Consider the following 141,730-nt stretch of genomic DNA (forward strand, 5'->3'; position numbering starts at 1 on the left):
AGGATCTAGGCCTACGAGCTTCAGCAGTTGTGGCACACGGGCTTAGCTGCTCCTCAGCATGTAGCATCTTCCCAGACCAGGCTTGGAACCGGTGTCCCCTGCATTGGCAGGCAGATTTTAACCACCAGACCACCAGGGAAGCCCCAGATCTGGCTAGATTCTTAACCTTAACTTTTATGTTCTACTGTGTGGTCCAGGCTGGGCCTTGGTTGTCCTGGGTGGTTTTTCCCAAGGGCTCTTTCTTGGCACTGTCATGCTGGTGCAACCTTCTCCAGGCTGCGGAGGATCTCAGGGCTGGTATTTCCTGGTCCTCACGGGATCTGCTACTTCCCAGGCTGGTACCCAAGGACTGACTGGAGACTGAGGAGGATCAGAGCATACCGTTGAATGTTGCCCTCAAGACTGGAAAGAACTGGGAGTTCCCTGATGGTCTAGTGGTTAGGATTCGGCCCTTTCACTGTCGCAGCCCAGGTTCAAGCCCTGGTCAGGGAATTGAGATCCTGCAAGGTGTGTGGCGTGGGAAAAAAAAAAAAAAAGCTGGAAAGGTCTCAGGGTTCCCTCTCCATGTCACCTGTATAAACTCCCTCCACTAACCCCACGTGTGCCCTTCTTTTTGCTATATTGAACCTGTGGTGTTTTGAAAGAGCTCTGGATTAAGACGTAAGAAAACTAACTTAAATCCTGGATCTATTATCTAACAGCTGTGTTATCTTGGCCAAATGGCTTTATGTTTAAATCTTCATTTTTTTCCATCTGTAAAGTGGAAATGAGAGTAATGGCTACTATTGAGCAACAGAACTTGGTACATTGGTAAACCTGGAGCCCTTGGGTGTAAATCATACAGGACTGAACCGTTGTGGGCATAATGCCATTATTCTCATTCTTGCCCCAAATGCTTTTCTTCTCTTCAGTTATTTCCATTATAGCTGATGTTATCCTTTCGTCTGCTGTCAGGTGACACAAGGCCCTTGGCTTTCTCTGAAGGCTCTTCTGGGCTCTTCTGTCATCTCGCAAGTAGCTGGACCTGTGCCAGGAGAATGTGAAGTACAGAGAATCAGTTTCACGTTGGCACCTTCAGTCACAATCACATCACTCTCGTATCATTTGAATATACCTTCTTGTGAAAGGAGAGCATATCTTATGAAAAGCGCACAGATCATGAGCACTTGGTGGGTTATCACAGGATAACCTTTGTATCCACCACCCATGAAAGAAAGGGAACAGTATCAGCCCCCAGAAGCCCTTGTTGTACCCACTTTGTGCCCCCTCCCAATCACTGCTGCCTCCTTCCTACCCATTATGTCTGTGTTGCCAAAGCCTAACACAAATCCTTGTCAAGAAGCCCATAAACAGTTGCTAAACTGAACTGAGCCCCTTTGAAATAATTTTGTGATCTCAAGGTAATCACTTCAACTTCCTTGGCCTTGATTTACTCTTCTGAAAAACAGGGATGGCATTTCAGTAATTTCAAGTTTTCAGTCCTAGCTGTACACTAGAATCACCCGGGGAATCTTTTGAAAAACTGTCCACCATTCTTGGGCTCCGGATATGAACCTCTGAAGGTCCCAGGCAGTGGTAGTTTTTCATAGCTTTCCAAGGATTCCAGTGTACAGCCATGATCACTTGAATCTTACCAATTCCAATCAATACACAATCACATATACATTCAAATCTCAGTTCCACCCCTGCTGTGGGTTGAATTGTGTCCTCTGCAAAGATGTTGTTTCTAATCCCCAGCACCTGCGAATGTGGACTCATTTGAAAACAGGGTTATTGAAGATGAGCAAACTAAGATGAAGCCGTTAGAGTGTGTGTGTGTGTGTGTTAGTCACTCAGTTGTGTTCAACTCTTTTGTAGCCCACCAGGCTCCTCTGTCCATGGTATTCTCCAGGCAAGAATATTGGAGTGGGTAGCCATGCCCTTCTCCAGGGGGTTTTCCCTACCCAGGGATCGGCCTGGGGTCTTCTACATTGCAGGCAGATTCTTTACCATCGGAGCTGCCAGGGAAGCCCAGCAGGTCTTTAGGGTGGGCCCCTAATCCAATGTGACTGGAAACCTTGCAAAAAGAGGGAATCCTGGACCCAGAGACAGAGGCCCAGGGAGATCACTAAGTTGAAAGGTTGCTGTTGAAGCACGACGTTGGAATTTTTGGCTCCTGGAGGAGAAGAATTTAATCTGGGGCCAGAGATGAGGCTTGATCATTTAGAGCTTTTGTGTAATAAAGTTTTATTAAAGTATAAAGGAGATAAAGTTTTTGACATAGGCATCAGAGGGGGGCAGAAAGAGGACCCCCTCTGCTAGTCTTTAGTTGGATATTATATAGTTACTAGTAGTCTGTTAATGAAAGAAAGGAATGTCTTAAAACTTAGAATGGCACCAGGCCCCTTACTCATAAGATGTATTTTGGGATAATTTTGGCACCAAATGGCTTATTTTGGGCCATAAAATGATTAACTTGAATTTTGAAGAAGGGCAGATTATTTTTTTTAAAAATATCACTAGTTTGTTTCCTCCTGCTGCTTAAAAAAGATAAAAATGTCTGACACTTACAAACTATTTCCTCTGTTTAGAGACCCCTGGCCTTCCTGCCTGGTACCCTCTCAAAGTGAAGACTGGCGTTACAATGGAGCACCAAAGATTGCTGCAAACCAGCAGAACCTAGGAGAGATACCTGGAAGAGATTCTTCCTCAGAACCCTCAGAAGTCCTCTGCTGACCCCTTGACTTCAGACCTCTAACCTCCAGTATATGAGACAATAAATTTCTATTCTTTGCGCCACTCAGTTTGTGGAACTTTGTTACAGCGGTCCTAGAAAATCAACATAACTATTTTGATACTATCCAAGGAACTTTCTTGACCTGTTTCTTCATCTGCAAAGCTGGAAGCATCATCATGGTTCCACATCGTGGGCTCCATTCTAAACACTTTGCATAGATTATCTCATTTAGCCGTCACATATACTTTACTACTGGCTTCCTTGGTAGCTCAGGCGATAAAGACCCTGTCTGTAGTGTGGGAGACCAGGGCTCGATCCCTGGGTTGGGAAGATCCCCTGGAGAAGGAAATGGCAACCGACTACAGTATCCTTGCCTGGAAAATCCCATGGACAGAGGAGCCTGGTGGGCTGCAGTCCATGGGGTTGTAAAGAGTCGGGCGCGACTGGAGCCACTAACACAACATACTTTGCTACAGCAGGTATAGGTACTCCTGTTATCTCCACTTTTTCAGTTGAGATAGCTGTGGAACAGAGGTTAAGTAATTTGCTCAAGGTCACATGGTAACTAAATGTCTAAGACAATAAAACATCGTTCACGTTTCCTGGGAAGTCTCCATGAGACTGCGAAGGTGGATGTGAACAGCGCTTTGTCATTAGCACAGCATTTTACCCTTTTTAAAATTAGAATCTCTGTAGATGCTGGACTTTGGCCATCTCTGACTCTTCCCTTCTCTTTCGACGCGATCCTTCCTTTCCTCGGCGACAGGGGTCGCTGCATCGCGCGGGCACTGACAGGTCCTTCTAGCCCGCAGCGCCGGCTGCTCGCTGGTGCCTATAAGTGGCAGTACCGAGCTCAGTAGACAGCAGTCAGCCGCCGCCGGTGCCAGGGCTGGGGCTGCAACTGGAAGTGGAGCTGGACGCGGAGGAACTGAAGCTGGGCCAGGGCGCAGCGCAGCACGGCGCCGGGGCCGCAAGGAGGGGCATTTCGCTGCTGGCCCACCGCGAGCCGCCCCCAGCCCACGCCAAGGCGCCCTTTCTCCAGGCCGCCTGCCTCCGCCTTCCGCCTCCCTCCATTTCCCCGGAATCTCAGCCCGGCGCGCCTGCACCCCGGTCCTTCTTTGGGTGGGGAAGCTCCCGGCCGCTCTCTGGTTTCACTCCTTCCTCGCAGCCTGGGCTTTCAGCTCCCTTTCTTCTTTTCCTGGACTGGGTCCCACCCCCTTCGATCCCCTTCTTTTAGCTCAGGCTCTCTACTCCCCTTAGCAAGAGTCCCAGCAGCTCAGCCACTCTTCTCAGCAGAGGGTCCCCGCCTTCCCTTTTCCTTGCCTGCGGTCCACCCCCATCCTGTTCCTTCCTCTGTCCCTAGGGTGCTGCCTCTCCCCTCCCCCACCCCCTTTCCCAGGCCTGGAGTTCCAAACCTTTTGGTCTCCTCTTATGGTCCTAACTGGGTCCTGGTCCCTCTTCCCCAGTTTGGCGTTCTAGATCGGGAACCCAGCCTTCTTTCCACCTCCAGAGGACTGCTTCCACAAAAACACATCTCTCAAATATGAACTTTGCCTAGAGATTCTCGCAGTCTCTCCTGCCCCCTCCTGCTGACCCCTTGCTACCTATGTCCCAGGTCTTACTCTCATTTTGCTAAGGGTCGGGGGGGTGGGTAAGCAGCGGGATGCTTCTGTGGTCTGGCGCCAGTGGCCTCCCTCCGCCTCGAATCTTTCCGTCGTTGCTTGCGGTGGTAGCCTTGGTGGGGCTGCTGCCCGTTCTCAGAAGCCATGGCCTCCAGCCCAGCCCTACCGCCAGCACCATCAGAGGCTCAGAGCCGCCCCGAGAACGCTCAATTGGGGATGTCACCACCGCCCCACCGGAGCTCGCCCCCGAGAGCCGCCCAGTTAACCATTCCTTCGCTGAACACAGCCCAAAGGCTCGAAAGGCCTTTCCAGTCCTGGGCATCGACTACCAACACGTGCGCACACCCTTCGAAATCGCCCTTTGGATCCTACTGGCCTGCCTCATGAAGATAGGTAAGTCCACCTCGCCCCCGATGCTTCCGCTGTCACCTAGCTGAGGAGCCTGTTCCCATCCTTACCACCTGAAGCTGCCCCGGAATGAGGGCCTGGACTGGTCCCGTATAGTAGGCGGCCTCCATCCGGCCATCTTGATGCTTCTCAAACTTGAGCTCTGCGGCCTCCTCACATGGGAGTGCGGTATTGCTCACGGGAGAGAGCAGGACTGGAGCATGCTTCTGGTCCTAGGTACCTTCAGCGAGGCTCCCAGGCCTGGCAGGCCTCCTCTGGAGCCAGGTGCCCAGCTGTGTGTGTGTGAGACAGGCATGTCTTCAGCAAGTGACACAGTCTGCTCTGTCACCAGCCACCAGTGTGATTGCATGCTTCATGGAAGGCTGTTTCAGGACGGAGGATCTTTCTACTTGGTTTGCCTAAGGAGTTTGAGTAGAGTGGGCGACGTGTGTGCTGGAGACTTACAGGTGTGGTGGAAGATGAGGCATCCCTGTATCCTCACCTTCCTTCCTTCATCCCTGGAGTGCTATCCATCAGCTCTGCCTGCCCAGGCTGGTCAGGAGCCCCTGAGTCAGTTTCCTGCCCGGGAATGCCATTCTTTATACAGTTTATGGGACAGGGGGCCTTGGGAATTCCTGAAGTCTGGTTTGAGGTGGGGGAAGGGGAGTGGAGGATGGTCAAGCTCACCTCCAGGTTGCACCCTGCTGCGTCTCAAAGTGCTGTCCAGCCGGGCCAGTCATGGTGGCCTGCCTGCTACTCAGCCGAGTGGGAGAGGGACGGGTGGAGAAGCTCAGGATGTTCTGATATGAAGAGACTTTGAAATGTTCTTTTTGGAAGAAGGAAATAGAAAAGTGGTTCCCCTCCAGAGGCTGTCTCCCCGCTAGGTCTGGGCACTCTGTTCTGCTGGGTGATAGATGCTGGAGATGCTCCAGGTGATAGGTGCTCCAGATGCTGCTGGAGTTCCCCAGAGCCTGCCCGACCCAGAAGTCCCTGGAAGTGGTGTCCGGGGGGGGGCTTTGACATCCGCCTTTGCCTTTTTAGCCCCCAGCCAGCTGTGGAAGGCACGAGGGCCTGGGACTCTGCTGGTTTGGGTTTGGAGAGTTTGTGATTCTTGGCAGGAAGCCTTGCAGCTCTCCCAAGGACACGCGGGAGCTGAGGGCGATGCCAGGCTGGTATGAGGCAGGCTCCGGGACATGCTGCAGGAGGGCTTGGGTGCTTCTGTCATGACAGATCTAGGAGCTGGCTTCCTGATTCAGGGCTTCGGTGCTGTGACAGTGGCAGGCCTGTACATCGGGCTGAGCCACCAGCACCTATCCCCTGATGGCAGCCCGAAAAAAAAATCAAGGCCGGGGCAAGGGGAGTCGTGTGTACTGATTCTGACAAATACATGACCTTGAACAAACTGGGCTTTTTTCTGCAGGTCTCGCCCACCTGTGAAACCGGCAAGAATCTCTAAATTTGACCATCCATTGAATCCTGAAGCCCCTGTGTCCTAATTTGTTGTAAGAAGCTGAAGTGACTGGTGTGTCATTTGCCTGTGTGAGACCAGGAAGAGGCCTCATAGGCACTATTTATAAATTGCCCTCCTCCTCTTTCCAACCCTGTCACCTCCCAGCCGCACCTGGCATTGTGTTAGGGTATGGGGGGGGGTGGGGGGACTAGTGCTCACACGTGGGGCTCAGTGATTTCTGGTAGGTCGACAGCATGACCACTAAGCTCCTACTCTGGACAGCCAGGAGTTGGTCCGTGCAGGCCTGACTCCAGTCCCAATGGGACCAGGTTTGGCCTGATTTGTCCCCACCAAAACTGTGCCGGGGCCCCGGGAAGTTGGCAGAGGTGGTGCCATGACATGGGTGTCAGCCTAGAAGCTGGGAAACTTGGCCTTTTGTCCCGTCTCCCTTGTGACCTTGGGCCAGCGACACCTCCTCACTTGTCAGCTGATCTTTGTGGCTTCTTCCAGGTCTGACATTTCTGCCATTCCCATTGACTTGGGGAACCCTGGCAAGTCATTCAGCCTTGGGCCATAGTTTTCCCATTGTAAAAGTGAGGATGCTGGATATGATCTCTGAGGGCCTTTGCAGTTGCGAGAGACTGTCTCTGCTTTGACAGGATGTTTTTCTGCCTCTGGAAACAGAGGTGCCCTCGCACCTGGCCATCCTGGGGAAGAGAATAGAAAGGTGATCTTAAGGGTCCCTGTTCAGGTGGCCGAAAGTGAAAGCCCATTTCCCCCTTGTGTTGGCTGTCTGTTGTTTGGCCACACAGCTCGAGGGATCTCAGTTCCCCACCCAGGGACTGAACCGAGGCTGCGGCAGTCAGAGCCTGGAATCCTAACCACTCGGCCACCAGGGAACTCCCCCCGCCCCTTTGCAGTGTTGAACTGAGGCTGGCACCCCTCTGGCCCTTACCCTCTCTGACCCTCAGTTTTCTCAAGTATAAAAGGGGGAAATACTAGCATCCAGTTATGATGCTGCTGACGTGGTGAGGACAGACATTAACGCGCGTGAAGCTGCCTTTGTGCTCACAGGAAGCGCTCAGTGAGGTGCAGCCACCCCTGTTGGTAGTTTAACCACCTCAGGTAAACGCCTCCCCACCTCGGCCTCCTAGAGCCTTCCTCGGAGGCTGGAGGATTACGGATCTCTCGGCCTGGGCTGCCGCCCGGAGCCCTTCCTTCAGGTTTCAGGAGGGACTGAAAGTCAGTCCCACCGACTTTATCCTTCTTTTCCCTTTAGCAGGTCCTGTGGGGAAGGGACATGGTGCCAGCTGACTCCGGGGGGTGGGCTGTGGGACCGAGGCCATGCGCGCTCTCAACTACACTCTGGAGCCTTGGAGTTCATCTTGGGGTCTTGCCTCTTCTCTCAGTGCTCCAGCGTAGGTAGGCGCCCTGTTGGAGGCCTCATTCTGTCATCTGTGACAGCTGCTTCCCTTGCACATCACCTCTCCTTTAAGAACAGAAGGTGCTGTGTGCAGTTCTCACTCTTGTCCAGGTCGTGGAGCAGAGCCTCAGGTAGACACTGGCCGAGGGCGGATGGCGTTAGAGCCGAAGAGTAAAAAAAAATTCTTCGCCTGTACACCCGTGGCTGATTCGTGTCAATGTATGGCGAAAACCACTACAATATTGTAATTAGCCTCCAATTAAAATAAATAAATAAATTTTAAAATAATAATAAAATGATGCTATTAAAAAAAAATTATTTTGGCCGCACAGGCGTGGCATGTGGAATCTTAGTTCCCGACCAGGAATTGAACCAGTGCCCCCTGCAGTGGAAGCACAGAGTCTTAACCCCTGAACCTCCTGGGGAAGGCCCTAGAGCTGAAGTTCTAGAGGAGATGCTTCTGGGTTCTTTCTGAGTGACTCAGTGGGTGACATGGGGCAAGTCTCTTCCCTTCTCAGGCCTTTTCTCTCTCTCTGACAGTCTCCTTCTCCAGGGGATCTTCCCTACCCAGGGATCGAACCCAGGTCTCCCGCGTTGCAGGCGGATTCTTTACCAGCTGAGCCACACGGGAAGCCTGACAGTCAGGGATTCTTGCCTTGTTCCTCGTGGGGAGGGCCTAGTGATGTGAGTGGGGGGTGAGCCCCCTGGGAGAACTGTGAGAACGACTCCAAGCCCTGGGTAGGACCACGCCGCATCCCACCCCACCCCTCACTGGGGTTTGAACCCTGCATGAATCCCGCTTTGTCTCTCTGTTTACCTGGCTTCCAGTCCTGTGCGTGTTTCAAGGGAGCGCCTCACTGTAACCCAGCTCTCTACTGGCACCCTATACAGCTGTTTACCCACGTCCAGCTCCTGGCAGCCCGTGAAGCAGGTATTCAACTCGTCTCCTGACCACAGATGAAAAAAAAAAAAGCCTTCCTTTGTCCCTTCACATCTTATAGCTTTTCTTGGTTTTGGTCTTTGCAAGGTGGATCCTGACGTGTCCTCCTCAGAATGGGTCTGTGAGGAGGGGAGATGGGGGTCGTTATTGCCCAGTTCACACGTGTGGATATCAGACCCAAAGGCTGGTTTCCTGTGTAAGACTAGAACTCGCTTCTCTCACTTCTCAGGAGAGAGGAACAACTTAAAGGTCACCTTGAAACTGTCCCTAGAAGCCCAGGTGGAACTCTCCAGAAAGGAAAAGGTGACCTTTTTCTCTTTGGGAAGAAACAGCAGAATACCCGCGGGACAGGCCTGGGAGGGAGGTTCAGGCAGGAGCCCTGGGTCCCGGGGCGCCAGGGCACTTGGAGGGCCTCTGCTGGTCATGTGGCCTGGGCTTCACTCAGCTGAGCCCCCATGAGACGCCCCTATCCTCTCTGTCCTGCCCCTTGTGGCCGCTCCCCCTCCAGTACTGGTGGGAAGGACAGACAAGGTCACACAGTCGGGGCTCTGCCTCTGGTACCCGCGTGACCAGGCACCTGGTATCTCTGAACCTGACTTGCCTCATCAGGAGGGTGAGGATGCCATCTCTTTCTTCCAGCATCGACACAGAGGCCGAACGTGGGATACCCAGCACGGAGTCCAGCGCTGTGGCGGCTTTTCAGGGCCTGTTCAGGTTCCTCCCCTTTGGGCGGTCTTCCCAGGCCACTCCAGCCCACAGCCATTGCTTTCATTTCTCCCCCAAAGCCGTATCCCTTATTGTTTATCCACAGCTTTGGCATCCGGCCTAGCCTGTCCTGTGACATCTCTTCTGTTGGGGGGCTGTGTGTTTTAAAAAGAATTACCATTTATTGAGTATCTGCAGAGTAGTGTCATGCAGAAGTAATCTCGTTTAATTCTTGCTAAAATTGGATGAGATAAAGGCTATCTCTGTTTCACAGATGAGGAAACAGCTCAGGGGGGTTATCCGCTGTGATGTGGAGCTGCCGTTCTCTGCTTGAGTCATGGCACAGCCTCCTCTCAGGGTACAGCTGCATCTCCCGCCCTCACGTTCCCCTCAGCAGATGCCTGGCCTCTGCAGGGAGTAGCTACCCAGCTCACCGCACCTGCTAGCAGGGATTTTAGTACTCCCTGTCGGAGCTGGCGGCTTCCCAGGTGGCTCAATGGTAAAGAATCTGCCTGCTAATGCAGGAGACGCAAGTTCGATCCTTGGGTCAGGAAGATCCCCTGGAGAAGGAAATGGCAACCTACTCCGGTATTTCTTGGGGAAATCCCAAGGACAGAGGAGCCTGGTGGGCTACAGTTCATGGGATTGCAAAGAGTCGGACATGACTTAGTGACTGAGCATGCACGCCTTAGGGGCTGGCACTTGTTGATGGCAGGAGCTCTCTCCCTCCACCAAGAGAGCCATCAGGGTTCTATGCCGGCATCCTCTGTCCCCATGAGCCTGCATGTGTGCACCTGAATCCCGCAGCCAGGCTGGGCCTATCCCTTGCCCTCTGCTAGCGACCCTGCCTGCCACCTCTTTGCTCTCTCAGTGGTCTGACCCAGCTTGCTTCTTCCCTGCTTGGACGGGGGAGGACCAATTAGAGGGTCGTTTCCTTTTGCCAGCAGGGGTGGCTAACCTTGTGATTACCGTCTCCGGCCTCTGGGTGGGAAGGGTGCTGGGCTGCTTTGGGTTACCCCTGGGGCCCAGCAGGGTCCCCTGAGAGGCAGCCTCTGTGTTGAGAGGAGGTGGCACAATTGTCTTTAGCCCTTTAAGGCAAGTGGAGTTTAGTACTAATTCTCATTAGTATTGTAAGTTGTTTCCAAAGCACTTGCATATACACTGTTTAATTCTAATCTTCTCAATGGTCCTGTGGGCTAGAATAGCTGGTGGTGCTTTTGTTTTCGTTAATATTTATTTATTTGGCTGCACTGGGTCTTAGTTGTAGCACACAGGGAGCTTCAGTTTTTGTTGTGGAATGGAAATTCTTACTCGGGACATGTGAGATCTAGTGCCCTGACCAGGGATCGAACCCAGACCCCTTGCCTTGGGAGCACGGAGTCCTGGCCACTGGATCACCAGGGAAGTCCCTCACAAGTAGTACTGGTGTACCACTAATGACATCTAATGTAGCAGATATCATTTGACATCGAAGGAAACCTCAAGCAGTTCACTTAACAAGTAAGGACTCAGACCCCAGACTTATAACCCAAGACCCTGTCCTCTTTCCTGCCTGGTCAGGTCATTGTGACGGGAGACCGGAGGTCCCAAGAGGCTTTAGCTAGAGTAAATGACCAGACACATCCCTGTTGGTAACCTGAACGGTTGACAGGAGGGACAGTTTCCTCTTGGAGGAAGGATGGGCGAAAGAAGCCTGGTGATTTGGGTTGCTCTGGAGCCCAGGCCACCTCAACTCCAAGTCCTTGACCCCTCACACACGCCTAGTATTTGTATGAAGAAAGAGTGTGAGCGTGTGAAGGCTGACTCAGCCTTGGGGTCTGTCCTTCTCCTAGTCTGTGGAGCAGCAAGCTTTTGAAATGGAGAGCTTTCCCTTTCCCTTGATGTGTTGCAGGCCCTCTGGGAGGAGAAAGGAGAGGCGGAGGAGTGAATTACAGCAGAAAACATGCAGGATGGGGCAGAAGAGGGAAAATCAAGAGACTTGGGATCTGGTTCTAGCTTTTTGCCGCTTGTGTGACCTTTTAGGCAAGGCACCGCTTCTCTGAGCCCTCTTTGCTCATTCGCAGTATTTATATTAAATACTTGTTAATTATGTGAGCCGTCACATATCAAGCTCCTGTTTGAGACGCTGTGTCAGATATTGCCCAGCTGGAAAGCACTGGGGTTGAAGCTCAGATCTGTGTGACTTTGGAGCTTGTGTTCTTTTCATCATCATGCCCTGATTCCCTTTCAGTTCAAGAGCTTTCTTTTTCCCATGACCATTTTAAAATAGGGAGAATGAAGGCATTTCAAGTCTTGGCTGCTCTCTGTGGATCATTTCTTGGGTTGGGGGGGTAGTAAAACTGTGCGCCCCCTCCCCCGCAAAGCCTTGCTGTGAAGCAACAAGGCCTTCTCAGAGGTGGTGGCATTCAGAAACACAGGAGGGACCTGGGCTCTCTTCGGGAACGCCAGCCTGTGTGCAGCTGGCTGGCAGGCCTGCCTCTCTCCCTCTATCCTCCTGTCTCCCCCCGGCCCCATCCCCTTTCCTTCCGTGGTGGGGAGAGAAGGCTCACTCAGCAAACCCAGGACCTGGGTTATCCCTGAGTCATCCATCGCCTGTGTGGGCCTCCTTCTGCAGCGCTCACTCCCCCTGCAAACGTCTGAGTCAGACACGTCTCCCCAAGGTTGTCTGCACACACCGTGCTAGGCCCGACCATCTCTTTAGATGCAGACAAGCATCAACTGGTACTTTAAGGCAGCCCGTGATTACATGTGGGTATTTTTAATCTTATAGGCTAATCTAATTTTAACTGAACTAGGTTTTGAGTTGGGCTCGGATCAGTGGGCTGCCCCCACCCCCTTCCCTGAGATCGTGCTGACTTCATTTCCTTCCCCCTTAAAGTTCTATCAACACATGAGGCCAGTTTGGGGGTCTGTTAGGTCAGACATTGACCCCTGAGTTCTGACACTGACTTGATGAGAGCCTGGAGTTTCCCCAAATTACCCAGGCAAGCGCTTTCCTGAAAAGATAGCGTCCTTAAGCAGTTCTGAGCAAGATTCAGAAGAAGTCCTATTCCTTCCCTAGTCCCCTTCCCAGTCCCTTGGGGGGCACTTGCCCCCTAAGCCCAGACTGGCCCTTCCACAGTGCTGGGCCTATTTGAGACCAGGTCACGGAAGGCAAAGAGGTGACATCACAGATGTGTACGAGCAGAGTCTATGAGTTCACCAAAATAAGAAGCAGTTAACATTTACATAGCACTTTTGTGTGCCAGACAAACTCACAGAGGCTCTGGCTTTGGGCTGACCAGCCAGGACTGAGGGCAGCTAATTAATTCATCTGTTCCAGCTGAGGTCGTAGAGGGAAATGAGCCGAAACCCACCAGCAGGCTCTGAGCTTGGCGGCCCATCCGGGAACCAGGAAGAGTGAGAGACCCAGGCCCAGCTCACCAGGAGCTTCCAGTCTGCTTGGAGAAAATGGTCTCTCTGTGCTGAGGGCTGGGCAGACTCCTGGCAGAGGCAAAGTTCAGAGGGAAGAGGCAGTGCCCGAGGGCACAGATGGTTAGAGAAGGCTTCTCAGAGGAGGGGGAACTTGAGCCAGTCTTGAAGATGGAGAGGAATTAGGGAAGCAGGCAGGACAGAGAGCTATTCTTAGTACGTGATTCCTACCAGAATGTCAGCCCTTTGAGGGCAGAGCCTTTGCTTTCTCCTCTGTGCCTGGCATGGAAGAAGGGCTCCGAAAGATCTGAGGGGACGAGTGAGTGTATGACTGACTTCCATGCAGAGATAGTGTCCGTGGGAAGGGTTTGAGGCAGCCAGGAGACCTGCCTGACACAGAGGGATGTCAGGCATCAGCCAGCCCCCGCCTCTCCCATCTCCCTCTGCTTCGCGCTAATGGAGGGTCTGCAAGGGCATCCTCTCAGAGCTGGGAGGGGTCTCTCTGGGAGAGTCTGGATCCATTTGGTTTGCCCTCAATTTGTGTAAGTAAAAGCAAGATACCAGAGCTTCCTCAGGGAGCCGCCAAGAGCCCTAATTGAATTTAGCTTTTCCCGGTAAGATTCCTCAAGTCATCAACCGCACCACGACTGTGAATTAATGAGACCAGTGGTCATAGGCTATGCGAAAAGGCAGTCTCGCTAATTTATAGTTACCCGGACAGGAGGACTTAAGGCTTCTCTCTGTTTCTATTTGTGTGTTGGAGGTGGGCTGGGGCCAGAATCTCCTTTCGGTGGCAGATTTATTTCTATAATTTGAATACATAAAACACATTCATGGTAAAACAAAACAAACAGAAATATAATCCAGCAGTAGAGAGGGGTATTAAGGTAAATGTTAGCCTCCTCACTTCTCTGACCACCTCCACTGTCACACTCCCCAGGTTACCCCTGTTAACTTTCTTGTGCACCTTTTCAGAAACTCTCGCGCATGTATGAGTGTGGGAGTGTGAGGACAAATTTAGCTTTTTTTAAAAAGTGTATTTTTTAAATGTGGTGTTTATTTTTGGCTGTGCTGGGTCTTCACTGCTGTGCAGGCTTTTGGGGGCTACTCTCTGGCTGCAGTGCACAGGCTTCTGATTGCCGTGGCTCTTGGGCAGAGCGCAGGCTCTAGAGCAGGCGGACTCCGGTGGTTGCATCATGTGGGCCCAGAAGTTGTGGTTCCTGGGCTCTAGAGACTAGGCTCATGGGCTTAGTTGCTCCGTGGCATGTGGGATCTTCCCAGACCAGGGATCAAACCCATGTCTCCTGCATTGGCAGGCGGATTCTTTACCACTGAGCCACCAGGGAAGCCCCCAGATTTAGTTTTTATAAAGCCACTTGTGGAAGGAAAAGAGCTCTAGGCTTGGAATCAGGGACCGGGTCTATGAATCAGGGACCTCTTTCTATGAATATTGATCTGTGGCACGTCATTTTGCTTCCCTGGGCCTTAGTTTACCTGTCTGCCGGTTTCAGTTGCTGAAAGGCTCTCTGGGACATTCCCGTAGGAAAGGCAGTCATCCCAGGGGAACTCCTGCTCTCATGAGGCCTGGGCAGCCTGGCTCTTGGAGGGAGATTTCCGCAGCCCCATTGTTTCGGGGAAGGGTCCACTGCTGTCATGAACCCTGGTTTCAAAGCACAGAATTCTCATATTCATGATCATGGTCATCTCCAACTCTGGTTCAGGGTTATGGGATTAAATAAGTGGGTCCACAGAGAGCCAGCTGTCTTGCTTGGGAAGAAAGTACAGGTGGGAACTTGTGTGGCTCTGACTGAGATGCTGAGGGGCTCAGAGAGGAGGAGAAGAGATGAGGGAAGGCTCCCTGGAGGAGGTGATCTTGAGCAGTGGGCCAGATGAAGAAGAGGAACATCACTTGACGGTGGTGGGAGGCTTGCTGTTAGAAGGGATCCTGGCTTAGGTGAGAGAAGGGACTGGGTGACCTGCTTTTCTTCTAGGATCTAGGTTTCTAAGAATCTTTCTGAGTCCTTGATGGAGTTTTGGGGCCCATGGTACCCCCCAAAATAGTCTACAAATATTTGTGTGTTTTTATTGAGGAAGAAAGCCCATAGTAGCCACAGATAGCAACGGGATCTATTCCCCGCACCCCCGCCCCCGCCAGAAACATTAAGAGCTTTTACCCTTTGTCCTGTGGGAATCTGAAGACAGGTAAAGGACTTTCCTCGGATGAGTGTGTGTTAGTTGCTCAGTCGCATCTGATTCTTTGTGACTCCATGGACTGTAGCCCACCAGGCTTCTCTGTCCATGGAATTCTCCAGGCAAGAATACTGGAGTAGGTAACCATTTCCTTCTCCAGTGGATCTTCCTGACCCAGGGATCGAACCCTGCATTGCAGGCAGATTCCTTACCATCTGAGCCACCAGAAGTGGTAGTTAATTCTGTCCTCAGTGGGATTTGCCGGGGGGGACTGCAGAACTCTTTCTAGGCACGGGGAATGAACCCCGTTAGAATAAGCAAGCTGTGTCCTGGGAGAAGAGAGGGAAAATGACTCTGTAAAGTAGAGAAAAGCTTTTTTGGATTGGGGATCAAAGCAGACAAGAGAGGCCCCCCTTGCCCAGTGTAGGCTGGCAAGGTACTAGGTTCATTCTGCCCCCTGGTCTGCTGGGTTTCCAGGGTGAGCGCTTCTCATACCCTGGGAGGTCACTCAGGCCTTCTGCCGTTTTTCTGTTCTAAGTGGCCAAGGCCCAGACAGTCCTCTGAGACTCTGTTAGGTGAAACAGCTACCTTGGAGGCAGTAGAAACGTGTCCTTGCTTCTGAAGGGGATAAGCTTTGAAGGCATAATACTAGGCAGTCTCGATTGGCCTCTGCTATTTCTTGGATTGAGGACCGCCACCTCCTGCTCTGACCCTGCTTCTGGCAGTGAAAATAGAGAATATTATTCTACCTGTAGGATGTTAGAGGTAGAAAGAACCTAATCATAGCCTGTGGTCCCCGGACCCAAAGGGGAACTGGAGATGTTTTGATCCAGTCCTCTCATCTCCCCATTAAGCCGCAGAGAGGATGTGCCCAGTGTCACATGAATTAATGGCAGAGGGAGGGCTTTCCCTGTTCTGTTAACTAACCCAGGGGGTCTCTAGGCAGTAAGAGCTGGACCAAGAGGAGGGGCCATGGCCTTTGACCTGGATGTTAGTATCTGAGCAGTGGCAGCTCTCTGCATGCATGCTGAGTCACTTCAGTTGTGTCTGACTCTTTGCAACCCTGCCAGGCTCCTCTGTCTCTGGGATTCTCCAAGCAAGAATACCGGAGTGGGTTGGCTGCCATCTCCTACTCCAGGATATCTTCCCGACCCAGGGATCAAACCCATGTTTCCTAGAGCTCCTGCGCTGGCAGGTGGATTCTTTACTGCTGAGCCACCAGGGACACCTGGTAGCTCTCTAGTGGGCCCTAAAAGCCTAAGGAAGGGCGCTTCCTGCTGGACTTTCTGTCAGAAGAGCTGTTCCTGGCCAGGAAGCCATTTGGCTTTGTCCAAACAGGTCCTTGCAGGAGAACCAAGTGCAAGCCTTGTAACCCAGGAGCTTCTGTTCTCACCCATCCGATTCTTCAGGCCTTTGACTCCTTTACAAACCAGCAAAGAGCCTGAGAGCTCTGCTTTTTATTGGATCTTTGCCATCAGTCCAGGGGATGAGATCTTATCTCCTGGGGCCAGGGCCCACAGGAATCTGGATGTCATACCATGTAGGCAGGATGCCAGCACGGAGGCAGGGCATCCTACAGGTAGGATTTAGATGAGACGCTTGAGCTCACCCCACTGAGCCCAGCCCAAGGCTCTGAGTACAGCTCAGTGCAGGAGGGGAGTCGGCACCCTACCACAGCCTCTGGGCCTGCCTGACTGGTGAAGCTAATAAAGACGCACAAGAACTGCTTCTCTCAAGGAGCTTAAGGACTCGCCTGAGGAATTCAGTGTAGATGCAGAAGAGTCAGGCAGTGGAAACTGGGTGTGAGTCGAGGTGCAGATAGAATTCTTTGAGGGTAGAGAGGAGGCAGAAAGACCTTCCTGGGACTTGCCCAGTGGTCCAGTGGCCAGGACCCCATGCTCCCAATGCAGGGGGCCTGGTTTCAATCCCTGGTCAGGACTCTAGATCCCACAAGCTGCAACTCAGACCCGGTACAACCAAACTTAAATAAATAAATGTTAGAAAAATTAAAAAAGGAAGACCTTCCTACCTTGGAGGACCAAGGAGGCTTCATAGAGATGACTGGTGAACTAGGCCTTGAAGAACAGGTAGGATTTAGATGAGATGCTTGAGTGAAACAGGGCTTACTGGGCACAGCCCGAAGCTTTGACTTGGGGCAGGGCTTTCGGATTGCAGAATATGGCCCAGAGCAGTTTCCTCAGGAAACATGGTAGTTAGAAACAGAGGCTTTGCAACTTGACAGACCTAGGTTCAAGTCTTAGCTCAAATCTATAGTGACTTGGGCAAGTCGCTTTCCCTGTTTGGGTCTCAATCTGATGATCCCTGACATGGGGATCTTCCCAGGTGGCATGAGTGGGTAAAGAACCTGCCCGTCAGTGCAGGAGATGTAAGAGGTGCAGGTTCGATCCCTGGGTCAGGAAGATGCCCTGGAGAAGAAAATGGCAACCCACTCCAGTATTCTTGCCTGGAGAATCCCATGGACAGAGGGGCCCGGCAGGCTACTGTCCATGGGGTCACCAAGAGTCAGACACAACTTAGCATGCATGCGTGCAAACATGGAGTAACACCTGGCAGAGGTGTCGGGAGGATTCAGGGAGAGTGCCCTTGTCAGATGTGTGACAGAGTTTGACACATTCTGAACATAATGATCAGGAGGAGGAGAAATAGTGGCTTATTTTCTGTGACTCCTGAATCTCCAGCAACTGAAAAATCCCTCAGCAAGACTTCCTGATCCCTGCTGGGCATCCAGGGCTGCACTAAATGCAGGGGTGAGGTGGCTGTGGATAAATAAAATTTATTATTTCAGTGAAGTGGGTGGAGCGCTTCTGAGCATGCATCAGAAAACCTTTTGGAGAGATACTGTCATTCTCCTTTATACAAACGAGAACACTGAGGCCCAGAGCACTTGGGTGGCTTGCCTAGGATCACATAACCTGACTGTGGCACAGCTGAAGCCAGACCCGGGGCTTCCCATTCCAAGTACTTGGCTGTATCTCCTACATAACAGTCCTTTCCCCACCTCGGTGGAGGAGCAACACTTATCACGTAAAGCATTTAATGAGCAAAGCGAGATCTTGTATGACAATTTGATATGTAACTATAAAAGCACTAAATTTTGCAGAACAGACGATGATTTTTAAAATAGACTCAGCTCTGATGAGGTGCCAGGTGATCTGTGCCAGTGTTAAGGGCAGAGGATTCTGCCACTTCATAACTGCATCACCTTGTCTGAGCCTCAGTCTCCACAAGCAAATGGGATAATGTCTGTAAAGCCCTGAGCACATCATAAGCGCTCAGAAATGGGAGTTACCACCATCCTGTAGCATTAAAGGAAGAGGAGGGAATTTCCTGGTGGTCCAGTGGCTAGGACTCCATGCTCTCACGGCTGAGGGTGTGGATTCAATTCCTGGCAGGGAACTAAGATCCCACAAGCTACAAAGTGTGACCGAAAAAAAAAAGAAAAGCAATTGTTTTAAAAGAGGAGGAGAGGGTGAAGTCTAGCAGTGGAGGATGATTTTAGGTAAGGGCGCTGGAGGATGTTGGGGTAGGGCTGACTGTCGTCGTGACTGGGATGAGCATAGAATGAGACCATGAGCTGAAGTGTCTGAGTTTGATAGTCCGTTGGGAATCAGTCCACCCTAAAGGAAATCAGTCCTGAATGTTCATTGGAAGGACTGATGTTGAAGCTGAGACTCCAATACTTTGGCCACGTGATGCAAAGAGCTGACTCATTGGAAAAGACCCCGATGCTGGGAAAGATTGAAGGCAGGAGGAGAAGGGGACAACAGAGGATGAGATGGTTGGATGGCATCACCAATTCGATGGACATGAGTTGCGTAAACTGTGGGAATTGGTGATGGACAGGGAAGCCTGATGTGCTGTGGTCCAGGGGGTCGCGAAGAGTCGGACACAACGGAGCAACTGAACGAGCACCCGGGATAGGTGTCCTCAGACACAGGCGGTCTGGGAGGAGCTGCCCTTGAGTGAGACCTCAGGGTGCCTGGCCTTGTGCTGAGGGCTCCACGCAGCCTGTCATGGTCTGAGTGTCCCCACAACCCTGAAGGGTGCGAGTCTGGTGTCTGCCTCTATCCAACTTACAGCTGCCTCGGGAAAGTGAAAAGAGGGAATAATGACGTGCTCCCTGATAGCTGCCGTGCTGGTGGTGGTTGAGTCACTAAGTCGTGTCCAACTCTTGCAACCTCATAGGCTGTATCCTGCCAGGCTCCTCTGTCCATGTGATTTCCCAGGCAAGAATACTGGAGTGGGTTGCTGTTTCCTTCTCCAGGGGATCTTCCTGACCCAGGGATCAAACCCAGGTCTCCTGCATTGCAGGCAGATTCTTTACCAATTGAGCTACGAGGGAAGCTCCTATAATAGCTGTGCCACTGCCTGAAGCCCAGAAAGACTTCCGGGAGGGGAGAAAGGAGGCTGGAATGAGCAGGGGTCTTTGTGCCTCTGTCTTCACCAGACCCTCACGTGGTGGTGGTGGGGTGGCAGGTGAGGTGAGGGTCGCAGCACATGCTGCGGGCATCGGTGGGCAGCTGAGAGGAGGCCTGGTCAGCTGGGGGGAAAGTCTGGGCTGGGGGTTGCTGAGAAATAAGATTGGGTAGGTGAACTGGGCTGGATTGCAAGCATCTAGACCTCCAGCCAGGGGGCTGCTGACTCACAGGCCTCTCTGGATGGGAGGACAGATGGCTCCACGGGTCAAATAGAGCCCCTGCCTTGCATTTCCATCTCTGTCCAAGCCACGACGAGTGTCTCTAACCTGGTGACTCCAGCAGTCTCCTGGCCCACTCCCCTCCGCCTGTGATCAGCCCACCACAGAGCAGCCGGTGCAGTTCATTTAGAAATGTAACCAGCAACATGGTGTTCCCGTGTTTGCTGACAAGTGTCTGACTCTTTGCGAGTCCATGGACTGTAGCCCACCAGGCTCCTCTGTCCATGGGATTTTGCCAGGCAAGAATACTGGAGTGGGTTGCCATTTCCTCCTCCAGTTCCTGTGTTTAAAATCTTTCAATTGCTTCCTGATGAACTTGGGATAAAATCCAGGAGAGGTGTGGCCCATCTACCCCTCTCTCCTTCACTCCCTGCTACTCTTTGCCCTGCTTCACTCACACCAAGCTTCTTGGGTTCCTCAAACCAACCAAGCCTTCCTTACCAGACCTCTTCCTCCATGGGGCCGCGGCTCTTGCTTTCCCCCACCTGGGAGACTGCTTGGAGACAGCCACAGGCTGGCTGCCTCGTTCAGGCTCTAAATCAGATGTCACCTCTTCAGATAGGCCTTCCTGGCCACCTAGTCTAGCATGTAGCCTCCCTCACCACCCTCCACCCAGGCCCACACGCTTCTGGGTGCTGAGGTCACAGCCAGGAGCAAACTGAGGGGGCTCCTGACGTCAGGGGGTTCGCAGGCCAGCGCGCGGTGTTGAACAGTGGACACAACGTCAGGCGGCGATAAGTGGCCTGAAGGAAATAGATAGGAGAAAGACGTGCTGCCTTGGATGGTCAGCGAAGCCCTCTCTAGGGAGCTGGCTTTTGAGCGGAGCACATGACAAGAAGGAGCCTATCTTTCAAAGATCAGGGCCCCTGAAGAGAGCATGTTTGAGGAACCTGGGGTGGAGTAAGAGGGAGGGGGTGGTGTGAGGACAGAGAGGAAGGTGGGAGCCCGACGCTGCTCAGCCTGTGGGCCTGGGATTAGGCATCAGATCGGGTTCTGGGTGCGCTGCCGCTGAGCCGGGCCGGGACACACACCACTGGTCTGGCCCGGGGAGGGAAGGGATGGGGTGAGCACCCTAGGGGTCAGAGGTGGCTCCCAGAGCTGGCCCGGGCTCTGGGCTGGCCACAGCGAGCCGAGCAAAGCAGGACACTAGCCCAGGGCCATTCTGCCAGGTCTGCGAGAATAGGAGCAGAGCTTGGGAACAGTCACCTCTGGCCAGGCCAGGAGCAGGAAGGAGAGCCCTGTTCAGAGAGGAGTGGAGTGGGAGTGGGAGGGGGTGAGAGCACAGGCAGCGGGGAGGGGCCAAGTGAGGCGCCAGCCTCTGCTGGACTCCCGGCCCAGCCCTGCACCCCACCCTGCCTCAGGCAGGATGTCACCAGACCTGTCATGTGGGAGGCGTGGCACTGCTGAGCCCCAGGACCCTGACATGCCTGTTCCCGGCTAAACCCTGGGCGCACGTGGCCTGGGGAGTTATCAGGCCCAGAAAGGGCTGGCCCGGAATCAGAGAACTAGACTCGATTGTTGAGAAGGATCCTAGAGACAGAGTCAGGAGTTCAGGAGGTGTAATGGAAAAAGATAAGGGCGGTGGGGATTAAGAGGCCTGGACTCGAATCCTGGCTCCTGCTCGCCCAGCTGTGCGGTGACTGATGGGCGGCGTTGGGAGGTTCGGTGACGGTGCTGTGGGGAGCACCCAGCAGCGAGGGCTCATCCGTGTCTGGCCCAGCCCCCTGTGTCACAGAGGAGGAAGCAGAAGGCCAGGGAGGAAATGGCTTGCCCACAGGCCGCAGGGGGCGGTGGCAGAGCTGGGTTAGTTCGAGTCTCAAGTCCCGGTCTGGAACTCTTCCGCGGTGGTGGGAGGGGGCCTTCGCTCCTGCTGGGTCCCAGGGGATGATCCCGCTGCCCCCGGCGCCCCACCTTCCCCTAGACTCACCTCTGAGCACCTACTGTGTACGCATCTGCAGGGCTGTGCGGGAGGCAGCTGACAGTTCTGTGTGGGAGATAGACATGCAAACAGCTTAAATACAAGGCAGGCCGAAGGGACGCCGGCAGGAGGCGCGGTACAGCGTGGGCCCTGGTGGCAGACGGGCTCCTTTCTGGTGCTATCACTTAGAACGGAGTGGTGGTGGGGCCTGGACCGGAGTTGGGCCCCCGTGGAAAGGCCTCTGATCCGCGGCCGAGCAGTGAGGACGGCAGTACAGTGGCGGCAATCGTGGAGGTTTGGGAGGGAGGCGTGACTCCCTTCAGACCGTGGCTGAAAGGCCTGTGTTTAGGACGAAGGCCCTCCTGGCAGGTGGAGAATGAACTCGGTGAAGTTTTCCCCCATGTTCTTGGCTCTGGGAATGTTCCACCTCCTCCCTCCACGGATAATTATCCTTCCTAAGAAACTGATCAGATGGGAAGCTGCAGGAAGTGGTTTGGGACAAGGACTGCGTAGGAGTTGGGGGGAGAGCAGAAAGGATGTCGCAGGAGAGGGGATCGGTGCCAAGCAGCAGGAGGTGGCTCCCTTTGGAGGGGGTGGGGGAGCCTGGGCAGGCTGGAAATTTAAAGCATAGGGCGGTGGCTTGGGAATCCAGCTTCCTCAAAGCTCCTCTGCCCCTGGTCCCTGGTGGGGAAGAAGGTGAGATCAACTGGCTGGGTCTGGGTTTTCTGAGTCAACAGGAGCTGGGGTCCTAATGGGCTTCCTAGGTGGCGCTAGTGGGAAAGAACCCACCTGTCAGTGCAGGAGACATAGGAGGTGCAGGTTCAATCCCTGGGTTGGGAAGATCCCCTGGAGAAGGAAATGGCAACCCACTCCACTGTTCTTGCCTGGGAAATCCCATGGACAGAGGAGCCTGGTGGGCTATATTCCATAGAGATGCAGAGTTGGACATGACTGAAGCGACTTAGCACTGAGAACGGGGTCCTAATGGGAGAATGTGAGGCAGCAAAGTCTGATGGCTGGGGCACTGGGCCAGAGGTTTGAGCTAATCCCAAGCCCACCTCTGCCGCTTAGCTGTGCTTCCACATTTGAAATTCTATCGTTGTGGCCCAGGGCCTATTATGGCAGATGGGTGGGTGTATGCAAGCCTTCCTCTCCCTGTGCGGAGCACTCCAGTCATCCCAGCTCCCAGTAGGCTCAAGTCTTTAGCTGTGGGCCTGGCCTCTGCTCCCTTTGGGCCTCGCGGGTTAAACTGCAGCCCTCAGCGTGCTGAGCCTTCCGGGGAGCCAGGCTCCACCCACTTGGTGTGAGCAGGTGACTGAACCACAGTGACCGGTGGTTAATATCGAGCAAGCCAATCTTGAACCCAGGGGCAAGGCTGCTTCTGCAGAGAGACACAGGGACTCTGTGGGGAGATTCAGGGCATCCTTTGGGCAGTCAGGGTTCAGTGTGGCCTGGCGGCTTAAGGTCTTCAGAATCTAACAGATCTGGTTCTGAACCTCAGCTCTATTCCCTTTGAGCTGTATAGCCTTGGACTAACGACCTGTGTAACCTGTGAGCATTGTTTTTTTCTGGAAATACTTCTCACCTGCATTTTTAAAACATCCTTTCCCCCTCTGTTTATTTAATGGAGGAGTAATATACATCCATGGGTCTTCCCCAGTGGCTCAGGGGTCAAGAATCTGCCTGAGGTGCAGGAGACACTGGTTCGATCTCTGGGTTGCAAAAATCCCCTGGAGCAGGGCATGGCAACCCACTCCAGTATTCTTGCCTGGAGAATCCCCAGGGACAGAGGATCCTGGCGGGCTACAGCCCGTGGGGTGCAAAGAGTCGGACACGACTGAGCGACTGGGCATGCATGCACCTACGTATGTACATACAGTAGGTTACACTGATCTTAACATATACATACAGCTTGCTGATCATTTACCAATATTGCACCCAGACGGAGATAGAGGATGCCTGTGTACCCCCAAGTCCCCTCTGCCTTCCCCAGTTTGCACCCCCACATGCCCCCGAGAGAGCCACCATTTTGGTTGTGCCTGTTCTTTGACTCTATATACCTAGTCAGACACAGGTACTCTTTGTGTCTGGCTTCTTTCGCTCGGTGTTTCCTGGAAGTTCCCCTTTATCTTTGCCTGTCCCAGCGGTTTGTTCTTTCTGTAGCTGTGTGTGGTATTGCCTTGTGTGCGTAAGCCATAGTTGATTCATTGTCCTGTTAATGGGCATTTGGGTTGGTTCCCTTTTTTTGACAATTATGAATAAAGCTGCTATGAATATTCTTATACACCATAGGGTCTTTGTGAAAATTGAGATAAACAATTACAGCAACATGTTTAATACTGAGATTTTTTTAAAGTCATTTATTTATTTCAAATTTTTATTTTTTTATTTTTTTGGCTACACCATGCAGCATCCAGGGTCTAGTTCCCCAACCGTGGATCAAGCCCACACCCCCACTTTGGACCACCAGGGAAGTCCCCCTAATACTGAGTTTTGAGTTAGATCTGGTGCTCAGAAAATTCCGCCCAGATTTTTGTTGTTGCTGTTTGTAAAAAGAAAAATAACAAAAACAAACCAACAAACACTACATGAGTATTTAAAGAAAAATATTCAGGTCATATCCTTTTCACTCCACCTCTCCTTACCTGCCCTGCTCCTCAGAGCCACCCCCCCACACCCTCGCTTAGAACCGATCACTCTCCACAGTTCAGTGAGTCTGCCCGACTTTTCCCTACAGTTGTGTGATGTTCTTTTTAATAAAAATAGTTTCACAATAATAATCATGCTGTTCATAATATTTTGTGACTTCACTTTTGTCATTAAATCTGATCTTTGAAGAGTCCCCTTATCCGCCTCAGTGGAGCAGTTCCGAGAGAGACAGGCTAGGTGAACTCTTGAACTGGTCTCTTGGGCCTTCCACCCTAGCCTGGCCCGACTGCCCTCAACTTTCCTCTGTGTGGAGCCTAGGGTGCAAGCCCTGGCACAGTTGTGCCCTATCTGAGTATGTTCTTGGGCATAAGTGCCTTGAGCTTTTTTTTTTTTTTCCTGTCTTTGACTTAGGAGAACCCATACTTGCCTCAGAAGGATGCCATGATGTTTACATGAGACCAAGTATGGGGAAAAGACAAAGCAAAATGGAAAGTGACGCATGTGTGCTGGTTATTGTGTAAAATCAGAGGCTGTCAGAGTTAGAGGAGGCCTCTGAGAAGCTAACTCAGCCCATTGTCCGACACACTGAGGAAACAGTGGCCTGGGGAAGGTCACGGAGCCAGCAAGTGATGGAGCCAGACCCGAACCGAGGGAGCTGTTGGAGCTACAGCGTCCCAGGGGACCGCCCCCTCCACCCGATTCCACTCTCTCTGGACCAGAGCTTGGCTCTCATCAGTCCACTTCCTATCTGTGGGGACTCCCTGCTAGGGAGGAAGGGTGCTCTAGAAAATTTCCAAGGCTCAGTCTCTCCCCTGGTTCCTGGCTGAGGCCACTGGGCGCTAGAAATTCCAGGCAGTGGTCTGGTTCCCCACCCTTCCCTGGTTCAAGAGTGCAGAGATGCAGGAGGGTGGGGGGCAGAGGAGCCCCGGATGGGAAGGAGACGCAGCCCTTGTCTGGGACCCGAAGACCTGGGGCTCTGTAGCTCCCGGGGCTCTCCATAGGGCTCTACCCCATGGAGCTCACTTCCTCCCCCTTAGAAGCCAAGCTAGCACCCTGCCCCTGTCCTCTCAGACAGACAAGGCCTGGATCTGAGTAGTCAGCTTGTAGCTCAGTGTCCAGGTCTCCTGAAACTTCTTCTGCAGGAGAGCTGTGGGAGGTCTCCCAGGCCGGGGAGATTACAGCCTAGGCTGAGGTCACGATTCTGGAAGCAAAGGCCTGACCAGCGTGGGCTGGGCCTCTGCCTCACCACCCGGCTCCTTCCCAGGAAGCATTTAGTGTGATAAGATACCGGCCCAGGTGGGCCCCACTTTGCTTGGTGTTACCGCCTGCAGTGCCAGGCACACAGTGGCCCAAGTGACTCCTGTGCCCTGGCTCCTGCCTGTCTAGGAGGCACAGCTCATTATGAAAGCACCCCGGGGGGTGATATCAGGGAGCCGGGCAGGCCCTTCCTTGGGAGTGCCCTGTTGGTCCAGGGTGGAGCTTGGGGACAGCCTCTGAGGCCTGGTATCTGCCTTCAGGGCGAGGTGTTCTAGCGGCAGTGACTGGTGACGTCACAGGAGTCCAACCCAAAGAGTAGGAGGCACCTCCACCTGGCGCCCAAGCCTTGCCCTCCAAGGCCCTCTCTGCCTTCTTCGACTCTGTGGGCCTCACCTGACCCTGCGAGGTGGCTGGAGGTGTCCTCATTTGTAAAGGAGGGCCCTGCAGTCTGGAGAGCTTAACTACTTAGCCAGGGTCACATGCACCAGAAAGCAGAGGAACTAAGTGACTTTGAAGTGTAGGAAACCAGAGTGAAAGAGCCCCTGAAGTTCCCTGGTCCTTTTCCTCCACAGGGGAGCAAACCCAAGGCCCTTAGTTGGGGCAGTGTGGGGCCTGGTGTTCAGGGACAGTTTTCTGTCCTTTCCACTGGTAACAACAATAGTTATTCCATTCCAAGGCCCCCAGCCTGCTCCTTGGAACATTCTGAGATGGTTCCTGGAGAAGGAAATGGCAACCCACTCTAGTATTCTTGCCTGGAGAATCCCAGGGACAGAGGAGCCTGGTGCGCTGCCGTCTATGGGGTCACACAGAGTCGGACACGACTGAGGCGACTTAGCAGCAGCAGAGATGGTTCCAGTGAGGTCCATCCTTCAGAGAATTGAGAAAACAGTATCCAGATCGCTTTCTCTGTGGCTCAGATGAGGAACCTGGCTGAGAGCCACCCTGGAGGATAAGCCGCTGTCAGCTCCCGAGTCAGCCTCCTGAGCTGGAGTCCTGTTTGGCCCTGCCACGCACCAGCAAGGAGGCCTTGGGCAAGTAACCTGGCCTCTCCGAGCCTCAGGTTCCACATCTGGGAATGGATATGACAGGGCCTCCCTCACGGGGTAGCTGTGAAGGCTAAGGAGCCCTCAGTGAGGCTGTCATCGTGAGCATCCCCTTCTCCTGGGGAAGCTGGGTCACTGAGCTGGTTAGAAAACCAGGGCTCCACCCGGAGTTCCAGGCCTTCTGTTGCCCACCCCGCAGGGGCTGCTCCCCCAGCTCCTGCTGCCCGAGGCATGCCCACTTACGTCCCATGTGAAGGGTCATCCGATTGGCCCTGCCCGGGAGAAGGCAGGTGCTATGGAGCCTTTCTCTGCGCCTTCCTGGGCGCAGTGCGCTGCCTTCTATGGGATGGGCTGGTGGCAAGTAGACAGCTCGGCAGCCTCTCAGTCTGCCTGGGCCCTTGCTTCTCCGTGCCTGGCTCCTCACCAAAGGACTCCCAGCCTCCAGCCAGCCGGATCTGAGGATGTGCACTACCTATGCCCTGAGGACCAGAATGACAGCAGGAAGCCGTTACACGTCCTTTCCTATCCAGCAGCCTGGCTTGAGGGCAGAGCTCGGCTTCCAGGATCCGGCAATCCTGGAATCAAACGCCAGTTGTCTTGCTGGTTGGCTGTGTGCCGCCTGGGCAAGTTCTTTAGGTGCTGAGCCTCAGTTTCTCCTCCCAAAAAATGGGAACAGTGCCTGTCTCAGGTATTGGTGAGGCGAACGCACAGGGCTTGGTGTGAGTCTCCCTTCCTGTGCTGGTGGCAGCTGGAGGGCTGCACCGCGCCCCTCCTCCGAGGCAGTGTGCGCAGGTCCACCCCAGGACTGGAGGTGCCTCTGCAAGGGTCCCATTCCTCTTCACAGGGTACCAGACAGCTCCTGGTTCTCCCGCAAGCAGAGCAGATGCAGAACAAGGGAACGTGGGTGCCGCTAGGGTTCCTGGAGAGAACCAGAGGTCTTGAGTGGGTGGCTGGCTCACCCCTAAGGAATGAAAGAGCTGGCCTTGAACTGAGGCTTCTGCTCCCAGCACAACGGGACAGAAAGCCAGGGCTCAGAGATGGAGGCAGCCTGGTTGAGCCGTGGCTCAGGAGTCAGAAGAGACTAGCTCTGGGGCCCTGGGTTAGGTCCCTTCAGCTCTCTCTGCCTCCGTTTCCTTTGCAGAAGGAGGATGGCAGTACCTGTGTAGAGAACTTTCAGGAGGATCAGGTGGTTAATGTGGACAAAGCATCACAGCGGAGCACTGGGAAAGGGTAATTAAAGAAAAAAGGTGGGAGTCGTGTGAGGGGTGGTACTGTGTTCCCAGTGAGGACTGGCTTTGGGATGTTGAGTCCTGGGTGTGGAGCCTGGCACTGCTATCACGTTGCAGTGTGACCTTGGCCAAGTCCCTGCCTGTCTCTGGGCTTCCTTCTTGGCATCTGTGAAGTGGAGGGGTCAGATTGAGATGGTCTGGGGAGGCCCTGCCTCCTGTGACCTTCCTGGCTTTTTTGCTGCCCCTCTTTTTCCCCAGGAGAGGCCCGAGTCACTTTGCTGTTTCTGGAGCCCCGGGCCTTCCTGGCACCAGGACCGAGGCCTGCAGCCGGCCGTGTCCTCGTCTCTGCAGTGTCCTCTAAAGGGCAGCCTCCTCTGAGCATGCTTGGCTCTCCCATCCACTCCATGTGTCTCCAGGCTCCTGGAGGCCTGGGGCGGCACACTGTCCCCGGTGGAACAGGGGGAGGAGGCTGGGAGAGGCCCACCTGCACACCCTCTGTGTCCCCCTCCTTGCTGATGGTCAGCCATCTGGGCTGTTTTCAGGAGAAGCGTGTGGACACTTTCAGGGCAGACCCCAGACAGGTCCTCGGGCATCTTCTTAGGGGGGACCTCTGGCTTCCTCACCCCAGCAGCCTGCCTCAGGGATACGGCACTGAGTGTCCAAGGAGCCTGGGTCTGCACGGCACAGCCACATCCCCAGCACCCCAGATCTGTGTTCAGGTACCCTGGCAGGACGTTCTATGGGTTTTATAGCGGATGAGAAATGAACCCAGTGGGCTGTCTAGAGGGCCTCTCTTCAGCCTCCCCTCAGCACCTCCAGAAACTACTGCCAGCCGGGCTCAACCTGAAATTGATGCTGACAGGGACAGGGCACCCAGCTCTGCTTTGGAGGGGCTGCCCCAGAATGTGGCCCCGTCTCCTGGGTGGCTGTGCTCTGGTGCCAGCAGGCCCTCTCCAGCCTGGGGCTGGGGCACAGCGCAGGGACCAGGCCCTCCGCTGAGCTCTTTCTTTGGCAGCCCCTTGTTCAAGATGTATCGTCACCTCAGACCCTCAGAACAGCTCTTTGATGTAGACATGATTGTAAACCTCGCTTTTCAGATGAGGAGACAGAGACTCAGAGGGGCGAGTGCCTGCAAATGGGTGGCAGAGTCAGGAAACAGATTGCTGGGTTCTCAGGACCAGGTGCCCCGCCTCCCTGATTTGAGTTGAAACTCGAGACAGAACCTGGGTGTGACACCCCTGTTTGTTTTTCCAGCGTCTCCCTCCCAGCCCGCTAGCTCCCAGCCTACACCTGAACCACCTCCCCTGGCCCAGCCCTGCTTGGAGCCCAGGACGGATCCCTCTGCTTCAGTCTCCCAGGGAGCTGGCTGCTGGGGCCCCCGAGAGAAGCTGCCTCTGGCGCAGACCTGCCGCCTGACCAGGGTGGGTCCTGCACCCACCAGGGCCTGACTACGAGGCTGGGCAGTGATGACCGCAGCTCCCTGGGAGTTTATTTGCCTTTTTTACTTCCTTTTCTCATGGCCACCCTGTGCCACAGTGTTGTTGCTAGAGAGGCAGGAAGCGGGGTTCAGGGCAGTACCATGATTTGCCAGAGATCACAGAGGAGTTCAGGTTTAGAGGTGGGACAGACGCCAGCACCCTGGTTGGTAGCCAGGGTTCTTCACGCTGCCCCGGGCTGCCTCGTGCAGTCTTGCTTGGCGTGAAGACTCCTCTGGCCCAGACATCGTGCTTGTTGGCATGGGCAGAGATGGTGAGCGTTGCAGAGCCCAGGCTTTGTCCATCAGCAGGGCTCACCGGTCAGACGTCAGAACTGGAAAGGCTCTTGTTATGCCTCTGAGGAAGGGGAAACTGAGGCCAGAGAAAGGCCAGGGCTTGTTCAAAGCACCTAGTGAGGTGGTGGCAGGGTCTCGATTGGAACCTAGGTCTGCTGATCCCCAGCCTGGCTTTGGCTCAGGCGCTTCTCCTCTCCCAGTGTAGCTTTCTGGTCTCTGCAGGCATTTGGAGGTGAGATGGGGGCTAGGGCTCATCCATCTGCTGGAATCTTCCAGAAGCAGGGCCAGCTGCCCCTGGAGCCTAGACTTGCTTGCTGGGCAGTTGGAGAGCTCTGCTGCACCCCAGGGTGCTGAGCGTGGGGGCAGTACCATCTCCCGCCTCCCTCCTCGAGGGGCTTGTAGGCAGGACTTTTTCGCCGTGTCTGTCAAAGCCCTCTGGTAGCCCTGCCTGGTCCACTGGGTTGACCCAGAGTTCCCTTTCCAGGGTATTTAAGGCCTTTCACAGTCTGGCCCTGTGTGAGCACTGGACTGGGAGTCCACGGTGTCAGCTTTGTGACCTGGGCTTGGCTGCTACCCATGTGATCTTGGGTCAGTGTCGGGACCTCTCTGAACTTGTTTCCTCATCTGTTGTCTGTGTGCCCTGGGTTTTAGTGAGGACCAGAGGAGAGGCTGCTTTATGACCACTTCTTCAGATGATTATTTTCTCCTCGGCCTTCACTCTCATTTGTGCCCAGTAGAAGCCCTCCACCTACTCCACACTCGTTCCGTCTGTCCCGCCTTTCTGGGCACCGGGGCTTTGTCTGGAAGGCCTTCCCTATGCCTCCCTAACCCCAGCCCTTCCTTCAGGCTCAGGCCAGTTCAGCTAGCGCTTAGTGCTCACGCACTTAGAGCCACAACTGAAGATTAGGTTCAATTAGGACAGGAATCGTGCCCTTGGATAGTCATGCAGACTCAAGAAGGAAGTTTGATGCTTGCCCGGTGCCAGGCTCTGTACTGTGAGGGAGAGTCAGCAGTGAGTAGGATAGGGTCCCTGCCCTTGAAGAGCAATCTGGAGGGGAGACGGCCAACCAGCCCCGTGGTGTGAGCAGACTCTCTCGGTCTGCTCTGGGCTCCCGTGTCTGGGTCTCATGTGGTCCTCGCATCAACCTTGTCAGGTCATGAGGCCATCATCCGTTGAGCAGATACTGATGGTGAGCCTACGGCCTGCCAGACACAACTCTAGCTGCCAGGGACACAGCAGAGGTTGCAGCAGTCTGCTCTGACGGAGCTCACGTTCTGGGTCACGGGGACGTCAGTGAGTGCATACAGACAGTCAGGAAGTGCTAAGTGCTCTAAAGACGATAAAGCAGGTTAAGCAGAGAGAAGGGAGAGTATGGGACCTGGTAGAAAGGAGGACCTGCCATTCACCTAGTCAGTTTCGGGCAGAGGAGCTAACAGGTGCAAAGGCCCTGGGGGGGGATCATGTTTGCACTCAAGAAAAAGCAAGGAAGCCAGTAGAGCCAGAAGGGAGTGAGGTTTGCCACTGGATTGGATGTGGGTTGTGAGAGGAGGAAAGGAGTCAGGATGATTCCAGGGTCTGGGCCTGAGCGACTGAGTGATGCTGGGGAGGTGGGGACCTCGGGAAGAACAGGTTTGGGGGTCAGTGCAGCTCCCGTGTCCTTGTCACCATGCAGGTCCACCCCATGCACACCCAGACACACTGGTCTCAGGTTCCCCCGTTCCCCCACGCCTTCTGGACTCCTCCCCATCTTCTCAGGCCCACTCCCAGCTCTGAGAGGTCACCAAAATGCTCTAGTTGAGGGGTACCTGGTCTCCCTCCTTCATCACCACCCCAGACGCTGTGAAGCACAAGTGGACTCTAGCCAATCGAGCTAGGAGGGGTAGAAGGGGCCTGGATGCCCCCTCGCCAGCCTGCCCCACCGGAGTCCTGGGCTCCCTTTGCAGCTCGCCCTCCCTCCCCTGCGGTCACTGAAAATGGGGCGCCTGGACTTGCTTTTGTACGGCTGTTGTCCTGGAAAGGGTAGAATTTCTCTTTGTGTTGCTTTCCTGCCGCCATCTCTCTGTACTCCCCCTCTCTCTATCTGAGTGTGGTGACATTGTGAGCGAGTTCAAGTTATATATAAAGGGTTGAATTCATTGTTAGGCTTCTAAGCTGAGTGACTTGCAACTGGGACTCTTCAGAACAACAGATATTTGGTATCCTCAATTTCAGTTTTCTCTTAAGCTTGCATTTTGCAAACTACGCCCTACCCTCACGAAAAGGAACAGAAAAGAAAAACGCAGCTTCCTCAGGGCTTGAAGCCTTCTGGAAATAGAACTTCTCTCCCCAAGCCTCCTGTTTTCTTCCCCACCCCAGGTATGGGGCAGACTGGTGCTTGGAGCTCCTGCTGCTGTCTTTAAGTCCTGAGAGCATCTGGCAGGAGTCATGAGAGGCCCTGGGCATGGGGATGGGTGGGGAGGGCAGAGCCCCAGCCGGGGAGCTGCATACCTGGGGCATCAGGAGACGAAGGGGACGGTAGCTTGAAACTAGACTAGCCCCTGGTTCTTTTCCAGCTCGAGCATCCTGTGCTTTCCTCTCCTCCACACTCCTTAGTTGAAATCCGGGGAGCCCAGAGGGTCTCCTTTGCAAGGGGTGTGACTCAGATTTTTCTGATGCCCGTGGTACCAGGGGGTCAGGAGAAGGCAGAAGCTGAGGCCCTCTGGTCTCCCTGCCAGCACAGAGGCACAGCCTGCCTGGGGCTCTTAGTGAAGGATCTCAGAGGGTCAGAAAGCAGGCTTCAGCCCGAGGCCACTGGTGCGGTACATCCAGTCCATGACGGCACAGGCAGGGCCGTCCTCACAGTGAGGCTGATCCAGGGTCGGGGTGGCCAAGGGATGGGGCCTGGAGGGTGGGGTCAACCTGGGTCTGAAATGCTGCCCTGTAGCCCTGGCTATCTGACCTTGGGGCATATGAGTGGTCATCTCTCCGGCCTTCTCTTTACTTACCTTGAAATGGGGACAATAATAATGCCTGTTGCCGGGGGGTTGTTGAGAGAATTGAACAGGAAGCTGCAGCGTTCCGTGCGGTCTCTGCTCCATAGAAGCCAGTAAAGCGCACTGTGTGGAATATTCCATTTACACAAACATTCCTCTAAAGGCTTATCTAGCCAGGCTGCCTTGGCCCTTGCTGCAGCACACGGCGTTTTCATTGCGTCATGTGAGACCTTTCGTTGCCTCGTGCAGGCTCTCTAAGTTGTGGCACGCGGACTTAGTTGCCCTGTGGCATGTGGGATCTTAGTTCCCCAGACGGGAACCAAACCCGTGTCCCCTGCATTGCAGAACAGATTGTTAGCCACTGGACCGCCAGGGAAGTCCCTGCACAAAAATGTAAAACTTAAGAGATACAGAAGAGTTTGGAAGTTTACATATCTGTCTGTTTCTGGTGTTAGGGGGATTGTGGATTGGGTATTGAAGGAGGAGGATCGATGTCAGATAATTCTCTGACTTAATGCACTTATATACTTTTTGGGAAAAAAAAAAGTTTTAAAGGACCATGGGTTTCATTTAAAATCACCAAAGTAATATATTTCTATTTTGAAAAAAATCAGAAGTAGCTGGTGTGTATCACATGGACCCCCAGCAGGGACCCAAACCAGCCTCTAGAGTCTTTGGAGCCTGAGGTCCTACCCCACCCCCTCTGACCGGCTGCCTGGAGGCCTCTCCTTCGCCAGGCCTCCCGCTGCCCGCTGGAGCTCTGTATCTTGTCAACACACGCAGGCTGTTTACTGCCAGTCCCCAGTCCGTGTCCCTGCCTCGCCTGCCCCGTGTGAGTCATCATCCGCCTCCCTGTGTGGGCACACTCCATCCAGCACCTTTCCTGTGGGGGTGGGGAGAAGCTGCAGAGGGAAATTGGTTCAGCACATGTTTACGGGGGGCTTCGGTGACTGGGGAGACTGGACTAGGTCCCTGGAGGTGCTGCCCCAGTGCAGGGTGAAGGGGATGGGGTGGAGGTGGGTACCAAAATGGGTCTTGAGACCCGCAGAGAAATCTGGTGGGAGTGAAAGGCAGGGCGGGAATAGAACCTGGGTCAAGGTCAGGTCCAGAGCCGAGGGTCAAGGGTCCCTCTGTGCCCCGCAGTGCCAGCTCCAGTCCCTTGCCTCGGGTCCTGGCATTCCTGCCGCCTCCAGCTGTGCCAGCGCCTCCCTCGCTTCCAGTCTCATTTCCAGGCTGGTTGGAGGCCTCAGAGTCCTCGGAAGGCTTTCCAGATGCCGCCCTCTCTGTTCCTTTGTTCAGTGTTCCCCCATCAGCCCACTGCCCTCCAGACCCAACTTCAATCCCACATCCTTTGGGAAGCTTCCATCATCCCCTTAACTCACTTATCCTGAGCATCACTTTTGTGGAGCCCCGGGTCTCGTGCTGGGCTGCCAGGGGGATGAGAACACCAGCTACAGAGCTCCCACCCCTCAGTTTGCAGGAGCGCCTGACTCAGCCTGGGCTTTCAGGGAAGGCTTCCCAGGGGAGGTGACACCCGCACTAGGTTTTGAAAGGTGGGTAGAAGTTCAGAGTGAAGGATTGCCCTCTGTGTGCGCAGAGCTGGGATTTGGGGACTTTCAGCAACTGGAGTACAGGGGTTGATCGGGACGGGAGGTTAAGGGCTAAGGATTAACTGACCCAGAATCCTGATCACAGCCTCTCCTGTCAGGCCTCCAGGTGGGCCCGGCAGTCACAGCATCCTTCTGCTTATTGCTTTCAAGTCTCCTTGACCCCCCCTGCCCCCTCTGTCCCATTTCTGTCCTTCAGTTCAGTTCAGTCGCTCAGTCGTGTCTGACTCCTTGCGGCCCCATGAATCGCAGCACGCCAGGCCTCCCTGTCCATCACCATCTCCTGGAGTTCACTCAAACATCCATCGAGTCGGTGATGCCATCCAGCCATCTCATCCTCTGTCGTCCCCTTCTCCTCCTGCCCCCAATCCCTCCCAGCATCAGAGTCTTTTCCAATGAGGCAACTCTTCGCATGAGATGGCCAAAGTACTGGAGTTTCAGCTTTAGCATCATTCCTTCCAAGGGCTGATCTCCTTCAGAATGGACTGGTTGGATCTCCTTGCAATCCAAGGGACTCTCAAGAGTCTTCTCCAACACCACAGTTCAAAAGCATCAATTCTTCGGCACTCAGCTTTCTTCACAGTCCAACTCTCACATCCATACATGACCACAGGAAAAACCATAGCCTTGACTAGACGGACCTTTGTTCACAAAGTAATGTCTCTGCTTTTGAATATGCTATCTAAGTTGGTCATAACTTTCCTTCCAAGGAGTAAGCGTCTTTTAATTTCATGGCTGCAGTCACCATCTGCAGTGATTTTGAAGCCCCCCAAAAATAAAATCAGCCACTGTTTCCACTGTTTCCCCATCTTTTCCTGTGAAGTGATGGGACCAGATGCCATGATCTTCCTTTTCTGAATGTTGAGCTTTAAGCCAACTTTTCACTCTCCACTTTCACTTTCATCAAGAGGCTTTTTAGTTCCTCTTCACTTTCTGCCATAAGGGTGGTGTCATCTGCACATCTGAGGTTATTGATATTTCTCCCGGCAATCTTGATTCCAACTTGTGATTCTTCCAGCCCAGCAATTTTCATGATGTACTCTGCATATAAGTTAAATAAGCAGGGTGACAATATACAGCCTCGACATACTCCTTTTCCTATTTGGAATCAGTCTGTTGTTCCATGTCCAGTTCTAACTGTTGCTTCCTGACCTGCATATAGGTTTCTCAAGAGGCAGGTCAGGTGGTCTGGTATTCCTATCTCTTTCAGAATTTTCCATAGTTTATTGTGATCCACACAGTCAAAGGCTTTCGCATAGTCAATAAAGCAGAAATAGATGTTTTTCTGGAACTCTCTTGCTTTTTCCATGATCCAGCAAATGTTGGCAATTTGATCTCTGGTTCCTCTGCCTTTTCTAAAACCAGCTTGAACATCTGGAAGTTCGCGATTCACGTATTGCTGAAGCCTGGCTTGGAGAATTTTGAGCATTACTTTACTAGCGTGTGAGATAAGTGCAATTGTGCGGTAGTTTGTGCATTCTTTGGCATTGCCTTTCTTTGGAATTGGAATGAAAACTGACCTTTTCCAGTCCTGTGGCCACTGCTGAGTTTTCCAAATTTGCTGGCATATTGAGTGCAGCACTTTCACAGCATCATCTTCCAGGATTTGAAATAGCTCAAATGGAATTCCATCATCTCCACTAGCTTTGTTGTTAGTGATGCTTTCTAAGGCCCACTTGACTTCACATTCCAGGATGTCTGGCTCTAGGTGAGTGATCATACCATCGTGATTATCTTAGTCGTGAAGATCTTTTTCGGTTCTATGAAGACCTACAAGACCTTTTAGAACTAACACCCAAAAAACATGTCCTTTTCATTATAAGGGACTGGAATTTCTGTCCTTCTCATTTATTGATCATCTCCAAAGTTTGTTTGCCACATCACAAGGTACAAGGTGCTTCTGTGTCCAGTGCCTTGATTCTCACTTGTCTACACACAAGGAAACCGAGGCCCGTCTGTTGTCTCATGATTTGCCCAAGCCTCCTGATTACTAAAGGGCAGAGCCGGGCCTGAAATGCACGTTTTTGATCTGACCGAGTCCTCTTTTCCCTATGCCTCAGGGAGCCCAGCATATGCTGCTGTGTTCTGCGCTGATTTATTAGCTAATTTCCCACCCAGACTGGATGTTCCCACCCAGACCCTGTGTCCCTGAGACGGGGACTGAAACAGAGATAGAGGTGCCGTTTGGAAGAATGATGGGGAAAGGCACAGACAGAGACCGACTCCCCCGGCGTGGGGGACGATTCCTCTCCAGGTACTTGGAACACATTTATTTTTGGCTGTTTTGCAGGGGAGGCACATTGCAGACTTGACTTCTCTTTCCTCTGATGCTCACAGGGGAGGCACATTGCAGACCTGACTTCTCTTTCCTCTGATGCTCACAGGCTTAGTTGTCATTGACGCAGCCTGCCACAAAGACTAGTGATCGGGAGACCTGGGTTCTGATTCTGGCTCTGCCACTTCCCAGCTCTGCAGCCTTGGGGAAGTCACTTCACCTCGCTGAGCTTCGGTTTCTGCATCTATTAAATGGGGGTCAGGATATGAGATAAAATGAGAGGAGATATGTGAAAGTCTTGTATCCAACCCTCTTAAGTGTCCAGTAAGTGTTTTTCTCCTCTGTGCTAGAGATTATATCTTAAAGTGAATTATGATCTTACTGGGTGGGTACATTTTTAAAAAATTGTCTTCTGTGGGCCAGAAGCTCTCAAACACAGTTACCCTTGTCACTCATCATCACCCCAGTGACAGGAGGGACCAAGACTCAAAGACACATGTAACAGGAACTGTGCCAAGTGTTTTATGTACACTATCTCATTTAATCTTGGCAGTTCTCACGTTTGGATATTGGCAAAGGCTTGGTGAATTCAGCCTTGCTATTTGTCTTTTTCTTTCCTTGTTTTTCATTCATCCCATTATCCATACATCCATTTGCGGGATACTTGTAATACAGACCCTAGAATGGCTCTTTTCTTCCTTCTCTCTCTGGCAAACTTCTCTTGATCCTTCAAAGCCTAATTCAGATGATCCCTGCTCTGAGAGCATCACCTACTCTTGAAATCTCAGAGTGTCTTCCATCTCCTTCCTCTTTCCCACACTTTACATCTGAAAGTCAGTTTTGTCTCAGTTCATAAATAGTTAATGCCCACTCTATGCTGATAGCTGGAGACCCAGATGACTTAAAAAGTTCGCACCATTGCAAAGCTTAAAGTGATGTCCATCGTAAATGATGGACAAGTGCAACAGGTCATGATAACAGAGTGATTCATATTAAACCTGGTTTAAACCTGGTTTTGAAGATTATAACAATAATAGAACCACTTTTTGCCGACATTGAGGGTCAGTAGTGTGTGCCATTCTTTACCCTTATTAGGTCCTCTTGGGCTCCAGAAACCTTCTGAAATAGGCTTTTACATGGACGGGGAAACTGAGGGTAGGAGATGTAACTTGCCCAAAGTCACCAAACAAGTCAGTAACTCCGTCTGGCTTGTAACACAGGGCAGAGTGGTGAGTGCCATGCGTCTTGTCTCTGCCGGTCTGGCTGCAAAGCCTACTGAGGCAGCGGCTGCATCTGGACCTCAGAGCTGACTTGATGGTGGGAAGAATCCACACTGAGAAGAAATCTGACTCGAGAAGAGTCAGAGCCCCTCTGGTTCTCCTCCTACCCTAGGAGTTTAGGAGAAGACTAACCCCCTTCTGGCTGAGTTAACTGGGAACTGAGAAGATGCAAGGGTTCCCTAAGGTCTTTCCTTGAGCGGAAGAACAGCCGCAGCAAGACTTCCCTGGAGAAGAGCTCACGGAAAGAAATACCACCTCCGGTCCCCCCTGGGAACCGCTTTGGGGCTCTTCAGTCCTGGGTTCTGATGCACCCCTTAAAAACAAAATAAGAATAAAACCAGGGATAATGTGGCAAGTGGCTGAGAACCCAGAGTGGCACCAGACTGCCTGGATTTGAATCAGTTGCTAGCCACTGGACTTTGAGCAAGTTGCTTCACCTTTCTGTGCCTCAGTTTCCTCATCTCTAAAATGGGGGGATGGTGACTGTGACGGCCCAGAGCCTGGTGAGGTGCAGGTGAGTTAGACATAGCAGAGCAAGCTGCTGTAAACTGTCGAGCGCCAGGCTCTCCTTGGGAGGGATCACCTTTCATTACTGTAGCAGAGACTGGTTGCTGGGGCAGTTGAAGAGGGAGTTAAAGACATGGAATCATTGTGCAACCAGGAATCCCTTGGGACCTGGCCGAGTTGCAGCCCCAGAGCAGTCCTCAGGCCAGGAACTAGGGCGGTAGAGCCCCTCATGTGCCCCTGGGTCCCTGCTGACCCAGCTCTGGGAGGCCAGGGAGGCCCCTCTTCCTGGCACTCCCCTTTGACTGCCAGGCCAGGGGAGAGATGTGGCCAGTGGGGTTGAGATATCCCTTCACCCTGGCAACCAAGGGTGACGTGGGACAGTCTTGCCTGCCTGCTGCACGGCGCCCAGTCTCAGCAGGTGGCGACGGTCTGGGATGTAAATAAAACGTTCTCACAGTGAAGTACAGAGAGGCTGCGGGGACCAAGAGCCCCTCATCAGTCTGCAGTTGAGTCACGTGCCGGTTCAGTTTACCTGTGTGTGTCAGAGAAAGAGTATGTGTGTGTCAGAGAAAGAGTATGTGTGTGTGTCTGTAAGACAGAGAGGGCGGGTGAGCGTGAGTGTCTTAGAGCGTGCGTGTCAGAGACAGCGAGAATGTAGGTGATTGTGTGCATGGGTGTGTAAGAGAACGAGTGTGTGGTCAGAGTCTGTGTGTGAGAGCATGTCAGAGAGTGAAACCGTGGGGAATGTGCGTGAGAGAGAATGTGAGAGAGTGTGTGTGTCAGACAGTGGGCAGAGAGCGTGTGTCAGAGCTAGAGTGAGTGTGTATCTGTGTGTGCCCCCAGTTGCCCAGCTGTCACCCACGCCGGACAGAGTGAGAAACACCACTCCCCTGCCCCTGCCTCTTCACCTAAAAAGGGAAGCCAGCCCCAAACCACGTCAGCGGTTTCGCCCCGTGGCCGGGAGATGGTGAATTCCAGACCTTCTCCCGTCCTTGCTCTGGGAGGTCTGGAGGCTCCAGCAGGAGGCCGTGTGGCTTGAGCGATCCCTGGACTTCAGCTTCACGGGTCCCCATTGGGGGACTGAACGTGACCTGACAGATCGCCACCCTTCTTTGCGTCTCAGTTTCCCCAACCGTGTGATGGAGGATCTAGGTGGCTTCTGAGGTCTGTGTCGGGTCTCACGGCTTGGGTCTGAGTCTGGTGGCCTCTGCCCCACCCCTGATTCCATCCTGGTGACATCACCACTGTCACAAGTTCAGGCCTAGAAGTTTTGCCTCATTTCATGGCATCTTGGGGTCCTGCCTCAATGCTGGGTCTTGGTCAAGGGCCCAGAGGCCCAACTGTCCCCCTTTCACTTCACTTAGTTTCCAGGGTGCAGGGTGGGGACAATGGGTGGAATCAGGGCCTTGGGAGAGGGACAAGTCAGAACAGGCCATCAGGCCCCTGGGCTTTGCCTGATGACAGAATCCGCCCTTCCGCCAGAAGCCGCTTTCCAGTAATGTGCAGCCTACCCGCAGGCCAGGAGCCAGGGTGGATCCCAGACTTTCCTCCCCTCCCCTCCCCTTGCCTGTCAGGGCCCGGGATTCTGCTCCCCGAGAGGCAGGGCTGACACAGGAAGGCCTGGGGCGGTTCTGCTCTGGGGACAGGGCACCAGCCCCAGGTACTGTGAGGACCGACTCACTTGAAGAAGTGAGATGCTCTGAGCTAGAGTCGAGCTCCTCCCCTGCCCTCTGGGGAGGCTACTGAACCTTGCCAAACCTCAACTTTCTCTTCTGCAAAGTGGGAACAATAACTATCCCACAGGGCTAGGCACTGTGAGGACTAAAGATGTGGCGTGTGCCTGGCTCCCGGTGCACCTTTAGCAGTAAGGAGTGTTCTTCATGTTATTGCTCTTGGAGTGTTACACACACACACACACAATCATCCCTCTGCTCCCCCAGTGGGCTGAGGCCTACTGGCCTCTGGTGCATTGCCTGGCATTCCTGCAGCCAGGCAGGCTCTGTGGATTGGATGGATGGCATAGAGGGTGGTGAGGCAATTTCAAAGCCCAGCAGTCCAGGTAGAGGTCAACACTGTCCTCCACTTGCCCTGGGCTGCCTCTTTAGACTCTGCTTACCCCTGTGGCAGCTCTTGTTGCTCAGCTTCTGGGGTGGGGGTGGGGCGTTGAGGAAGGCTGGCTGGGTTTGGCTCCCCCAAACTCCATGCTGTCTTGTCTTCCCTCAAGGCAGATACAGGTCCCGGGTGTGGTGCCATTGTCCTCTTTCACTGCTTCTGCCTGCGCTGTCTGGCCTCACTGGGTGTCGGGGAGAAAGAGGAATCCAGGTCATGACTGTGGGTCAAAGGTTATGATGGGGGACACACCAGAGGACTCCTGCTCTAGCCCAGGCAGGCAGGGGTGGTCAGGGAATGCTTCCTGGAAGAGGAGACAGGCAGAAGGATATGGTGTCAGCCACATACAGTGTGGGTAGAGGAACAGTGTTCTGGTCAGGCAGACTGGACTAGGCAAAGTTCTGCAGGCCAAAGAGGGTGTACCTCACTTGAGCGAATTGGAAGGAGTTTGTCAAGGTTGAAACATAAGAATAGGCAATGGGGGGAATTCCCTGGGGGACCAGTTGTTAGGATTCAGTGCTTTCACTGCGTGGGCCTTGGGTTCAATCCCCGGTCAGGGAACTAAGATCCTACAAGATGCATGGCGAGGTCAAAAAAAGAAAAAAAAGCAGGGATCATAAGACATGAGCAAGACCTGATGATGAAGGGCATGCTGGAAGTTTGGACTTTAGAGCAAGGGAGACTTGGACTCAGCCTGACTTAGCCCTTCGCAGTGTACCAGCCACATGAACCCTGAGCGTTACTGACAGACAGTCAAAGACGGACGGGTATGGCAGGGTAAGAGGAGTGCACTTCTCAGCAAGAGTGGTGACTTTCTTTTGGCCTTACCACCCGGCATGGAAATCTCAGTTCACTGACCAGAGATTGAACCCACACCCCCTGGGCTGGAAGCAGAGTCAACCTCTGGACCACCAGGGAAGTCCTAAAAGCGGTGACTCTTGGTCAGGTCGGTTTTGAAGTCTCCTGGCCTAGGATGGAGATGTGTTTTTCTTCCAACATGATTCGATTGTATCTCCTGGGTGCTTGGCCCTGTGACATCCAGGCCCTGGGTGCTTGGCTCTGGGCCTGGATGGTATACTGAGTCCTGACGTGTAGCTGGCACCACCCAGATCAGTACCTGAGAGCAGGAGGGCTCTGGGCCTGGGGAGGGATGTTCCTCTTCCTTCCCAGGCTTCTCCAGGGGTAAAGAGAGAAGAGGCCTGGCCAGACAGGTTATAGAGATTCATGTGGGTCCTGGCCAAGCCCTTTGCATTTTCCAATCAGTAGATGCTTGTTGAGCACCTCCTGTATCCCCAACCCTGGGGACATAATCATAAACAGAGATGGAATCTGCCTGCAGAGAGTTTACAAGCTAAGGAGGGGAGGAGAGCAAGAGCTTCCACCTCGAGCAAAGTGGCAAGCAGGCCCTCCTAACCAAGCGGACCTTGGGGGTTATGTCCCAGGTCTTCTCCACCCACCTCCCCACCCAAAACAAACCAGAGACCCGTGAGCAGCTTGGGGGCGGAACTGGCATTCAGAGGGGCCCTCTCTGAAAGGGATTTTTGCCGCTTCCCAGCTCAGGGTTTGGAACCAAGGGGGCCGGCTGCAGAGGGTGGTCTGCTGCTGCTGCTGGCCAGGACCTGGCTTGGGGAGACAGCTGGTGAGTCTCAGGCAGAGGGGCATTTTCACCTTAATGGGGAGAAAGAGGGGGTGATTTAAAGAAGGAGGAGTTTGATAGAAGCTGGTGAAGTCAGACCTGGGTTCTTTCCTGGTTCTACTGCTGATGAGCTGTGTGACCTTGGGTGAGTCCCTTCCCCTCCCTGAGCTTCAGTTGCCCCTTCTTTAAAGTGGGTGGAATTGGGTGAGAAACAGGATGGCAAACAGGTTTTGTCTCACGCGCAGAACCCATTGATTGCTGTCGGCTTCCTGAGCATCTCTCTGGGCGCAGCGGGAAAGCATGCGAAGCTGGGATTGGAAGTCGCTGCGTGCGTGCTGCACGTTTGCAGGCCCCAGGCAGTATGATCCCCAGGTTCCTTCCTGCGCTGATAGTCTTTGATTCCTTTGTGCTCCTTCCTGTCTCCTGTGTCACTTCTCCACCAGCCATTGTCTGCCTTTTGCTTCAATGCCTCCGTGATGGGGACCTGGATGTCTTCCCTTAGACAGAATTTTTCGATTGTTATGCCTGGTCTTGAGCTTACATCCGTCTCCATGAACTTGTGCCTGGACAGATGACTTGGGTTCAGGTGTTAGGTAATGCCCTCAGGATTGCAGATTGGAGTTGTGAGAGGGGAAGGCACCAGAGAAGGACCCCTACCCTAACCTGGGCAGACGGGGCAGTCAAGGAACTGGGTGGTACTTGGAGCCTCGGTAATCAGTGTATAATTTCTGCTTTCTGGAGACCTGCTTCTTTCTCCTACTTTATGACAGTGACAGGGAGCATCTGTATGTCCTTTGAAAAAAGCACTTCAACCACATCAGCAGGTAGTTTTCACATCACTTAGTTATGTATAAACATAATCCATAACTGCATTATATTAGCCTGTGAGGCTGGAGTTATCAGCTCTAGGCGAGGAGGCCGAGGCTCAGAGAGTTAACAGAGCAGCCCCCTGAGACCAAGCCTGAGCCCCTCTTGGTCCTATCCCAGCCTTCAGCCCCAGCTCTGTTCTGTTCTCCTGGCTCCCCTCAAGCCCACGCCTTCCGTTATCTCACCCTCTGCAGGTTTCCACGTGATCCCCACCATCTCGAGCATCGTCCCGGAGAGCTGCCTGCTGATTGTGGTGGGGCTGCTGGTGGGGGGTCTGATCAAGGGCGTGGGCGAGACGCCCCCCATCCTGCAGTCGGAAGTCTTCTTCCTCTTCCTGCTGCCACCCATCATCCTGGATGCCGGCTACTTCCTGCCACTGCGGCAGTTCACGGAGAACCTGGGCACCATCCTGATCTTCGCCGTGGTGGGCACGCTGTGGAACGCCTTCTTCCTGGGCGGCCTCATGTACGCCGTGTGCCTGGTGGGCGGCGAGCAGATCAACAACATCGGCCTCCTGGAGAACCTGCTGTTCGGCAGCATCATCTCGGCCGTGGACCCTGTGGCCGTGCTGGCCGTCTTCGAGGAGATTCACATCAACGAGCTGCTCCACATCCTTGTGTTTGGGGAGTCCCTGCTCAACGACGCCGTCACTGTGGTGAGAGGCAGGGACCACGCCCCGGGGCACGCAAGAACCAGACCCAAGTCCAGGTCCAGAAAGAATCCCACATCCCCCCGCTCATGACAGTAAGACAGCAAGTGTCCAGTCCTGCTTGCTATGTGTGGCCATCGTGCTGGGCACCGGCAGGGATTATCTCAGTTATCCTCCTGACTACGTTAAGAGGTGCTTCTTAGTCTCACTTTGAAGAGAAAGAGTAAAGCTTAAAGAGGTTAAATAACTCAGTAGAATAGATAGAACTGAAATTGGAAGCCAGGTCTATCTGACTGCAGGGCCTGAGCTCTTGGCCTGACCGGGTCGTACGCTCTGTCCCTGATGCACTCTGATGTGATCTTGATTAAATGACTTATCCTCTTTGTACCTCAGTTTACCCTTTATAGACCAGTTAGTCTCTGAGGGGCATTTTAGCTTTCTTGGTAGCTGTGTCGTAAGCTAAGGCTTCCCAGGTGGCTCAGTGGTAAAGAACCCACCTGCCAATGCAGGAAATGCAGGTTCAATCCCTGGGTTGAGAAGATCCCTCGGAGGAGGAACCCACACCAGTATTCTTGCCTAGGAAATCCCATGGACAGAGAAGCCTGGTAGGCTACAGCCAAAGAGTTGGACATGACTGAGCACCCATGCGTACACACACACACACACACACACACACACACACGTGTCTTAAGTTAGAGTTTAATTTGTGCAGAGTTTGGGGGCAGCATTCATGGAAAGGAACCTTGTCTCTAAAACCTCCAGAAGGTGGCAAGTAAAGTGGGTCAGTCTGGGTTGGCCACTTGCTTACTGTGTGACCTTAGGCATGTGACGGTACCTCTCTGGGCTTCACCTTTGACAGCTGGGATGTGGCAGAGTAGTTAGTGTGTTCCTCCCGGGTCTAGCGAGGACAGACACCCCCACCGCAGGGTCGGCACGTGGCAAGGCTGTGTATGTTTCCACATACCCTTCCTCCCAGCCGGCTTCCTCAGGAAGCAGGTACGTGTATGTGCACACTCGTGTTGTGTTGTGCAAACACCTACATCCCCCTCCTGGCTGGACCCCTCAGAGAGCAGCTGCCCACACAGGAAAACTCATGGACCCATGGGCACGCCCTGTGCACGCTCGCACATGCACTCCCGCTTCACTCCCAGCTGCTCAGGAAGCCACACCTCAAAGAAGCTACCGACAGTAGTGGTCGTCTGCCAACAGCCTCGGTTTCCTCTCCCTCTCCTTACCCTGGCACCCCCATCAGCTCCTCGTGAAGCCAGGGCAGCCACGGGCTGGCCCATCTGTCCTGTCTCCTCAGGCACCCGCCCTTGCCTATGGCTGCCACGCAGGCCTGTTTCCTCATCTGGAGCAGGGACCGTTGTCCTGAGCCTGCCGTCCACCCGGGGCTCTGACGGGAGTCACACTCACTCATATCTGCAAAAGCAGTGGGTGCCAGAGATGAAGCCCTCCCCAGAGGATCTGGGTGTATGTTGGGGTTCAGGCTGGCACTCTTGGGGAACAGTGGGGCATGGCTGCAAGAGTGGATGCCCCCGTCTGGCCACCGTGGGCCCGTGGCCATGCCTCCCTGAGACAGGGGCAGTGGTGGTAGTCATTGCTCGTGTTCACTGCGTGCTTCCTGTCTGATCATGTATGGTCTCAGCTAATCTGCACAGACTCCATGAGGTTAGCACGGTGATTTTTCCCGGTTTTTCGGGTGGGGGAACTGAGGCACTGGGAGATTAAGGAACTCGTCCAAGATCATAGTAGCTGATAAATGATATAACTGGGGTTCAGATCTACACAGTCTTGAGCCCAGAGTCCAGATGCTTAGCACTATGCCACTCTGCCTCTGTAGTCCCAGTGACAGTGGTGCCAGGCCAGAAATGAGGACCTTGCCCTCTGTACCTGCCCCATTGTTCCAGGCAGTGCTCTTTAGGGACCTGAGCATTTCCTCAGGCCGGGAGTAGGTTCAGGTAGCCCAGGGCTGAGAACGCACTGCCAGAGCCCTGCCCCGTCTCCCAGATGGCTGTGTCCAGGCACACGGGAGACCGGCCAGTGCTTGGCATCTCCCCTCCCTGCCTGGCCCAAGTCGGGCCCTTTCTAGAACTCTAGGCATGGGTGTGAATGCCCCATTACCCAGATGGTAGGGCTGAAGGCTTCCTTCAAGCTGTGTGGCCTCAGGCCTTGGCCCTGGAGCAAAGGTGCCCTGTTTCCATGTGTGGCCCAGGTACTGGCGGCTTTGGAGGGTCTGTCTCGGGGGTCCCCAGGTCTTCTTCCCCACTGCCTCTGCATTCCTTCAGCCTGGGCACTCCCCAGCTGCTTTCCGGGCAGAGCTGTCTAGGAGCAGGCCAGGCAACCAGCACCTAAGAGGAGGTAGATAGAAACTCAAAGCTGGATCCGCAGGGAGGCCCATCCACTGCTGGCAGGGACCAAGCTCTGGGCGCAGTGCTGTTGCTCCTGGGCGGGGGTTGCAGGGTAGAGGGGGTCCTCTGGCACATCATTTCACCATTCTGAGCTTTAGTTTAGCAAGGGAACAAGCATCTTTAGCCTGCCTACCTCATGAGGCTGTTAGGATGACCATAATCAAAGGGCTTTACAGTGTATGAAGTGCCACTTAAAGTCTGATGGTGGTGTTACAATGACCGTTTATTTCCCCAGCCCAGAGGTGGGGAAGCCGTGGAGAGCCTCTGGTTCCATAGTGCCTGAACTCGGTGGTTCATTGCAACCCCCTGGGGGCCTTGTTGAACAGAGATTTCTGGGTCCCACTTCCAGACAATCCAAGTGGAGTATGGGCTGGCCGAGTGTATTTTTAGAAAGCTTCAGCAGTTAAGAAGTCCTAGTCTAGTTCATTATCTGAATTTTCCCAGCTTTGCGCTGAAGGAAAGACCAAAATCCAGGCAGGGGCGTGCACGATGAGCTCGGTGAATAGCAGCTAATGCTGTGATAGGCAATTTGCCTTCATTAACTAATTGAATCTCACAGTAGCCCTATGAGGTCAGTACTATTGCCCCCATTTTCTGGACAGGAAAACTGAAGCACAGGGAGGTTGAGTCATTTGCCCCATGTGTACAGCTGGGGAGCAGCAAAGTCAGAATTTTAACCCAGGTGGTTTGGTTGCAGAGCTGGGCTCTTTTTCTGCACAGCCCGCTGCAGGCCCAAAGACCCTCTGGCCCCCAGACTCCTCTGCCACCTCTTGGCTGTGGTCAACAGAGGGGACAGAATCGCCCTGGGTGAACCCCAGGAGCCATGGGGCAGGGCCCCACCCTGGGTGACCCCCAGGAGCCACAGGGCAGGATGCCCACCCGCCTGCCAACCAGCCTGCACACCCTTCCCAGGTCCTGTATCACCTCTTTGAGGAGTTTGCCAACTACGACCGCGTGGGCATCGTGGACATCATCCTCGGCTTCCTGAGCTTCTTCGTGGTGTCCCTGGGCGGGGTGTTCGTGGGCGTGGTCTACGGGGTCATCGCAGCCTTCACCTCCCGCTTCACCTCCCACATCCGCGTCATCGAGCCGCTCTTCGTCTTCCTCTACAGCTACATGGCCTACCTGTCAGCCGAGCTCTTCCACCTGTCGGGCATCATGGCGTGAGTCTGGGCGTGGCGTTGGGAGGGGGGCGCCAACTCAGATTCCCCCGGGCTTGGAGGGTCAAAGGGAGCTCCCCAGGGCCCAGCGCCCCGGATCCAGGCTTCAAGTCTCAGGGCTGCCCGGAAGCACGGAGTTTAAGGTTCTGGAAAGCCTTAGCCCAGCTATTTCTTTTATTCTCTTGTTACAAATGGAGTACCTTGGTGGTCTCCGGACGCAGGCACTCGCACCCGCTGCTCCCTTCAGCAGCCCTAGTGAGGGTGCTCAGGGCTTCCCATGTAGCAGGAGTCCTGAGGCCCCAGCTGCATCTTGCAGTTGGGGTTGGATGGTAGAGGGGGAGCGGGAAAGCCGTGAGGTGTCAAGGTGCTCCGCTAGGGGAAGTCACTGGAAGTGCCAAGGCTGGATTGGGGGACGGGGATGGGGGTGACAATGAGGAGGCTGGGCCAGCCGGAGTGGAGCCCGAGTGTGGGCGCCAGGCTGGGAGGGCTTCCTGCGGGGACACCACACTGGTGGGGATAAACCTGTGGCCAGAGGCGTGACCCCTGTCAGGTGGAGAGGCCGCGGGGCCTCAGGGAAAAGGCCCAGGCTTAGGAGCCGGGCAGAACTTCCTTTGTTCGTGTCTTAGCTCTGCCACTCCGTGGCAGTGTGACCATGGGCAGGTGACTTCATTTCTGCACGTCTCAGATCTCTCACCTGGAAAATGCCAGAATACACCCGTGTCTGCAGGGTTGGCTGAGAGTGTTGAGAACAGGGGTTGGAAGCCGGCAGAGGCGTCTGACCCGTGAGAGGAGCTCAGGCGCCCGGCCCCTGCCTGCCTCCCTGTCGCTGGAGGCGCCCTGGGAGGGTGCGACTCAACTCTGAACCCCGCTCCCCGCTCTTTCCTCCCCTGACCCCCAGACTCATTGCCTCGGGCGTGGTGATGCGCCCCTACGTGGAGGCCAACATCTCCCACAAGTCCCACACGACCATCAAGTATTTCCTCAAGATGTGGAGCAGCGTCAGCGAAACCCTCATCTTCATCTTCCTGGGCGTCTCCACCGTGGCCGGCTCCCACCACTGGAACTGGACATTTGTTATCAGCACCCTGCTCTTCTGCCTCATCGCCCGAGTGCTGGGTGAGGGGCTGGGCCCGGAGAGGGGTGTGCGCGTGGCAGGGGGTGTGTGCGCGTGGCAGGGTGTGTGTGAGTGTGGCAGCTAGGTACATGCTGTGTGTGGAGGTGGCAGGCTTGGCTCCACGCTGCTCCCAGCGCCCCTGCAGGACGGGGGCTTCCCCATTCCCGCTCCCTGCAGCGCTGAGGCCCTTATGGGCCCTGGAGGGATCAGAGGGCCGCGCTCCCGGGGGAAACAGCCATGGTGTGCACGTGGAAGAGGCCTCAGCAACCCTGGGACTCTGAGCCAGTCAGTATCTGAGGAGGGGACTGAGGCCCCCAGGGCCAGATCTGTGTTCAGGTTTGTGGTCTTTGCACCGCCTCTTCCCACGTGTGACTTTGGCACTTGCAGAGTCTTCTGCAGAGCCTCCCAACCGCTGCTACCAGCCCCGGGGCACACCTGGGCACCGCTGGGCACCAGGCCTCAGGCCCCTGGGCAGCTGCCTCACCTTCTGGATGCACGTTACCTCAGTGACCATGTGGCTTCTGCCCATGGATCTCACCTCCTCTCTGAGGTTAGGTCTGGGTGTGGCACTTAACTTGCTGTGCTGTCTTAAAAACCCTTTCATCCTGGGCCTCATCCTCTGGAGATTCTGGGGCTATGGGGTTGAGACTGGACTCTGACCTGCCTCTGCAATTCCCCACCACCCCCGGCCATGCTGCAGGTGCGCTCTTAGTTCCTCAACCAAGAATCGAACCCGTGCTCCCTGCAGTGCAAGCATGAAGTCTTAACCACTGGACTGCCAGGGAAGCCCTAGCATTTTAAAGCAACTTTTTATTACAAAAAAATATCAAACACATAGAAAAGTAGGCCCCGTGTACCTATCATATTTAATAGGTATCAACTTGTAGCCAGTCTTGTCTCATCTCTTTTCCTGGTACCCTTCTGCCCTCCAGCCCCTGGAGGCCTCTGTAATGTCTCTAAAGTATATACAGGTGAGGGACCTCCCTTAAAGATCCACCCAACTCTCGGATTGAGGGATTAGGAGCACCTTGGACTGAGGGACCTGAGATATGAATTAGCTGGGCGGGTTTACCAGTGGAGGCTTCCTCCAAACAGAAAATCTCCCAGCTGCAGAAGGCATGAGGGGCTAGGACAGTCTGACCCCTTGCTTTCCCTCCCTGGCAGGCGTGCTGGGCCTGACCTGGTTCATCAACAAGTTCCGCATCGTGAAGTTGACCCCCAAGGACCAGTTCATCATCGCCTACGGGGGCCTGCGAGGGGCCATCGCCTTCTCCCTGGGCTACCTCCTGGACAAGAAGCACTTCCCTATGTGTGACCTGTTCCTCACGGCCATCATCACCGTCATCTTTTTCACCGTCTTTGTGCAGGTGCTGGACAGGGCAGAGCAGCCCTGCCTGGGGACCCTGACCCTGCCAGGAAAGAGGAAGTGCATGCCCGAGCGGGGCTAGGAGGGCAGCGGGCAGCAGGGGTTGTAGTTCCAGCTCCAGCAGCACCTCGGGCAGCCCTGGACAAGCCCCCGCCTTTCCGGGCCTCGGTGTGCTCAGTTGCAAAGGAAGAGCCTGGTCACGCATCACTGTGGAGTGATGCTGCCCAGCTCAGTCAGGAGCCTAGGTAGTGCTGAGAGGAGTGTGTCCAGTCAGCAGGACCATGAAGCTCACGGTAGGGATTTGGGGAAGTGGTTTATTCTCTTAGGGTCTCAGTTTCCACATCAGTCAAATGGGGGCAGTAGCGCAGCACAGGGGCTGGAAAGGCGAAACGGCCCCTGAGCGGCGCTGTCGGAGGTCGTTAGCCAGAGCTCTGCTGCTATCAGTGTGAGCCCGGAAAGATTCTCCTCCCATCTCTGGGTCTCAGATGCCCATCTGTGAAGTGAGGGGACTGGACCAGCTGTTCCTGAAGAATCCTTCCAGCTGCTGGCTGTGATTTCTGTGCATTTGAACGACCCAGGCTTAGCTGAGAACCTCACCCACCCCTGGAGTCCCTGAGGGAGCCCAGCTTGAGATGATGTAAACCATTTCTCGTTATCTGACCCGTGACTTTGGGCAAGTGAGAAACACTTCATCTGTGTGTTTGCTCCATGTTTCCTGGATCATAACCCTAGACAAGCCCTCAGTGGGAAACATCATTGCCTTCTCCAGAGAGCACAGTGTAGAGCAAACTTCCTGGGGCTGGACTTGTCTTCTGTCTTTTAAAAGGAGAAGAGGCTGCCTCTTTGATCATCTTGCCCTGCTTCCATCTTCCAAAATATTTTATCACCTTATTTTGCAGTTGGTTTACTAAGCCAATTTTTAATGAACGCAGCATTGAGGTAGGGACCTCCCTGCCTGAGTTTGAATCCAGCTTTACTACTTCTGTGAGACCTTAGGGAGTTACTTGACCTCTCTCAGTCTCAGTTTCCTCATCTGTACAATGGGGACAAGGAAGGGGTCATTGCAGGTATTGAAATGCTAATTCTAGTGAAAACACCACTGGCCCTGGCACTTGACAAGTGTGCAGTTAGATTGGCTACTGCTGTCCTTACTGGGTCCTTCTGGGTCAAAACCTGCAAGGGGGCCAGAGCAGAGGTGGTCTTCCCTGTTAGGTGACAGTGCATTTGTGGTGGAGCTCACGCTTGAACTCTGGCCCGGGCTAGCTGGGCTGTGTGTGAGTCCCTTGGCTGGATGTGAACCCCCTGGCCATGTCTTCAGGAGTAAGTGGGCTTAATATAAGCACAGCTTGGATGTTGGGAGACTGGGGACATCAGAGCAAAGGGCATCCCAGGCTCAGGGACCTTAGGGTGGAGGACCTCTGTGGCCTCCCTGCCAGGGTGGCAGAACTGTAGTGCCTGACACCCACCCACCCCCCAGGGCATGACCATTCGGCCCCTGGTAGACCTGCTGGCTGTGAAGAAAAAGCAAGAAACGAAGCGTTCTATCAACGAGGAGATCCACACGCAGGTACCAGCAGCTGGGCCTGGGCCCTGTGTTGCAGGAGGAGGCTTAGGGAGCTAGGGGTCAGCTAGGCCTTGCATCCATGTCCTCAGTCAGCCCCTCCTCCCTCATCCAGTGCCTCCTGAGGTCACCAGGTCACCCCATAGCGAGGGGTGGTGTGAGCAGCCAGGAACCTGAGGAGAGGGCGTCATGCCGTGTCTGCCTCTGCAGAAACCTGGCCCAGGTGCTGGGCACAAGTGGATTCAGAGAAGAGGGTTCAGCTGGGCCCCAGTGGCAGAGGGCTGGAGGGGTCCACAGGGCTTCAGGATGAGTGGGGTGTGGGCGCCACCTCCTGGCTGCTTCTGGAACTACAGGGCTGGGTTGAGCAGAGCAGGACTGGGGTGGAAGGTGGGGGGCCCATTCAGGAGTCTTGGTCCGGAAGGAGCCCAGTAGTAAGGCTTGACCTGGCCCTGGGCACGTTTCAGTTCCTGGACCACCTTCTGACAGGCATCGAGGACATCTGTGGCCACTACGGCCACCACCACTGGAAAGACAAGTAGGTGGCAGGCCTAGTGGGCAGGAGGGCGGGGAGGGGCCGATAAGGGTCTCCCCCCAGGGGCCTGGGCATCTTCCCATTGCAGGAGCCAGCTTCACCCATCTCCTCCCACCTCCCACCAGGCTCAACCGGTTTAATAAGAAATACGTGAAGAAGTGTCTGATAGCTGGTGAGCGCTCCAAGGAGCCCCAGCTCATCGCTTTCTACCACAAGATGGAGATGAAGCAGGCCATCGAGCTGGTGGAAAGTGGGGGCATGGGCAAGATCCCCTCGGCCGTCTCCACCGTCTCCATGCAGTGAGTGCTAGTGGCCAACCCCGGCCGCTTCTGCAAGCCACATGCTGACCCCTCAACACCCACCTGGAGCAGGTCCCTAGGTCATTCCACTGGGCGGGCAGATCACACTGAGGACCCAAGGCTTGGCACACCCAACCGGATCATCCCCAGGGGACCCTTCTGTCCTGCCCCAGCCCCCAGAGTCCCAGGAATTTTCTAATCTGAGGCCTGTTATCCCAGGAACATCCACCCCAAGTCCCTGCCAGCTGAGCGCATCCTACCAGCACTGTCCAAGGACAAGGAAGAGGAGATCCGCAAAATCCTGAGAAACAACTTGCAGAAGACCAGGCAGAGGGTGAGGGGCTGCCCCTGCCCGGCCCACTTCACTTACTGAAGAGGAGCCCCCCGCCCCCGCACCCCCCCCTGCACCCCCACCCCCACCCCCGCCGCCCTCCTCTGCTCCACGTGCCCAGAGCCACCCCAGGCCCTCCAGGCCCAGCTTCCGGGGCCTGGTTGGGCCTGCCTGACAGCTGTTCCTCCCACAGCTGCGGTCCTACAACAGACACACGCTGGTGGCCGACCCCTACGAGGAGGCCTGGAACCAGATGCTGCTCCGGAGACAGAAGGCCAGGCAACTGGAGCAGAAGGTGTGTCTGCAGCTGGAGCCGGCTCCTCCCTTTCTCTGGAAACCTGGGCTCTTACTCTGCCTGCATCACCACCACCCAGCCCTCTGGGAGACAGAGCCACTCCCATCTGATATCTTGACCTCCTCCAGTGTTCTCGCCTGGAAAATTCCATGGACTGTAGCCCTCCAGACTCCCCTGTCCATGGGGTTGCAGAGTCAGACACAACTTAGCAACTGAACACACACACACACACCCCCCATGTGTTTCAAAGGCTGAGCCCCAGGGAAAGTTCCAGAAAGCTGCCTTCTCCACCTCTTCTCCACTCAGAGCAGCAAAGAGGCCCCCGTTCCCCACTGTGTCCTCGGGTATCAGATCTAGAAGAGTCTATCCACGTGCTCTAACCTCTCATTTTCTAGTGAGAAAACTAAGGCTCAGAGGAAAGGAAAACTAAGGCTCAGAATCAGAAAGCAAGACACACATGCCTTCATTCATTCGTTCAGGAAAGTGTTTGTGGAGCTCTTCCTAAGTGCCAAGCGGCAGAATTGCCTCCGTGTATCCAGTGGTGCATCAGCCCAGTCCCTCCATTATGGAGCACACAGTGGCCCCGGGCAGAACCGGAAGTGCAAGGGGCTCTGAGCACCTCAAACAAGGAAGTGGTCAGAGTGCGCTTAGGAATGAGAGTCTTGGGGGAGGGAGTGTGGGCAGGAGAAGGGCCAGGCAGAAGGAAAGAAACTATACACAAGTTCCTGACCACAGACTGAGGGGCTCAGCTTTCAAGGAAGCTTGTTAATGGCGTTAAGGGTTTGGGCTTTCTTCCAAAGCATGGAGAAGTCATGAACGGTTCTCAGCAAGGGAAGCACATGGGAAGGGGTGCGGGTGGTAGGGGAGGAGCAGGCAGAATTCAAGGGACATTTAGGAGGTCAGAGTGGCAAGACTTGGTTACCAGTTTGAGGTGGGACCGGGGGAAGAGGAAAATGAGGCAGGGGTCACATCTGGCCTTTGATTGGGGTAGGCGGGTGGGGTGGCTGAGGGGACACCAAGGAAGGAGCAGGTTTTGAAGGAAGATAAGTAGCTGAGTTCAGCTGGAGCGTGTTGCATTGAGAATCTCGGGGGTCATCCAGGGCCCAGGTGACATTCCTGAGGTCGACTGTGGGTCTGTCCTTAGAGGCAGATGAGGGCAGGAGCTAGAGGCTGGGCTGGTGTCCCCACGGGAGAGGTGGGACAGTGTGGGAGTGTTCAGGGTCACCCTGGAGCTCGACAAGAGGCTGGGCCAGGCCCTCAGGACCCAGCACTGGCTCAGGCTTGCCACGGGCATGGGCGGAGAGCCGCGGGCACCCCAGACACACAAAGAAGGGTGTGCGGCCACCGGCCTGGGGTGCCTCTGCTCACCCCCCTGCCCCCACCTGCTCTTCCTCTGTCAGATCAGCAACTACCTGACCGTGCCGGCCCACAAGCTGGACTCGCCCACCATGTCGCGGGCCCGCATCGGCTCAGGTAAGGCAGGCTGTGTGGGGCCCCGCGAGGAGCCTCGAGGCTGGGCACGGGCCTCAGAGAGCCTGCAGGGAGGACGGGCTTCTCACAGGCCAAGCCGTGAGCTCCTCCTATGTCAGGTGGAGTTGGGGGTTCACCAGAGGGGGGCCCCCCAGAAGAGTGGCCCTGCCGTCCTCCCCAGGGACAGAGTGCTCCACAGAGGGGCTCACGCTGAGGAGCTGGGTGCCCGCGGGGAGGCTGGAGGGGGCTGCACTGTTGGGCTGTCCGACATGTGGGGGACCAAGGCAGGCCTTCCAGGACAGGGGGCTCAGGAGGGAGCCTGAGCTCTTCGTTGAAGCAGGGACTCCTATGGGAGCCCCAGGGCTGAGCAGGGGAGCACAGTCCTACCTTGGAGAGCGCAGTCCGAGGGGAGGAGGAACTATTGGCCTCATAAAAGGCCCGTGCAGAGTGATTTGAAGCATACCAGGATCACCGCACTCACAGGCTGACTCTTTGCGGGCAGAGGTGGGCCGCATACTGGGAGGGCTCAGGGCCGGAAGCCAGTGTGCGCCTTGCTCTTGGTTCGCAGACCCACTGGCCTATGAGCCCAAGGCCGACTTGCCTGTGATCACCATAGACCCGGCCTCCCCGCAGTCACCTGAGTCTGTGGACCTGGTGAACGAGGAGCTGAAGGGCAAGGTCCTGGGGCTGAGCCGGGATCCGGGGAGGCTGGCCGAGGAGGAGGAGGACGACGAGGACCCTGATGGGGGCCTCACGATGCGGACCAAGGAGCCCTCGTCCCCGGGCACCGACGACGTCTTCACCCCGGCGCCGAGCGACAGCCCCAGCTCTCAGAGGATACAGCGCTGCCTCAGTGACCCAGGCCCCCACCCCGAGCCTGGGGAGGGAGAGCCTTTCATCCCCAAGGGCCAGTAGCACGGAGTGGGGGCCAGCGGGCGGTGCCCTCCCACCACGGACTCTCCTACCAGAGCCAGGGCTGCTGGCGGGGGGTGGAGGGTGGGGGGTGTTCCCCTCGTCCTTCCCAACCTGGACTGGCCCCAGTCCTCCCCCACTGCATGGCAGCTGGGCCCACAGCCCCCGCCGCAGCACGGCTTCCCCCTGCCTCCCGGGAAGCGCCCTCCCTCCCGCCAGAACTGCCTTCCTGATCCATCCATCGGAGGCGGACCTGCCTGGCTGTGAGGCAAACCCTGCCCCCTCCCGAGCCAAGCTCTCTCCCTACCCTGACCAGGGCCTCTGAGTCCCCTAGACTTCTGTGGGGCTCCCTCCCATTCTGTCACCCTACTCATTCAAGTCAATCTTAGTTTCTAACCAAAGAGCCTCTGGCTCAGCCTTGGTCCCTCCTGGGAAGGGAAGAAGCCGGGGCCTCCATTAACAGGGAAGAGACTAGGGGACCAGGCGTTGGACTTGGGGAGAGATTGGGGACCGTGGCCATACTGTCCCCCTGCCGGCTCTCACCCTGGCCACCTCGCTTGACCTGTCCTTACTCAGAGCTGCAGGCTGAGGGCACCTCTGAGCTCTGTCTGGAGCTGGGACTCAGCTTTTCCAAACTGGGCTCCAGCCGGGACCACTGGGCCCTTCAGGGGCTGCTGATCGGAGCTCCAGAGCGTGCTGCCTTTTATCTGTTTTGTTTATTCACACTTCCATGTACGATTCTATTTGCACAGAGGGCATTCCTGTTTTTAAAACATTTTTGAAACCCCTGCCTGAACAGAACTCCTGCCATCCTACTCCAGAGCATCACTCATCCGCATACGTGCCTGTCTGCCCAACACTCCCCAGATCAGTCCTCTGTCCACAGGGCTCTGATTTCAGAAATGACCTCACCACCCCCACCCCCAACACACACACACACAGACACCCCAATGGTGACTTTCTCTAACTCATAGATGCTGGTCCTCCTGGGACCTTCCTTCTCTTGGGCCTGGCCCTCAGCTCCTGTTGACCTGTTCTCTCTCCTCCCACTCCCCGCCCCCGTTGGCCCCTGGAACCTCTCTTGTAAGCACTGCACTCAGCTTGCTGTAGAGCCCTGTCCTTGGGAAGGGGGCGGGGTGTCCCCTGAGCATCTCCCACTGGCCGGGGCTGGTGGGTGAGTGGAGCCCTGGCCCCAGAGGCTTTTGCTCACAGAAATACAGGCCTACTCCCGAGGCTGCCATGGGCCCGGCCCAGGCCTGGTGATCTCTGTCCTTCTCTCTAGGGTACTCCTTTCCCCAGGATCGTGCAATAGTCAGAGCATCCCCCTGCCCAGTGGACTGGGCAGAGGGTGCTCATCTCCCCCTCCTCTCCATGAAAGTGCTGTTTTGGGCAGGAGTCCCCATGCAAGGGTGACGTTGACAACCGGGTTCAAAGCCACCACAGCTGCTGCCGCTCTGCCGCCTGTACAGAAGAAACCGAATCTTTTTCATATTCTAATAAATCCGTGTGAGTTTTTGATAGAGTTGAGGGCTGCTTCCTGGGCGCCAGGGACTTGGGGGAGGAAGGTGGCCCAGGCACCTGAAGGACTTGGCTCAGTGGCTGCACAGAGAGACGCCTCGTCCATGTCGGGTGCTGCCGTGCTGATTCCCGTGGACCCAGCGCCAGGGACACAGCTGCGAGCAGAGCAGGAGGCTCCCAGCCCTCGGCTCCTTCTGAAGAAGGGCGGCGTTCATCAGTCCTGCCAGGAAAGCCATGTGTGCGTGTCTGTGTGTGTCTGTGCGTGTGTCTGTGTGTATCTATATGTCTGGGTGTCTCTGTGTGTGTTTGTTTATGTGTGTCTGTGTATCTGTGTGTCTGGGTGTGTCTCTGCATCTATGTGTCTGTGTGTGTATCTGTGTATCTGTGTGTGTGTGTCTGTGTGTCTCTCTGTGTGTGCATGTCTCTTTGTGTGTGTCTGTAGCTATGTGTCTGGGTGTGTCTCTGCATCTATGTGTCTGTGTGTGTATCTGTGTATCTGTGTGTGTGTGTCTGTGTGTCTCTCTGTGTGTGCATGTCTCTTTGTGTGTGTCTGTAGCTATGTGTCTGGGTGTGTCTCTGTGTATGTGTTTCTCTGTGTCTGTGTATATTTGTGTGTGTGTGTATCTCTGTGTCTGTGTGTCTGTGTATCTGTGTGTGTCTCTGTGTGTGTCTGTGTATATCTATGTGTGTCTGTGTGTCTCTCTGTGCGTGTGTCTCTGTGTGTGTCTCTGTGTGTATCTATGTGTCCGTGTGTCTCTGTGTGTATCTGTGTGTCTGTGTGTGTCTGTCTGTGTGTGTATATGTGTATTTCTGTGTGTGTGTCTGTATGTCTCTGTGTGTGTCTCCGTGTGTCTGTCCCTGTGTGCATGTCTGTGTCTATCTGTGCCTGTCTGTGTGTGTGTGTGTTTGTGTGTCTGTCTGTCTGTCTGTGTATATGTGTATTTCTCTGTGTGTGTGTGTCTGTATGTCTCTGTGTTTGTCTCCATGTGTCTGTCCCTGTGTGCATGTCTGTGTGTATCTGTGTGCCTGTCTATGTGTGCGTGTGTTTGTGTGTGTGTCTGTCTGTGTATATATATGTGTATTTCTCTGTGTGTGTGTGTATGTGTGTGTCTGTGTGTATCTATGTCTGTGTGTGTGTGTGTGTCTTTGTCTCTCTCTCTCTGTGACAAGGGAAGGAGGGGTGTTGAGCAGGACTTTCCTACGTGATACCCTAGGAGAGAACTATAGGATGAGATGAGGGTAGCCCGGTGAAGAAAGCTTCAGCGAGTTCCCAAATATTCTAACTGGGAGCTGCACGTGGGAACACCCTAGGAGCTGAAGGAAGGCTGGTGTGGCTGGGTCAGAGAGTGACAGGCAGGGAGGTGAAGGTGGGACCTTGCAGCCCATGGTCAAGATTTTGGTTTATGCTACAAGCAAGGGAGAGGCCCTCCATTGTGAAGTGCGGACAATAACCCCCGGATGGAACGTGCTCAGGAGTGTAATGGTCTCAGCACAGTGCCTGGTGGGCTTAGTTCCCCTTAAGTTGGATCCATGAGGTGCACTTTCTGGAGCTGGCCACCAGAGGGCAGTGAGGCCTGGGCACACACCCCAGGCACCCTGGGGACCGGCTTTGTGGAGGATAGCATCTCCTTTGCCCAGACTTGGGACCTGTGAATGGAGCTGGTTTGATCCATAAAATCTGAAGTGATGGGTATCAAAGAGACCATAGGGAGGGAGCGCAGCATCCATTCCTGTTACAGTGTCCCAGCAAGAAATGGATGAACACTCAAAGGGTCACTAAAGAACCTTTAACTAAGGAATTCTTTACAGAGGTGCGGGCAGGGTTAAGGAAACTTACCAGGGATGGGACTCAAGGGGATCACACTACAGGAAGCTGAAGGGCAAGAGGAAGAAGTTGTTACTTCGGGGAGAGGGCTGCCTTGCTGGAGTTGCGGCCACAGGGATCAGAACACAGCCCCTGCCAGGCAGGGAGCCAGAGGAGAAATGCTCTGACTTTGATCCTGCTGGCGCCTCCCCTTGGTCAGACCCACGGGAAAGGGAAGGGAGGCAGCAACTTCACTGAGCGTGGTTCACACGGATGAGCCTTCAGTAGGGGAGCAAGGGGAGAGTGGCCTTAGAGAAGGCAGAGCCATTCCTTTCCTCCCCATCACCATTCACTGTTGCCCTTCAGATGAAAAGTGGGTGTCCCTATTGCTTAACGGCTACAGAATTTCTGTTTAGAGTAATGGAAGGGCTTTGAAAATAGATCATGGTGATGGTTGCACAAATGCCACTGATCACTCTAAAATGGCTTGTTTTCTGTTATGTGAATTTCACCTCAATTCTTAAAATTAAGGGTTTATTAAAGAAAGCTCATCCCTAACAGGGAAAAAACAAACGGCCTCATCAGCTCACCATGTCCTTGTCTCACCACATCGTTGTTTTCCTCCAGTCACACTCCCCAGGAACCTCACTCAGTCATCGTCCAGGCTCCTTCAACAAGACAGTAGAGGAAGGATAACAGCAGAAACCTGCTCCAGCCCCGCCTTTGGAGCTGGTCACGAGACCTGGGTTAGCAGTCATGCCGTCCTCCTCCCGCCCCTTCCTTGGTCTCTCACCAGCTGCCAGCACTTTGGCTGGTCTGGTCCTTTACTGTGTGTGTACCTGGGCCTTGAAAATATGTGTGTGTATCTGGGTCTTTACAATGTGTGTGTCTGTGTGTATCTGGGTCTTTATAGTGTGTGTGTGTGTGTGTGTGTGTGTGTGTGTGTGTCCGGGCCTTCACAACGTGTGTGTGTATTTATCCGGGTTTTTATAGTGTGTGTGTGTGTGTGTGTGTGTGAGTGTGTATCTGGGCCTTTACAATGTGTGTGTGTGTGTGTGTGTGTGTCTGGGTCTTTACAATGTGTGTGTGTGTCTGGGTCTTTACAATGTGTGTGTGTGTATGACTGTGTATCTGGGTCTTTACAGTGTGTGTGTGTGTATCTGGGTCTTTACAGTGTGTGTGTGTATCTGGGTCTTTACAATATGTGTGTGTGTGTCTGGGTCTTTACAGTGTGTGTGTATGTGTCTGGGTCTTTACAGTGTGTGTGTGTGTGTGTGTGTGTGTGTATGAGTGTGTATCTGGGTCTTTACAATGTGTGTGTGTGTGTCTGGGTCTTTATAGTGTGTGTGTGTGTGTGTATGAGTGTGTATCTGGGTCTTAAAATGTGTGTGTGTATCTAGGTCTTTACAATGTGTGTGTGTGGTGTATATGAGTGTGTATCTGGGTCTTTACAATGTGTGTGTGTGTATGAGTGTGTATCTGGGTCTTTATAATGTGTGTGTGTGTGTATCTGGGTCTTTACAATATGTATGTGTGTGTTTATGAGTGTGTATCTGGGTCTTTACAATGTGTGTGTGTGTGTCTGGGTCTTTACAGTGTGTGTGTGTGTATAAGTGTGTATCTGAGTCTTTACAATGTGTTTGTGTGTGTGTGTGTGTGTGTGTGTCTGGGTCTTTACAGTGTGTGTGTGTATAAGTGTGTATCTGAGTCTTTACAATGTGTTTGTGTGTGTGCGTGTGTGTGTGTGTGTCTGGGTCTTTACAGTGTGTGTGTGTCTCTGGGCCTTTACAATGTATGTGTGTGTGTGTGTCTGGGTCTTTACAATGTGTATGTGTGTGTGTATGAGTGTGTATCTGGGTCTTTACAATGTGTGTGTGTGTGTCTGGGTCTTTACAGTGTGTGTGTGTGTATAAGTGTGTATCTGAGTCTTTACAATGTGTTTGTGTGTGTGTGTGTGTGTGTGTGTGTCTGGGTCTTTACAGTGTGTGTGTGTCTCTGGGCCTTTACAATGTATGTGTGTGTGTGTGTCTGGGTCTTTACAATGTGTATGTGTGTGTGTATGAGTGTGTATCTGGGTCTTTACAATGTGTGTGTGTGTGTGTGTGTGTGTATCTGGGTCTTTATAGTGTGTGAGTGTATATCTGGGTCTTTACAGTATGTGTGTCCCCTAAGTTTTTATTCCTGTGGAATTCAGGTTTGTATTGGTCTTCGGTTTGTTGGGTTGCCATTTCCCACTGTCGCTATTAGACATGGGAGATCTGAGAGGTGCTCAGTCGGCCCTCTGGATTCTAGACGTGGCCTTCCTGCCCACCCTCCCTTTTCTAGATTCATCACCCTACCTGGTACACTTAATCTGCTCTCCACATTTGAGTTAAGCAATACACAGAGCTCAAAATGACCAGAAGGAAGACTCTACTTGTGACTTCAAGGAACCACAGCTGTGATCCTTCCAGGCCCACTGAGCGCAAAGTCGAGAGAGGGAAAGCAAAAATTCCTCCAGGAGGTTATTTGGATCACAGAAGGGCCACCCTCATTTCCACTGCTTGGTCCCTGGGCCTCTGCATTCAGATTGTGAGAGAGGCGGAGCCACTGGTTTTAAACTTACACTGCATCCCGCATGTCAAGAACCCAAGTTGCGGTCTCCCAGCTGGCGCTGGAGGTCTCTCTAGTGAGTCAGTTGCTTCTGAGCGATGGGACACATTGTGTGTCCAGTGCTTCCATGAGCGAGACCATTGCTCTGCGTCCTTCACCAAAAAAGGGAAATAGGCTATGTGTGGGACAGCAGAGTGATGAACAAGCAAGTACGAAAATGACAAGGCTGGCAGAAGCACTATAGGCGGGGAAGGCAAGTCCGTAGCAGGAATGCACACTTATTACCATGCGGTGATAGATAACCGATCCTTTATGAAGCAAGGGGGCAGTGCACTCAACCCGCCAATAGACAGCTAGCAGGTCCCTGGAGGGTGGTGGTTCTCAGACTTTTTGGTGTCGGGATCTTTTTCCATTCTTTAAAATTATCGAAAGGTTATACTCTAAACAATTGTAAACGGTTTTTGTTTATGTGGGTTATATCTATTTTACTGGGTTAGAAGTTACAGCGCTAAACTATTTAAAACTAATAAACTCATTACATAGTAACATAACATTTTAATGAAAATAACTTTTTGAAAACAAAAATTGTGAGAAGAGTGCCATGATTTGACATGTTTGAAAATCTCTCTCTTTTTTCACCATGCTGAGGCACGTGGGATCTTAGTTCCCCGACCAGGGATTGAACCCGTGCCCCACACAGTGGAAGTACAGAGTCCTAACCACTTGACGTCCGGGGGAGTCCCTGCAGATCTCTTTAGAACCTGGCTTAATAAGAGACAGCTAGATTCTCAGATCTGCTTCAGCATTCCATCTGTTGAATACACGCTGTGTAGCCTCTGGAATATTCCACTATACACTCATGAAAGAAAAAGGCAAACACTGTCTTAGTATTAATAAAGCAGATCTGACCTCATAGAACCCATGGAAGAGTCTTCCTGGTCCACACTTTGAGAACCATTGCCCCAGGGAATAGTTCCAAACAAGAAGCTCAGCTGGATCTTCGCTGATGGCAGCTTGAGCACTCAGCAGTGCCCACTGCCTGATCAGATTTGGTGAGGGAAATCTGTTGTGTCTATGTGTACCGATTTTATATGCTGCTGAAATAAATTACCAAAACCTAGTGGCTTAAAACAACACAAGTTTATTATCTTACAGTTTGGGAGGTCATAAGACTAAAATGAGTCTAACTGGGCTAAAATCAAGGGCTTCCCAAGTGGCTCTAGTGGTAAAAAAACCTGCCTGCCAATGCAGGAGACAGAACAGACGTGAGTCTGACCTCTGGGTAGGAAAGCCCCTGGAGGAAGGCATGGCAGTCCACTCCAGTACTGTGGCCTGGAGAGTCCCATGGACAGAGGAGCCTGGTGGGCTATGGTCCATAGAGTCTTACAGAGCTGGACACAACTGAAGTGACTGAGCATGGGCTAAAATCAAGGTGTCAGCAAGGCTGCAGTCCTTCCTGGAGTCTCTAGAGGAGAATCTGCTTTCTTGCCTCTTCCAGCATCTAGAGGCTGCCTGCATTCCCTGGCTTGTTCCCTCCTTCCATCTTTAAAACCAGCCATGGCCAGGAGACTCTCACCTCACTCCACCCTGCCTCTGCCTCCGCCTCTGCCTCCGGCTTCCACATTTAAGGACTCTTGGGATGACACTGGGTCCATCTAGATAATTCAGGAGAATCTCCCTTTTTTTTTTTTTAATTTTTCTGGTTAGAGGCTTATTCAACCCAAAACAATCTCTTTCAACTTTATTGAGGTGGCTGACCACGTCCACGACCAAATCCGCCTCTAAATTGGAATTCAGTTGCTAACCCAGCTTCAGCCGGCACCAGGGGGCACGGTGCTGTCTGTAGGTGTCTCTGCTGGCTTCTCCTCATGTGAGTCTTGCGGGTCGCTCTCCCCCCAGACCTTTGGGCCGCGGCCAGCCGGTCTCAGGATGGCTGCAGCGCGGGGTTGGCAGGCATGATCTCAAGGGGCCGGTGGAGGTAATCACAGAGATACTGGATGCCCTCATTGGTGAGGTACCAGCAGAAGTGTCTCCAGGTAAACTGTTCCTTCATGTAGCCTCGCAATTTGAGAGACAGCATGGCTTTCGTGATGTGAAGATCAGGCATGTTCTTGTCTCCCAGCTCTGGGTGCTTGGGCATCCTTTTTGGCCACCATCACCCCCTCCTTAAAAAGGAGTTCATAAATGGCAATCCGATTCTTCTTGGGCATCAACATAGCAACGGCTGCTGCGTCCAGGCCCTGAGCTGGAAAAGCGAGAATCTCCCTGTTTTTAAGGTCGGCTGATTAGCGATATCAATTCTTTCTGCCTACTTTAAACTCCAATACTTAAACTCCAATACTTTGGCCACCTGATGTGAAGAACTGACTCATTGGAAAAGACCCTGATGCTGGGAAAGATTGAAGGAAGGAGGAGAATGGGACAACAAAGAATGAGATAGTTGGATGGCAACACCGACTCAACAGACATGAGTTTGAGTAAACTCCGGGAGCTGGTGATGGACAGGGAGGCCTGGCGTGCTACAGTCCGTGGAGTCTCAAAGAGACGGATACGACTGAGCGACCCAACTGAACCTTAATTTACCCTTTGCCCTATAAAATATATTCACAAATCGTAATCCTAATTAGGATCCTCATCCTCGATTAGGATGTGGACATCCCCTTATTTTTTGACTGTGCTGGGTCTTCATTGCTGCACATGGACTTTCTCTAGTTGCAGCAAGCGGGGGCTACTCTGTGTTGAGGTGCTTGAGCTTCTCGTTGCCGTGGCTTCTCTTGTGGAGCGCAGACTCTAGAGCGTGCGCTCAGTAGTTGTGGTGCCTGGGCTTAGTTGCCCTGTAGTGTGTGGAGCCTTCCAGAACCCAGGCTCAAACCCATGGCCCCTACATTGGCAGGCAGATTCTCAACCACTGGACCACCAAGGGAAGTCCAGGATGTAGACCTCTATGGCAGGTCATTACTTGTCTACCACACTATGAATGGCCTCTATCCCTGCCACACTGGCCACTCTCTGTGTGGGCCCATTGAACCAGAACCAGAGTAGTTGGGAAAGGAAGCTGACATCAACAGATTAGGTAATCTTGTCCACCTGACCACTGAGACCCCCCCTCACAATGGATGCCCTCTCAGGACACTTGTGTGAGTTAAAATAGCTTCACCACCTCTGCCCATTTCAAGCAGTTCATCCATAAATCTTTCCCTTAGACCTCTTACCTCTTCATCACCAATCTTCCAATCTTATATTCAAGTCCCTGAGCAGCCAGTCAGCTTGTCAACCCACTGCTCATGAATCAGAGGAGATCTGCACCTCTGGTCATCTCTCCTTCCATGCAAAATGGACAATCAATGTAACCAGAAGAGGATATCTCTTCATCACTGTCTTTTAGAGACACTCTGAGTGTGGCTTTAATGTGGCAGTTAATCCATTTGTGGCTGGTGCTAACATACTATGCAGACTCATTTGGAAATCATGTCTGTGCTTTTTCCTCCGTGATAACCGGTCATAGCAACTTCCCCAACTGGGGCTGAGAGAGAAGCAGTGAGGCGGTGAGAGTGCCTACCATGGGAATCTGAGCCACCTGTTCCTGCAATTTCCTTGTGCCTTCTGGACTTACTCAGACCTGATCTAAGATATAATATTGAATAATAGAATGTTGCCATGCATGTCCAGTTTGACAAAGAGATGGATCAGATGATGTCCAGTTCTGGTTGCATGGGTCACTTGGTGATTTGAAGTTAGGCATTCAGTCTCCACCATGCTCGGGTATGAGCCAGGAGCTGTTTTTCAGTGGAGAATAGTTACTGGCAGAAGAGGGCACAAATTAATCCAGAACCCTAAGGGTCTATAACTGTACTGCATCTCTCCTGCTGGAGCTTGTCCATACAGCATATTTTCCTGCCATAAACTTCTAAATTGTAAAGCTCGAGGGACAGGGCAGCTTGCTCTGCAGTCTGGACCTGCTACAGCATCTTATTTTGCCGCAGGCCTCTCGCAAAATTTGCAATATTATGACTTTTCCCAGTAAAGTGGTAGAACAGCATGACCAAATGTAGTATCAGTTCAGTTCAGTTCAGTTGCTCAGTTGTGTCCGACTCTGCGACCCTATGAACCACAGCATGCCAGGCCTCCCTGTCCATCACGAACTCCCGGAGTTCATTCAGACTCACGTCCATCAAGTCAGTGATGCCATCCAGCCATCTCATCCTGTCGTCCCCTTCTCCTCCTGCCCCCAATCCCTCCCAGCATCAAAGTCTTTTCCAATGAGTCAACTATTTGTATGAGGTGGCCAAAGTACTGGAGCTTCAGCTTTAACATCATTCCCTCCAAAGAACAGCCAGGGCTGATCTCCTTCAGAATATTACCTCAAAAATTCAGAGTCCCATCAAACATTTTGCCTCTTTCTTTGTTGTAGGCAGTATCAGGTTCAGCAACTCTCATTTTGTAGGAGATGTACTGACATGCCCCAGACTTCCAGATAACCTAGAAACTTCCCTGACAAGGCATTCCTCTGAATATTTTGTGGGATTTATCACCCTTCCTTTGGCATACATATGTTCTGCTAAGAATCTAAAGTGCTTGCAATTTCGTGCTCACTAGGCCCAATCACCATAATGTCATCAGTATAATGGACCAGCCTGTTTGGAACTATATCAAGATGATGAGCATCTCTTTGGACTAGATTATGGCAGAAATCAGGAGAATAAACAGAGCCTTGAGGATGTAGACTGAAGATATACTGCTATCTCTAATATACAAAGACAAACTAATTTTGATGATCTTTACTTAGTGGGATAGAAAAGAACTGGGGGTCAAGGATGGGCCCCAAGGCAGAAGTCGTGTTGATTTGCTCCAGTGAGATTTTCATGTCTGGACCACCAGTTACAGCTCCATCCCACCCAGTAGTTACAGTAATCTAGTCATTCCTCAAGACCCAGCTGGCTTTTGCACCAGCCACACAGATAAGTTAAACTGAGTCTCAGTAGGAATGACCACTTCTGTGTATTTCAGATCATTGACGGTGGCACTAATTTCTGGAATTCCCTTAGGGATGTGAGTATTGCCTTTGGTTTGCCCCCCTGCTTTTTTGGCCTCACCACAGGGCAAGTGGGATCTTAGTCCCCCAACCAGATATTGAACATGCATCCCCTGTATTGAAAGCCCTGAGTCTTAACCACTGGACCACCAGGGAAGTCCCCAGTGGTGTGTCTGTCAGTTAATTGTCAGAATGGGTCTGTGGTCCCATTGAGCTCACTCAGGCTAAGAACAAACTGAAAGCCTTGAACTCATGACTCAGTGCAAGGGTGGACATTCAGAAAGCCTCTAGAATGACTCTGAAGGAATCTTTGATCTCTGGGGGCCACAGGGCAGATGTACCCGAGGACCAAGCCCAGGCCTTAAAGATCAGGGCACAGTCCGTGGGGTCTCAAAGAGTCAGATACAACTTAGTAACCAACACACACACACACCAGGGTCGCAGAACCAATTAAACGTGCAACCCACCTCATCTTTATGCTAATGGAGGGGCACTGGCTAAGAAAGAATGGGACATCCAGGCATGGGATGGGGACATTTGGATAGAACTTGGAACCCCAACACCTCCCGAATCTTCCTTGTTGGTGAAGGCAGCACCCTCACTTCAGCCAGAAACCTTCAAACCTTCCTGGCATGAACACCCTGCAGTGACGTCACCTGGGGCCTTTTCCTGATGCTGGTTTTCCTCAGGACACCTCCACCACCTCTCATTACTTCTAGGCCATAATGAGAATTATATCCCATCAAGCCCAGTTCAAGGCTTTCAATCTGTTTTGTTTCCTTAGTGTGTGTTCCCGAGGGCAATCAGATGTAGAGTCAGAAGGCTGCGCCACTCTTTGTAATCACTACTGTCACCATAGTGACTAAATGTCCTAGCTACTTGGTCTCCCGACATCAAACCAGTGCATCTCACACCACCACTGGTCATAAAGGCAGTCACTGTGGTGTCACAGATAACCATCGTCCCTCACCCTCGCCAAGGAGGATGTTCGCACACTAATCAGGATGTGTGAGCCACCCATCCCAGAACCCCAGAATCCCAGCCAAGAATCTATTTCCCAGGGCTATTCTGGTACCAATTACTGTAGCAGTCAGGACACTGGATGGAAACAGATGGCATATTTAAAGGGGTAACTGAAAAGGGTTTGAGGAAGGGGCGAGAGCAGAGAGGTGGGCACAGTTGTAGAGCTAAGAAAGGCTGCTGCGGTACTTAGGGGCCTGCAGTGGCAGGAAGTGTTACCCCCGGGGAGCATGGGGTGGCCCCTGAACCTAACGAGGGCTGCAGCCTCCACCGACCAGAGCAGAACGGAGGACAGCGAAGGGCGAGCCGGCGCCGGCACCTGGAGAATGCCAGACACGAGGCCTCGTGTTACAGATCGAGAGACTGAGGCTTAGCTGCCCCTGAGGAATTCAGCAAATAGGCCCCGAGTGCCTGTGTGTGTGTGGTGGGGTGAGTGTGTGGTGTGTGTATGTGTGTGTGTGGTGGAGTGTGTGTGTGTGTGTATGTGGTACGTGTGTGTGTGGTGGGGTGTGTGGTGGGGTGTGTGTGTGGTGGGGTGTGTGTGTATGTGGTGGGGTGTGTGGTGGGGGGTTTGTGTGTGTGGTGGGATGCGTGTGTGTGGTACGTGTGTGTGGTGGGATGTGTGGTGGGATGCGTGTGTGTGTGTGGTGGGGAGTGTGTGTGTGGTGGGGAGTGTGTGTGTGGTGGGGGGTGTGTGTGTGGTGGGGTGTGTGTGTGGTAGGGTGTGTGTGGTGGGGTGTGTGTGTGTGGTGGGGTGTGTGTTTGGTGGGGTATGTGTGTGGTGGGGAGGGGGTTTGGTGTGGAGAAAGGGAGGCGCAGAGCCCTGTCCTGGAAGGACTGACAGTCGGGAGGGAGACATACTCAGTCTCATTTTCCCATCTGTAATAAAGAATTCCTAAAGACTCTGATGCTGGGAGGGATTGGGGGCAAGAGGAGAAGGGGACAACAGAGGATGAGATGGCTGGATGGCATCACTGACTCGATGGACACGAGTCTGAGTGAACTCCAGGAGTTGGTGATGGACAGGGAGGCCTGGCGTGCTGCAGTTCATGGGGTCGCAAAGAGTTGGACACGACTGAGCGACTGAACTGACCTGAACTGAACTGAATTACTGCCCACGTCATAAATTCAGTAAAAGGATCATGCCACTGAGAGCCAGGAAACCAATTATCCATCAAGAAAATTTGTTTAATATTTTTTGGCTGCACCACATGGCATGCAGGATCTTAGTTCCCTGAGCAGGGGAACCTGCACCCCCTGCTTTGGAAATGCAGAGTCTTAACCACGGAATCACCAGGGAAGTCCCAAGAAAGTATCTTTTTGAAGGTCCATTTTGTGCTATTTTCTGCACTCAGGGAAAGGACGGGGGATTGGAAGGGGACACTTGTAGAGAATTGAAGCCCACCGCCTAGCACCCAGGGTGTCCCAGAGAGGGACTGAGGAAAGAGGACAAAGAGAATTGGTGAACATCTGGAACTAATACACACTGCAAATCAATTATAGTGCAATATGAAATACAACAAAGTCAGATTCACACTATACCATAGTCTACTGTGTGCAACAGCATTATGTTTACAAAAACAACGTACATATCTTTCTTGCTAAAAATGGAAAAAAAAAAAACTTTAGAAATGGGTCTCTGGTTAAAAAAAAATAGTGATGTCAAGATACATGGATTGGCTGGAGTATTATAGAAACAGACCACTGCTGTTTCCTGAACAGGGAATAAAATTCCAGCTACCTATAGTGATTGCCTGTGGAGTTTTGAGATTGATTGCAAAGGGGAAAGCAGGAATTTGGGGGGATGATAGAAGTGTTTTACATCTTGATCAGGGTGTTATCAAAACTCATTGAACTGTACACTTAGGATGTGTGCATGTTACTATGGGTAAATTTAATATCCACTTTTAAAATTATATTAAGAAATCTAATGCTCAGCCCTCAGCTCACAGCCTGGATAACAGACTCCTGCAGCCCTCACTGTTCTGCTGCTACTTGGGAGGCTTCTGGGAACCTGGCTGGCTAGACATCAGCCTGGTCCCACAGCTAGAATAGGGTCCCATTCTCCTCAAGTCTGTCAGAATCCCTGGTGACTCAGATGGTAAAGAATCTGCCTGTAATGCAGTTTCAACCCCTGGGTTGGGAAGATCCCCTGGAGAAGGGAATGGCAGCCCACTCCAGCATTCTTGCCTAGAGAATCCCATGGACAGAGGAGCCTGACGGGCTATAGTCCACGGGGTCACAAAGAGTCAGACACGACTGACAGCACGGCACAGCAGATAGTCGCTTCACAATGTTGTGTTATAATAGTTTCTACTGTAGAGCAAAGTGAACCAGCCATATATATACATATATCCCCTCTCTCTCTCTTTTTTTTTTTCTGGATTTCCTTCCCATTTAGGTCATCATAGAACATGGAGTTGAGTTCCCTGAGCAATACAGAGGGTTTTCATTAGTTATCTAATTTATACATAGCATCAGTAGCGTATGGATACTTCCCTGGTGGCTCAGATGGTAACGAATCTGCCCGCAATGCAAGAGATGGGGGTTCGATCCTTGGGTTGGGAAGATCCCCTGCAGAAGGAAATGGCTACCCACTCCATTATTCTTGCCTGGAGGATTCCATGGACAGAGGAGCCTGGAGCCTGGCAGGCTACAGTCCGTGGGCGCAGAGTCGGACATGACTGAGCAGCTGACACACACATGTCAGTAGTGTACATACGTCAGTCCCAGTCTCCCAATTCTTCCCATCCCTCCTTCCCCACCTTGATGCCCATTTGCTTGTTTTCTATATCTGTGTCTCTATTTTCCGTTTTGCAGATAAGGTCATCCATGTGTGGTTGTGTCTTATATGAAATAAAAAATGAATACAGATGCTTGACCTGTTTCTTTGAGCGAGATGAGCGATATTGAGAGACATTCGTGAGCTATTGGGAAATGACCCAGGTGAGATGGAAACACTTGGAGAAACTAAAGGAGTAGAGATTCAGAGTCAGACACCTTTGAGAGCAGCGGGGACAGCTTCTCCAGGGCTTTCCCCAGGGCCAGGAGCAGGTGGGTTTGCAGGTTTAGTGGCAGGAAGATGAAGTATGGCAGTGTGATTGAAGGCTTTAGTTCTCTTTGGAAAGAATGAGGGAAGTTCATCAAACAAGAATAAGCTTCGAAAAGGAGGTAGAAAATTTGAGGAACGAGGCAAAAGAATGAAATAGTAATCTTCAGAGTGTAGAGAAGAAGGAAGTTGTGCTTATTCAGAAAACAAAGTAGAATTTTCCATGTTGAGTCCATTTGATGTTTGAGAACAGGAAACCAGTCAGCCTAATTGTATGATGTTATCAGTGATCTTCAGATACTTGAGCACAGGCACCAGAAGGATGAATTTTGCTGAGTAAGAAAGATGAAATAAAAGGAAATGAAATGAAAGACGTGATTATCATAAGAAACCATAGAATCAGGTAGAGATTCCAAGAGAACTAAAGATGGAAGAAGAGCTGAGCTCAATGGACCGGATATCTTCATGAGAGGGAAGCATTATCAAGCAGGTGTGTATTAGCTCGGGGGACAGGCAAAGGAGCTATATAACAAAGATATCCCACAATACAGCAACTCAACATTAGTGGTTTTTTTCCTCATATAACAATCTTGCTCCAGTATTCTTGCCTGGAGAATCTCATGGACAGAGAAGCCCGGTGGGCTACAGTCCATAGGGTCGCAAAGACCAATTTAAGCAACACAACTGAAGCAACTTAGCACGGACAGACGCAACAATCTTGAGATAAGTGGTCCAGGTTGTTGGGGCCACTGCGCTCCCTGCAGTCATTCAGGGACCAGGTCCCTCCCATCCTGTGGCTCTGACATCTCCTAAGCTGTTGTCTTCATCTTCATGGTCAACTTATGGCCCATGTTTAGCCCAATGGAAGGGAAAAGGGCATGAAGGGGAATGCACCTGAACATGAAAGCACAGGCTTGAAGGTGACCCCATCACTTCCGCTCACATCCACTGATAACAGCATGTTGTGTAGGCGCACCTGGCTACGAGGGAGGCTAGGAAGTGTAGTTTCTAGCTGGGCAGCAAAGTAACTCTACTACTAATACAAAAGAAGGAGACAACAGATTTAGATGGACATCTGACAGTCTTCGCCATGGGGGATGCTTGAGAAAATGGGCATTGTAATTGTCATATGTGATAGTATAATTTAATACGTTCCCCCTTTTTGAACACTACCTAGCAATTTTTATGTCTTTGAACTAGTTTGCCAGTTAACATCTTAGTACATCAGTCTTTGGGAGTAAAGTTTCTGATAAGCATCTTCCTAAAAGCATCTTCCTGAAAAGAAGATATTTTAGGAAGATGCTTATAATGAATAAGCATCCTTGAATTCTGACAAGCTTATGATGAAAAACTAGGCAAAATCTAAGTGAAATGAGTGAGGTTAATCAAGGTCTGGAACTGTTTTTCTCTGAGGTCTTTTGCCATCTGTGGGTTTGATATCTAATGAACTTTGGGTTTGATGGTCTACAAAACTTAGAACCCATCCAAGAAGGAGAAGCTGATAAGAGACTCCAAGGGACCATACTCTCAGTGTAAGAGTGAACCAGCAGAAACCAATCCCATACTGCCCTCACCCTGGGACTAAGAGGAAATACGTCTTGGTTCCAAAAAGACCGGGGAGAAAGAAACCATATCCCTGAGAAGTTGCTTTCTGAACTGTCCCTTGTGCAGAAGTTCACATCATCTATCATGGTCTCAAATATTCAGATTGTAAATTTATTTTAAAATGATCCTGGGCTGGTAATACCCCTAGCTTCTGATAGAAGCAAATGCCCTCCAAAAGAATGCACCATCATCCTGAGCTTCAAAATTTCAACAAATTGTGTTTTTAAAAACATGGACTGTTAATCATGCAGACAAGGGAACAAATTACCATGAGTGACCACAGTGGAAAAAATAGATACAATTGATTTTATCACAATCCAGAAACTCCATCAAGAGAATGGAAGGACAAGCCATACAATGGGATAATACTTGAACACATTTAACTGATGAAGGAGTCCTATCTTGAATATATAAAGAACTCAATAAGAAAAGACAAACCCACCAAATAGAAAATGGACAAATAAGTTCAAAACATACTTTACAAGAGAAGGAAATCCAAATAGCCAGTAAATACATGGAAAAGTGCTTAACTCCATAATAATCAAGACAAAACAAAAAGTATAAGAAATATTACTATACACATACACCAGTTGGGTAAAACTCAAAAGTGTGACAAGACTATGTAGTAACAAGGATATGGTGCAACTGGAACTCTCATACACCCCTGGTGACTATTAGCCCAAGTACTCTGGGGGGAAGCCTGGGGGGAAGTAAAGTGGTAAAAATACTCATATCCTGTGACCCTGGAACATCCCCACTGGAAAAAATGCTCTAAGAAGTACATGGATTCTTCATCAGGAGACATGCACCAAAACGCTCCGAGGAGAATTATTTATGGAGCCTCAAACTGGAAAAATCAAAATGCCTATCAATAATAAAGTAGCGGAGTAAATTTTGTTTATAATCAAACCATGGAGTATTAAACAGCAATGACAATAAACTAGAACTTCATAATAACACGGATTAATGATATAAATCCCATGCTGAGTGAAAGAAGCAAACAAAACGCAAAAGATATACGAGGAATGGTTCCATTTGTTTAAAATTGCATAACAGAAAAGTCTAAACTGTATTATATAAGGACGGATAAGCTATATCGAACATTAAAACTATGACACTAGGCAGTGAGTGCATACTAAGTCACTTCAGTCGTGCCCAATTCTTTGTGACCCCATGGACTGTAGCCCACTCTCCACGCAAGAACACTGGGGTGGCTTGCCATTCCCCCCTCCAGGGGATCTTCCTGACCCAGGAAATGAACCAGTGTTTCTTATGTCTCCTGCACTGGCAGGCAGGTTCTACCTCCAGCACCACTTGGGAAGCCATGACACCAGGCAGAGATAACCTTAAATACAAGAATGGTTATCCCTAAGAGGAAAGAGGGGGATGTGACTGAGGAGGGGCACGTGGGGATTCCTGTGGCCCTGGCAATATTCTATTTCTTGACTGGAATGGTGATTAGACAGATGTTTGCTTTATAATTGTACATTATACTATGCATTATGTTTTACGCACCTTTCTGTATGTGAGTTTTATTTTACAATCAAGTTCTTAAACAGAACAACTTTCTGCCAATGTATTTGAAAATTGAGGCAAAGTGAACAAATGTCTAGAGAACTATTACTTTCCAAAGCCAAATCAAAAAGAAACAAGATATCTGATCAGTTCTACAACTAGTAACTTATTGCTATGTGACAAATTACAACAAGCTTAGAAACTTAAAAACACACACTTATTATCTCACGATTTCTGTGGGTTAGGAGTCTGGGCACATGTTAGCTGGGTGTTCTGTCTCAGAATCTCTCACAAGGCTGCAGTCGTTGGCCAGGGCTAGGGCTCATCTGAAGGCTCAGCTGGGGAAAGTCTACTTGTAGATTGACATGGTTGTTAGCAGAATCCAGCATCTCAAGGGTTGTTGGACTCTGAGCTTCAATTCCCAGCTGGCTGAGAACCTGAGGCCACCGTTTGTTTCTTGACACGTGAACCTCTCCAGGACAGCCACTTGCCTCACCAGAGGGTGCAAGCCAGGAAGGCCACAGGGAGAGTCTAGCAGACAGACAGAATCTTGGGCTTCCCTGATGGTCAAAGGTTAAGAATCTGCCTCCTGGGGGGGGTTCAGGGTGCAGAGACACAGGTGCAACCCAGGGCTGATTCATGTCAAGGTATGGTGAAAACCTCCACAATACTGTAAAGTAATTATTCTCCAATTAAATTAATTAATTAAAAAAAAAAGAATCTGCCTCCCACTGAAGGGGATAGGGGTTCCATCTGTGGTCCAGGAAGATTCCACATGCCTTGGGGCAACTAAGCCCACGTCCACAGCTACTGAGTCTGAGCTCTAGAGCCTGCGCTCTGCAGCAGAAAAGCCACCACAGCGAGGAGCCGGCACACGGCACCTGGAGAGGAGCCCCGAGTCATCGCCACAGCGAGGAGCCGGCACACGGCGCCTAGAGAGGAGCCCCGACTCATGGCCGCTAGAGAAAGCCCACAAAGACCCAGTGCAGCCAAAAATAAATAATATACAAATAAATGTGGGGTTTTTTTTAGGAAAAAGAAGTTACACTCTTATATAACCAAATCATGGACGTGACATTCGTCCCCTTCGTCATATTCTGTCAGTTAAGAGCAAATCCCACACTCAAGGGCAGCAGATTACACAAAGGCTTGATACCAAGAGACAGAGAATCTTGGGGGTCATCTTAGAGTCTGCTCACCACATGAGTAAAGGAATTGAATCAACAGTTAAATACCTTCCTACAAAGAAAATTCCAGGAGCTTTCCTAGTGATCTGGAGCCTGAGATGCCACACCCCCAGTGCAGCAGGCCCGGGTTTGATCCCTGGTCAGGGAACTAGTTTCCACATGCCACAACCATAAAGATCCCTCATATTCCAACGAAGACCTGACACAGACAAATAAATAAATAAATATTAAAAAAAAAAAAAAAGAGGAAAGAAAATTCCAGGCCTCCCTGCCAAATTCTGCCAAGAATTAAAGTCACAATTCCAATTTTACACACATCTTTATTCTCTCTTCCAATTATTCCCTTAGAATAGGCAAATTAATGGGTCAAGTCTTTTGATAAATGCTGCTAATTTCTTTTTTCCAGGAATGTTGTACTAATTTATATTCTTACTGTTTTTCTACATACAATTTTCCCCAATGTTTATTATGAAAAATTTCAAACACACGGAAAAGTTGAAGAAACTGCGCAATGAATGCATATATACTCACCACCTGAATTCCACGATTGTTAACATGTTGCTGTATTTTTACATCTATCCCATTATATACTCATCAATGCATCTTACTTTATCTAAATTGTGGTAAAATAGGTGTAACATAAAGGTTTCCATTTTAACCCCTTTTAAGTGTACAGGTTTGTGGCCTTAAGTACATTCACACTGTAACTGTCTCCATACTTTTTTCCTCTTGCAAAACTGAAACTCTATTCCCATTAAGTAATAACTCCCATTCCTCTCCACTCCCAGCCCCTGGGAACTACCGTTATTTCTGTCCCTGTGATTTTGACTGCTCTAAGAGCCTCACATGCATGGGATCATAGAGGTTTTTGTCCTTTTGTGACTGGCTTATTTCACTTAGCAAAATTTCTTCACGGTTCATTCAGGTTGTAGCAAATGTCATAATTTCCTTCCCTTTAAGGCTGAATAATAGTCCATTGTGTGTCTGTATCACAGTTTATCCATTCATCTGTTAATGGACACTTGGATTGCTTCCACCTTTTGACTATTGTGAATAACAATCCATCTTATGTTTAATGCATTTGAGTAATTTGCAGGTATCAGTACACTTCATTCCTAAACACTTCAGCATGAATAGCACTGACTAGAGTTTAATATTTGTTTGCAGTTCTTTTTTGCCATTTTCTTATTGAAGTATAACTAGGGTACAATATTATATGTTACAAGTATGCAATATAGTTATTGACAATTTTTAGGGGTTAAACTCCATTTATAGTTATTATAAAATACTAGCTATATTCCCTGTGTTGTACAATATATCCTTGCACTTTATTTTGAACACAATAGTTTGTACCTCTTAATCCCCTATCCTTATATTGCCCCTACCCTGATCTCTCTCCCCACTGGTAACCACTTAATTTGTTCTGTATATCTGTGAGACTGTTTCTTTTTTGTTATATTCATTGTTGGTTGTATTTTTTAGATTACACATTTAAGTGATATCCTACAGTGTTTGTCTTTCTCTGATTTATTTCACATAGTATGATACCCTCCAAGCCCATCCATGACGTTGCAAATGACAAAATCGCCATTCTTTTTTTATGCTAAGTAGTATTCCATTACACACACACACACACACACACACGCACACGCACACACACACACACACACACATCACATGTTCTTTATCCACTCATCTGTTGATGGACACTTAGTTTGCTTCTATATCCTAGCAGGTGTAAATAATGCTGCTATAAAGAACATTGGGATGCATGGATCTTTTCAAATTAGTGTTTATGTTCCTTTCAGGTATATACCCAGGAGCAGAGGGGCTGGTTCATATAGTCGTTCTGTTTTTAGTTTTTTGAGAAACTTCCACATTGTCTTCTTCCATAGTGGCTACACCAAGTCACATTCCCACCAACAACAGTGTATGGGGTTCCCTTTTCTTCACACGCTGCCAACCTTTGTTATTTGTACTTTTTTTGATGATTGCTGTTCTGACTGGTGTGAGGTGATATCTCTTTGTGGTTTTGATTGGCGTTTGCCTGATGATTAGTGATGTTGAGCATCTTTTCCTGTGCCTGTTGGCCATCTGCACGTCCTTTTTGGAAAGTCATCTATTCAGGTCTTCTGCCTCTTTTCTACTTTGGAGATAAATTTTAGACTCACTGAAATGTACTCACAACACTTTGGCTACCTGATGCGAAGAACTGACTCATTGGAAAAGACCCTGATGCTGGGAAAGACTGAGAGCAGAAGAAGTGGTCGACAGAGGATGAGATGGTTGGATGGTATCACCAACTCGATGGACATGGGTTTGAGCAAGCTCCAGGAGTTGGTGATGGAGAGGGAAGCCTGGCGTGCTGCACTCCATGGGGTCACAAAGAGTTGGACATGACTGAGCGACTGAACTGAACTGAAACACACAAATTACAAGTGTGCCATTAAATGAATTTAGGCAAATGTGCATATCTGTGTTACCCAGATCATCCTCATCAATATACAGAACATCTCCATCACCCTAGAAAATTCCCTCATGCTCCTTCCTGTGTTGGCAGGTGGGTTTCTTACCCCTAGCACCACCTGGGAAATCCCCTAATGTTCCTTCCTAGTCCATTCTCAACCGCTCTTGCCCCCAGTCCCAAGGCAAACACTGTAGTAATTTTTTTTAACCATAGACTGGTTGTACCTGTTCTAGAACTTCATGCAAGTGGAATCATACACTACTGCGCTCTCTGTGTCTGTCTTCCCTCCCTCAGCCTGTTTCTAAGATTTGTCCACGTTTTTGCCATCTATCAATAGTCCCTTCTACTGTATTGGTTCGTATTCCACTGTAAGTACACAGTCAAATCCATTGTGCTGTGGTATCTCATTGCGGCTTTAATTTCCATTCCCTGGACGACTAACGATATTGCACATCTTGTCACATGCTTAGTGGCCATGAGCCTGTCTTTCTTTGTGAGTATATGTTCAAACTGCTTGCCCATTTTAAATTGGGTATTTGTCTTTTAATTATCGAGTTTTAGAAATTCCATATTTTCTGGAAAGAAGTCATTTGTCATGATTTGGGATTTGTGAATATTTTATTCTTCTCTGTGACGTGTCTCTTCTTTTTCTTAAAGATGACTTTTGATGAGCAAAAGTTTTACATTGTGGTGAAGATTAATTTACTGTTTTTTTGTTTTTTTTTTTTGATAGTTATTGTTTGCTGTGTCCAGTCGAAGAAACCTTGGCTGACCTTCAGATTGTAAAATTCTCTCCTATGTTTTCTTCTAGAAATTTTATGGTTTCAGTTCTACATTTAATTTCAACAACAAGTCATAAGATTTAGGTACTTTTTGCCCTTTTATAGAGGAGGAAACTGTGGCCACAGAAAGACTAAGTAACTCACACATAGACACACACACATACACACACCTTTAGTAAGTAATCATTGTGTCGGAACTGGAATCCAAGAGGTCAGACGCCAAGCCCAAACTCTGACACACCACCATGAACCACTTTTGAAAGGTGCTGTTGGGGAGAGAGGGGCCCCACCAGGCTGTTGTCTAAGGCCTGGGTGAGGGGCACAAGGAAAGACCAGTGAACCCCGTGGGCGCTGGGCTGTCCGTGTACATCTTTGGTCTTCACAGAAACATGAGCTTCTGGGTGAGGGGGCCAGGCTGTGTAAGACAAGGCCCAACACTGCCATTCAGTAAGTTTAAGAATGAAGGTGCGGGACATCCCTGGTGGCTCCGTGGTAAAGAATCTGCCTGCTAATGCGAGGGGGACATGGGTTCAACCCCTGGTCCGGAAGATTCCACAAGCCCATGAACCGCAACTGCTGAGCCCACGCACCCTGGGCCTAGAGCTCTGCAGCCAGAGAAACCTGAGCAGCACGACTGTGTGTGCCAGTCACTCAGTTGTGGCCGACTCCTTGCAACCTGCACATTCACTGTAGCCTGCCCGTCTCCCTGTCCATGGGGTTCTCCAGGCAAGAATACTGGTGTGGGTTGCCATCCCTGCCTCCCAGGGGCTCTTCCTAACCCAGGGATCAAACCCAGGTCTCCTGCATTGCAGGCAGATTCTTTACCATCTGAGCTACCAAGAAAGCCCACAACAAAAAATAGCCCCCACTCAATGCTACTAGAGAAAGGCCGAGTGTAGTAATGAAAACTCAGCGCAACCAAAAAAAAAGCTATCAGTTGTTTTTTTTTTTTTTAAGAAAAAAAGAAAGAATGGAGGTGCAGAGGGGGGATGGGAAAGTCAATCCAATTCTACAATAAGGTTCTCTTGCAGGAGGACAAATTGCTGCCCCTCCATGGATGAGATTCTTGACCAGTTGTGGCTTATGGCAGATTCTCAGAACCCAGGATATAACCATGTAACAATTTGTCCCCCTCTTGGGAAGCAGATGGAATTAACAAACTATGACTATTAAGCAAGTTACACCAGAAGATAAATTATACATATTGCAACAAGGGGAAAGAGAACATGTAATGTTTGCAAAATTCTTAAGGGAATTTGTCCTTGTCCTGGGGAGAAAAAAAAGTGCTGGCTTGCAGTTTAACATTTCTGTCAGAAAGCTGAAGCTCTTCGTGCCTCAAAGAAGGCAAGAAAGTCATGCTGAGATGTCACCTCTGAAGCTGCCTCAAGTAATTCAGAGTTCAGAGTCACAGTCTAGTTTTGACCAGTTCCGTCCCCAAGGAATAGATGCTAAATGTTGCTAGCATTATCTTAGGTCAGGATAACAAGACAGGGAAAAGCACACAAATGGTCTGTATCTCTTGTCCTGAAATTTAATTCTCACTGCAATTAGAAATATCAAAGGTAAGCCCTAGTGGATATTGCAATATTTTCTCAAATTTTGGCTAGGTCCTAAAAACAGAGACTTATAGCTCCCTGTAGATCGGTTGGTAAAGAATCTTTCTGCAGTGCAGGAGACCGGGGTTCGATTCCTGGGTCAAGAAGATTCCCCTGGAGAAGGAAATGGCTACCCACTCCAGCATTCTTGCCTGGAGAATTCCATGGACAGAGGAGCCTGGCGAGCTATAATCCATGGGGTCGCAAGAGTCGGACACAACTTTGCAACTAAACCACTGCCACCAAAAGCAGAGAAGGGACACCCACAGGTGTCCCCTGAATATTGAGCCTACTTTCAGGTGGACAGCCACCTGGGACAATCATTCTTGCAGTCTGAGCCCATCCTGAGGGTCCAGCCACACAGCACCTCCTTGTCATCCATCCTTCCATCTCCCTCCTTCCAAGTCCTTGCCCACCTGGCAAGACCGCCAGCCACTGCCCAGAGCTGACACAGAGCCTGACCCCAGGCCGCCTCTCCTTCCGTGCCAAACAGACACTAAAGGTACTGCTAGAAGCCCTGGAAAGATTTCTCGTCACTGTCGCCGCCGGAAATCAGGCTGCAGCACCACAGCGATCGATTCCTGGCTGGGGCTGGCTGCTAGAGGAACCATCTGTTAGCAGGCTGTGGAGAGAGCTCAGGATTGTCTGCAAAATGACCTCGAAGTCTCATCCTGGGTTGCCTGGCAACTAGCAAGCGGGGACCAGTGGCTCCCGGTCCCTGAAGGAGGGGCTGTGCCTGAACCAGCCTGTCGTGGGATGTGGGCAAGGTGGGGCACAGGCTTCCAAGCCAGCACGTCCCCAGAGAGCTGATGCTTAAGGTCAGACCGCTTGGCAGTCACTCATCACTCCATCACCCCAAGGTCATTCTAACACTCCCCTGTGAAAGGGAGAACAAGGGTCCCTGTGCCCCATGGTACCTCCAGCCTCACCAGGGACCTGGTGCCTGTGGGTGCCCTGCCTGTGAGTTCTACCTTCACCAGTATTGTACCAAGTGTCCCCCAAGCTCTTCACATGGTGCAGGCTCGAGTTTTCGATCCTTGGGCAGCTGGGCTGCAGGGACCTGCGTCTGATGTATAGGTGGAGGGAAGGGCAGCAGGAAGCTGGAGAAGGGCCTCCGGGGAGTCAGCCGCCTGCTCAATAGCTCTCCTGGGCTTCAGGACGTGCCTGGGCCCAGTCCGCCTCCCTGCGTGCTCTCTCCCCTTGACAACAGATGCTGCTGGGCACACCTGACCTTGTGGCAAGGTCAGACAGCATGCGGCTCTTGTCACATGGTCCCCAGGTGCCTCGTGTCGGGCTTTGAGTCTCCCCTGGGGCCCACCAGCTTATGAAAGGCATGAGCTGTTTCTCAAAAGGAGAACAGTGGCTGGCAGAAGGGGAAACAGCTTTGCACTCAAACCCTGGCTCTGAAGCTGAGATTTGCCGCCTGGGGTTTGTCCTGGGCTCCAGAAGGGCATCTCAATATGCCAGAGACATTCGGGGCCTCAGACGAACCCAGCTTTGGAGCAACTGCCACGTGAGAGAGCAGGGGTGTGGCTGATCCTCCACACCATCCAGCCCCCCTCACCATGGCCCAGAAAGAGTTGTGTCCAAGGAGAGGGTGGCATGGCTCCAGCCTCGGGGATGGATGCAAATTACCTGAGGCTCCAGACTCTTGACCTCTGTCCATGAGCTCCCCTCCACCCCAGACTCCCCTGTTACTTTAGGTCCCTGAGTTTCTCCTGCCTTTAGTCCCACCGAGGGAACAGAATGGACTCCTGATTTTCTTAGAATCTACTGGAGGAGACAGAATGACACTTCATGTTCTCAGACTTGAGAGCAAACATCAGAACTCCTCCGGGTGGGCACCTTGCTTAAAACAGAGCTGATGTGGGACTCAGGAATACACATTTTAACCAAACTCCCCATCTATGATTCTGATTCAGGTAGTCTGCAGATCTGCACGGTAGAGTGCCTCAGGGGCAATCAAGCCTGGGTCAAAATCCAAGTTCTGTACCTGAACTGCTTTAGATTCATTGCAGCGATGAGGGACAGATACCCAAGACAACAGGGGCCTAAACAAGAGGGAAGTTCGAAGTTTCTGTCTGTCATATGAATGTTCAGGAATGTCCCAGATTCAGGCTGGTATGGTAATACCACAATCATTAGGAACCTAGACTTTTTCTATCTTGTTAGCCCCAAACCCTCTGCAACTTTGCCTCATGGTCCAAAATGGCTGCTCCAGCTTGCATCATCATGCCTTCATTTCATCTAGCAGGAAAAATAAAAGGGGAGAAGAAAGGCACAATCTTGTTTAAGGGTAAATCCTGGAAGCTAAACAACCACTCTACTTATATTCCATTGGCTAGAACTTAGTCATATGACCAGAGCTGCTGCAAGAGAAATTGGAAAATATAGATAGCTATTTAAGAGTTTGTAAATAGTGGTTTAAGACACAGAAAGAGTGTGTAAAGTAGCTGAAACAAGGAAAGGGTGATGGGAGAGAAAGATAAAATCAGTCAGCTGCTGCTAAGTCACTTCAGTCGTGTCCGACTCTGTGCGACCCCATAGACAGGAGCCCACCAGGCTCCCCTGTCCCTGGGATTCTCCAGGCAAGAATACTGGAGTGGGTTGCCATTTCTTTCTCCAACGCATGAAAGTGAAAAGTGAAAGTGAAGTTGCTCAGTCGTGTCCGACTCTTAGCGACCCCAGGGATTGCAGCCTACCAGGCTCCTCTGTCCATGGGATTCTCCAGGCAAGAGTACTGGAGTGGGGTGCCATCACCTTCTCCGAATCAGTCAGCTAATACCAATCATATATGGTGAATACAACTGAATGCCAGTGACTGTTCTAAGTACTTTATGTGTAAACATGAATTCAATTCAAAATGTTTTGACATAGGTCCTGCTATCCTTGTTTGTCAAAATGGAGTCATACACTCACTCCAAACCTCACCAACTGAAAGACTAGTCTTGCCAGCTACTCCCTGAGTAACTCTGAACAAATTCTTTGCTGGCAAAACAGAATAGGTAAGCCATTCTCAGCTCAGACCAGACACAATTTCCCCCTGAGACCTGGATACACCGTGCCCCCCAACCTTTGACCAAGTCAAACTTCTGCCAGCCAGGAAGAAAGGGCATTTGCTTCCCTAATGTTTATAAATCAGGTGACAGCCAGGGCACCCCATGAGACTGAGGTAGGTTGCACTCAAGCCCCATTCAGAGGGTTGCTACCTCTGGCTTCTTGCTTCTGCTAGATTCTTAACATCTGTGGATGTTTGGGGCCTGGAGGTGCAATTCCTGGGCTCTGGGACCTCCATAAGGGTCTGCTGTTGGCATGGTGCTAGGCATAAAGTAGTGGCTCCCTAAATGCTTGTTGAATAACAAAGAGAATAATCATCACTTAATGAGTGCTCATCACATGTCAGACACTATGCTCAGAGCTTTGCATAGGATATGCCATTAGACCCTGACAGCTGCTAAGATCTTCATATTTTCAAGACTTACTTATTTTATAAAAATTTTTTTTCTTGCAGAGGAAGGTATTATTTATTTTTTCTTGGCCATGCCTAGTGGCATTTAGGATCTTGGTTCCCTGACTAGGGATTGAACCTGTGCCCCCTGCAATGGAAGCGTGGAGTCTTATTAAACACTGGATCATCAGGGCAGTCCCAGCAAGATCTTCATTTTGCTGATGAGGAAACTGAGACTCACAAAGATAAGGTGTTTGCCAAAGGTCTCACGCCCGGTAAATAGTAGAGCTTGGATTTGAAGTCACACATTTGTTAACCACAAGGCTTGGACTGTCTACAGCCCTCCAATAGCCAGCCACCCTTCTCTACCCACATGTACCACGAGAGTCCCAAGAGCCTGGGGGCTAGGCTGCTGGGTCTGTGCGCTGACAGGAGCAGAAGAACGCGTTTTGTCTGGGATTCCAAGGATTCAGACAACTGTGGGAACCTCCTGTCCAGTCTCCTCGACTTCCCCCGCTCCCAGCCCCCACCCTGAGTGAGCCTGCCGCCCAGAACAGAGGCCGTTTTCACTGCAGGAGGGGGAAGGCAGGACGGGCCTTTCATCCACAAGGGGCTTGGAAACAATTTTCAGAAAAGCAACAGAGTACGTGATTGAGAGGCGGAACTCTAGCCTGCCACTCCTCAGCTTTGGGACCTGGTGAGGATTAAATGAGCTAACACACAGCACAGAAAGCCCTGAGAAAGGGACGAGCACGCGTTCTACCAGCAGTCTTCGAGAATTAGTCATCATTATGCCTGTTGCAGCGAAAGCTGGTACCAGCAGAAGCCAACCACCCGGAGAGGGCTGAGTTCTGGCCTCTCTTCTTTCTTTTTCTACGTAATAAATTTGCTTTCAAATAACAAGTGATACATGGTCAACTGATAGAAACTGTAAAATTTTGGATTTAAAAAAATCACCTACAATCCCACTCTCCAAAGATCATCTTTCTCTTCTCGTGTGGAACTAATACCATAGTCATTTGGTGCTATTTATTTTTTCCCCAGAAAGTGACTCGGATTTGTGGTTCTCCCACCCCCACCAGCATGAGTCACCCTAGTCCCACAGAGTCACCCAAGGCTCTGAGTTTGCTAAGGGAGACGATGGCTCAGAGGCAAGCGAAAGAGGCTGAAGAACAAGCCCTGCTAGTGTACTTGGCTTGGCCCCAGCCACCTGGAGAAGTTAATGAGCAAAGAGCTTCAGAGACTTAAAGGGTGACTCAGAGCTGCCACCTGAGCTCACAACCTTTCAACAGCTTCCCATGGCTCTTTGGAGAAAGCCAGGGTCTTCCACGTGGCCTTGGATGTCCACCCTCCCCGGCCTGAGTCTGAATCGTGGACTCCATCTATCAGTTGTGTGACTTTGGGCAAGTTATTTAAACCTCTCCATGCCTCAGTTTCCCCACCTACAAAATGGGAATAACAGAACCTACCTCTTAGAACTGCAGGGAGGGTGAAAGATGGCTAGGTGAAGCACTGAGCACCTGGCATGTGGAAAGCCCTTGATGAGCGTTAGCAGTATAACGATTACTGATTTGCTCCATTCTTCCCTTTGCCCTCCACCCTGGGATGCACGCCCCAGCAACGTGACTGCAGAGCCCTCACGTTTAACCCCTCTGTACACAGCCTCTGACCATATCCGTCCAATGGTGATAAGACAGGGCAGGCCTTCTCCTCAGATGACTTTCCTGTTTTCAGAGGGGGTGAAGATGGAGGATCTTTCCAGAACCCCCTCTGTCTCATTGACCAGAACTGGGCCCCACACCTGCCCTTAAATGAATAACTGGCAGAGAGGAATGCAAACGTCCTAGTCGTACAAGACCTGGACAAAATCAGGCCTCTGTTAGCTCTGATGGTGCTTCTCAAACTCCAGGTGCGTCGGAATCCCCTGGAGGGTTTCTCACAACACAGATTTCTGGGCCCCACCCTCCAGGCTTGCTTACCTCTCAGGTGAGGTCAAGACTTTGCATTTTCCTACAGAATTTCCTGGAGAAGGCAATGGCACCCCACTCCAGTACTCTTGCCTGGAAAATCCCATGGACAGAGGAGCCTGGTAGGCCGCAGTCCATGAGGTCACTAAGAGTCGGACGCGACTTCACTTTCACTTTTCACTTTCATGCATTGGAGAAGGAAATGGCAGCCCACTCCAGTGTTCCTGCCTGGAGAATCCCAGGGACGGGGGAGCCTAGTAGGAGGCCGTCTATAGGGTTGCCTAGAGTCCAACACAACTGAAGCAACTTAGCAGCAGCAGCAGCAGAGAACTTCTTTCCAGGACTTTCCAACAGGACTTCCCCTGGTGGTCCAGTGGCTAAGAATCCGCCTGCCAATGCAAGGGACACAGGATCAGTCCCTGGTCCAGGAAGATTCCACATGCCATGGGACAACTAAGCCCATGAGCCACAACTACTGGGCGCGTGCTGCGGAGCTCACATGCCCTGGAACCTGCATTCCCCAAGAGAAACCACAGTGAGTAGCCTGTGCACCACAATGAAAGAGCGGCCCCCACTTGCCACCACTAGCGAAAATTCATGTGCAGCAATGAAGACGCAGTGCAGCCAAAAATTAATGAATTTTTTAAAAGAATTTGCGTTTTCCCAGATGCTTTTGCAGCTGCTGTTGATGATTCCGAGACCACACCTTGAGAATCCCAGGAGGGGAGGAGAAGGGGGAACAAATGTTTGTTCCTGAGATTAACCTGGCCTCTGACTGGGGCCTCTGGGTCTGGAGATGGCTATGGGCAGCCCAGTCTCAACTCAGGCTGTGCAAAGACCTCCCCCAGATCTCGTGGCCACTGTCTTGCTGCTACTGATTTCTGGTCCGTGGCCTTTATTTCTGCCCTGGAATAGACGCAAGTGAGGGGCGGCGGGGGTGGAGGGCAGTTTCCCCAGCTCACAGAGCAACTCTGGGTACCAGCTATTGTGCTAAAGACATGGCCCACGGAGGAAAATAGCACAGGAGCGGATCCTGCTCTGAAAAGCCCTGGGGCCTCCCTGACACTGAGGTTCTCAGAGCTCTGCACCAGTCGCAGCAGGACCCAGCCAGTTTCTCTCCCTTCCTCCTACGCACACCTCCCTCCTCGCTGCCCCCGGGGCCGTAGAACACTCCGTCCCCTCCACTCTCTCCTCCCCAGCTCAGCGCAGTCCTGCCAGTGGCCACGCCCTTCAACTGAAGGCCCAGGGCAGGAGAGTCAGAACACGCACCCATGTAGAGCCTGGGTCAAGGGCGCTGAGTCTGAGCACCCAGCTGGGGGAAGCAGGTGCTTCTGATCTGAGCAAGCTCTGAAGGCGGACAGGAGACAGTTCGGGCCTGGGGGATGGGGGTAGGGGGCGGGACTCTGCCTCCCGTGGGCTGAGCAAGGACTGGGGTTTGGTTCTGAGCTATCCTAGCTTTGAAAGGATCCTAGGAATACTGTGAGAGATGCTGAGCAGTCAGTCGATCCCTCCTGCTCCTTCAGCTCTCAGAATCACTCACAGCAGGCTCATACTTGGAAGTGAAATGGAGCAACACCTTACCGTCCTTGCCCCCTCCCCCCAGCCCCCAACACGTACTTTGCCTGCCTTCTGTCTGTGGAAAACTTTAGTCAAAGAATAAGTCTAATCAGAGAAGTGAGAAATGCAGAAACAAAGGAAACAGTCAAAGGAGACGAAATAATAATAATGTAGTCACTAAGCAGAGCCAAGGCCCTTCAGTTCTTCCTCAAGGGCTGTAGATAACAAGCTGAGCTGCATCCGGTGAGCTGTCTTATAGATGCTGAAACCCCAGGTGGAGAAGTTAACTCCATGATGACCAGACTTTGCCCACAACATGAGCTGCTGCAATTCTGAGAACTGGCCACAAAGAAATGGGAACAAACGGACCCTGGAACTGAAGACGAACTGTATCTAAAAGTCAAGATGACACTGGTCAGACCACTCATGACCAATCTGAGGATGACTGTCGGAGCTGACTGCGCTGTTTCTGCAGTTAGTCACCCCCCACTTCTGTCTAGAAAAGCTCCAGCCCCACTGGTTGCCAGTGGCATTGTTGTAGCCTCGCTTTCTGGGAAATAAACTCACTCAGAAGGACAATGCAAAGAGTGGAGTGCAATTTATTACACTGGCAGGCCCAAGGCAGAGTCTCCTGTTAGCCAAGGACCCCGACCAGTTTTTGTGAAAACCTTACATACCCTAAGTGTACATGCTCAAACCCACCTCCCCAAATTCCCTGAAACTAGTCTGAACAAAGGAAAAGAAAGATACAATCAAAGTTAACCCGTGATTCGTAAGCCTTAAGCCTAGGTTAACAGTGGACAATTATCAATAGGCCTATGGTCATACCTCAGTAAGTATAATAGAATTTATGATTCTATTCGGGTACACAGATAATTAGGGTATTCTTTTAGGCGAGGAGAGTCTAGGTACGAGCCCTAGGGCTCTTCCATCCCGGGGGTCTGGTTTTCCATTTGGTATGTTGTTTCCATAGATACTGGGCATATAGCTCAAAGTCCATAGTCCGGCCCAAGATGGAGTCCCGCTTTCAAGATGGAGTCTGTTCTGTCTGTTTCCTCCTTCAGCGGGTGGTAGTGGGGGAAGTCAGCCTTTGGACAGATGTCTTCCCTGTCCTCCTCCCGCCCCCTCGAAGTTTCCGGCATCTGAAATAAAGCAAACTTTCTGTCAACCTGGCCTGTTTGTTGGCTTTTGAGTGGCGAGGAGCCCGACCCCACACACTAGGTAACAGAATCCCTCAGGCTTTTGAGCCTCTGAAGAGAGAACCTACTGACCAGGGCAGGGTGCCCCTTGAGGCATCTAGAGGCACCATTTTGGGGACAGGGGCTTAGAAAACTCCAGGAGGACAGTATCTTTCTTCTTTTTTTTTAATTTGAAGGTAGGGCCTTTTAGGGGGCTGTGTGTCTCTTCAATGCTGACTGCAAGCTTTCTCTAGTTGTGGTGAACAGGAGGCAGGGGGTGGGGGTAGGGCAGCTTCTCTTCCTTCAGTTATTAGGCGCTAGAGCGCAGGCTAAGCAGTCACCCCAAGGCATGTGGAATCTTCCCAGATCAGGGATCGAACCTGTGTCCCCCGCATTGGCAGGCAGATTCTTAACCACCGGGCCACCAGGTAAGTCCTTCTAATGCAATCTGATTTTACCTTCTTGGGTTCTGGAAGAATGAGTGGGTTCTTTATGGTGAACTTTGAGGATACTTAGGCCCAGACAGGGGAGGACCCTCTTGGCTATTAGCTTATTGCAAAATTTCGATTTCACCCAGAGGAATCCAGATTGGGGACCGCTGTTATTTATAACCACAGCTTCCTTCTTAGGAGAGTAGATCCTGCTTCTTTAAATAAAAGGCTCTTTTGTTTGTTCTGAGGCCCCTTACTGGGTTTAGCAAAGGTAGCCAGGTAGCCAAGTTTGGGAGGAGAAGCTGGGGAGGGCCAAATCCTTCCAACTGCTTGGTATCTCGAATGAGCTGAGCCAGGGAAGCCCCCAGGGGCGGCGAGGTGGGAGGGTTGTGAAGGAAGGAGGGCAGGTGGAGATGGGAGCAGGCCGCCCAGCTCAGGAGGCAGGGGGCTGGGGAATGCGGGGGGCCATGGCTTTTAAGAACAGGAATGTCCCAGTGTCACTTTCTCTTGGGTGCTGAGCAGTGCTGTGACTTCCAGAGACCTAAATATCTTCTGCTCACAAAGCATCCTGGTATTCATGCTTTCTTGGGAGAAGAAATGGGCTGCATCCTATGTTTGAGTCAGTTCCAGGGCAGAAATAAAGGGAACAGCTGCTAGAATTCAGCAGAAACAGGAAACCAGAGCCACACAATTGTAAGCCTGAGAAAGTGCAGAAGTCTTGGGGACAGGGTCTGAGCCAAACCTATTTTAATCCCGATGAGCTGGGAACCCCCAGCCAAGCCTGGGTTCTGCCATCCGGGAAGACTCCGCCCCCTGTTTCCTCACTGAAAAAGCCTGTTGTGTTCAAGGGAGAGGGCAGTGTACCCACCTGGGGTGGGGCAGGGGTCGGGAGGATGACGACTGGTCGGAGATAATTCTACATGTTCCCACTCCCCTCTGCTGTGATTGGGGCACAGTAGGCATGTGACCCTGTTCTAGCCAGTGAGACAGAAGGGGAAGTGGGGCTGGGGGCTTCGGGAAGGGTTTCTCTGCCTAATGAAAGGAGAGAGAGCCATTTTAGGGCAAGCCCTGCCCCTGCTTTCTTTCTGGAGATGCTATCTCTGGCTGAGCCTCTGAGCCATTAAAAACAGGGGTTCCAGAGTCAGGGTTAAAAGCACGGCTGGGCTCTGATTAGCTGGGCGGTCTTGAGAGAGTTACTCAACATTTCTGCCTCATCTGCAATGTGAAAATAATAATGGCACCTTCCACTTAGGGTTGTTGTCACGATCGAACGAATGAATGCGCGAGTGTCTAAAATGGTTCGACAGCTCCTGCACATGGTGAGCACTCGATACATGACAGTTGTTACTGTTATTTTTTTAATATTTATTTCTTTTTGGCTGCTCCGGGTCTTGATTGTGGGTCTCTGCACTGTATTGCATGCAGGCCCAGTAGTTTCCCCAAAGTGTGTGGGATTTTAGTTCCCCAACTAGGGATTGAACCTGCGTTCCCCTGCACTGCAAGGCAGATTCTTAACCACTGGACCACCAGGGAAGTCCCTGTTATTATTATTTTTATCTGTGGATATGATGCTTGGAACCACAGTAAACTTGTTTTACCCACAAAGGAGGAAACCCTAACATAGAAGATGGGAAGGTAGAAAGAGGAAAGTATTGATTCCCAAACAAGACCTCTTAAGATAATAAAACTCCCAAATCTTTAGGCAACATTTGGTTGAATATTTGTTATTTGCAGCCTAAAGCATTCTAACCATTTGTACATAAAACTTGATTCCCTTGTTGATTTACAATAAGAATAAAACCACTTAGTCTATAGGACACTCAAATTTATTGATGAAAATACTCACCCTGGAGGCAGACTACGGCAGTGATTGCCAGTTAATCTCAAATGCTTGGTTTCTCCTTTTTTCAAATTTATCTTATTGAAGTATAGTTGATTTACAGCGTTGTGTATTTTCTCCTTTCTTTAATAAAAATAACTGCTGGACACATGTGCCTAGCTAGAAACTACATTTCCCAGGCTCCTCTGCAACTAGAAGCCATATGCCCAAGTTCTAGCCAAAGGAATGTGAATCGAGTGCCAGTCTTGGAGTTTGCCCTTGAAAGGGCTGGGCCTGCCCTGCCCTCACTCTTCTCTCTTCTTGCTGATGGGAAGATGATAAGAGCTGGAGCAGTTACCTTGGATCCAGAGACTGAAGAGCCATTTTTAGGGTAGACAGAATTGCCCCGCCAGCCCTGAACCGCCTACTTCTGACTTCTTACAAACAAGAAAAAGAAATTATCTTGTGTAAGCCACCGTAGTGTTTTTGTCACTTTACTACAGCAGATCTACGTGGGATTGCAGAATATCAGGTGGAAATAGTGGTACAGAAGCACTGTTCTGTGATTATTACTATGACCCTATGTATCAGTCAGCTGCTGCTTCGTAACAAAACACCCCAAATTTAGGACTTAATGCAATAATGCTTTACTGTTTCTCATGATTTTGTGGGTTGGCTTCATTCTTCTGCTGGTTTTTCCAGGGCTTGCTTGTGCAACTGCAATCAGTTGGAGGAATGGCTGAGGGCTGGGTTCTGCTGGGACAGAGAGGGTGGCTGAGCCTCCCTCTCCATGTGGTCTTTCATCCTCAGGGAAGATAGTCCAAGCTCGGTTTCCTCACATGGTGACTCCGTAAGAGTTCCAAGAGAAAGCCCCGAAGCACCAACATTTTTCATGTTTGTGTTGTGGTTGCTGGTACTCCACTTGGCAAAGCAAGTCACATGGCCAACTTCAGAGTCAATGCAGGAGGGTATAGATACCAGAAGCTTGATTCACTGGGTTATTTAGGGAACAACTCACCTTACCCTATTACGCCCCATGAATTTTGGAAGCTCATTAAGGATAATTAGAAATCCTAGTGCCGTGCACACTAGACTCACCTGCACAGAGACTAATAAACCTCTAGGATTAGGGACAATTAAAATTCATTCCCTCATTTGGCTATTCATGTTCAGTCCGGAGGTGGCAATGGCACCCCACTCCAGCACTCTTGCCTGGAAAGTCCCATGGACGGAGGAGCCTGGTGGGCTGCAGTCCACGGAGTTGCGAAGAGTCGGACACGACTGAAGCGACTTAGCAGCAGGAGCAGCGGCAGCATGTTCAGTCACTCAGTCATATCCAACTCTTTGTGGCCATCTGGGCTACAGCCCACCAGCCTCCTCTGTCTATGGAATTCTCCAGGCAAGAACACTGGAGTGAGTTGCCATTTCCTCCTCTAGGAAAGCTTCCTCATCCAGCGATCAAACCCGCATCTGCATTGCAGGTGGATTCTTCACCACTGAGCCACGGGGGAAGCCCAAAGGTCAAAAAAAAAAAAAAAAAAGTTTCAGGTTGTTTATATAAAAATTTTAAATGATAAAATTTAAAATTATTATTGGAAAGAATCAGAATGGAAGGAAAATGCACATAGGAAAAAACAAAAGGTGATAGCAGAAGCAGGGTCAGAAAGGAAGATGCATGTCTCAGAGGTTCACGCTCCTACTAGGAGGAGGACATGAGGGTGTCTGGAGAGTGCTGGGACAAGACCCAGGAGGTGGTCATGGGCAGTGGAGGGGATGGGGGTCAGGCAGTGGCTTCTCACAGAGCTGTGCCACTTTGTGGGACTCAGGGGAGCTGGGATGAGGCAACATCTAAAGTACTCCAAGATGGTGCTTCTCAGCCTTACTAGGTTTTAGGATCACTTGGGGAGTAGGTTTAACACAGATTCATAGGCCCAATCCCTAGAGCCTGGACTCGCAGATGGTCTTTGAACCCCATTGTGAAGTGACTTTGAAGCCCATTTCATAAGTGGATGCCAGGTTCCAGGTAGGATATTCAGAGTGGAGGAATAACCAAGAAGAAAGTTTCTTAGGACCTCCCTGGTGGCCCATGACTAAGACTCCATGCTCCCAACGCAGTTTGATCCCTTGTCAGGGAACTAGATCCCACGTGCCACCACTAAGAGTTTGCATGCTGAAGCTAAGTTCCGGCAGAGGCGAATTTGAAAATAGAAAGCAAGCAAGCTTATTAAATAAGTGAATGGCTCCAGAGTCCCAGGAATATTCTGGAAAGGGGAAGGGGATGCAATGTGGTCTTGGAGCTCCCTAATAGTTCAGATACTTTATTTCTGCCCAAGACAAACCTCTTTCCTGAATAAATATCTCCCAGTGAGATTCTCAGCCCTCACTAATATTACCCTCTCTAGGGCCAGCCCCCATCGTACAAGCGCTATTGCTGGATTCCACCCATGCCGCAGCTGTTGCTGATTGGACCAAGGTTGGGCACCTGACTTAAAATTCACCACACAGGTTCTCTCTGCCAGGAACATGAAACAGAAACAGGGGTCTTTGGTACTGTGTCCATTGATGGCTGTGCTCCACAGGGACAGCCCATGAACCCCTGATGTTCAGATCTGCAGGATTGCCTGGTTCCTGCCCTTCCTGGATGCTGGCTCTTCAGCATCCCTCCAGCTTGTGACACATTCTGGCATGCTTCCACTAAATTCTACTTTGGCTGAGTCAGCTCTTATCCCTGGCCTCCAAAAGCACTTTAACTGCTGCATGCTGGCACAGTGACATGGGATCAGAGTTAGTGGGTCTGAGGTTTTCCCTGTGATTTCAAACTGGGCTGTCCCTAAGAAATGGGCCCATCTAGTCTTTTTCCTGGAGAAGGCAATGGCACCCCACTCCAGTACTCTTGCTTGGAAAATCCCATGGATGGAGGAGCCTGGAAGGCTACAGTCCATGGGGTCACTGAGGGTCGGACACGACTGAGAGACTTCACTTTCACTTTTCACTTTCATGCATTGGAGAAGGAAATGGCAACCCACTCCAGTATTCTTGCCTGGAAAAATCCCAGGGACAGGGGAGGCTGGTGGGCTGCTGTCTATGGGGTCGCACAGAGTCAGAAATGACTGAAGCGACTTAGCAGCAGCAGCAGTCTTTTTCCTGGTGAAACTATGAGATGCCAAGGGCCAACCAACACTATTTTGGAAAGAACTGGGGTAGTCTGGGAAAGGCACTTTGTGCTGCAGCTGGAACTCACTGCCAAGATGCAGAAAGTAAGAGATCAATAAGGGCAAAGAAGAAAGTGAGCTCATGCGAAATTAATGGGGCCTGCCCTGGCCACCATCTTCAGACAGAGCCTTCCAGGGGATGGAAGAGATGCTTTGTCTGTCGTTGTTAAGTCGCTAAGTCGTTTCTGAGTCTTTGCAACCCCATGGATGGTAGCCCGCCAGGCTCCTCTGTCCATGGGGTCTCCCAGGCAAGAATACTGGAGTGGGTTGCCATTTCCTTCTACAGGAGATTTTCCCAACCCAGGGATGGAATCCGTGTTTCCTCCGTTGCAGGTGGATTCTTTACACACAGAAGAGACACTTAAATAGTTCTTTGAGGAAAGAAAGCATTAGTGTTTTAGGTTTATATTTCTGAAGATTCACTTGAAGGCTGTGGTAGCCAGCCTCCAAGAAGGCCCCCAGCAAACCCCACCTCCTGGTGGCCAGGTCCTTGTGTAGTCCCCTCCCACGTTAAATAGGCTGACCAATAGGATACAGCAGGGAAGATGGCATGTGATTTAGGCTACTTCATGAAAGACATCATGGCTTCAGCCTCACTCTCCTGCATGGATCACCTACTCTGGAAGAAGCCGGCCACCATTGCTGTGAAGACACATGAGCAACCCTATGGAGGGGCCCATGAGGGGAAGAACTGAGGCTGCCTGCCAACCATCAATACCAACTTCCCAACTGCATGGGTGAGCTACCCCGGAGTGGGTCCTCCAGCCCCATTCAAGCCTTCAAGTGACCGCAGTGCTGACTGACATCCTGACCACAGCCTCATGAGGGGCCCTGAGTCAGAGCCAGCACTATGGTGCTCCTGAATTCCTGCTCCACAAAGGCTACATGAGACAATAAATGTTTATCGTGGCTAAGCTGAGGGCTAAGTCTGTGTTCTGGAAATAAATAATTAATACAACTAAGGATGCGCATGTGCTAGACTTGGAAAGCAGTCGCAAAGGGGACGACAGGAAAAGAGCGTGTGGCCCAGACTTGCATCACTGGGGCCTCAGGCGCCAGAGGTAGCCATGCAGACCCCCAGCTTCCCCTCTGTCAGGGAGAAGTGGAAGGCAGCGCCTCTGGCAATGGAGGGAAGGGACCCAAACCACTGGAAGCAGCTGCTAACTTCCTCTTCTTTAACGTATATCCTGCTTCATTATCACCAGAGACACAGTAAGTTCACAATTCCTCTGATATTCAAAATTCCAGGATTTCTGAGTGCCCATCCTAGCGATATTAAAAAGCAGAGACATTACTTTGCCAACAAAGGTCTGTCTAGTCAAAGCTTTGGTTTTTTTAGTAGTCATGTATGGATGTAAGAGTTGGACTATAAGGAAAGCTGAGTGTCGAAGAATTAATGCTTTTGAACTGTGGTGTTAGAGAAGACTCTTGAGAGTCCCTTGGACTGCAAGGAGATCCAACCAGTCCATCTTAAAGGAAATCAGTCCTGAATATTCATTGGAAGGACTGATGCTGAAGCTGAAACTCCAATACTTTGGCCACCTGATGCGAAGAACTGACTCATTGGAAAAGACCCTGATGCTGGGAAAGATTGAAGGCGGGAGGAGAAGGGGATGACAGAGGATGAGACGGTTGGATGGCATCACTGATTCAATGGACATGAGTTTGAGTAAACTCTGGGAGTTGGCGATGGACAGGGAGGCCTGGTGTGCTGCAGTCCATGGGGTTACAAAGAGTCGGACACGACTGAGTGACTGAACTGAACTGATCCTAGCAATAGCGAGAGACATACCTTTTCTTCTCCTGAGGTAAGTCCAAGGATCCTAGAGAATCTACCAGTCCAAAGGAGGCCACCCCAGTTAGTTTCTCCTGGTAGAAAAAGAACTAGAAAATCTAGTCAAGACCACTGAGGGGACCCATTTCTCAGCTGCACAGCCTTCACCCAACCAGAAGTTCTAGCAGTTTCTCAGAGCATATCGGAGAAAATGAAATATTACTTTTCCAAACGCCAGGGACCCTTCCTGGAAGAACAACTCAGGAATGTCCCAACTTGTTAGAGTTAAGAACACTAGAATATTGTACAAGTTGTCCTGTACCAGCAAGCTGAGTCAGGCTGAATGCTTCTTGGGAAAGAAGGGAGACTCGAGGTTGTACTAATAGTGAGGAGACTGTTCTTGGCCTGTCGGGGCTCGCCATTTCCAGGGAAAGGTAAGTTTCTGAGGCTTCATGGTTCCTCTTCCTTTTCCCGCCTTCTGCTTCTCCACATGCTTCTCACCCGCCTCCTCTGCCTCGTTCCCACCATATCTGGCTGTAGGCCCAAGGGGCTCAGAGACCAGGCCTTTCCCCTCAGGATCCACTTCCCAAGTAGTCCCACTCTTTTCTTCAAAGATTCCTCTTTCAGGAAATTCCTGAGGGGCTTGACAACAGCATGGGGTGACCTGTCAGGCAGATGTTACAGTCACTCTGTGGGAGAGGGGACCCTCACCCTAACTCACTCCCTCCTGCCATGATGGGAGGAAGACTTTCTTCCACAGCGTTGGGCCCCTGCGTACAGGGCAGGACCCTCCTGGAAACCACTTCCCAGTGCCCAGTGGGACAGACGCGCCCTCTGGTGGCCCCACACCATAGCTCCCACCACCACTTGTGGCCCAGAGCAGACTTGAATACTGCAAAGGCCTTCAGCTGCCCACCTCCATCCCTGAGCTTGCTGCCTCTACCCCAGAGTGGAGGGGTCTCAGCTGAGGAGAGAAGTGAGGTCACTCCAGAGCTCCTTTCTGCTGAGTTGGGATGGCATTGAGTTTGTAGTCATCCCCATTACATTTTGAAGAACTTTCATGACCCTTGGGAAGGGCTGAGGTGGTGACATTTATGCTGCAGGCCTCTGTGAGTGTGAGCTTCCAGGGAAATGGTGAGGTCTAGGGCAGCATCTCAGCCATTCTTGGGCCTCAGTGGTTGGGGGCACAGCCTTTCCGCACAGTCAGGATGGCCCCAGAATTCAACTCTGCTTTCTCACCTGAAAGATGGGAGTGGTAAGGTCTTAAAAGCAGATTACAGAAGTGAAGCTTTTATTCAACCTCTGACGAGGTGAGTTTTCCAAGGGAAGTGGGTGCAGGGGTAGGCAGGGCTGGGGTACAGTAAAGAGATTCTGATTTTTTCAGAATATCAGATGGCTCTGAATCCTGGCAGCAAAGCCAGGCAAGCAAAGACAAGGACTGATTCTCTGGAGAATCTCAGGAACATCATTTGTGGGGCTGACTTCAGGTTTGTTGAATGACTGAGTCGGTGAATGAATGACTTCACAGGAAGCTAACTCAGAACCGGCCCTGTGGAATTCTCAAGACAAGAAACCTGACTGCCCAAAGCCAGCAGAGGTGGAAAACTGGGAAGCCAGCCCCCAGCTCCCAGTCGCAGAATTCACTGTGGTGTTGCTGATAATTTGCCTCAGCGCCACCTGCTGGCGGGCACTGACTAGCCAACTCCTGTTAGAGCTAGAAATCGGTCACCTGGATCCCCAGGGGGATGGATCCTTCCAAGGGTTAGTCAAGAAAACATACAAAGTTTGGAAAAGGCAAAAGAGATTCTTGGATGTCCTTTCAAAGGAAGACTGTCCTCTAATGATAAGCTCATCCTTAGGGGTGTATGCTCTTCATTGCCTTTGACTGACTTTATAACTCTGTAGGGACAGAAGTAAATTGTAGAAAACAGATAATAATGCAGATGATTCCTGCCCATGGCAAGCAAATGATTCCTATTTATAACCACGCAAAGGAATTCAGTCCAGTAGAGAACATTCTCATTCAAACTACTTGTAACACCTTGCTGGTTCCTTGTCAGTTAGAGTTAAAGAAAATCTTTGACACACATTAATTTTTTGCGTGTGTATGAGGTCATGATTTTACCTTTTTGGAAATTACGATTTATTAGATCTTCGGTTCTCGAGGAATCTACAAAGCCTCTCAGACCTTCCTTCCCATCATGCCCCCAACCTGTTCAGGTGGCACCAGCAACAGCATCCTCTGGGTCCCCACTGCACCCAGCACTGACTTCAAGGACAAGCTGCCCTGTGCTTCCCTGCCAGTCTCCCTCAAGACTGCCGGTGCCCAGGGGCAGGAGCTGGGGGTGATTCTCACTGGATCTGCAGAGCTCGGTAGAGGCTGTTGAATGAATTTATGAATATACTTAGTGTGGGCCACACCCCCTGTTGATGAGGGAGCCCGGGATACTGCAAGCCAGAAGGGCAATTTATGCACTTAGCCCAACACTTCTCAGCCTCAGTTTCCACATCAGTGCAATGAGAATAAATTTACCGCGTGCTGAAAATACAGATGGGAAGGAAGTCTTAAGTAACTCCCGCATGTTTTCCTTTGCCTCTATTGGTTTCTATTCAGACCTCCCACCCCACCCCCAGAATACTAAGAAAAGGAACAGGGTCATTTCCTCTGGCTCCCCACCCTGCAAGGCCTACGGGAAGTGTTCAGTTAAGTATGCCCCACCCTCGACAGCCCAGCCCGGTTAATGAATGAGAAAGGGAAGCGGAAATGGCTTGAGGGGCCAGAGTGCCCATCATCTGGCAGTCAAGGATCATGGCCAACATAGAAGCAGCCTTGGGTTTGGGCTGGGAGGGGAGGGGAGCGGGGTAGTGAGGGGTGAGGTGGTGGACTGCTTACCTGAACAGAGAAACCCAAGAGAAAATCCAAAGGGAGAGAGAGGCTGGAAGAGGCTCCATGTCCAGACCCCAGCCTCAACTCATCCTAAGCCACAGGAGCCCACCTGCCTCTCTGGCCAGCTACTCCGCTAAACAGGTACATCTGCTAAAGGGGAAAAAAAAAAAAATTTTTTTTTAACTGACAACCAAATAACTGGGATTCGGGCGCCACCGCGTGGTCATTTGTGAAACTGCCTGCCCAGGTGATCCAAAGGCAGAGGCCGACCAGCATTCCTCTAACTTTCCTGCCCTCCACCCTCTTCCTCGTCTTCTCCCTCCTATTTATTGAGCACTAGCTTCATGGGAAATAGATGGGAAACAGTGGAAACAGTGGGGGATTTTATTTTGGGGGGCTCCCAAATCACTGCAGATGGTGACTGCAGCCATGAAATTAAAAGACGCTTACTCCTTGGAAGGAAATTTATGACCAACCTAGACAGCATATTCAAAAGCTGAGACATTACTTTGCCAACAAAGGTCCATCTAGTCAAGGCTATGGTTTTTCCAGTGGTCATGTATGGATGTGAGAGTTGGACTGTGAAGAAAGCTGAGCGCCGAAGAATTGATGCTTTTGAACTGTGGTGTTGGAGAAGACTCTTGAGAGTCCCTTGGACTGCAAGGAGACCCAACCAGTTCATCCTAAAGGAGATCAGTCCTGGGTCTTCATTGTAAGGACTGATGCTGAAGCTGAAACTCCAATACTTTGACCACCTGATGCGGAGAATTGACTCATTGGGAAAGACCCTGATGCTGGGAGGGATTGGGGGCAGGAGGAGAAGAGGACAACAGAGGATGAGATGGCTGGATGGCATCACCGACTCGATGGACGTGAGTTTGAGTGAGCTCCGGGAGTTGGTGATGGATAGGGAGGCCTGGCGTGCTGCGATTCATGGGGTCGCAAAGAGTCAGACACGACTGAGCAACTGAACTGAACTGAACTGGGGTGGTCAAAGTCTCTCCCTTGGAGGGTTTGGAGGAGTTTGGAGGAGCTTGGAGGGCTACAGTCCATAGAGTCACGACTGAAGTGACTTAGCACGTGCACACAGCACTGATGCTGAGTCTCCAGAGCTCAAAACTGATTTCAGAACACAGGCTAGGTGCTCAATAAACATTTATGAATGAAGTCATAAATCAATGAATGAAGATCTTTTAAAACCCGAAAATTTGTCCCTGCCCTCAAGGCGCTGGTAGCCTGGTGCGGAAAACAGATCAGTAAAGGGCAGAAGTGGTTCCTTCCGCCTCTACCCGCACCCCACCTCCCACCTCCCCTCACCCCTCAGAGCTTTGCCAGAAGGATACACAGGCGCTTCAGGACCCAGAGGAGGCACCTAACCTCATCCCGCCCTGAAGCGCTGAGGATGACCAGCAAGGCCGAGGCCCATAAAGGAGGGGCGGGGAGAGGCACTCCCGGTAGAGGCCCCAGCTCGTGCGAGGGTCTGCGCGGTGTGCAGTTCAAATTCTAAGCCTTGAGGAGGAACATAAAGGGAGAAAGAGAGGTCTGCAGGGCATTCATCAAGATTTGCCGTTAAATCCTCCCCCTAACTATGCCTCAGATTTCTCATCCACAAAATGAGAATAAGATGAGGAGGGAATGAGAGGCAAAGGCTGGCACATCGTAACCCTTGATGTTGTTCAGTTGTGTCTGACGACCCCATAGACTGCAGCTCACCAGGCCTCCCTGTCCATCACCAACTCCCGGAGTTCACTCAAACCCAGGTCCGTAGAGTCAGTGATGCCATCCAGCCATCTCATCCTCTGTCGTCCCCTTCTCCTCCCGCCCTCAGTCTTTCCCAGTGTCAGGGTGCTTTCCCATGTGTCCCTCTTCACATCCGGTGGCCAAAGTATTGGAGCTTCAGCTTCAGCATCAGACCTTCCAACGAATATTCATCCATTCCTTTGATTTCCTTTAGGATGGACTGGTTTGATCTCCTTGTAGACCAAGGGACTCTCAAGAGTCTTCTCCAACACCACAGTTCAAAAGCATCAATTCTTCGGCGCTCAGCTTTAGGACTCTCTGATGGGTTACCCACACCAGATGCACTTTGGGGGGTTGGCCACCGGGGGGCAGTAAGTAGGTTCCCAGAGGCCCCTGGGGAATGACCTAAGACTGGAGCTGCAGGGGATAACATTCCCCATCTGGTTTAAATCAGTGTCTCTCAGATGACAGCACTGAGAGATCCCCTGGGGTCCAAACATCCAACTCCCATGAGATAGAAGAGATTCGTCCTCTAGTTCATGGGCACTAGGTCAAGGAACTGGGTTGGGCCTCACAATTCAGTGCCGTTCAGTTCAGTCGCTCAGTCATGTCCGACTCTTTGCCTCACAGAGGGGACATCAAATAGAGTCCTTTGATGTAACCAGTAATTCATTCCTGTTTATTAAGTCCCTGCTATGGTCCAGCCCTAGGGACGCTGTAGACAATAAACCAAGATAGAATGGGGGTGGGGGCGGGAGGTGGCGCGATGTTGAACAACGCTTTTAGGGAGAAGAATAAAGATGAAATAGGGAGTGTGGGGATGGTTTGCAGTTTTAAATAGGATGGTGCAGGAAGGCCTCCTGAGAAGGGCCCTTTGCATAGAGACCGGAAGATATGATGGAAAATCCATGGCAATTTCTGAGGAATGAGGGGAACAGCAAGGACAAATGCCCTGGGGGCAAGACTGCGCCTGCCTTGATTCAAGGAGCTCCGGAGAAGCCAGAAAGGGGCTGAGTGCAAGGAGGAGGGGCCCAGATGGAGCTGGGCCTAGGAGGCCGCTGAGATGCCCAAAAGAGGATATAATATGCAGTGACAAAGGTACACGGTGGGAAAGAAGCACAGGCCGCTCATTAGGCAAATCCAAACTTGTGTCTCATTACCCACCCACACCTCCTGCAGTGCACTGTGGATTAATATTTTCTATAAATCCTGTAATTATCTTGTGAATAGCACAATTATTTTGCATTGTATCCTCTATGTTGAAAGCATTCATTTGTTAAATGTAAACATTTAAAATAGACCATGTATTATGGAGCCTTTTTTACTTTTTTATTTAATAAACTGGAAGTCGCACAGTTAGAAGCAGAGGGAGTATTTTTTGCCCCCCAGGAGTCCCACGGAAGCGGGTCTACACTCACACCCTCACATACTCACACTCACTCACCCACAGTGCCCAGCCAGCACCCAGGGATGCTCACCTGCCACCTCGAGGTGGCCTTGGGCAGGTCACTGTTGTGTCTTTCACTACCTCAGCACCAGCCCTTGACTATGTACAGAGCATGTCCTCGTTCATGGGCCTTCAACTATGACATGGGCAGGGATTAATATGTCCACTCTACAGATAGATAAGCTGAAGCTCTGAAAGGTGCCTGGAGCACAGAGTCTGGAGAAGGATAAGGCAAGATGGGACTGGTGAAGACTTAAACGTATAAGGCAAGGAGATCGAACCAGTCCATCCTAAAGGAGATCAGTCCTGGGTGTTCATTGGAAGGACTGATGCTGAATCTCCAATACTTTGGCCACCTGCCGGGAAGAGCTGACTCATTTGAAAAGATGCTGATGATGGGCAAGATTGAGGGCAGGAGGAGAAGGGGACGACAGAGGATGAGATGGTTGGATGGCATCACCGACTCAATGGACATGAGTTTGGGTAAGCTCCGGGAGTTGGTGATGGACAGGGAGGCCTGGTGTGCTACGGTTCATGGGGTCACAAAGAGTTGGACATGACTGAGCAACTGAACTGAACTGAGGGTTATGTACCCCAATATTCATAGCAGCGCTATTTAAAATAGCCAAGACATGGAAGCAACCTAGATGTCCATTGACAGATCAATGGATAAAGAAGTTGTGGTACATATACGCAATGGAATATTATTTAGCCATAAAAAAAACGAATGAACTTGAGTCAGTGGAAGTGAGGTAGATGAACCTAGAGCCTGTTATACAGAGTGAAGTAATCCAGAAAGAGGAAAACAAACACAGTACATTTACTCATATATATGGAATCTAGAAAAATGGTCCTGATGAAACTACTTGCAAGACAGCAATAGAAACACAGATGTAAATAACAAACTCGGGGGCCCAGCAAGGGAAGGAGAGGGTGGGATGACTCCAGAGAAGCACTGAGAGATACTCACTGCCATGTGTTAAACATATAGCTAGCAGGAAGCGGCTGCAGAGTGCCAGGAGCTCTGCTTGGTGCTCTGTGACCAGAGGGTCAGGATGGGGATGGGACGGGAGGGAGGCGTCAGAGGCAGGGGATATATGTATATTTATGGCTGATTTGTGTTGTGCAGCAGAAACCAACACAACATTGTAAAGCAATTATTCTCCAATCAAAACTAATTTTTTTTAACTGTTTTTAAAAAGTCGGGGGAAAGTAAAGGTGAGGAGAGGAACGGGAGGGTGTCATTACTAACCCTCTGGTGGCCCATGATCTCAGACAGACTTGGGTTTGATTCCCAGTTCCACCATTTATTTATCTTGGGTAAATTCCTTAAAATCTCTGAGCCTCAGCTTCCAAAACTTTATAATGGGTATAATGGTAGTACTCATCTCATGACTTTGTTATACAGATTAAAAATTCCAATCCCAAAGAAAGGCAATGTCAAAGAATGCTCAAACTACCATACAACTGCACTCATCTCACATGCTAGCAAAGTAATGTTCAAAATTCTCCAAGCCAGGCTTCAGCAATACGTGAACCATGAACTTCCAGATGTTCAAAGTGGATTTAGAAATGGCAGAGTAACCATAGATCAAATTGCCAACATCCACTGGATCATTGAAAAAGCAAGAGAGTTCCAGAAAAACATCTATTTCTGCTTTATTGACTATGCCAAAGCCTTTGACTGTGTGGATCACAATAAACTGTGGAAAATTCTGAGAGAGGTGGGAATACCAGACCACCTGACCTCTCTCTTAAGAAATCTGTATGCAGGTCAGGAGGCAACAGTTAGAACTGGACATGGAACAACAGACTGGTTCCAATAGGGAAAGGAGTACATCAAGGCTGTATATTGTCACCCTGCTTATTTAACTTATACGAAGAGTACATCATGAGAAACGCTGGGCTGGAGGAAGCACAAGCTGGAATCAAGATTGCCAGGAGAAATAGCAATAACCTCAGATATGCAGATGACATCACCCTTATGGCAGAAAGTAAAGCAGAACTACAGAGCCTCTTGATGAAAGTGAAAGAGGAGAGTGAAAAAGCTGGCTTAAAGCTCAAAATTCAGAAAACTAAGATCATGGCATCTAGTCCCATCATTTCATGGCAAATAGATGGGGAAACAGTGGAAACAGTGGCTGACTTTATTTTTGGGGGCTCCAAAATCACTGCAGATGGTGATTGCAGCCATGAAATTAAAAGATGTTTACTCCTTGGAAGGAAAGTTATGACCAACCTAGACAGCATATTAAAAAGCAGAGACATTACTTTGCCAACAAAGGTCCATCTAGTCAAGGCTATGGTTTTTCCTGTGGTCATATATGGATGTGAGAGTTGGACTGTGAAGAAAGCTGAGTGCCGAAGAATTGATGCTTTTGAGCTGTGGTGTTGGAGAAGACTCTTGAGAGTCCCTTGGACTGCAAGGAGATCCAACCAGTCCATTCTGAAGGAGAGCAGCCCTGGGTATTCATTAGAAGGACTGATGTTGAAGCTGAAACTCCAATACTTCTGCCACCTGATGCGGAGAGCTGACTCATTTGAAAAGACCCTGATGCTGCGAAAGATTGAGGGCAGGAGGAGAAGGGGATGATGGAAGATGAAATGGTTGGATGGCATCACCGACTCAATGGACATGAGTTTGGGTAATCTCCGGGAGTTGGTGATGGACAGGGAGGCCGGGTGTACTGCAGTTCATGGGGTCGCAAAGAGTCGGACACGACTGAGTGACTGAACTGAACTGACTGAGCGTGGATGAAATGACTGTTGTTGTTCCTGTTGTTTTCAGTCTTACCAAGTCCTGGGGTTAGAGCTGGGATTGAGGGAGGCTGCTCAGATTCTGCCCACCGAGTCACACACTGGCTAGACTCCTGCTCCCTCCACCTGCGTAGACAGCAGTTATTTTATGACCATCAGTCCAGCCTTTCTCATCATTCTTGCTTTATAATTTACAAAGTGGGTTCGTTCATTCATTCAACATTTACCGAGTGCCTCCTGTATAAGTCAGCACAGTGCTGGACTCTGGACATCTCCTGATGAATGAGGAAGGCACTGTCCCTGAACCTAAAGCCCTGACAGAGAGCGAGAAATCACACATAAAAATATAGTTAGAAATTGGGTTAACAGCTACGAGAGAATGCTACAAGGGGCCAGGGGAGGACATTTCCTCCCAGTTTGATCTCAACAGACCTGCCCAGCAGTGGCCAAGGATGTTTCACTCCTGCTGGCCCCCGATGGAGACCCTAAATCTCAGCATAAGGCAGGCTCTTGCCCAAGGGCACCGGTAAGGTGGGGCGAAGGAACCGGGAAGCCAGGAAGCCAGCATATCCGGCTGGCCCTGGTTCTTCCATTCTGGACATACCGGCCTTCTTGTTTCTCAAGTTTATGGGCACATTCCTGCCTCAGGGCCCCTTGCATCTGCAGTTCCCTCTCCTGGAATGTTCCATGCCCCCAGGTTTCTGTGACTCCCTCTCGCACTCCACACAAGCCTCCATTCAAATGCTTTCATCTCAAAACAACATCTTCTGGGACTTGGTGGTCCACTGGCGAAGACTCCACGCTCCCAAAGCAGGGGGGCTGGGTTTCAATCCCTGGTTGGAGAACTAGATCCCACTTGCCACAACTAAGACCTGGCTCAGTCAGATAAAGTAAATCAAAATATATCTGTTTTTTAAAGAGCACCTTCCTTCCTTCTATCCCTTATCACTTGCTTTCAGAACCCAAGTCACAGGGACTTCCCTGGAAGTCCAGTGGTTGAGACTTTGCCTTCCAATTCAGGGGCTGTGGGTTCAGTGCCTAATCAAGCAGCCAAGGCCCCACATGCCTCATGGCCAAAAAACCAAAACATAAAACAGAGGCAATATTACAACAAACTCAATAAAGACTTTTAAAAAAATGGTCCACACTAAAAAAAAAATAATAATCTTAAAAAAAAAGAACACTGGTCACCACCTCAAGTGCTATCATCTGTCTTCCGTCTAGAGTGGGGACTTGGCCTCCTGTTCACTGATGAACCAGTGCCTGGTACACTGTTGTTGTTGTTCAATCGCTCAGTTGTGTCTGACTCTTTGCAACCCCATGGACTACAGCACACCAGGCTTCCCTGTCCTTAACTATCTCCCAGAGTTTTCCCAAGCTCATGTCCATTGAGTCAGTGATGCCATGCAAGCATCTCATCCTCTATCACCCTCTTCTCTTCCTGTCTGATTGAAGGCAGGAAGATTGAATCTTCCCCAGCATCAGGGTCTTTTCCAAGGAGTCAGCTTTTTGCCAAAGTACTGGAGCTTCAGCTTCAGCATCAGTCCTTCCAGTGAATAATCAGGGATGATTTCCTTTAGGATTGACTGGTTTGATCTTCTTGCTGTCCAGGGGACTCTCAAGAGTCTTCTTCAACACCACAGTTCGAAAGCATCAATTCTTTGGCGCTCAGCCTGGTATATAGGAAGTATTGAGCAAATGAATGAAGACAGATACAAAGTGGGATGATGGCTATAAATGAAAAATACAGGAAGTCTACTGAGGAGGGAACAAGAGGCCTAATCTAACTGGTTGCTTGGAGTCAGAAATAGTTTCCCCAGGGAGCTGGGGCAGAGTTAACTCAGACTGACCCAAGGGGGTCAGACCCCTGAGACTCCCTGGTGACCAGGCACTGAACCCAGGCTGCCCCACAAAGGGGACAGAATTGTGTACTAGGCGGCTTCCGGAGGAATGAGTTCAGTTCAGTTCAGTCACTCAGTTGTGTCCAACTCTTTGCAACCCCATGAATCGCAGCAAGCCCAGCCTCCCTATCCATCACCAACTCCCGGAGTTCACTCAGACTCACGTCCATCGAGCCAGTGATGCCATCCAGCCATCTCATCCTCTGTTGTCCCCTTCTCCTCCTGCCCCCAATCCCTCCCAGCATCAGAGTCTTTTCCAATGAGTCACCTCTTCGCATGAGGTGGCCAAAGTACTGGAGCTTCAGCTTTAGCATCATTTCTTCCAAAGAAATCCCAGGGCTGATCTCCTTCAGAATGGACTGGTTGGATCTCCTTGCAGTCCAAGGGACTCTCAAGAGTCTTCTCCAACACCACAGTTCAAAACCATCAATTCTTCGGCACTCAGCCTTCTTCACAGTCCAACTCTCACATCCATACATGACCACTGGAAAAACCATAGCCTCGACTAGACGGACCCTTGTTGGCAAAGCAATGTCTCAGCTTTTGAATATGCTATCTAGGTTGGTCCTAACTTTTCTTCCAAGGAGTAAGCATCTTTTAATTTCATGGCTGCAGTCACCATCTGCAGTGATTTTGGAGCCCCAAAAAATAAAGTCTGACAATGTTTCCACTGTTTCCCCATCTATTTCCCCTGAAGTGATGGGACCAGATGCCATGATCTTCGTTTTCTGAATGTTGAGCTTTAAGCCAACTTTTTCACTCTCCACTTTCACTTTCATCAAGAGGCTTTTGAGTTCCTCTTCACTTTCTGCCATAAGGGTGATGTCATCTGCATATCTGAGGTTATTGATATTTCTCCCAGCAATCTTGATTCCAGCTTGTGTTTCTTCCAGTCCAGCATTTCTCATGATGTACTCTGCATATAAGTTAAATAAGCAGGGTGACAACATACAGCTTTGACAGACTCCTTTTCCTATTTGGAACCAGTCTGTTGTTCCATGACCAGTTCTAACTGTTGCTTCCTGACCTGAATTATAGGTTTCTCAAGAGGCAAGTCAGGTGGTCTGGTATTCCCACCTCTCTCAGAATTTTCCACAGTTTATTGTGATCCACACAGTCAAAGGCTTTGGCATAGTCAATAAAGCAGAAATAGATGTTTTTCTGGAACTCTCTTGCTTTTTCGATGATCCAGTGGATGTTGGCTATTTGATCTCTGGTTCCTCTGCCTTTTCTATAACCAGCTTCAACATCAGGAATTTCACAGTTCACATATTGCTGAAACCTGGCTTGGAGAATTTTGAGCATTACTTTACTAGCATGTGAGATGAGTGCAATTGTGCGGTAGTTTGAGCATTCTTTGGCATTGCCTTTCTTTGGGATTGGAATGAAAACTGACCTTTTCCAGTCCTGTGGCCACTGCTGAGTTTTCCAAATTTGCTGGCATATTGAGTACAGCACTTTCACAGCATCATCTTTCAGGATTTGAAATAGCTCAACTAGAATGCCATCACCTCCACTAGCTTTGTTCATAGTGATGCTTTCTAAGGCCCACTTGACTTCACATTCCAGGATGTCTGGCTCTAGATAAGTGATCACACCATCGTGATTATCTGGGTCATAAAGATCTTTTTTGTACAATTCTGTGTATTCTTGCCACCTCTTCTTAATATCTTCTGCTTCTGTTAAGTCCATACCATTTCTGTCCTTTATCGAGCCCATCTTTGCATGAAATGTTCCCTTGGTATCTCTAATTTTCTTGAAGAGATCTCTAGTCTTTCCCATTCTTTCTTTTCCTCTATTTCTTTACATTGATCACTGAAGAAGGCTTTCTTATCTCTTCTTGCTATCCTTTGGAACTCTGCATTCAAATGCTTATATCTTTCCTTTTCTCCTTTGCTTTTCACCTCTTTTCTTTTCACAGCTATTTGTAAGGCCTCCCCAGACAGCCATTTTGCTTTTTTGCATTTCTTTTCCATGGGGATGGCCTTGATCCCTGTCTCCTGTACAATGTCACGAACCTCATTCCATAGTTCATCAGGCACTCTATCTATCAGATCTAGGCCCTTAAATCTATTTCTCACTTCCATTGTATAATCATAAGGGATTTGATTTAGGTCATACCTGAATGGTCTAGCGATTTTCCCTACTTTCTTCAATTTGAGTCTAAATTTGGTAATAAGGAGTTCATGATCTGAGCCGCAGTCAGCTCCCGGTCTTGTTTTTGTTGACTGTATAGAGCTTCTCCATCTTTGGCTGCAAAGAATATAATCAATCTGATTTCAGTGTTGACCATCTGGTGATGTCCATGTGTAGAGTCTTCTCTTGTGTTGTTGGAAGAGGGTGTTTGCTATGACCAGTGCATTTTCTTGGCAAAACTCTATTAGTCTTTGCCCTGCTTCATTCCGCATTCCAAGGCCAAATTTGCCTGTTACTCCAGGTGTTTCTTGACTTCCTACTTTTGCATTCCAGTCCCCTATAATGGAAAGGACATCTTTTTTGGGTGTTAGTTCTAAAAGGTCTTGTAGGTCTTCAAAGAAGACCATTCAACTTCAGCTTCTTCAGCGTTACTGGTTGGGGCATAGACTTGGATTACCGTGATATTGAATTGTTTGCCTTGGAAACGAACAGAGATCATTCTGTCGTTTTTGAGATTGCATCCAAGTACTGCATTTTGGACTCTTTTGTTGACCATGATGGCTACTCCATTTCTTCTGAGGGATTCCTGCCTGCAGTAGTAGATGTAATGGTCATCTGAGTTAAATTCACCCATTCCAGTCCATTTTAGTTCACTGATTCCTAGAATGTCGACGTTCACTCTTGCCATCTCCTGTTTGACCACTTCCAGTTTGCCTTGATTCATGGACCTGACTTTCCAGGTTCCTATGCAATATTGCTCTTTACAGCATCGGACCTTGCTTCTATCACCAGTCACATCCACAGCTGGGTGTTGCTTTTGCTTTGGCTCCATCCCTTCATTTTTTCTGGAGTTATTTCTCCACTGATCTCTGGTAGCGTGTTGGGCACCTACTGACCTGGGGAGTTTCTCTTTCAGTATCCTATCATTTTGCCTTTTCATACTGTTCATGGGGTTCTCAAGGCAAGAATACTGAAGTGGTTTGCCATACCATTAAGGGGAGGGGGGGTCTGGGTGATGTACTGCAGCACCCATGAGCAGCCCCTGCATACGACCATCCAGAGTCACCCTCCTCATCTCAGCTTGAAAGTGAAAGTGAAGTCGCTCAGTCATGTCTGACTCTTTGCGACCCCGAGGACTGTAGCCTACCAGGCTCCTCTGTCCATGAGATTCTCCAGGCAAGAATACTGGAGTGGGTTGCCATTTCCTTCTCCAGGGGATCTTCCCGAACCAGGGGTTGAACCCTGGTCTCCTGCACTGGAGTCAGTCGCTTTAACCTCTGAGCCACCAGGGAATCCCATCTCAGCTTAACTGTGGAAAATCCTGACTTCCTGCAAACCTCTTCCCATCCCTGTAATTGTGGGAACTTCAGGAGAGTTTGTGCGTGTCCAGGAACCCACCATGGTCAGGCCCAGCTCTGGGAGCTCCTCATGTTGTATACATGCAGTAAGCGCTCACTCACTGTTAGATGACCGGGATAGACTGTAGGGAGGAGAAGGGGGCACGTCTAGGGAGACTCTGAGCTTCCTTTCCGATCTGGGTGCCTGGCTAAGATGGAGGCCGAATCTGGGGAGGGAAGATGTAGTGGGTTTGAGACACTCCGAGGTCCTGGTGTGACTGAGATACCCAGGCCCTGGGGTGTGGTGCCAGCTCCCCAGGGAGCCCCACCATGAAGGGGTAAGAGGGAGAAGAGACCAAGAGTGTTGTGGGGGCGGGGGGGGGGGGGGGGGGGGGGCGGGAGGTGGAGGGAGAGGAGCCTGGGCAGAGGTGAGTGAGCCTGGGCAGAATGGGATCTTAGAATCCAGGAAGCAAGCAATGATGTCAGACATCCAGCGGGCAAAAGGGATGGGGACCAAGAAGAGGGGCTGCAGAGGATGCGGTAGGGCCTGGCAGAGGCACATAGGAGCCTGGGAGGGAGCTTGGGGAGGGGCCAGGAGCTTGTGAGGGCCTGCAAGGTCCCTGGCGCAATCGTGGGGGGCATGGAGGAGCAAGGCTCCCTGGAGAGCAGCCCATGGGGGGGGCCTGCTCCAGAGCTCCCCGAATCCATGTGCCCAGAGGCCCCACCCCCACCCAGCCCACCGGTGAGAGCCCAGGGTTAAGGACCTCTTCCTCCCCGACATCTGCTGAGGTCCCTGCTACGAGGTGTCCCAGTCCAGGAGGCTCCTCCCTGGAAACTGCTGCCTTGGCCCAAATTCAAATCAGACAACAGACTTCCTGGCTGGGAGGTTTGGGAGGTGACTGGACAAGGTGAATGGCCACATGTCTGTCCTGATGAGAGACGGCACATGGTGACTTCCGGGGGCTGCTTTCCAGTTGCTGGATGAAAAGAGCAGCATCTTCTCCAACCTGGATGGGGCAGGAGGGGAGCTTCTTAGAACAAGGAGGAAGCACTTGCGGCCAGAAAATATCAGATCAGGGTCAAGAGCTCGGATCTGAGCCGGACTCTCTCGGCTGAAATCTCAGCTCCATCCCTAACTAACTGTGTAACCTTGGATAAGCTACTTGACTTCTCTGTGCCTCAGTTTCCTCATCTGTAAAACGGGAACAATAGTAGTACCTCTCTCCTAGGGCTCTTAGGAAGTTTCAACTAACGAACTGAAAGTTGTCAGGTCTCAAAACAATGCCTGACACCAAGTGAGCTCTATATAAGTGTTTAAAGAAAGAAATAAAAGATATTAGTGACTTCCATTTGAGAGCCTCTTTGGTGCTAAGCAGAGTTGTGCCAGGTATTTCATTTACATTACCTCTAATCCCCACATTCCTCTATAAGCTAGGCCTTATCATTCCCTTTTTACAGATAAATAAACTGAGACCCAGAAAGGTCAAGTCACTTGCTTAAGCTGAACTAGACTAACTTGACCAGCACTCCTAACTACCATGCTGTTTTTCTCCACTACAACGGCAGAGGGATGGACGAGATGGCCTCCCAGAGGCCTGGCGTGGACCCTCACACCCACGCTCACAGCACAGACCCCTCCAGTATATAAAGCATTCCTGGCCTCATGGAAGCCTGGGAAGATTTTCTACTTTGAGGATAACTAATAACTCAGAGCACAACCATCTCATTAAGCAATTATTCTGGGAGCGCCAAGGCGAGGAAGTGACCTCACTGGCCGCTCAACACCGCCCTGCCGCTGGGGGTGGAGGTAATGGGGATAATCATGGCAATGGTAGTATTGACATTGACGATGACGTTGTCAAGTGACGGAAAAGGTGACAGCTGTCAGATCTCGATGCTGGTGGAGGAGATGACAGGGCAGGTAATTGACTTGATGGTGGTTAAGGAGATGGTTCCCTCACTCAGGTGTCTGTCAGCCAAGAGCTGACAGGTGCTTGAGCTGGGGATGTCCCCTCAGGTTTCAAAGATGTGAAAATGAGGTTTAAAATTTAATGTTTGATTCTCAACCTTGTGCTGTCTGAATAAAGCGGTTTATTTTGGGGGGGATAAAAAAAAATCATAGCGGGAGTGATGATTAGTGGGGTAGATCTGTGGCGGGAGTCTCTCAACTTCTATCCCACCCTCCTAGATGGGGAGGGTGGCAAGTGAACACCTGCATTTCCCTCTCTTGCAGCACTGACTTGTGGAACAGGCTCCCCATATTAGATTCATTCCAGTACAATCTGGAAGGCTAACACGAGGCACAGTCCTTTCAGGGCTTCAGTTTTCTCATCTATATAATAGGGATTAATAATAGAACAGTGCCAGCCACATCATAAGTACTATTTATAATTTGGTTGTGGTGGTGGTTGTTTGCTTTGCTTCATTATTTCATTTATTTATCCTTTTAATTTTGGCTGCACCGGGTCTGAGTTGTGGCACATGGGCTCTTCTCTAGTTACACTGCTCAAGATTAGTTGTGGCATGTGGGATCCTAAGTTCCTGGACCAGGGATTGAACCCAGGCCCCCTGAATTGGGAGTGTGGAGTTTTATCCACTGGACCACCAGGGAAATCTGGTTTTGTTTTGATTTTTTTCCTGCTTCCTTTTGGCTGTTTGTGCCAACCCATAAGGTCACAGTAAGAGGAGGTTTTTCTGCAGCAGTGTTCTGGTATCGGGTCCAGCTTCCTGCTTTCCCAGAGACAGTGACAACTGTGAATGTGACGGTAGCAACCTCTTACCTGCAGCTTCCTGATTCCTGGACTGAAGCTTTAGGGGAGTGTTCTTGAATTCACAGTGACTCTCTTGGTGGGTCAGTTCTATGTTGTTCTGGGAAGCATTCTTAGAAGTGTGGCTCATCAGTCTCTCCAACGGTTGTCCTGTATTAAATATCTTCCTGCTAAAAACACCTAGGCGGGGTTTCTGTTTTCTGCACTGAACACTGATAAATACCGTTTGAGAGTCTGAGGATGGTTAAAGCTGTTGATGCTGGAGGTCATAAGACATGGATGGGGATGGTGTCTGGTGAAGATTACGGGGCTCAGCTGATGGGCATCTGATCTTGAGATTGATGGAAATGGTGATAATGACAATGTCAAGTGGTGGAGGGAGGTGGCAGCTGGAGTTGAGTACAAGCAATAGAACCTGGCTCTGGCTGGCCTCTGAGGAAACGAAAGCTATGGGGGAGCTCCCAGAATGGACACAAAGCCCAGTGATCCAGGCTGAGATAACGGGCAGGAAGCCAGGAAGTTACAGCATTGGACAAACCAGCCCCTCTGCAAGACAGCCAGACAGAACTGGCACCATCAGAAACCACACCAACCACCGCAACCAAAGGACCTTTCTGAGTGAATTCTAAACCCTCCTATATTTGCATCACTCACTCAAGATTCAAAGCTCTGGGCTGAGGCATCCACTTGGCCGAGCCCAAGTCATGTGTCCATGCCAGGGGGAGGAGGGGCCTGTGGGCCCCTTAGCTTCAGCAGTAGGTTGTCCGTCAAGACTCATGTAGTGGGGCTTCCCTCTAAAGAGAAAGGGGGTTTGGCTGTAGGGCAGCCAAAAACCAACAAATGTCTGGTGGTAAAAAATAAAATAAAAATTTATTGAATTGTAAGAAGGGAAAAAAAAAAGAAAGGAAGCCGGGTGGTAATGATGACATGAAGCCTGGAGGAGATGCTGCCTTCTTTATTGGAACCCAAGTCAGAGGCCTCTGGATCGTCAACACTGGCCAGACCCAAAGCCCCTCGCAATCACCTATCTATTTCTGGGGCCACCACTACAGGTGCTCAGCGGCACCCTAGTCCATCCTTCACACTCTGGCCAAGTCCAGATGGCACACTGCCCCTTACCTTTACAGCCCAGCGCAGAGCAGAAAGCAGGCCAGGTCACTCAAACAAGATGGTAGCAATGACCCGGGAGAATACAGAGGAAAGAAACACAGACATCTATTCACTTATTCCATGTCCTTTTATCGGGCACCAGCCAGGTACCAGGTACAGCAGAGAATACGGTCCCTACCCCACGGAACTTACAATCCAGTGGGAAGACAGTCGAACCAGTGACATGCAAGGAGATGAGGACGCTGCGGGCAGGAAACTCAAGGAGAATGAGATGGAGAAGAACTGCGGGAGCCTCTTGGGAGGTGGGGTATAGGAAGGACCCTGAACTCAAGCTGAAGCTGATGTGCAGAGACCTGGGGCGACTGTGAACTCCAAGACCCTGAGGCTGGAACACGCTTGCTGTGCTTGTGGGACAGACAGGTGGCCCATGTAGCCAGAGCAGAGGGAGCTGGGGTTGGAGGAGGTGAAGTTGAGACAGAGCTTCCACTACAGGGGCACAGGTTTGATCCCTGGTCAGATCCCACCTGCCATGGGGTACAGCCAATAAATAAGTAAATAGGGAGCCACAGAAAGAGTTGTTTTTTTTTTTTTTTCCTATCAATGGAAGGCAACTAAGGGCCATCCTTTGATTAGAGGAATGAGTGGGGAAGAAGATGGACCGGGTGCAGGAAGGGGTACAGGGTCAATAGAGGTGAGGGCAGGGCTTCCCACCATGTTGGGCTCCTGTTTCCTCAGTGAGATATGACACCAGGTCATCACTGCACAGGGGAAGTAGGAGATGGCAGGACATGTGTCCATAAGGCCACGTCAGGCTTCCAGTGTCCTCGACAGAGCCACGATACAGCCCTGGGGAGGCCTTCATCCTCCTGGGCACCTCCTGGCAGTCCCCCTTGGGGACCTGACTGAGGTCAGTAGTAGCAACCGAAGCCTCAACAATCACAAGTACGACATCAGTCAGGGTCATCATCGCCATCACCTTCACACCAACAGGCACAAGAGGACAGGAAACCCTGGAGGGCACCCCAGCCCTGTGCGCTAGCAGGACCCCAGCCCTACCTGCCCGTGGACACAGCGGTGGGCCTGTCCCAGGACAGAGCTGGTGGTGTGTTAGAGCCGGCTCCTCCTGCTTGCAAGACACGATGCTGTGAATCTCTTCCCGATGCCACACGCAGTGGCAACACATCAGTTCAATTCAGTCGCTCAGTCGTGTCCGACTCTCTGCGACCCCATGAATCGCAGCACGCCAGGCCTCCCTGGCGTGAACCAACTCCCGGGGTTCACTCAGATTCACATCCATCGAGTCAGTGATGCCATCCAGCCATCTCATCCTCTGTCGTCCCCTTCTCCTCCTGCTCCCAATCCCTCCCAGCATCAAAGTCTTTTCCAATGAGTCAACTCTTCACATGAGGTGGCCAAAGTACTGGAGTTTCAGCTTTAGCATCATTCCTTCCAAAGAAATCCCAGGGCTGATCTCCTTCAGAATGGACTGGTTGGATCTCCTTGCAGTCCAAGGGACTCTCAAGAGTCTTCTCCAACACCATCATAGGTGGCTACAAATCAAGACAGTGGAGGGCTTTTGGTTATTTTTCCTGGGTAGTCAGTTGCCCAGCAAACCCTGAGGACAGAGGCCTTGACCTACACCACTTGCTCTGTAAACTCCAGAGGCTGGAGCACAACCAGCGCAAGGAGGGTCCAGAGTTCTGGTGCTCAGGTCGTCTGGTAGGAGGATATTGGGTGGAGGTGGAGGTGAGGGGAGGTCCCCTCCCCTCAAGACACACCTGATGGTTACCGAGAGCCTGGGCATCACCAGAGCCTCTGCTCCAGCCCAGGAGCCTAAAGGAAGCCTGTGGATTCCCAACTGGACTGTCTGACTCAACCTCTTGGGCTGGGTCTGTCCTGGGAGGGACCAAGGGGCTGCTTCTCCCTGCTCCCTGATCCCAAGATGAGCCCTGACCTTGGTCATAAACTGGACCTGAGCCCGGTGACAAAGATCTCCACCCAGGCACAGACAGCACCCCACCCTGGTTCTGGGCTGGGCTATGATGGGGCCACACATCTCCCACCTCTATCTGTGCCTGACATAGGCTCAGCCCTAAAATCATGTCAAAGCCCAGCCCTTGAGCCCAGAGGGGAGCAAGCCTGGCCAGGGGTTGGCTCAGCACTGTCCACCTCTGCAGACAAGGCTTAAGATCCTGCCTGGGAAGCAAACAGTGTGAAACAAAACCAAATAAAACCCATCACCATCTCCTCCTTGTTTTAGTGACACACCTTCATCTTCGGAAACAAAGCCTAAAGGCAAAGCATATTTTCTAAGACCTAAAGAAAGAAAGTGAAGTCGCTTAGTCATGTCTGACTCTTTGCGACCCCATGGACTGTAGCCTACCAGGCTCCCCTGTCCATGGAATTTTCCAGGCAAGAGTACTGGAGTGGGCTGCCACAGACCTAACCCTTCCCCATTCCTGTCAGGCTCTCTCTGTGACTTGAAGTTTTCTTGCCCTAAACGCTCCATCCCCACTGTCCGCAAACAGAGGTCTCCAAGTCACCAGCAGGACAGGGAGCTGTAAAAGCCCCAGGAACTTCATCTGAGACCCTAGAGGTGGAGGCCAGGGCCTTATCTGGTGTATGGGCAAGATCATTCCTCTCTACAGCCTCAGTTTCCCCAACTGTAGAGTGACAGCTTCAGCTTTCCAGCTCTAATAGCCAAGGATCTTGGGACTGCCCTGGAAGTCCAGTGGCTAAAACTGCGCTCTCAATGCAGGGACCCCGGGTTCGATCCCTGACCAGAGAACTAAATCGCACGTGCCACAACTAAAAGGTTTCACGTGCTGCAACTAAGACCCATTGCAGCCAAATAAATAAACATAAATTTTAAAAAAAAGTCAAGGATCTTGATGGGAATTTAGGGCCCCATGTTCAAGGGTTGGAAGGGTTGTACTTCCTGGACAATTCAGACCCAAGAGATCCAGGAAACTTTTCCTAAAACACGGATGGGGTACTGGGTTCAAGTCCTGGGATATCTTCTTAGTTGTTCTGATTCCTTGCACTAATGACTTGGCTTCTCTGGACCTCAGTTTTCTCATCTGTCAAATGGCAGTAACACCAAGTTTCTGAGGATCAAACGAGATGGAAGAAAGGAAGAAAATTGCTTTGGGACCTCTCTGGTGACTCAGCGGATAAGAATCCACCTGCCAATACAAGGAATGTGGGTTTGATCCCTGGTCCGAGAAGATTCCACACGCTGAGGAGCCACTGAGCCCGTGCGCCACAACTACTGAGCCCAAAGGCTGCAACTACTGAACCCACGTGCCTAGAGCCTGTGCTCCACAACAGAAGTCCGCACACAGCAACATGAGGGTAGCCCCTACTCTGCAACTAGAGAAAGCACCCGTGCAGCAAGCAAGACCTAGCACAGCCAAAAGTGCGTAAATAAAGCAGTGTGTCACATTAAAAAAAATATTTTAAAAAAAAAAGTGCTTTTAGGGTGTGGTGCAGTTGTCCTGGGAGGGAGGGGCATTTGGCATTCCTGTTGTCATGGGTTAATGCTTGGCCTTCCAGCAGAGCCCAGAAAGTGGATTGGTCTGGCCAAGCTCTCAGGTGGGAGACCTCCTCAGTCTCTCCGGAACCCACTCACCGCCCAAAGCTGGCTCCAGCCCTGCATAAGCCAGCTGCCTGGACTCTCCGCCTCCCCACCTTAGAGATGACAAATTTTCCTCACTGGCCACGAAGGGATTGCAGGGTTCAGAGCTGGACTGGCCTTGGGGGATCCTCAGGTCCTGTCCCTTTATAGTGGCCCAGACAGGAAAAGGGCTTGCTCCAGGAGGCTCACAGTATGTCAGCAGCAAACCTGGGCCTCAAACCCAGGCCTCTCTGCTCTACCCCGACCCCTAAAATGGGGTCCTCTGGAATCCTTAGAGCAGCAACGCCCCAGCTGGTGCCCCAAGTCAGCACCCTGGCCAGGTGGGGACTCGGAGAGAGGGCTGTCTAAGGGATCCCTCGGTAGTCATCACGCCCTGCTGAGCTCCTGCCTTCTCCAAGAAACCTTCCCTGATTGGCACCCACAAGGTTGGCAATGAGTTCCCTCCCACATACCTCCTTTGACAGAACACCCGCTTAAAGGTGAAAGGTGTCAGTTTGCCTGTTTGCTGGCCTCCAGACTGAGAGTTTCTCAGGAGAGGGAACCTCTGGATTCATCTGGGCTCCCCACGACGGAGGCCTAAGTCAAACCGAGGGCAAAGGAAGGAGGGAGGAGTGGGAGACAGAGGGATGGGAGGGCGCTCCAGCAAGAAGACAGTGCCCTGGAATTTACTAGGCCAAGCTGCGAGCTCCGTCAGGATATAGGGTGGGGCCGACTGGACGTGGGAGTCAAAGACCCCGCCCCTTCAGACGTCAATTCCCGGGCCGCCCCGCCCTCCCCAGCGGCCAGAACCCCCCGGCGGGCTCCTCCCGTGGGAACTGCTGTCTCGGCAGCGGGCATCCAGCCACGTGGGTGCCAGGAATGAGGCTTGGCGGCAGGGCGGGCGCTTACCTGGGTAGCGTTTGTTCCGGGCCGTCTCGACGGGGCTGCACCTCGCTCGGGACTGGGGAAGGGGCGGCTCTGGGCGGAGGCCTCGCTGGGAAGGCGGGTGCAATGCGCGGATCCAGGAAACAGAAGACATTTCTTATCCCGCCAGCGCGCCCGCGGAGCAGCGGCTGGGCAGCACCCGGGAGCTGGTTAGAGCTGCAGGTTCTCAGGTCCTTCCCCAGACCTGCTGTTCAGAATCTGCACTTGAACAAGATCTTCGGGTAACTCCTATGCACATTTCCTTTTGAGAAGCCCTGTTTTGCAAGTGTCAGCCGGCCTGTGTATTTACAAGGCAAATAAATAAATGTCTACACATTTCCAGTTAATACAATGAATAACTCATGGGTGTACTGCATGGTGGCTAAAAATAATGCTGTATGGTAATTCAAAAGTCGCTGAGAGTGGATCTTACAAACTCTCAGCACAAGAAAAAAAATGTAACTAGATGTTAGCTAGACATTGTGGGAATCATTTCAGTGTACACAAATATCAAATTAAGTTATACATCTGAAACTTAAATGTTTTATGTCAATTATATAGCAACTAATAATTAAATCATGAGGAGAAAAAACATGGACTTCATTTCTTCTTTACGTTTCAGTTAGGGCATAACCTTGATTTTTATTTTTTTTAACAAAAATAGGAGTATGTGAATAGGATATTTTATCTGTGAATTTCATCCCATTACAGGAAAGCAATATTGCCAGAAGTGAAAGTCATTCAGTCGTGTCTGACTCTGCGACCCCATAGACTGTAGCCTGCCAGGTTCCTCTGTCCATGGACTTCTCCAGGCCAGAGTACTGGAGTGGATAGCCAGTCCCTTGTCCAGGGGATCTTCTCAACCTACAAATCAAATCCAGGTCTCCTGCATTGCAGGAGGATTCTTTACCATCTGAACCACCAGGGAAGCGCAATATTGCCAGAAACTTATTATAAGAAAGGATGTGGGATCTGGTGGGGCTGGAAACCCACGGATGAATACCCACTCCTATTTTTAGTCTGCAGTGTCAGCCCTGAGGAGACAGATATGGGAGTAGGCAGCCCTTGAACCTGAGGACCTTAACTTCTAGTGGGGGAGATGAGACAGAGGTACATTGCTGCCTCTCGAACCTCAGTTTCCTCACCCATGAAATGGGCATAAACAGTCATCAGTCAGGGATTCCCAGGTAGCACTAGTGGTAAAGAATTCACCTGCCAATGCAGGAGACATAAGAGACATGGGTTTGGTCCCTCAGTTGAGAAGATCCCCTGGAGTAGGAAATGGTAACTCACTACAATATTCTTGCTTGGAGAATCCCATGGACAGAGGAGCCTGGTAGGCTACAGTCCATGGGTCTCAAGAGTCAGACGCAACTGAAGCGACTAAGCACAATCATCAGTCATGTCTGCCTGCCTCCCCAAGGGGCTAGACAGGCTCAAATGAACTTGGGGACAAGGAGGGTTTTTGTGAGCTGCCTGGTACCTGAGGGATGTAAGGCCTGAGAGCGCCCTTATCACAGTTATCTTCTGGTGTGTATCCCAGTCCTTCAGGGTCCAGCCCTCAGGCTCCTCTTTTTCTCCCAGAGCCTCCTCTGCCTCTGTGGTTTCACTCCCTCTTCCGCCTTCCTCCCTGCCCCCACTTCCAAAAAACCCACACCTGTCTGAACCTTGCTCCAAATTAGAACTGTTTCTGCAGAGAGCGAGCATGCACTGAGTGCTGGATACAAGCCAGGATCCCTCCTGCGCTGGATCTTTTATGCCAGTCCAGACCTGGTAATAATACCCCATTGAGCAGATGAGGTATTACTCACTTCATGTATTCTGATGGGACTTCTGGTCCCATCACTTCATGGCAAATAGATGGGGAAACAATGGAAACAGTGAGAGACTTTATTTTCTTGGGCTCCAAAATCATTGCAGATGGTGACTGCAGCCATGAAATTAAAAGACGCTTACTCCTTAGAAGAAAAGCTATGGCCAACCGAGGCAGAATATTAAAAAGCAGAGGCATTACTTTGATGAAAAAATGTCTGTCTAGTCAAAGCTACAGAAAAGGCAATGGCACCCCACTCCAGTACTCTTGCCTGGAAAATCCCATGGACGGAGGAGTCTGGTGGGCTGCAGTCCATGGAGTCGCTACGAGTCAGACACAACTGAGCGACTTCACTTTCACTTTTCACTTTCATGCATTGGAGAAGGAAATGGCAACCCACTCCAGTGTTTTTGCCTGGAGAATCCCAAGGACGGGGGAGCCTGGTGGCCTACCGTCTATGGGGTGGCACAGTGTTGGACACGACTGAAGCGACTTAGCAGCAGCAGCAGCAGCAGTCAAAGCTATGGTTTTTCCAGTAGACACGTATGGATGTAAGAGTTGTAGTATAAAGAAAGCTAAGCACCGAAGAACTGATGCTTTTGAACTATGGTATTGGAGAAGACTCTGGAGACTCCCTTGGACTGCAAGGAGATCCAACCAGTCCATCCTAAAGGAAATCAGTCCTGAATATTCATTGGAAGGACAGATGCTGAAGCTGAAACTCCAATCCTTTGGCCACCTTATGCGAAGAATGGACTCATTTGTAAAGACCCTGATGCTGGGAAAGATTGAAGGCGGGAGGAGAAGGGGACGACAGAGGATGAGATGGTTGGATGGCATCACCGACTCAATGAATATGAGTTTGAGCAAGCTGGTGATAGACAGGGAGGCCTGGCATGCTGCAATCCATGGGGTTGCAGAGTCAGACATGACTGAGCAACTGAACTGGACTGAACTGAGCAGATGAGAAAACTGAGGCTCAGCGAAAGGGAGTGGTTTGTGCCCAGGGTACACAGCCAATAAGAGGCCACGCTGGAACAGGAACTCAAGCTTTTGGCTTCTCCGACACCGGGCTTCCTTGGCTGGAAAACAGAAACCGATTTTCCATGACCTTGAGGAGGACTCCATTCACAGGCCCACCTCAGGGATCTGCCTGAAGCCACACTGCACCACGCCCTGGTTCTAGAAGAGTGCTCTTCCCTCCGGCATCCCTCACTTGTCTCATGAATCTTTATAGACTCCAGGAGTTGGGATACCCAGAAAACAAACTCTCTGCCCTCCTGTCGATCCTGTTCCAACAAAGAGGCAACATATAGACAGGTAAACACACAGCATGATGTGTAGATGGTGCTGGGCGCTATGGAAACAATAAAGCAGAGGAGAGGGTGGGGAGGGGAGGTTGCCATTTATTATTTTTTAGGTTTTGAAAAAGATTTATTTTTGGCTGCACTGGGCCTTCATTGCCGCACCTGGGCCTTCTCTGTGTGGCATGCGGGGGCTACTCTCTAGTTGCAGTGCAGGAACTTCTCATCGCAGTGGGATCTTCTCAACCAAGGATTGAACCCCATGTCCCCTGCATTGGCAGGCAGATTATTAACCACTGGACCACCAGGGAAATCCCAAGGTTGCCATTCTAACTGGATAGTTAGAGAGGCCTCACCGAGAAAAAGACCTGGAAGAACTGGGAAGAAGTCATGTGGCTAAGAGGAAACAAATGTGTCGGGCAGATGTAAGCAATTACAAAGGCTCTGAGGTGGGAGAGCTCTGGTTTCGAGAAGATCAGTGTACCCGCAACAGATGATGGAGGGCAGAGGGGGAGGAGATGGGGGTGGGGTGTTCCATGGAGCCTTGTGCGGAGTGGAAGGACTCTGGCTTTTACTCCAACTGAGATGGAGGCATTAAAACACATGATCTGACTTATGTTTGAAAAAGATCACTCTGGCTGCTGCGTTGAAACCACACTCTCAGCAACAAGTGCAATGACAGGAGGGGCCAGTAGGGAGGCTCCAATAATCCAGGAGCGGGGGCGATGGCCACGGAGCTGGCAGCAAGCTGGGTGAGGGGCGAGATGGGGTCAGAGTCTGACCCATATTTTGAAGGTAGAGCCCACAGGACTTGCAGACACATTTGATGTGGGATGGGAGAGGAAAAAAAAGAATACGAAATGGTTTCAGATGTTCAGCCCAAGAACTTGGGCTGAAGTTGCCATTTGCTGTGGGAGGAGCGATGCAGTTCAAGAATTCAGTTTTTGACATGCAAAATTTGAGGAACATAAAGAGACACGGAGAGATGTTGTGTAAAATTAAACAAATGAGTATAGAGGTCAAAAGAGAGCTCTGGGCTGGAATGTATAAAGCCAGGACCTACCAGCGGAGAGATGGTATTTAAAGCATGAAACTGAATGAGATCATCAAGGGAGTGAGTGTAGACAGAAAAGCTAAGAGGACCAGGGAATGAGTCCTGGGCACTTCACTGTTTAATGGTGGAGGGGATGAGGAGGAAACCACAAAACAGTAGTCAGTGAAACAGAAAAATCAGGACAGTAAGATCTCTTAAAAGCCAAGTGAAGAAAGTATTTCAAAGAGGAGGGAATGGCCAGCTGTGTCACATGCAGTTTATAGATATAGGAAAATATGAGGATTAAGAATTGACAGGACTTCCTAGGTGGTCCAAGTGGTTAAGAATCTGCCTATCAAAGCAAGGGACACAGGTTCAACACCTGGTCCGGGAAGATTCCACAAGCCGCAGAGCAACTAAAACCCATCAGCACAACTACTGAGCCCGAGTGCCTAGTCTTCATATGTGAGAATATGTTGGGTGAATTATATCTCGATAAAGCTATTTTCGAAAAAAATTGATGATTGGACTTACCAATGTGAAGGTGACAGGTGACCTCGACAAAAGCAGTTTTGGTCTAGTGGTGGGAACAAAAGTCTGACTGAAGTGTGTTCAAAAGAGAACAGAACCAGCGATGGCAGCAAGTGTGAACATTTTCAAGGACTTTTACTATATAAATGGTGCTCTACTTATAGTGGTTCAATTTATAATGGTTCGACTTACAATAGTTCAACTTATAAGTTTTCAACTTTGAAAGTGAAAGTGAAGTCGATCAGTTGTGTCCGACTCTCTGCGACCCCATGGACTGTAGACTACCAGGCTTCTTCGTCCAAAGGATTTTCCAGGCAAGAGTACTGAAGTGGGTTGCCTTTTCCTTCTCCAGGGGATCTTCCCGACCCAGGGATTGAACCCAGGTCTCCCACATTGCAGGCAGACGATTTACTCTCTGAGCCACCTTTTCAACTTTCCAATGGTACAAAAGCAATACTCACTCAGTAGGAAATGTACTGTGAATTTTGATCTTCTCCCAGGCTAGTGATATTCAGTACAGTACTCTCTCATGATGCATCTTAAGTGGCAACAAGCTGCAGCCCCCAGTGAATCACACTATCACATCACACATTGAGGGGAAACAACCAATACACTTAAACCATTCTTTCACTTTAAGCACAGGATTCAATAAATTACACGAGATAGGGGACTTCCCTAGCAGTGCAGTGGTTAAGACTCTGGACCTCCAATGCAGGGGTATGGGTTTGAGCCTCGATTGGGAAACTAAGATTCTACATACTGTGCTCAGAGCAGACAAAAAATTTTTTTAAACAATTACATGAGATATTCAATTATTAAATAGGCTTTGTATTAGTTGCTTTTGCCTAACTGCAGGCTAATGCTAGTGTTCTGAGCACATTTAAGGTAGGCTAGGCTAAGCTATGATGTTTAGTAGGTTACATGTATTAAACGCATTTTCAACTTGGGATATTTTCCAGACACCGTGGGTTTATGGAATGTAACCCCCTCGTAAGTCAAGGAAGATCTGTATAGAGAAATGGGGTAGAGAGGAGGCAGACATGAGACATGAGACTTCATGGTTTTGTTATGTTTTTTTTCTGAGATGCAAGAAGTTATGTTTCAGTGCTGATTGGACTGATCCAGGAGAGGGGGAAATGGCCCAAGTGAAGTCCTTGAGTGGGTGAAAGGCAGGGAATCCGGTGTGTGAGTGGAGGGGAAGCACAGAGAGGGGCAACTGGGGTTCATCCAAAGTAGCAGGGGGGAGGGACAGAATGCAGCGCAGACTCAGGGGCTGGGTAGAAGGGTGTGGAGAGTTTGCGGAAACTGTCCAGTGATTACTTCTATTTTCTCAGTGACCTAGGAAGCAAGGTCAAGAGCTGAGGGAGGATTGTGGGGAAGAGCTATCAGGGACTGAGGAGAAGTAAAACATTGTTTATAGGAGGACTTGCCTGATGGTCCAGTGGTTAAGAATCCACTTTGCAGTGCAGGGGATACCGGTTCAAGCCTTGGTCAGGGAACTAAGATCAGGGCAAACTAAGGCCACGTGCTGCAACTACTGAAGCCCACCCACCACAGCTAAGACCAGTGCAACCAAATAAATAATTCTGCTTTAAAAAAAAACAAAGAAAAGAAAGAAAGTGTCTATAGGACTGCGACAGAGTGACCAGACTGGGTCATATGGTAGGATATCAAGACAGTGCTAAGGGGCCCCCGGAGGAGGGCGGGGGTGACATTAAAGTGAAACCAATCATCATGGCTGTGTGTCTTTCTCCAACTTCTGTCAACTGTGTGGGTGCAAGTGCAGGGCTGTGGTTTTGGATTAACCAGGGTGTGGTTTTGCCAGGTGAGTGCAATTTAATACAAAAGGAGCAAGGGGGTTGAGGGCGTATGCAAGGAAGTCATTATAATGATGGTCCATGGAATCTAAGCTGGTGAAGGAGGAAAGTCAGGACATGAGGGAGGCGAGGAGCAGTAGGGGAAAAGGTGGGAAAATCAATGAACTGAAGGTCCTGGTGGGTCTGTAAGCGATGGAGCCGGGGTTCCGGAGGGAGTGAGAAGAAAAGACAGGAGGCGGTGTCAGGAGGATGGGATACTTGATAATTAAATTACACAGGGTAGGGGCACAATTATGAGTAATAACAAGGTCTGGGAAATTATCTTGGCCATGAGGGGCTGAGGCAGGGTGGAGGACAAGAACCACGGGAGGAGGGAATGGGTGTTCTCCATAGGGGAGGGTCATCTATGTGTCACTGAACAAACCAAGTCATCCTCAGACGCAGGGCCCTGGGTAGCACATGGGCTTGGGATTCAGCCAAACCTGAGTATGAAGCCCCTCTTGCCCACCCCCTCTCATGGGGGTCGTACTCAAGTTAATCAGCTTCTCTGAGCCTCAGAATTCTCTCTTGCAAAGCAAGAGATCACTCCTAAGTCAAAAGATTATGTTCTGAAAATTGAATGAGCTGTGCAGAAAGTGCCTGGTGTGGTTTTAGGCACAGGGTGCTCTGTAATGTGGGCAGATCCCAGGATGTTCCTGTCTTGGGTCTCAGAGCTGAGGAGGGGCCAATGTAGGGCCCAAGACTCTCCCGGGACCCCCTTCTCCTTTCCCACCATCTCAGACCATAGAAGGTGTGAGTGGAAGAGCCTGACTCCCATTTCTCTTCCATTTTACAGAATAGGAAACTGAGGCCCCAGATAGGAAAAGTGACTTAACGTGTGTCACTGTGACTCAATTATCATACAGAGTAAGTTCCCTTTTAAAATCAGTTGAAGTCCAGATTAAGATAGGAAATGTGTACGAGGGGGGAAAGGCTTATATATAAAATTTGAAAGACAGTTGGACTCTTCAGGATGTACTTTAGCCATCATTCCCCTCCATTCACTGGAAAAATTAAAAGTTGACCTTGGTGAAAATGAAACCCTATGAAATTACTCCTGCTCTCTCTCTTCTTCTCTCTCCTCTTCCTACATCCCCAAGTCACACCCCCACCCCAGCACTGACGTTGGGGTCCTGTGATTGGTCAAACATTAGACTAATTAGCTTTGGAAATAGAAGTGTCAACAAAAGGGTGACTCATAGCCCCTGAATTTGCCAATTGCTCCTCCTAGCCCTCCTAGAAAGAAGGGGAGAGGAAAAGAGACCTCTTAACTTTCCTTCTTTAGAGATCTTAATTCCAGTGTACAGAGTGGGTGCAGCACCAGCCCACTCTCACAAGACCCAGTCGTGAGTAGTTTCAGCCCTTGCCAGTCTCCTTGGGGCAAATCCTTTCTGCTTTCTGGACCCCAGTTTCCACATCTACAAAGTGAGAAGAGAGTAAACAAAACGATTATCAAAGAGCCTGTCAGCTCAAGCCTTCAGAGTTCTAGGAATATGTGACTTGGCACCATCTCTGTTGCCTTAGCTGTCCAGGGACAAGCAGGGGGAGACTGGGCCGAAGTGGATTCAGTAGACACAATGGAAATATCACTTCCTTTGGGAGGCTTTCCACGACTGCACCATCTAACAATGTATATGAATCTCTCTGGTTCTCTTCCCTCTCTTGAAAACTGTATCTTTTTCACACTCACACATGTGGTTGCTCTCCCTCCCATTGCCCTGTTCTATTTTCTCCCTAACACTATTAGAAATGTCTTATTTATTTACTTACTGGACTATGGTCTTACTAAACTAGAATGACAGTTTGAGAAGGGCAGGGATCTCGCTATCATACCCCAGGGCCTAACTCAACACCTGGTACACAGTAGGTGCTTAATATGTCCGTGTTGGTTGATGAATGAGTAAATAAGTGGATGAATGGATCCTGAGGGTGGTACCAGGGCTGTGCCAAGCATGACTGTGATCTCTGCCAACTCTTCTAAGAAGAGCAGTTGGGCAAGAGGACTTTGGAATCAGGAGACCTAGATTCAAGTCTCACAATGCCCATTAGTAGTTGTATGACCTTAGGCATGTCACTTGACCTTTCTAAATCTTAGGTTCTTCATCTCTAAGTTGAGGATAATGATGCCACATCTTGAGATGTATTTTTAGGAATTAGAGGTCATGTGTATAAAATATCTGTGCCTAGTAGGTTACCCAGTAAACGTTACTTTCCCTTCATTTCCTCCCTCTGCTGGGACATGGAAGGGATAGGTCAAGGGTTTGGAGACTCTGGGTTCAGCTGAAGGATGTTTCTTATCTATTTCTTTTTTTTTTTTACTTTATTTTACTTTACAATACTGTATTGGTTCTTATCTATTTCTTATCTTTCAAGAGAAGGTAAAACAAAATAGCAAGCAACTGAGCTGAGGACAGTGCATGCTTGAGGCTTGCCCCAAGTCACAAAGCCAATGAGTGGAGCAAATAGCAGATTCCCACCCTGACCCCAGACAAGATGGAGAGAAGGGTCAAGGGCAGGAGCTTACTTGTGCAGGCCTTCAGATAGGGGCAACAGCTGCTCTAGTCTGTGTCAGGTTCCTGGGATCTAGTCCTAGGTCTGCCTGAGGTAATCTGGTGACCTTGGAATGTAGTTTACTATTTCTAGGTCTTGGTTTCTCTGTACATTGGACACATTGCTCTTGCCCAACCTACCTTACAGAATAGGGGTGTTAGGAGAATTATATTTAATTAATTGTTAGAAAAATGATGTTTAATTTAAAAGAGAATACTGCAGGGACTTCCCTGGTGATCCAGTGGCTAAGATTCTCCACTCCCAATGCAGAAGGCCTGGGCTCAATCTCTGGTTGGGCAACTAGATCCTATATGCTGCAACTAAAGAGTCCACATGCCACAGCCAAATAGATAAATATTTTTTAAAAAGAGAGAATATTGCAGCGATGAATCAGACTCAATTTCTAGAATTTTGCCACCAGCACCTATATTTAAAATAAGAGAAGATTAAACATAATAACAATAAGCCTCATCCCACTAGGCTCTGTAAAGTGGGAGAGAAAAACATGTAAATGTATTATTTCAATAGAACATATGAATATGTTTTGCCAACTATAAATAACCAAACCAAATTAAGAATATATATATTTATTGAGCCCCTTCTCTGGAGTAGATGAGGAAACCAACTTAGATTTAGGGACTTGCCCAAGGCACACAGGACCTGAGAAGCTAAGAGGCTGGCAGGAAGGACTTCCACCTGCTGCCCAGGAAGCTGCTGCCAGAAGACCAACACTCCAGTTCAGGTTTCCCTCCAACCTCCAGCCCTGTGAAGGCCCTGAGTCTGCTCAAGTGTAGTGGAAAGAGCAAGTGCTTGCGGACTCTCTAGTGCAGGTTCAACACCAGGGCCTGTCTCACTTGCTGTGTGACCTTGAGACAGTCAAGCCCCTTCTCTGAGCAGGTTTCCTCATCCCTAAACCAAAACATGGGGCTTCCCAGGTGGCTCAGTGGGTTAAGAATCCGCCTACAAATCAGGAGACCCGGGAGACATAGGTTCAATCCCTGGGTCGGGAAGATCCCCTGGCGGAGGGCATGGAAACCCACTCCATTGAATATCCAGCTTGGAGAGTCACATGTACACAGGAGCCTGGACTACAGCCCATAGAGTCGCAGAGTCGGATACGACTGAAGCGACTGAGCAGGCGCACAAACCAAAACATTAACGCTAGCCAGGTAGAGGTGTGCTCAGGAGAGTACATTACAAAGTATCTACCTCGGTATACAAGTTTGTCACCTTTTCTCAACTCTGGAAGATTGCCTGAGAGCAGGAGGAGCACTGTGTGAAGTTGAACAATTGGCGCAGTCTCTCTGAACTTCTGAAAATAGTGGATGACTAGGACCAGGCCCAGTGATTTCTAAATTCCTTCCAGTGCAAAAAAAAAAAAAAAAAAAAGCTTAGTGGTCCAATTCCGCTACGAACTTCACAGGTCACTTCCTTCTCGTCTGCCCCTGGAGGGCGCAGTCCCTTTAAATCCAGGACTTGCCTTCGGTCCGAGCCAATCACCGAGAACAGAAGTTCTTTAAGGACCAAAGGAGGGAATTAAGCCGGAGCAGGAGGACGGGCAGGGGTGTGCCATCCAACCAATCGGAATCCTCCTGGCGACCAGTGACTCACGTGCAAAGCTTTGCTGACCAATGGCAGGCGCGTCGAGAGGCGGGGCGGTTCCCGCTGGGTGACAGCTGCTCGGACCAATGGGTGTGTCGCCCGCGGCCTATAAGAGTCCGCGGGGCCCCGGGCGACAAGCTTTAGGGTCGGTTGGTCGTCCCCGTCGGAGGTGTGCTCTGGGTTTGCCTCGCCGTCGCTGCTGTCCGGTCCCTGCGTCCTCCGCGTTGGTCGGGGCCCAGCCGCTCTCCCGGCCCTCCTCCCCTTAATCGCCCCCCCGGTTTCTGCCGTCGGGGCCCCGGGGCCGGGCTAATGATGCCGTCGGAGAGCGAAACGGAGAGCCGGGACCGGGCGGCTGCACAGGTGGGGACGGCTGCGGCCGCGGCGGTGGCTAAGGCCGCCCCGGCAGGCGGCGGCCCCGACCCGGAGGCCTCATCAGCCTCCCTCGGACAGCACCTGAGCGGGTTGAGCTGGCCGCAGGTGAAGCGGCTGGATGCGCTCCTGAGCGAGCCGATTCCCATTCACGGGCGCGGCAACTTCCCCACGCTGAGCGTGCAGCCCCGGCAGATCGTGCAGGTGAGAGGCACTGGGCGGTGGATAGGAAGTCTCCATCCTGAGGCTCTCGTGGCTGGAAGGTTCCCGGAGTCTGTTCGATTTGTTGGACAGCTAGGAAAACAAGGCTCGGGGAAGGACAAGAGCTGTAACAAAATCGCGCAACCTTGATGGGAGTCCACATCCTACTACCCCCGCATCTCATAATCTTTTTTCCCCACTTGACTTTCCTGTCCCCCGCTCCTTGAGGAGCCCCGATGGCCCTCGGACCGTTTACCTAGGTCCTGGCTGGAGGGGGCGGGAAGTGGGGAGGGACCTGGTCTGGGAGGAAGAACAGCCCCGCCTGCAAGGACAGGAGTTGCCAGGCAGCCCTGGGTGGGTAGCTTGGGTAGCTTTGCACGCTTGAACCCGAGATAGTTCTTTTCATCTCCAAACCGTCATCCCCAGGTCTCATGCCCAACCCTTTCCCTCTCTTGAGATTTAGGAGCAGATTCTCTCTGTCCTCTGCTCCCACAGCCCACGGCTCAAGAGACCCCTCCGGAAAGCTGAGAAATTCCAGCTAGGACTCCCTCTCAACTGGGGTTGTGTGGCAGGAAGAGATTAAGCATGAGGCACCTGATGCCTGTGTGCGGGGTGGGGTGGGGGGACATCAGGTGTCCAGTTTAGCTGTTTCTTTCCTTTCCCAAGATTGGAAATGAGGGTTGAGTCTCTGGCCCCAAGCCCCATCTGTCTCCTGAGGGGAAGAGAATTCTGGCAACTCCTTTCCTGTTCCACAGACTCCCTCTTCCCTTTACCTGGCCCTCAACAACCCTAAAATTGCTCTTTCACCTATATAGCCCAGGCACTGTCATGCTCTGAAATACCATAATATGGTAATTACTGTACCCATTTTATAGCTGGGGAAGCTGAGGCCCCAAGAGGGGCCGTGAGCTCCCTAAGATTTCCTAGAGGTGAAAAGCAAACCCAGAGAATCTTTGGTCTTCCCAGGAGCTGGTTACTACAAGTTCAAGGCTTTCCCATTTTTCCCCAAGACTTCCCAAGTTCCAAAGATTCAATTTGTAGGTCTTAGCAGTTAGAAGAAACCAGAAAATCTAGCTGCAATTCCTGCATATACCTGGCAGCAGATGGGGAAGTAGACATGCAAGCCAGGTAAAGCAGACCACCCCCCATCCCTGGCTCCTCTGCCTTAGCTTCCACAGAGGGGGAGGGTTGCTTGTTGTGGGATTACCTCTCCCTCCCTCTCAAGGAATGGGAGGGGGTGGGGGCAGATTCCCTAGCGTTGAGTCATCAGTGGCCAGGCATTCCTGGGCTGCCCCGCTGTTATGGGGCAATTAGGAACCAGTTGAGGTTTTTCTCCTCCTTGACAGTCAGGTCAAACTTGGGGCCCCAAATGCTGTATCCCCAGGACTATTATCCCAGGCATGAGCCCAGTGTGGGAGTTCTTCTCTGCAGGGACTTGGGGTGCCCGAAGGGGAGGTCCCTGCCCCTGTCAGTATGGTCCAAACTGCCTTTACTGGTATGTTCTCTGTGCCAAGCCCTGTTCAGGACACCAGGGGCACAGATGTGACTGAGACCCAGCCCCCTGGCTTTCCAGCTACTCCCATCCAGGTGGGGAAGACTGCAGGTCAATAGGAGCTGACTCTACAATGTGATAAAAGTACAATGTCTCCTAGACTAGGGTCAGAAATACACAGACCAGGGAACTGCCGGCGGTGGTGGGGAGGAGGACAGTGGCGACTTAGAGAGTTGGACTGGAAGGTTGGACATCTAGTTTCAGGGCCTGGACCATTGTCAATTCCCTTTGCTGGGCCTGTGCATGCGAAGTTGCTTTAGCAAAGTCCAAGCCCACCAGGCTCCTCTGTCCATGGGATTCTCCAAGCAAGAATACTGGAGTGGGTTGCCATGCCCTCTTCCTGGGGAATCTTCCCAACCCAGGGGTCCATCCTGCGTTTCTAACATCGCCTGCATTGGCAGGTGGGTTCTTCACCAGTAGTACCCCCTGGGAAACCCAGTGTCCCTTTTTGTTCAATGGGGATGGGTTGAACTGCTCTCCATTGCCCCTCCTGCTTCCAGAATCCAAAGGGTCCTTTACGTGGCCTGTACAAATGCCTCCACAGGGAAGAAAGTCCATCTTCTGTCAGGAATTTGTAGCTGGCAGCTTCACAAGCTATAAATGTGTGTGTGTATGTGTATGGGGGGCGGGTGGTAGCAGGGGGTCCTGTTTGTGTGTATGTGGTGGGAGATGCTGGTTTGTTGACTTTGGGCTTCTCACCTGTGCTGAGTTGTCCCATGGTTCAAGAATTGGAAACTTTCTCCCTCTCTGCCCCCCAACAAGCTTTGCCTACAGCAGTAATCTGGGCATTTAGAGATACGATTCCTGCTTGTACCTGGGCTAGAGGAACCTACTCTCCTGTAGGAGGCCCCCACCCCCTGGAACATAGTTCTGGGAGAACTGACTCTACTTAAGTTCAGCCACTTATTGACTGTGTGTCCCTAAACAAGTCCTCTGCCCTCTCTGGGTTCAGAGGATTGAATTCGTCTCTGATCTCTCCAGCTGCAGCCAAAGGGCCTGTATTAGGTGGCTCCAGACTCAAGTTTTGTAAGCCTGCTGGCTGGCAGCACCTATGGTCTCCCTGCAGGTCTCAGCAGCAGTCTGGGAGCAGAGTGGTTTGGGGAAGGGCCTTGGCACAAGAGCAAGGAGGGTGCAGCCGTTGCCCCGTCCATGGCTGGAAAGTCTGATTCAGGAGGCTCCAAGCTGCCCTGCAGTCCTTGGGTGTGGCAGTATCTGGGGACTGCCTGCCAAGTTGGCTGTAGTCACACCTGGGAACCAGACAACAGCCGCTGGCTGGCTGACACAGCCAACCCCATGGCCTGACACAGGAGTTTTAACAAGGGTACTCCTACCTACTCACCAGGCCAGATGCCATGCCCTGGGGTGGGCATCAGCCTGGGAGTAGGAGCTGGCACTGAGTGAGGCTCAGTCAGCTCTAATGGGACTTGGGGAGGGGGCTGGTCAATGCTGCAGCTCTGCCAGAGTCCTTGGGACAAAGGTCTGTGGCCCAGTCCTCCCCTTGGCCTACACGGGCACAGCTGCCAGAGTGCGGGAAAGTAGTCCCACAGGCTGGCCCCTTACCTCCAGCCTCCCGTATCTGCCTGGCCAAGGCTTCCCCCAGCCCCACCTTCCTGCTCCCTAGCTACTCTGGCCCTGGGCTTCAGTGACTGGAGGGTTGCTCTCACCTTGAAACTCTGAAATGGAGAGCAGATTAGAGCCCTAGTTTCTGGTCTCTGCCCCTTCCAAACCCTGGATTGGTAATGCAGTAGAAAGCGGATAGGATTGGAAGTCAGCCATACCTGAATCTGAAGGCACCTCTGGGTGATGGCGACCCACTCCAAACATTCTTGCCTGAAAATCCCAAGCACAGAGGTGCCTGACAGGTTACAGTCTATGAGGTCACCAGAGTCAGACACGACTTAGTGACTAAACCACCCCTGGGTGATCCTGTGTAGGTAATTCACTCCTCAGCTTCCCCATCTATAACTTGGAGATGTTAAAGATCTAATCCCTCATAGGTTCTGGTGAGAAGGCCCAATGCCTGGCCCCCCAGGTTCCTGATGGCCACAATAATACCTTCCCCTAGTCAGGGTCCTCCTCCAGGAAGCTTCTTGGAGGGAGCCGCCCGCCTCAGATTGCTCCACTGCAGCTTGCCTCCTCAGCACTTAGGTGCATTCTTTGCAGTAATTCCCTGGGAGGCCAGCAGAGCAGCCGGCCTGGAGCTGACTTGGCAGCAAGGCGGGGTTGCAGAATCCTCAGGGTAGGAATGCTGCCTGGTCACTTTCGGTGTGTGAAGCTGGGCTGCTAAGAAAACAGTGTCGGAGCCCAGCTCCTCTCTTCTCCCCTCCCTGGTGCTAGGCCCAGGGAAAGGCCTCTGCTAGAGGAACAGATTCGAGATGACACAGGTTTCCCTGTCATGTTCCTGTGTCAGCGGATGGGGTCTGCTACATTCTTCCCACTTGGGTCGCTTCCCTGGTGGCTCAGACGGTAAAACATCTGCCTGCAATGTGGAAGACCTGGGTTCGATCCCTGGGTTGGGAAGATCCCCTGAAGAAAGAAATGGCAACCCACTCCAGTACCCTTGCCTGGGAAAATCCCACAGACAGAGGAGCCTGGTAGGTTCCTGGTAGGTCCATGGGGTTGCAAAGAGTCGGACATGACTGAGCGACTTCATTTTCCTTTCCCACTTGGCTCAGAAGGCTTCCTGAGATTTTGACCCACCCCCTGCCCAAGAGCAGAAAGAGTCTGGGTTTTAATTTCCGGCCCTGCCATTTCTGAATGGCCTCTCCTCTGAACCTTAAGCGTTTTACTACTAGAAGCCTCAGTTTCTTCATCTGTAAAAATGAGTCTAATATTTGCTTCGCTGGGTCCTTGTAAAGATAAATGAGTGTGTCATAATCAAAAGAGCGTGCATGGACTTGAGAATTCAACTGACCTGGGTTCTGGTCTCAGCCTGACTACTCTATGACTTTGGACATGACTTTCCTGTGCCTCAGGTCCCCCACCTGTAAATTGAGATGATAATACATAAAAATCGGGATTATTATGAGGGTAAGGGTAGTAATGCATGTGAACTGCCAATTACATTCCCAACACATTTGAGCAGTTTGCATAAGGCCTGGCGCAAAACTGCTTTACTTGCAGTTTTAGAGAGATGGAATAGCATAGTGGTTGAGACATGAACTCTTGAGTTTGATTCCCAGCTCTGCATTCACCGACTGTGTGACTTTGGGCAAGGTACTTGGCCCCTCTGTGCTTCCAGTTCCCCATCTGTAGAGTGGGAGTAAGAGTACCTTCCTCATAGGGTTACTGTAAGAATTGTGTGAGTTTATATCCTAATTATAAAGTGCCTAGATCAAGACCTGGCATTTAGTAAATTCTATGCACCTATGTGTTATCATTATTGCTGTTCTGAGTCATTCCTCCGAAGGGGCCACTCTCCAGATGAGGAAATACAGGTTTAGAGAATGAAATTACTTTCCAAAGGCAAACCAGCTGGTAAGTGGTCAACAATGGTTGATGTCACTGTGGTTATTGCGTTTAAACCCAGAGCGGATCCCCCTGGAAGCCAGGTCGCTGACAATTCTTCCTCCCGCCGGCCCCCTGCAGGTCGTCCGCAGCAGCCTGGAGGAGCAGGGGCTGCAGGTGCACGGTGTGCGGCTGCACGGCTCGGCCGCCAGCCACGTGCTGGACCCCGAGAGCGGCCTGGGCTACAAGGACCTGGATCTGGTGTTCCGCGTGGACCTGCACAGCGAGGCGTCCTTCCAGCTGACCAAGGAGGTGGTGCTGGCCTGCCTGCTGGACTTCCTGCCGGCCGGCGTGAGCCGGGCCAAGATCACGCCGCTGACTCTCAAGGAGGCTTACGTGCAGAAGCTGGTGAAAGTGTGCACTGACACGGACCGCTGGAGCCTCATCTCGCTGTCCAACAAGAGCGGCAAGAACGTGGAGCTCAAGTTCGTGGACTCGGTCAGGCGCCAGTTCGAGTTCAGCGTCGACTCGTTCCAGATCCTCCTGGACTCCCTGCTGCTCTTCGGCCAGTGCTCGCCCACGCCCATGTCGGAGGCCTTCCACCCGTCGGTGACCGGCGAGAGCCTGTACGGGGACTTCGCCGAGGCCCTGGGCCATCTGCGGCACCGTGTCATCGCCACGCGCAGCCCCGAAGAGATCCGCGGGGGCGGCCTCCTCAAGTACTGCCACCTGCTGGTGCGGGGCTTCCGGCCGCGGCCCAGCACCGATGTGGGCGCCCTGCAGCGCTACATGTGTTCCCGCTTCTTCATCGACTTCCCCGACCTGGCGGAGCAGCGGCGCACGCTGGAGCGCTACCTCGAGGCCCACTTCAGCGGGGCCGACGCGGCGCGCCGCTACGCCTGCCTGGTGACGCTGCACCGGGTGGTCAACGAGAGCACCGTGTGCCTCATGAACCACGAGCGCCGCCAGACGCTGGACCTCATCGCCGCGCTGGCGCTCCAGGCGCTGGCCGAGCAGGGCCCAGCGGCCGCCGCCGCCCTGGCCTGGCGCTGCCCTGTGATCCCTGACGGGGTGGTGCCCGCCACCACCGTCAGTTACTACGTGACCCCCGTGCAGCCTCTGTTGGCCCGGGCCCACACCTCCTATCCCACCTGGCTGCCCTGTAACTGACTCGGCCCCTGGCCGGTAAGGACTTGGCCACCCCGGATGAAGTGGGGCCTCCAGGAGGGCGGGGAGGACCCGGCCAGAGACAGACAGCCAGGGCTAGGGGGCCCAGCACTGCTGCAGAGTCAGGCCTCAGACTGAACAAACCAGATTTCTCCCCCGAGGGAGGGCCCCAGAGGACTGAAGGCCAAGCTGGGGTTCTCGGTACATGGACTTTTTGGTTATTTGCGTCACCTTTTGGAGTAGCATAATTGTGGGGTGCTGGGGTAATTCGTCTTGAGGGTCAACTGCCTTTAAGAGGAGACAAAGAATGTTTGGGATGGTAGCCTCAAGGCCCATCATCTCAGGCTGATTTCTGTGACCTAGAAAGGGTCTTTCTGGCTAGGGCCAGCCCTCAGTGATACCAGCAGCCTCCAAGGGCCTGCAGCCCATCAATGGCTAAAATATTGTTATGTTATGAGAATCACTCACTTTGAGTCGGGCTGAACCACTAACTAGGAGGAGGGAAACTGAGGCAGATGCCTAGGTTTGGAGAGGGATAGGTTTAGCTCAGCCCCCTAACACCCCTACCCCAAGCTGTCTAGGTGCACCGTGGGCAGGAACCCAAGCAGCCTGGGGTGGAAGACAAGCCATGTCCCTGTCAGGGTGCTTCTCCCTTCCCCCACGTGGTGAGGAGCCCTCCTGCCTGGGAGCTTGTTCTCTAGAAGGTGCTGGGTCCAATGTAGCCACAGTCAAGTGATCCCACCCTCCTGGCCTGGTTACAGGGTCCTCAGGAGGGAAAGGAGAGGCATGCCCCACCTCCCTTCCCATCCCTCTGGATTTGTTACCATTTTGCACTTTTAACACCTGCCAATAAAGACTGTCCACACTGAGCTTAGCACCATGCTTTCTCCTGGGAGAAGGACCTTCCATGGCGGTGGGGTCTGTGGCTGCCTCTCACCCAGCCAGAGTCTGGGTTGTATTGGGGGAGGGGACTTGGAGGGGGCAGGGCCTGAGTCCTGGCGGGTTGTTAGGGAATGCCCCTCCTTCCCCTAGTTTGGCGGTTGTGCTACAAGCCTCTGTCCACACATGTGATTTGCCCCTGCACATCATTTCAGCAAATCTCTTGCTAAAAAGCAGATGTTTCCGTGTTTCCTACCTGGAGTCCTGATAACCCTGGAACTGACCTCATACTCCAATCCTCAGGGCTGCTTGACTCCATCTCTGCTCAACCCTCCCCAGGAAGCAGGTGAACAAGCAGGAGGAGTCTGGACTGGAGACCCTCACTCTAGATGTGGCAGCTGGGACTAGGTTGAGGGGGGCTTCTGGCACCTCCAAAGCCAGAGCCCAGGTTTGGCCTCCCCACTGGGAGTTGTCATTCAGTCGCTAAGTCATGTCCGACTCTTTGCAACCTCACTGCAGCATGCCACGGTTCCCAGTTCTCCACTATCTCCCAGAGTTTGCTCAGACTCATGTCTACTGAGTCAATGATGCCATCCCACCATCTCATCTTCTGTCATCCCCTTCTCCTGCCCTCAATCTTTCCCATCATCAGGGTCTTTCCCAATAAGTCAGTTCTTCGCATCAAGTAGCCAAAATACTGTAGCTTCAGCATTAGTCCTTCCAGTGAATATTCAGGGCTGATTCCCTTTAGGATTGACTGGTTTGATCTCCTTGCTGTCTCCTCCCTCTCGCATCCCCAAGTGCTGGTGGGGGGATGCCTTGCTCTAAGCAAGTCCCCTAGAGAGGCAAGGACTCTCCTTTCCAAACCCAGCTGGGACCATGCCTGACTGCCTGGGAGTGCCAGCCGCCAGCCACAAGCTCTTAGGGAGGTGTTCCCTCAGGGCATCAGCCAGTCACAGGCCTGGACGCTGCCTACTGTTTACCCAGCCTCTTTGATCCAGGAAGTGCAATGTCCTTAACATATTGAGGCTCATTAGTGGCCTCTGAAGTGCTGGCTTTTATGGTTCCAGTCAGAGTGGAGAAAACAAGGCCGCGGAGGAGGCCCCAGGCCACCTGGTTGAGTCCAGCCATCTCACCTGCTCAGTGCGTCCCTGCTGGGCTCAGAATGGCTAGAAGGATGAGTGGAAAGGCTGTCTTTGCTTGGTGACTAAAAGCATCCTCCTACCCTACCCTGGCCGTGCCTATTCAAACTAGGGTCCTAGGATGGGGAGCACTAAGTTTGTCCCAGCTCCTGCTTTGGGGTGTGAGGGGGATGCTCACAGCATAAGCACAGAGGCCTTAGCTTCTTGGGTGGGGAGTGGGATTCACTGGCATGTGCTTGTTTCCGAGGGGAGAGCCAGAAATCCATGGCACACGCGTGTGTGCATGGATTCAGCCCACATGTGCTGGCTACCCCTCCATGGGGTGGAAACACAACAGTAAACAAAGACCAACATCCCTACCCTTGTGAAGATCACACTCGAATGGGAAAGATAGAAAATAAATTATATAGTCTAGAAGGTCAGCGACGCCTAAGAATGTACATAGCTGGGTAAGGGACTGGAAGTGCTGAGGTGTGCAATTTTAAAAAGGGTGTGCCTCCTTGAAAGGGCGACAATCTGATTGAACAAAGACAATGGGGAGCAAACCATGCGGATGTCTGGGGAAAGAGCCTTCCGGGTGGAGGGGACTCATCACATGCTCCTGGCAGGTGTGTCTGGGGAAGGGCACGTGTGCCTGAGGCTGCCCAGCTCACCCTGCGCAGGTGTGTGTGCTCCCCAAGAGAAGTGGGAGATGGGAGTTTCCCACTAACAGCTACCACTTCTGGATAGCTCTCCCCCAGACTGGGCGGCATGCTGAGATCTCCCCAGTCACAGCATCACAATGCACCCTGGCAACAACCCCACGAGAGAAGAACAAGTATTTCCATTTTACAGACAAGAAAACTGATGCCAGAGAGATTTGTGGGCCATTGCTGTTAACCCCTGCACCATCCTGCCCTTATACTCTGGTTTCACCTGGTTGGGCATGACAGTATGTCTCCTATACTTACGTGTGACATGGCACGTTTGGCATGTGACAGATAAAAAAGCTTGCATTACTGTGACTTGGCCATTTTACAACGATGGCAGAGTGCAGCAGTTGTGCCCACTTGTACATTTTCTTGATGCATCCATGACACCAGATATGGCTGTGGTGGCAGTGTCAGAGGCCTGTATGGCAGCGGGCGTGCCTGTGGGTGTGTTTGGGGGAGGTGTAGTGTTTCCGGGTGTAAGAGAAACACTGACTCAGCGGCTGGCATTGTTCTCTGATGGACAATCCCTGTAGCCATCTAAGATGCCAGGACAGGAAAGAATCGAGAACTAGGAGCCAGAGAGGGGGAAGACTGAGGGAAGAAGAGACCCATACCCCTTCTCCTCTCCAAGCAACATTCCATTTCCCCCCAAGACCCGCAGTGGGTAGGAGAGCTCCAGAGCGGGAACTGCCTTGTTATGAACTTTGGGGAATGAAAGATAGGCCCCCAGGCAGCTGCTGGACGTGTTGGCCCTTCCAATCCCACTCTCTGCCCTCCTTCATGCCCTGTGCCCCTGGGAGGCTGACCTCTATGAACTGTGCATCAATGGCTCCCTTGTTCCCTGTCTCTCTGTTGGGCTCAGCCAATGAGAGTCCCCAGCAGGAGGTATCGGAAGGAGGAGGAGAATGGGGTGTTTATTTCCCTGCTCCCTTCCCAACTTCCCATCATGGTGGTTGCCTACATCACTCAACCAAAGGCCACTGCTCCTGTCAGGGTCCCTCTCCACACAGCTGCACTCTCCAGTTCCCAAAGCCCTTGCCTCCCCTCTCCCCTCTTTACCCCTTCAGGCCCAGGAGTTGTGAAGACTTCTCTCTGTTGCTCGCCCCACAGACAGCTGCAGTACCTTGTTAGTTTTTTAAGCCCAGCCCACAGATTTGGAAATAGTCTCTTTAAAAAAAAAAAAAAATTTTTTTTTAAATTTATTTGGCTGATCTGGGTCTTAGTTGCAGCTCCCAGGACCTTCGATCTTCATTGCAGCGGGATCTTTAGTTGTGGCGTGTGAACCCTCAGTTGCAGCATGTGGGATCTAGTTTCCCCCACCAGGGATAGAACCTGAGTCTGTGGCATTGGGTGCTCAGAGTCTTAGCCACAGGACCACCAGGAAAGTCCAAGAAATAGTCCCTTTTAAAATCTCTCCCCAGTTTGAGTGTGCTCTTTCTCTGCTGGGACCCCGACTGACAGGTCCACTCATTCACCAGCACAGCCACACGCAGTTCCCCACGGATCACCGTGCAGCCATGTCATCACACTCACATCCCTTTGTCCCATGAGGGCATCCCATCCCCGGGCTTCCGCATCACATCCTTCATTTGGGAAGACTTCCTGGAGAGGTTCAGCTTGGAGCCAAGTCAAGGGAGCAGTCAGTCTGCAAATCCATCAACAGGCCCAGACTGCCAAACGAAACTAAACAGAAGCTGCTCAAGGAACTGGCAACTTAAAGAGCCCTGACAGGCACACACAAAGGCAAGGTGGCACGGGCACTCACAGAGGAGACCTCGAGGCCACACAAGCTTATCTCACGTCACCGAGATTTATTCTTCCTGAATGTACACAACAGGCAACTGACTCCAGAGGCATCCATTTTGTAGAATTCTATAAGTTCTGGGTTGGGCGTCCATGTGGGCCCCTTCTGTCGACTATCGTGTTCCCTTTTTTCATTTAAAACTTAATATTTTTATGTGGTCAACCCCTCTTCCTGAGAAAGAGGTGTCTCCCCTGGGAGCCAGCAGCCCATTATCTTTCTGAGGGGCTTCAGGCAGGCACCCACACAGGGCAAGGATGGTGGGCAAAGGAAACTGAGGGATTGTTCAGAGCAACGTTTTCCCTCAAACAGCCCTCCTGCCACTGTTCGACTGAGCAACACCGGCATCTACCAAAATGGGGACCCCAGTTGTGCTGAGTCTTGTTTTTTAAAGAGAAATCCTTTTCTCAGTGGAAAGGTTTGCTGCTCTGTTAACCTGATTGCATCTCAAAGGACTTGTAACATCCCCAGTTGTACCATGTAAGCCGGAGTCAAATGCGGGAATATATAAATTCCTAGTAGAGGCAACTTCCCTAGAACCTAGCCCCTTGCCACTGCCAACTGAGGGGCTCCTTTGAGGTGAGGAGGGTGCTGCGCTTGTGCAGGGTGGATTAGAGAAGTCTTCCTGAAGGAGGTGAAAGGAGCAGAATCCAGAAGAGAGATCCTGAGTTGAGGCTTGGAGGAGCTGGGAGGAGCTGGAAAGAATAATTTCAAGAGCTTTCATTACCTCTCTCTCACACAGCCACCCAGCCCCACCCAAACCCTTCAGCATTTACCTCGTCAAGAGGGGCCATTGTGGAGAGAAGGCACAAGGGCAATATTTTGGAAAAGGGCTCCACTGGCTCCCGCCCTGGAAGGGGTGGGGGCTCCTGGGGCGAGCTCCCTAGGGCCTCTGTCCTTGGCTGGGATCCCCATTGGTCTGAGCAGCTGGAATGGAATGTTCCTGGGATAAAACGCCTGCCCCTCCTCCACATCTCCCCTTATGGAGTTCCTCGGGGAAGGCACTGGGGGGAGAAGGGGGACTGTTCTGGGATGCCTGATATGGCGATGCTCTGGAGAAGCAAAGGCCCACACTGCCTGGGGGCTCTGTCCTGGCAGCCTCTCCTAAGCCAGGTAGGTTGGCTCCACGGAGCATTTACAGACCTTCTCTGTGTGCTAGGCACTTAATGTGACCTCTCACTTAATACTCGGAAATTATCTCCTCCCTAACTCCCCATAAAACACACACACACAAGAAACGGGCCCAGAGAAGGGAAGTCATTTGCCAAAGTTCTCCCAGCTGAGCTCCAGGCCAGGACTAAATCCCAGGTCTTTCTTGTTCTAAGTATCAGGACACTTTCTGCCCCACCATGGAGCCAGTCAGCCTCCTCCTCTACTGTCCCAGGCTCTTCGCTCTCCAATCATGCCAGCCCAGGTGCACAGGGGAGGAGGAAGCCCTCCAAGGCAAACCCAGGCCCTAAGCATCCCTGACCTGCCCTTGCTGACTCAGCCTGACTCACACCCCAGAGCACAACCAAGCTAGGGAGCCAGCCTTTGGGGGGTGTGGCCAGACCTTGGAGGGATGGCACCATGTGCCACTAATGTCTGATCCCTCGCCAGAACCAAGGACTAGGGTTTCCTGTACCCAGACTCAAAGAGCGAGCGCTCAGAAACCCATGTGGAGCCCTCAATATCTTGATAAACGGAAAGCCACATAGCCTAATGTTGAAGGTGTCCCCCACTTAGGTGTTCTATGTCCTTGGGCCAGTCACTCGCTCTCCCTGACCCTCAGTTTTCTCATCTGTGGAATAACTCCTACTTTGTTGGCAGAGTAGCTGGGAGGATTGAAACAGCTAATGGGTGTAAAGCGCTTAGCACAGTACCTGGCATAGATGTGGTGGTGAATATACTATTCCTCAACAAAGGATTCCCTTCCCCTATCACTCCTAGCCGGGGTGCGGTCAAGATCTAATGCAGGAAGAAATAGGCTGGGGATTCCCAGCTTTCCCAACTACCTCCTCCCACGCTGGATGTAAAGGCGGGGAGGAGATAAAGGTTCTCCTCCTTCAGTTCGGAGAAGACTGGGACCCCAAGTTTTTTTGGAAGGGCCTGGCTGTCAGGGTAAGGGAGCCTTCTAGAGACTACCCACTGCAGGCTTGGAGCACCTTAGCTGCGAATTGTCGCTTCAACCTAATTTTTGGGAAGCTACCTTGATCCCCAGTTGGCGGAGGCAGAGGTGGAGTGTTCTGATCAATTATCAGTCTAACGCATCTGGGAGGGGTAAAGTACTCCGGGCTTTTACTCAGACGGTACCGCCAACAGGTGCAACCTCTCTCTCCAGGAAAGTCCCTCCTGACGGACCTGCCCTCTGAGGTCAGAGGCCCGCCCTTTCTCTAAGTGACCGCCAGTACTCTCACGTTCTTGTCAGACCCTTAAAGCTCAACGCCTGAGATGCCCGGGCAATAGGAGTAGGGGCTGGCTGGGGGCGGGGATATGGGCAGAGGGAACCTGCTCCAGGCCACGCCCCCACGCCCGGGGAAGCAGCCCACACTGCCCTCTGGTGGCGCCGCCTGGAGGCGCCACACTTGCCCAGGGCCAGCCAAAAGAGCGACAGGACTCATCCAGAGGAGGGGCAGGTTCCTCTAAATCCCTAAACTGGTCTTCCCGCCCCTCCCTTCGCCTTGCTGACATCCCAGCTTCACTAGTGGCCATGTGTCCTCGGTGCACAGATCCCTCAGGATCACCTGTCCTCAGTCCAGTCCCCAGGGCTAGATGGCTGGGCCATCTAGAAAGTGTTTAGGAAGTCATGGCTCGAGGGGGCGGGGGGGAAGGCTACAATATATAACCAGGGGCCA

At 51.3% G+C, this 141,730-nt stretch overlaps 2 protein-coding genes and 1 pseudogene across 2 annotated transcripts; 2 read left to right on the forward strand and 1 right to left on the reverse strand.

Annotated features, from left to right (window-relative positions):
* The first annotated feature begins 3,607 nt into the window (after nt 1-3,607).
* Nucleotides 3,608-56,247, forward strand: SLC9A1 (solute carrier family 9 member A1). The gene is made up of 12 exons (XM_068967433.1): nt 3,608-4,731; nt 42,877-43,337; nt 46,655-46,905; nt 47,801-48,018; nt 49,181-49,383; nt 50,860-50,949; nt 51,408-51,478; nt 51,601-51,774; nt 51,994-52,108; nt 52,299-52,400; nt 53,801-53,873; nt 54,439-56,247. The coding sequence occupies exons 1-12, from the start codon at nt 4,380-4,382 to the stop codon at nt 54,783-54,785; spliced, it is 2,457 nt and encodes an 818-aa protein (XP_068823534.1). The 5' UTR covers nt 3,608-4,379; the 3' UTR covers nt 54,786-56,247.
* A 6,190-nt stretch (nt 56,248-62,437) lies between these two features.
* LOC138075444 (small ribosomal subunit protein eS10-like) lies at nt 62,438-62,912 on the reverse strand (annotated as a pseudogene).
* A 65,043-nt stretch (nt 62,913-127,955) lies between these two features.
* On the forward strand, nt 127,956-134,385 carry TENT5B (terminal nucleotidyltransferase 5B). Its single transcript, XM_068969446.1, has 2 exons — nt 127,956-128,219; nt 133,357-134,385. Exons 1-2 carry the CDS (start codon nt 127,956-127,958, stop codon nt 134,383-134,385), a joined length of 1,293 nt encoding a protein of 430 aa, XP_068825547.1.
* The last annotated feature ends 7,345 nt before the right edge of the window (nt 134,386-141,730 follow it).

Source organism: Capricornis sumatraensis, chromosome 3, assembly GCF_032405125.1.
Source record: "Capricornis sumatraensis isolate serow.1 chromosome 3, serow.2, whole genome shotgun sequence".
In the NCBI taxonomy this organism is placed as follows: Eukaryota; Metazoa; Chordata; class Mammalia; order Artiodactyla; family Bovidae; genus Capricornis; species Capricornis sumatraensis.

Coding starts and splice junctions, on each gene's coding strand:
- SLC9A1 (XM_068967433.1), top strand. CDS start 4,380: ATGCTTCTGTGGTCTGGCGCCAGTGGCCTCCCTCCGCCTCGAATCTTT. Junction 46,906..47,800: donor CACCTGTCGGGCATCATGGC/GTGAGTCTGGGC, acceptor CCTGACCCCCAG/ACTCATTGCCTCGGGCGTGG. Junction 48,019..49,180: donor CCTCATCGCCCGAGTGCTGG/GTGAGGGGCTGG, acceptor CCTCCCTGGCAG/GCGTGCTGGGCCTGACCTGG.
- TENT5B (XM_068969446.1), top strand. CDS start 127,956: ATGATGCCGTCGGAGAGCGAAACGGAGAGCCGGGACCGGGCGGCTGCA. Junction 128,220..133,356: donor AGCCCCGGCAGATCGTGCAG/GTGAGAGGCACT, acceptor GGCCCCCTGCAG/GTCGTCCGCAGCAGCCTGGA.